The 144,179-nt window shown below is 40.4% G+C and overlaps 5 protein-coding genes, 5 long non-coding RNA genes and 4 pseudogenes across 12 annotated transcripts; 12 read left to right on the forward strand and 2 right to left on the reverse strand.

Moving 5' to 3' along the window:
* The first annotated feature begins 10,036 nt into the window (after window positions 1-10,036).
* On the forward strand, window positions 10,037-13,790 carry LOC130136804 (uncharacterized). The gene is made up of 4 exons (XR_008815532.1): window positions 10,037-10,193; window positions 12,894-13,081; window positions 13,155-13,242; window positions 13,330-13,790. It is a non-coding gene; the product is annotated as an uncharacterized LOC130136804 (long non-coding RNA).
* Window positions 13,791-15,140: 1,350 nt separating this feature from the next.
* LOC130136800 (uncharacterized) lies at window positions 15,141-17,845 on the forward strand. Of its 3 annotated transcripts, XR_008815528.1 has the most exons (7): window positions 15,148-15,262; window positions 16,023-16,093; window positions 16,390-16,476; window positions 16,956-17,081; window positions 17,168-17,451; window positions 17,518-17,619; window positions 17,689-17,845. It is a non-coding gene; the product is annotated as an uncharacterized LOC130136800 (long non-coding RNA). The 3 variants fall into 3 exon arrangements; XR_008815530.1 differs by lacking the exon at window positions 16,023-16,093 and having other exon boundaries at window positions 15,141-15,262; XR_008815529.1 differs by lacking the exons at window positions 15,148-15,262; window positions 16,023-16,093; window positions 16,390-16,476 and adding an exon at window positions 16,670-16,844.
* Window positions 17,846-30,678: 12,833 nt separating this feature from the next.
* On the forward strand, window positions 30,679-31,506 carry LOC130136767 (uncharacterized). The gene has a single exon (XM_056307103.1). It carries the CDS (start codon window positions 30,679-30,681, stop codon window positions 31,504-31,506), a length of 828 nt encoding a protein of 275 aa, XP_056163078.1.
* A 456-nt stretch (window positions 31,507-31,962) lies between these two features.
* Window positions 31,963-33,869, forward strand: LOC130136768 (uncharacterized). Its single transcript, XM_056307104.1, has 3 exons — window positions 31,963-32,162; window positions 32,744-32,906; window positions 33,621-33,869. Exons 1-3 carry the CDS (start codon window positions 31,963-31,965, stop codon window positions 33,867-33,869), a joined length of 612 nt encoding a protein of 203 aa, XP_056163079.1.
* Window positions 33,870-40,051: 6,182 nt separating this feature from the next.
* On the forward strand, window positions 40,052-44,148 carry LOC115669752 ((-)-germacrene D synthase-like; annotated as a pseudogene).
* An 8,014-nt stretch (window positions 44,149-52,162) lies between these two features.
* Window positions 52,163-53,092, reverse strand: LOC130136793 (vacuolar iron transporter homolog 4-like; annotated as a pseudogene).
* Window positions 53,093-53,098: 6 nt separating this feature from the next.
* On the forward strand, window positions 53,099-54,949 carry LOC130136769 (vacuolar iron transporter homolog 2-like; annotated as a pseudogene).
* A 13,571-nt stretch (window positions 54,950-68,520) lies between these two features.
* LOC130136792 (uncharacterized) lies at window positions 68,521-69,492 on the forward strand. The gene is made up of 2 exons (XM_056307137.1): window positions 68,521-68,658; window positions 68,746-69,492. The coding sequence occupies exons 1-2, from the start codon at window positions 68,587-68,589 to the stop codon at window positions 69,382-69,384; spliced, it is 711 nt and encodes a 236-aa protein (XP_056163112.1). The 5' UTR covers window positions 68,521-68,586; the 3' UTR covers window positions 69,385-69,492.
* A 1,042-nt stretch (window positions 69,493-70,534) lies between these two features.
* Window positions 70,535-72,002, forward strand: LOC130136796 (uncharacterized). The gene is made up of 3 exons (XR_008815527.1): window positions 70,535-70,649; window positions 71,363-71,433; window positions 71,729-72,002. It is a non-coding gene; the product is annotated as an uncharacterized LOC130136796 (long non-coding RNA).
* A 791-nt stretch (window positions 72,003-72,793) lies between these two features.
* On the forward strand, window positions 72,794-73,161 carry LOC130136795 (uncharacterized). The gene is made up of 2 exons (XR_008815526.1): window positions 72,794-72,957; window positions 73,029-73,161. It is a non-coding gene; the product is annotated as an uncharacterized LOC130136795 (long non-coding RNA).
* A 10,159-nt stretch (window positions 73,162-83,320) lies between these two features.
* Window positions 83,321-84,148, forward strand: LOC130136770 (uncharacterized). The gene has a single exon (XM_056307105.1). The coding sequence runs from the start codon at window positions 83,321-83,323 to the stop codon at window positions 84,146-84,148; it is 828 nt and encodes a 275-aa protein (XP_056163080.1).
* A 458-nt stretch (window positions 84,149-84,606) lies between these two features.
* On the forward strand, window positions 84,607-86,513 carry LOC115665855 (uncharacterized). Its single transcript, XM_030587674.2, has 3 exons — window positions 84,607-84,806; window positions 85,388-85,550; window positions 86,265-86,513. The coding sequence occupies exons 1-3, from the start codon at window positions 84,607-84,609 to the stop codon at window positions 86,511-86,513; spliced, it is 612 nt and encodes a 203-aa protein (XP_030443534.2).
* A 5,489-nt stretch (window positions 86,514-92,002) lies between these two features.
* Window positions 92,003-96,158, forward strand: LOC130136791 ((-)-germacrene D synthase-like; annotated as a pseudogene).
* A 7,495-nt stretch (window positions 96,159-103,653) lies between these two features.
* Window positions 103,654-105,146, reverse strand: LOC130136802 (uncharacterized). Its single transcript, XR_008815531.1, has 4 exons — window positions 105,011-105,146; window positions 104,621-104,932; window positions 104,460-104,547; window positions 103,654-104,364 (listed from the first exon to the last, which is right to left on the reverse strand). It is a non-coding gene; the product is annotated as an uncharacterized LOC130136802 (long non-coding RNA).
* Between the last annotated feature and the right edge of the window lie 39,033 nt (window positions 105,147-144,179).

The raw sequence follows: 144,179 nt of genomic DNA on the forward strand, positions 1-144,179 counted from the left end.
TTATGCTTAATGCATTTAAGTGATTGGCCACCATTTGAATGATTTGATGTGAATATTTGAGACTGAGAAGTGATAATATGCAATTACTCTTTATAATATATAACCATAAAATAAATGTGGATAGATGTATACCATGTTATTTGTATAGCTTTTGGTGATAAGGTGGTCTACAAGATTCATTGTAAATCGGGAATATTCACAGATTTTAATGCGCTTATGTTCATTTAAATTCACATAGAGATATAGTGGATTGGTAAAATGAGTAGGTTTGTTATACCTACAGATATGATAGTAAATATATTAGAAAATTTCGCTATCATATGTTTGATATTGTTTTTGTATGCATAATGATATGAAATTCATATCTAGTGGTTGTGGAGAAATCAGATGATATAACATATTTTATTTGATTGATTATTTGCCTTTAGTTCCGAAATTTTGTTTCTAAGATTGTCAATTTTCATTTATTCTCAATTTTATTTTGATCTATTAGATAAATTTTAAAATTAGTCAATTTTTAATATTTAATTGGTTTATTAATCATCAATCTCTGTGGAATGATACTTTTATTATCATTATATTACTTGTTCATTAACACATTTAGAATTTTACGAACAAGCGTGGCAGTCTCCCAATCCCACACACACTCGGTATCTATTGTAGTTAACTCATGTCTATGCTTATGGGGGCCCTTAGGGTTTAGTAATAATGTACTTACTCATATTGATAGCTTGCAAAACAAACTCCTAGCAAGGCTGAAAATCTCAAAATGATCCATGTAAGGAGTTGAAGTTGTGCTCATTCATGCCTCCTCATATGCCCAAGCTAGAATGAGTTCTTTTGCAAAGTAAGCAAGAGGACTTAGTTAATTACGACCTGAGATACAATATGTAAATGTTATTACCGGTCATTAATATCATGAAGGAAATGTTATATGTGATGTTCATTACATATAAAGAAATAGAGGCTTACCGTTGTTTTTGTTGATAAACCTTCATTACTATTGTCTTTGTTGATGAACACTTTCTTTCCTGATAAATTTTCATCATCAACTTTTGTGTTGAATGAAAATAACGTCATACTTAAAATTATAAAAGTTTTCTTTAATTGATAAGATAGATTATTAGTTATTTAATTTTTAAATTCTACTCTAACTTGCGATGTCATGGATTTATATATATTAACTTCCATTATATTTGGTTTCTTTCCATTTGTAAATTTAAATGTCATATATTTTTGTTGTCATCCAATTATAAATTTACGCGTGTTATAAAATTTAATTGGTTAATAAAAATATGTTGACTTGATTCAATTGTAAATTAAATTGATTTTTTTTTTGGTAAGGATAAATTAAATTGATTTGTGTTATCATACTTCTCAAAAAAAATTCTGAATAGGCAATATAACTTTAAAATGCATTTCATAATATCTTTTAGTAGTATATTTTGTTTAATCTCAACGAGAGATCACAATTGTGGAGTAACCAATCGATAAATTAACAATTGATATTGATTGGGTGCAATGTACTCCTCGATTTTGATTATATGTTAGAGAATAGTTATAAAATGCAAGACTTTGCAAAATGTTAGAAAGTTTAATAACTTTGCGAGAGAGGTAAAAATGATGAGGATGAAAAATGGTGAAGAGACTAGGTTATTTTAAGGATCATTTGATAATAAGAATTCTAGTTTGGGAAATAGATTTAGGAGAGATCTTTTTTGGGAATTACTTCTCTAAAAAAAGTCATGAAAATCAGCGCAATGGATAAGAACGAATGAATCAAATCTAACAATCGTGTCAACTCCATGAATAAACCAATAACCAACGCTTCCTCCATATATCTTTCTATACAATAGACAATTCGATATGGTAATTCTATATTCGGTAAGTTCATCCATTGACTTAGATTTATAGTAACTCGCAATCATATCCCAGATCTTACATTCCATTTCTCATCATTTGTTCAGATTCTTTTCTGTTTCATTTCCTATTTCCCTGTTCCTGTCAACAAAACAAGGCATGACTTAGTATGTCTTTTATCAGACACCCCAGTTTCTCTCTGTTTGGTAGATTCATCCCATCTCTCTCTCTCTCTCTCTCTCTCTCTCTCTCTCTCTCTCTCTCTCTCTCTCTCTCTCTATTGGTTTTGTTCCTGGATCTTTCTTTCCAATCTTTGGGGCCTCAGGGTAGATATCTCCAATTAAATGTACTTGCCATGTTAGATTTGCTGTATATACTACTGGTTCATGCATGTCAACCCACCAGAGTTGGACAATTTACTAATAGACAATGTAATAACAACATTTCCGAGTTTGGAGTTTGCTTTCATTTCTATTTTTCAGGATATCTTATTTTGGCTACGACACAAACCGCGCCTTCGGCAACAAAAAGGAAAAAAATAACAGATGCAAACACGTCAAGATCGTCAAGATTTAATTAACTGATTTTCTTAGCGACAGACACCAATTTGTTTGTCTTTAGTTTTATTTTTCCAGTAATGAAAGCACGCCAAAATACTCGTCCATTCTTCCGTAATTGTCCCGGCCCTTTTCGTTAAAGCCGCTCAACCTCTCTCGCTCGCACCGCCGCTAAAATTCCAAGAATCCGAAACCTCTCTCTTTTGCACTGGGTTAACCTATCTTGTCGCACATCGCTCGCCTTTCTTCATCTCCCTCTCTTTTCGTTCCTGACATACAGTCGTGTCTCTCAGGTCATAAAAGCATTCCGACCTCAAATCGCATAACCGTTCTTGACCCCATCATGGACAGACGTGGAAACCGATGTAGAGAACGCAATCGGTATCGGAAGAGGGGAGCAAGAAACTAGAATAGAGATCGGCGTTATTGCCACCACGACTATGAACAAGACCACCGACGTGCAACGGGTGGTCATGGAGAGGAGAGAAGCACTTCCTGAGAATCTCATTGTAGAGATAGGAGCCGGTCACCTCCTGATATGGACGCTCGTCATCCTGGATATGATGTCTCATAGTATCCAGAGCTCGAGCCTATAACTGGTATGTATAAGTTCATCTCATCGACGTTGCCCATTGAATATTTGATTGATTTGCTTTCGAAAGAGAAGTAGTCCAAATGGCCCGAAACTTTTATTGCATTTTCAGAGGATCCTCAGAAACGTTTTCTTTCTGCATTTTTCTTTCAATTTGTTTATACCAGAAGGATCTTTGAATATGAATCATGTCATATTCCATTCAATTCACAGATTACTTATAATGTTTTAACACAAATGATATTGAATTTAGTTGTTTCTCCTGATCAGGTGCATAACGGCTGCATTTGAATTTTGGCCGGTGGTTTGATAGTTAAATGTTCAGAAGTCGCAGCAATAAAAAAGAAGGTCAGAGGTTTCATTGTTTTTTTCTGGATACTAATCTACACAATGGTGCATAGCTGCTGATATTTTATATTTTCATTTTATCAGTTTTACAACCCTCATACTAAAAAATTCATAAAGAAAAGTATAGGAAGATAATAAGTAAACGACATAGGGTACTTCTCTTAACAGATTTCTGGACTGTCGCTGTCCAGTCGGAGTTTAACCTAGTGCCAGAGTTTAATATGATTTTCCCAGGAAATGGGGATAAGATTTGCCCCATCAGACGACCTGATAAAGGTGGCTCGTTGGCTTAATCTGGTTTCCCCAGGAAATGGGGAGTTTAACCTAGTGCAGTTAGTCATTTCTTTCTAGTGTTCGTCGAGAATCCTCCTCATAGTAACCAACATCACAGGACTTTGCTCTAACTGCATTCTCTACTCATCGGCGAGTTGTCTCAAGATGTCGACATCTCCACCTTCCTCTTGTTCTGCCATCGTTTATGCAGTCGATGACTCAAAACATCCCACTCTGTCATTTCCAAGTTGTGGTGACAAGTTGTTACCACCAGCATTATCAGGATCAAGTTTTTTCGTTGTTCTCACCATTGTATCTCAAATAAACCACAATGGTCCCATTGGGCGTGCCAAAAAGATGTTTTGCCAAAATTGCTCCCGCAATGAAATATCTTTCACTGAAAGCCGCTCTTCGACTTTTAATGAGCGGAGACGGGTTGTGTGGTGATTCCGGACATGAAATATCCGGGCATACAAGAAATAATTGCAAACTTTTACTTTGAACTTTGAACCGAACTGTATGTACAAACCATGATGGAATTTAATTGACGACAAAGCTTGAGAATATGCAAAGATGTAACGCTCGAATTTAATTGAATACGCGACACCCGGAATAGAGATATGCGCCGGAATTTAATCGACGATGCAAATCGGAAAGCTGTAGCTAAGGGAAAATGAAGTGCTATAATATCTCGAAAATTCGACACATTTTGGTGATATATGAAATGGTGATTTCATCGATTGCTCTATTAGTAATTCTTACTCTAGCCTGATCACCCAGAGAATACTAACCAAAGGAGAAAGGCTATCGAGGTATTTACTTCCAACAGCCGCCCGTTAGTTTGAGATGTACTATAGCTGCGATTGATCGATCGGCCACGAAGTATGATCCGATTTTGAGTGTCGAATGCTCAAGGATTTCACACTCGAACCATAGAACATCGCCTCATAATTTTTACGAATTGGCCATTGAAAATTCCAATTTTGGAAAAGGATCGAAGAATCGGAAATTCGATGCGAAAAATGAAAGTGAACCGAGCAACGCCTATTGGGCCTCACGGCTGAGAAAGGCTGGCCATCAAGACCCGATAAAGTTTAATCGGCCCGTAAATTGGTACACGGATCGAAGTCAAGATTGTAATTTTGGGGGACAAAAATTAGAGAATTTGCAAAAGAAAATAGAAAATGGGAGATATTTTTGTGGGGTAATAATTAGACCCACTTTCTCTCCTCTCTCTTTCTCCTCTCTCTCTTCCCCCTTCCCCCGCTGACACTCCACGCCTGCTGACCAGCCCCACCAACTCCCCATCATTTCCCCCACTTCTTCTTCTTCTTCTTTTCTTTCTTCTTCTTCGTTCTTTCTCCTTTCCGCTCGGCTCCTCCATTTTTGCTGCTCACCGCCGGCCTGTCCTCATCGGACCAGCCATCGCCGTTCGCTGCTCCTCTCCGCCGTCGAGCCACTGCCACCCCAACTCCATCTCAGACCGTGTAGCACTGCCCCCGGTCCCCCAGAACCTCCCGTCCCCGGCCTGCTTTCCAGCCAAGGCGAGTGCACCTCTCGCCGGTCTCACCCTCCGTCCGCCTCCGCCGCTTGCCGCCACTGTCCAGCACCCCAAACCACCACCACCACCAGCTGCCATTACGTCCTTAGATCAGCCCCCGAGTCGACTCAAACAGCCACCTACAGCTGCTCCTCCGTCGCGCCATCCACCGCCGTTCTTGCTCGCCGTTCGTCCTCGTCGCTGCAGCTGCTGGTCCGCTGCTGTCCAGGCCACCTAGCCGCCGTCGCCAGCTGCCGTTCACGCCTAGATCAGCCCCCAAGCAGCCCCGACCAGCCACCACAGCAACCGCTCCTTCACCGCTCCTGGATCGCCGCCGTTCGTCACTCGTAACGCAAAACCGGAGCCGCCATGAGCGAGCTCGCGTCGTCGCCGTCGTTCTCATGTTAACGCCATCGTTAAACGAGTAAGTTAACCCCTAATCCCTCGTTTAGGGTGTTAAACTTGCTTAGGGTAGTTTAGTTTAAGTTTATGGCTAGTTAAGTGGGATTATGCGATAGGTTATCAGAAAGTTCGATAAGCTATGATTATTTGTGTGATAGGCTATTATTGGGTTTGCGATAAGCTATTGCGTATTTGTTGATAAGTTATCAATTATTTTATTATTATTGATTATTTTATTAAATATATTAATTTTCGGAATTAAATATTAATATTTTATTATTAAAAAAATACTATTAAAAATAATTTATTTCCGAAAATTAAATATGCATATTTGAATGATTTTTAATAGCAAATTACGATTTTTATGCTTGAATTATGATGCTTATGCTAAGAATTATTGTGTTAATTAATTAGTATAGCTAAATGATTATAATAACTATTTTCAAGAAAGGATTTCGAATTTTCGAAAATGAATATTTGTCATCGCTATGTCTACAAAATGAATTTGATGTCTTGAGAAAGAAAGCATGTTTGAAATGAGATTTACAAATTGATTGACCGTTTGCAAGTGTGACCACTTGGTTTGTTATGCGGCATTGTGTTAGCACTATTCATGGACGCATGGGCTAATTGGAGAGATAATAATTGGCCGGAATGCTTGCGTGCTCGTGTGGTCACACGTCGGAGCCGTCTTGCTGTAGATCGCTTGACGATGCCCGATTTATCGAGGTCTGCTGCAGATCGCGCTCGATTTTATCGGATGCCTGGAGATTATCTGGATAGCCGATACTCCGGATGCCGAATCGCGGCCTGATGGCGGATTCGATGCTCCTTACGGGATACCATCTTACTGTAGATCGTTTGATGTTGCTATATTGGAATGCCGTCTTACTGTAGATCGTTTGACGTAGCCGTGCCCGACGGGGCGAGACGGAGCCCGGTTATGCCGGAAGACTGCCATCTTGCTGCAGATCGCTTGATGTGTGGTGGCCCCGAGGGGGCGTAATAATTGGAATACGTGTGATGCATAGTGCCTGATTATGTGATAGAAACTGCTAGGCATGGTATGGGACGTGCCCAAGTGGATTCTGTCTTATAATCGAGACACGTGCGCCTGTGATGCATTGATGCATGGGAAATCTATTTAAATGCTTCGAGTATGTGACATGTTCAATTCATCAACGAGTGTATCAAGGCGAGGTAAGGATACATGTGGTTGTTTAATGATGTTGTTGTTGATGCTATATTGCCTGGTTAGGGACCCCCGAGGCGAGTAGGCCTCCTAAGCGGGGCTGAGGCCGTTAACTTATTGAGATTTTATCTCATTTGTTGTTGTTAAACCTTTTTCAGGACCTTAGCATGTCATTGCTCCCTATGCAGTTTGGAGTACCGTAGTTTTTGGTTGGTCCTTGAGGGTTAGGCCTGGAAGCTGATCTTTTGGATGGAGTAGATTAACCCTAGCCTTTATCTTTTGCTGGCTTTTTGTGTAAACGCCCGAAGTGGGCTTGTAAGTATGTTCCCAGGGTTAATCGATAAAAAAAAATGGCTTTTGTTATGACTAGTTTTCCTCTACTATCCCAGATTTGATTATTGTCTGGGGTTTGTCGTGTTGGTTATCGCTTCCACTTGTGTAATTCAAAGATAAAAAGAAAAGGGTCGGCGACGAGTCCTGGGTCGTCGCATCTTAACGACCATAGCGGGATGTTGTATGTCCGTAGGGTTCGGGGCGTGACAAGTGCGGTAAAGGAAAGTAAAGATAATTAAAAGATAATATTTTGGTTGATCTATCGAGGGTCTTATCTGAAGAGTACGATGTGGCTATTTAAAGCCTACAATCAACAGTTATCAACGGAGGTTACACACGGTTACTAAAAAATAAATAACTTTCTAACGGCTACAAGAAGTTACAAATAAAGGTTACAAAAAGAAGTTACAAATAGAGGTTATGAATGGTTACCGAATGGTTATCAATGGTTACGTTGACTCCACTATGTCGATGGTTTCTTCGATTTCACTACGTTGACGGTTGCTCTTTTTACGGTTGCATCCAATATTGTTGACTCCGCTTTTTGTCAATTCTTTCAAGTTGGCAAATCGCCGATCGCACTCAAGCGATCGATTTTTCAAATTTGTGGCACTTAATTGAGCGAAAAAAAAATACGTTATGACACTTAAGTGAGCGTTGTACGAAAGTTATGATACTCCTAGTGTACTTATCCCCATGATTTTCTGATCGAACCTTATAGGGTGGCTTACAATAAATTAAATGATTTGATTATCCAATAGCAAATGCTTCTTTAGGTCGCACATCTTTGCCCTCATGTCTCTGTATAATAAAAAATTACAACAACCCTTGGGAAAGCAAAGATAGAGCTTGTCGGCAATGGTTAAACTTATTGAAACCTTGCGGTGGTGCGAGTTGTAGTTCAATTATTAGATTAGTGTATTTACTTGGAAATTCATCCCAGTAAATTCTGTTTATGCTCTGCCATTGGGGTAATAACACTATAAGTACCCGAATTTTTGTCCATTGAGGTAATATTATTTAACCATAATATGTACATGCTGGGGATTGTGGAAAAATATACCAAAGGGAGAAAGTTTTCTAGGATATTGGTCCGAGATTATACAATAGAAAATCTATTTGCATCAATACTAATTTACTATTGTTAACGAAAACTCTTATCCGAACCAAAAACAATTGGAGAGTGATCGAGATTGCTCCATGGTTCACGCTCGACCACAAAATGCACCGACAGGGGCGGGATGGAATGTTGAATTTACGTGAATCCAAGAGCGAGGAAATTTATTGATAACTCAAAATGGTCAAATGAATATAAGAAACCCTAACTAACATGGCCCTGTTGTGGTCAACATAGTCGACAACGACTACTACAGTAGCTTCGGTCTAAGTTTCGACAGCCTTAACATAGAGAGAGACAGAGAGATCACACGACTAAATTTAAGAGGTGCACCGAACAAGGCAGCACAACTCCTGCTGTAGGGCACTAAGAAGAATAGACAAAGCCGTTCTCCGACTTTTCCTTTGCATATTTAATTTATGCATCATATCCTACCTTAATGCCTGAATAAATTATTTGAGTTTTTATCCGGATCTGTTCGGAGGAGAAATTATCCAAAAAGTTATAAACTTATTACACATTTGTCAGTGGCTGGGCGAGGCGGGGAGGCTCGACCTCGCCAGATCTAGAGAGTTCGAGCCTCCCGCAGTAAGTCGACAAGGAAGAGTTGTGCGAGCTGTTGGCAAAATCTTGCACTACAAAAAAACAAGGATTTAGCCACGGAAATTTGCAACGATTTATTTTTCGTGGCTAATTTGCGACGAATTTTTTTTTCGTAGCAAATTAGGCACGAAAAATTATTCGTCGCAAATTAGCAACGAAAAAAGAATTCGTCACAAATTTCCGACGAATTTTGCGACGAAAAAAAATCCATGGCTAATTTGCGACGGAATTTGCCACAAAAAAAGAATTCATAGCTAATTTGCGACGGAATTTACCACGAAAATAAATTCGTGGCAAATTTGCGACGAAATTAGCGACGAATTTTTTTCCGTTTCTAATTTGTGACAAAAAAAAAATGTCGTCGCTAATTTGCGACGGAATTTGCCACGAAAAAAAATTCGTGGCAAATTTGCGACGGAATTAACGACGAATTTTTTTTCCGTTGTTAATTTGCAACGAAAAAAAATTTCGTCGCTAATTTGCGAAGGGATTTGCCACGAAAAAAATCCGTCGCTAATTTGCAACGGAATTTGAGACGAAAAAAAATTTGTAGCTAATTTGCGAGGGAGTTAGCAACGGATTTTTTTTCGTCGCTAATTGTCCGTGCTACTTGTAGACCCAATTTCTCTCTCTCCCTGCTAATTCCTCTTATCCTCTTGACATTTCGCCTTCCTCTCCCTCTTTCATTTTTCTCGATAAATCTCTCCGCATGCGCAAAAATCTGTCTCGGTAAACCTTTTCTATCGGTAAGTGGCGTGACTAATTTGCGACGAAGACGGTTCGTTGCAAAACTATTTACGAATTTTTGTTATTTTATTGAGTTTTTTTCTTCTCTTTTTTTTCTGACTTCGTCGCCGGTCACCAGTCCGGCAACCGGCGACCGGCGACCGGTGAGACCTCGTCGGCCATGGGCGGGGCTGCTGGACCTCGTCCAGATCTGGGCGAGGCCGCTCGGCCTCGCCATGGCCGCTGCTCGACCTCGCCGCAGAGGTCCAACATGGCCGCCGCTGGCCTCGCCGCGAGGTCCAACGGCGGCCATGGCGAGGCCCAAGCTCGACCTCGCCGCCCAGATTTGGGCGGCGAAGTGACCTCGCCCATGGCCGGCGAGGTCCAACTCGCCGGCCTCAGCAGGTCGCCGGACCGGCGATCGGAGAAAAATATGTAGGAAAAAAAAATTCGGGAAAAAAAAATTCGAAAAAAATATTTATTTAAAAAAAAATTTCGGGAAAAAAAATTATTATAAAAAAATAAAATCTGAAGTCAAATTTTTTTTTTGTAGGTACTTATCCGTTTGAAAGTCTCGCAGATGAAGTGAACGTTGCAATTCTCATCAAATTGAGCACTTTCTACTACAAAGATTTCAGTCAAATACTTGGGTAAGTCTTCTTGACATAGTAATTGTTTTATTTTTTTCAATTTTAAAGTAATTGTTTCGGCAAAAACAAAATTTTAATTTTTAGAATTTTATGGTTTTAATTAAGAAAATTTTTTGGTTTTAATATTTTACTAGATTTTGTTATTTTTATATAGACACAATGCAAAGAGACAGGGCTTGGATGTATAATAAGAACTTACCTGGACGTCTAGGATTGACCGATGAGTTTCGTACTGGGTTGGAACTATTTTTGGACTTTGCTAGTGGTAAATATGAGTTAATGGATGTAAATAAGTAAAGGTGTCCGTGTAGGAAGTGCAGTAATGGTAAATTTCATGTGTGTGATACAGTTAGAGAACATCTTTGTAGATTTGGGTTTACTCCGAACTACTATAATTGGACTTGTCATGGTGAACCATTTATATCTTATGAAGGTTTGCGAATAAGTGGCCAATTTTCAGTTAGGAAAGAATGTAGCTATTATGATCAATTGAACCCATACCAGAGGATGGTGATTGATGCAGCTGGTCAGAATGTTGTTTCAGATCTGAACCATGCAAGTACAAGTACTAGTTTTACTCCTACACTTGAACAATTGGAAGAGATAGGAGTAACAGGTTTTGATAAGAATGTGTGTAATGAAACGTTTCCATCTAATCAGTTCTGGGAAGTGTTGAAAGCAGCAGATGAACCTTTATGGGCAGGTTGTGACAACCATACTCAGTTATCAGTGACAGCAAGATTGTTAAATATCAAGGCAAAGCATAATGTGTCTGAAAATTGCTTTAACTCTTTTGTTGAAGTAATGCGAGAAACAATGCCTCGTGATAACATCATGCCAAGTGATTTTTACGATATGAAGAAGTTAGTGGATAACTTAGGTCTTCCAGTTGAAAGGATTGATATATGTAGTAGGGATTGTATGTTATATTTGAGAGATGATGAAAATGCAGAATCTTGCAAATTCTGTAGCCAACCTAGGTACAAGATAAACAGGAGGCATGGTCGTAATCAGAAGCGTAGACCATGCAAGCAAATGTTTTATCTACCCTTAATCCCCAGATTGCAAAGGCTTTATGCGTCTCAAGCCACTGCTGAACACATGACTTGGCATGCAAATCATGAAACAGAAGAGGGTCTAATGTGTCATCCTTCAGATGCAGAGGCATGGAAACATTTTGATAGAACATACCCTGAGTTTGCGATAGAGCCTCGAAACATCATGTTAGGTCTCTGTGCTGATGGATTTGCCCCATTTGGAAAATCAGGGAAAAGTTATTCATGTTGGCTAGTTATCTTAACTCCGTACAATCTTCCACTCGGTATGTGCATGAAGACACCTTATATGTTTTTGACATTGATCGTGACCGGCCCGCAAAATCCGAAAAAGTTGATAGATGTTTATATGCAACCATTGATTGAAGAGTTACAACGGCTATGGAATGAAGGTTCGTTACGTATGATGTTTCTACTAATCAAACATTTGTAATGAAGGCTGCTCTTCTTTGGACGATAAATGACTTTCCAGCATATGGAATGTTATCTGGATGGAGTATAGCTGGGATCTTAGGATGCCCGATATGTTTGCAGAGATCAAAGTCATTCAGATTAAGACATGGTAAGAAGCCCTGCTATTTTGACTGTCACAGACAATTTTTGCCGATGAATCATACATTCAGAAGGAATAAAAAAGAGTTCATCAAGAATAGGATTGAAAGAACTCCTCCACCATTGAGGTTGACCGGTGATCAAATATGGGAGCAAGTGCATGACTTTCCAACTGTTGTTGAAAACCCTCATGGCACAACTATTGCGTATGGAAGTGTACATAAGTGGACTAAACGCAGTATATTTTGGGATCTACCATATTGGAAGGCCCATCTTATTCATCATAATCTTGACGTCATGCACATTGAAAAGAATGTTTTCGACAATGTCATAAATACTGTGATGGATGTCACGGGAAAAATAAAAGACAACTTGAATATAAGAAAAGATATGAGAAATATTTGTGATCGGCCAACATTAGATGTGGATGCAAGCAGCAGGGGACCAAAACCAAAAGCAGTTTATACATTGGATAAGGAGCAGAGACGAGTCGTTTGTCAATGATTGAAATCTGTGCGGTTTCCTGATGGATATGCTTCGAATATCGGGAGATGTATTGATTTGAACGAATGCAAGTTGACAGAATTAAAGAGTCATGATTGTCACATATTTATGGAAAGACTAATTCCAATAGCTTTGAAGGAACTTCTACCAAACTTTGTATGGGGCGCCATTACAGAGTTAAGTAATTTCCTTCATGATATTTACTCAACAATGTTAAAAGCATCACACATGGAGAAACTGAAGAGAGACATTCCAATTATTCTTTGCAATTTAGAAAGGATATTTCCTCCATCGTTTTTTTATTCAATGGAGCATCTCTTAGTTCACTTGCCTTATGAGGCCAAAGTTGCGTGTTCCGTCAATTTCGATGGATGTATCCATTTGAGAGGTAAAAAATTTTCAAAATAAATTTCAAAATACTTTATTATATATTATGTTCGATAAACTTCTTTCTATTGCAACAAGGTTCTTATATCATTTGAAGAAAAAAGTGAAGAATAAGGCATGTATTGAAGCTTCAATTTGTAATGCATATATTGTGGAAGAAGTGACAATATTTGCATCATACTAATTTGAGCCGCACGTGCAGTGCAAGAGGCGGAGAGCAGGAAGAAATGATGAAGGTCCCATCGATCCCAATTGCAAATCATTCTCTATTTTCAATTATCTTGGTCGACCAAGCGGCGCATGTCAGTTTCGTTGCTTAACAGGCGAAGAACGGCAGGTAGCCCATACCTATATTTTACTGAACTGTCCAGAAGTGGAGCCATACTTCCAGTAAGTGTATATTTGTAAATATATGTATTGCGTGTCAAATATTTACTAATATATAAATGTAAATTGTTAATAGGATTTTTCAAAATTCAATGTATGGACTACCGCCAAATGAGTTCGACCGTTTGTGCGATGAACAATTTGCAGCATGGTTCAAAACATATGTAAGTTGCCTATAGACCAAAACCAAGTTATTAATATTTTATACATCATTTAAATATATATTATTGACTTTGCGTGTGTAATCTTAGGTTCACAGTAATCATGATCAAGTTGAAGAGCAAGGATTGCTATATTATCTGTCATGGGGTGCACAGTCAAGCATACGAACTTGGCCAGCATATTTCATAAACGGGTATAATTTTCACACTCAAGAATATGGAATGGGAAAAGCCACAATGAATAGTGGTGTGTGTGTTCGGTCATCCAATTGTGGTAGTTCAAAAGATGATTTTTTATGGCTTGTTGGATGAAATCATCGAGATAGAGTACCCCGGACCATTAATGCGGGTTGTGTTATTTAAGTGCATGTGGTTCGACCCCATCAAAGGAATGAAGGTGCATACGAAGTTTAATTTGGTTGAAATAAATCACAAGAAAAGGTATAAGAAATATGAACCATTTGTGTTGGCACAACAAGCAATTCAAGTATATTATGCATCATATCCTAGTTTGAAACGTGACAAAGCTGATTGGTGAGCTGTATGTAAAACCAAAGCACGAAGAAAAATCGAGGAACACTGGAAGGATACAGCATATCAACAAGAGGAAGTTTGTAACGCGGTTCAAATTGAGGAATATAACATTCCTACTTTACGAGATCCATGTGGAGCAATGATAGATGTAGATCTAACTGAAATTCGCGAATCAAATTTAGAAGGTGTTGCATAATCTGATTTTGAGACAGAGGATGATGAGGATGATGAGGATGATGATGATGATGATGATGACGATAATGACGACGATGACGATGATGCTCAAGAAGAAGATCAAGATCAAGATGAAGACGAAGGTGAAGATGAATATTTAGATTTTTTAGACTTTTTACTAATTATGTTGTAATTATTATTATTATTATTATGACAAAAGTTTATTGTTGTTGTCGTAATTATTAGTATTGTTGTTGTTGTTGTTGTTGTTATTATTATTGTAATTGTTGTTGAATATTATTATTGCTATTATTGTTAATGAAACGTTATTGTCCGGAAAAAAAATGAATTACGCGGGTGTGGGATAGTAGAAATGAAATTCGTGGCAAAAATCCGTGGCAAATTTGCCACGGGATTTTAAAAAAATCCCACAAACATGAATAATTTTGGGCTTTTTACGAAATTCGTGGCTAAAATCCGTGGCAAATTTGCCACGGATTTTAGCCACGAATTTCGTAAAAAAATCCACAAACATGAATAGTTTTCGGCTTTTTTACGAAATTCATGGCAAAAATCCGTGGCAAATTTGCCACGGATTTTAGCCACGAATTTCGTAAAAAAAATCCCACAAACATGAATAATATTGGGCTTTTTACGAAATTCGTGGCTAAAATCCGTGGCAAATTTGCCACGGATTTTAGCCACGAATTTCCTGAAAAAAATCCCACAAACATGAATAATTTTGGGCTTTTTACGAAATTCGTGGCAAAAATCCGTGGCAAATTTGCCACGGATTTTTGCCACGAATTTCCTGAAAAAATCCCACAAACATGAATAATTTCGGGCTTTTTACGAAATTCGTGGCAAAAATCTGTGAATTTCGTAAAAAGCCCAAAATTATTCATTTTTTGGGATTTTTTCAGGAAATTCGTGGCAAAAATCCGTGGCAAATTTGCCATGAATTTTTGCCACGAATTTCTTGAAAAAATCCCAAAAACATGAATAATTTTGGGCTTTTTACGAGTCGTGGCAAAAATCCGTGGCAAATTTGCCACGGATTTTTGCCACGAATTTCCTGAAAAAAATCCCACAAACATGAATAATTTTGGGCTTTTTACGAAATTCGTGGCTAAAATCCGTAGCAAATTTGTCACGGATTTTTGCCACGAATTTCCTGAAAAAATCCCACGAATTTTTGCCGCGTTCTTCGGCGGCGGACGCTGGGAAGCGAGGACACCCAGCGCGCGGTCTGCTTCTGTTGGGTTTTTCGGCGGCGTCCGAGAGTGTTCGGTCTGCTTCTGTTGGGAAGCGAGAGGTACGTTTGCTTGGGTTTGCTTTTCGGCGTTATTTCTAGGCGATTGCGTCTGCTTATGCTTCTGTTCTAATATTTGTGTTGGGTCTACAATTGGGTCTACTTCTGCTTATGCTTCTGTGCTTCTGCTTTTGCTTCTGTGCTTCTGCTTCTGTGTTGGCTGGCTTCTATGTTGGGTCTGCTTCTGCTTCGTTCTGTTCGTGGGCGAAACAGTTATGTTTTGTGGGCGCTTACGTGGCTTCGCTACGTATTGGGTCCGCTTACGCTCGTGTTGGGTGCTTTCGCTTCGTTCTGTTCGTGGGCGAAACAGAATTCTGTTTCTATTTCGCCCATGAATTTGATTCTGTTCGTGGGCGAAACAGACCCAATCTGTTTCGCCCACGAAACAGAATCAAATTCCTCATATTTAAGTTGAAATTTGGTCGGATTTAGGTTGAAATTTGGTCGAAATGAGCTGAAATTTGGTCAAATTTGGGTTGAAATTTAGTTGAAATTCATTTGAAATTTGGTCGGAATGAGGTGAAATGTGATCGAAATGAGCTGAAATTTGGTCGGTCAAGTGGAAACGGCCCGCTGATCCAAAATCACCGCCTATGGCCGTGTCGCAAGTCGTTTTTTGGCTTTTTGGAGTCGTTTAGATGGGTTTTTTTGGCAAAAAACGATTATGATGAATAGTGTTTTTCATGACATTTGCGTTTTTTTTTTCTTTTCGGAGTCGTTTAGATGGGTTTTGAAAACTATTTCCAAACCTTCTTTGGCATAGGTTGAAGCTTTGGCCATCGGGGTAAAACTATTTCCGTGACATTTGGGTTTTCTGGAATGGCTCCCTTCGGGGTAAAGCCTTATAATTACTTGTTCAAAACTTATTGATTTCCTTGTTGAAGTTGATATATTCATTTTAAAGGGATATGTGCACCATAAAACATGCAATCAAAACTTATTAAAATTTGTTGAACAGAACTTACTTGATTTCCTTGCATCATAAAATTTGTTGTGAAAGTGTAACTTATTAAGTTCTAAGGCTTTCAAAGCATGCAATTAAATTTTAAGACAAGTCGAATTACAGCAATTAACTGAAAATTTGATGACCCTGACCAGCTAGATGAGTTCTCCCTTTTTTACAGTTGTAGGACCAAAAATTTAGCTCGTAGACATTTCCGGACAGCTTCCTTTTTTTTCAGGGGCCACGTTTCTCTCTTGCTCTCAATAACAAAATGGTAAGCTTCACGACATACGTCATTATGTGTCCTTAATACATGTTCATAATTTTTTACATTTTTGTCTAACCTTGCAACTTTTAGTATAAACGTGGAGGTCACATGCGTCGTGGTGATGCTTCACAAAGAAGACCAGGCCTTTCCACTTCCTCGTCCTCGTCCTCGTCCCTTTCCATTTCCCCTGCCCCTGCCCCTGCCCCTTCATCTAACCCTCAACTAGTACATGGACACATTGGCCCTTCCTCCGACCCTCAAATGCGAACTGAATTTACTTCAGTTCCATCGGCTTCGGTTCCACCTTCTTCTTCAACGCAACACTCGAATTATGAAGAAGATACCCGATTCATGATAGCCCCATTTGGAGATTCGTAAGTATTTCATTTTTTTAAGTATATGTGAATTATTATGGATGTCAACTGAATTGTCCGTATGCTTCACGGATGCTACGTATGTTGAAATAAGTTATAACCCGTTTGCAGATTCACGGATGCTACGCATGTTGTGAGGAGACTTAATAAAATAATCAATAACTATTGGATGGGCAGTATAGTAGTTGGACCACCGCTCCAAAAGAAGTAAAGGAATTGTGGTGGAATGAGTTCAAGGTAAGTTTTGTCCTTCTATTTCCTCACAAACTAAGTTCGATTTAGCATACTGAGTGTACAATTATTTTTCTATTGATTGCTTGCAGCGGAAGTTCAGGTGGGATGAAGCGGAAGAGAAAGAAGTTAAAAGAATTTTTAAGAAGAAAGCCGGTGATCACATGCGAAATGTGATGAATAAAGCAAAGAGAAAGCAAGAAAAGCCGGATTTTATTACAGCTGACAATTGGGCGGAAATTATGAGAACTTGGGACACTGAAAAGCATAAGCAAATCAGTGAAATTAATAAGAAGAATCGAGCTTCTAGTTCTAGTGAAGGGTCTGCCACATATGCTGGGGCTCTATCAACATCGGGGAGCGTAGAAAAAGAATGGTTAGTCTTTTAATCATGTGTAAGTTAAATCAATAATTATGTCGTAATTATGTCTATATTTTGTAGGCAGATGAATTGGGGACGGAACCAACATTTATGGCTACATTTGAACGCACCTTTCAGAAAAAAGATAAGACATGGACTGGCAATCGAGCAAAAGCTATTAAGGTATGTAAGGTTATATTTTGTATTTATATATATTAAGTTTTTTTATTTTTATCTATATTGTTAATGTAGGACAAATATGATGAACTTGTAATGAGCACGGTTGCTGCTAGTGGTGATGGTGATGGTGATGGTGTTGCTGCGTCCGAGCCATCGGTTGACAGTATGGCATTATGGATGGAGGCATCGGGTGGAATGAGAAGAGGTCAAATATTTGGGATGGGATCCTTGTCAAGAATGTACTGAACGCCGAGAATTTGCTGCAACTTCATCCTCCGGCGGCTTTTTAAGGGCACAACACGAGGAGCGACACGACCAAGCATTGAACCGCCTGAGACAATTACTTGTACAGAAGGACGAAGAAATGATAGGAGTGAAACAACGTTTGCAATTGATCATGCGACACCTCAACCTCGAAGTTGATGACGTTCCTCCTGTACCTCCTACTAATCCAGTAGGTGATGGCCACAATGATGATGATAATGAGATTCCTGATGATGATGCTGATGATGATGATGATCCTTGCTAGTTTAAATTTCCAAGAGGTACTTATATCTTTATGCTTCTGCTGTTGAATAGATGTGAAAAAATTAACAGGGGTTAGGAGTTTGATATTGTGATGTTTGCGCTGCAGATGGACAGGACTTCGATTCTTGGAGAACACTATAGACAACATGAAAGAACTTCTTGGCAAGATTAACAGTTTGCCTCAACAGTTTGTGAACTAGCTAATTTAGAACTTTGTTTCATTTCTTTCTTTTTGGGGTTTGTTCTTGTCTTGACTGTGATTTTCTATCAATGTTAATTAGATTTCAAATCGAAATCGTCCCTAAACAACATTCGTCCCTAAATTATTCATTAAAATTCGTCGCCAAATTCGTTTTCGAATAATGTTTATCGCAAAAGTCAAAATTTTTCGTGGCAAAATAATGACCAAAATTTTTTTTTTTGGCAAATTAGCCACGAATTTTGCAACGAATAAGTTCGTCGCAAAAAACCGACAAAAAAAAAATATGGTCCCAAATTAGCCACGAATTTTGTTTGTGGCAAATTAGCCACGAATTTTAGGCACGAAGAATTACGTCGCAAATAATTCAAAAATAAATTTTGCTCGCAAATTAGCCACGAATTTTGCCACTAAATGTGTTCGTGGCAAATTACCCACGAATTTTGCCACGAATAAGTTCGTCGCAAATAATTGAAAAAAAAAAATTTGTGGCAAATTAGCCACGACTTTTGCCACGAAATGCGAGAAATTTTGCCACGGATAATTAGCAACGATTTTTGCCACGAAATATTTCGTCGCAATTTCGCGACCAACAAAAAAAATAATCAAAATAATAGTGACGACTTTTGCCACGAATAGATCTAGTGGCAAATTACCGACGAATTTTGCCACGAATATTTAGCCGAAGTTTGCCACGAGTAATTAGCGACGAATTTTGGCACGAATAATGTTCGTGGCAAATTAGAGACGGAAGTTTGCCACGAATAATGTTCATGGCAAATTAGCCACGAATTTTGCCACGAATAATTAGCGACGAATTATTTTTCGTTGCAAATTAGCCACGAATAATTAGCGACGAATTTTGCGACGAATTTTTTTCGTCGCAAATTAGCCACGAAAATTGAAATTTTCCGTGGCAAAATTTTGCGACGGCCTATTAGCGACAAATTTTTTTCCGTCGCTAAACCCGGCTTTTTTTGTAGTGTTGGGTTTGCTCTTTCTTCGATCAAGAGGAAGTCCTGGAAGTCTCTCTGGTGAAAATCGACGCCGGTGAATGTGCTTCACACGAGAATGAACTGCAACGATGTCAGAAGTAAAATTGTCCAGGAATTTTCTAGAATCCGAACATGAAATCGAAAATGTTTACATATAGGAAAATTGATGTGACATTGAAGGGACTTCCTCCCCTGATAATAATAGTAACTCTAGCCAAACGTATAATATACGTTTTTGGGGTCATTTTAAAGTGAGTGCTCTTGGCATACTTGTGTTAAATATAATTGATATGGCAATTAATTCAATCTCCAAAAGTAGTGATTATACATAACGCGAGAGTAATCATAGCATTAAAAAATTGGAAGTTTTTTCATACCACCTTCTTTCCCTCTCTCAACTTCCCAACATACGTTGGCAGCTCTAAACTGTATCACAGCAGTATCTCTAGCTATGATGGTGGGGGTGATGGGTTTGGTCTAGGGTCTCTGCTTTTTGTGGCACTTTTCTTTGTTTTGTACACTTTCTTGTGATTGAACCCATAATGAATTGGACTGTTTGTGTTTCGAATTGAAGCGAGATTGTCTAGGTTTCTATACTTGCCATTATGAAGAAGGTAGCAAAGTATAACTTTCTTCTTTTTGTTTTTCAATGAGAGACCATAATTTGTAAAATCAAAGCGACAAGTATTGGCTATTGTTGGCACCTAAAATTTTGTTCAAAGATTTTCCTTGCTCTTTAAAAAATCAAAGAGACTTAAAGACTAATTGATAAGCTAATGGTTGGAAATTAAAGGGACAATGCCATAATTTGTTCATGTACTTTTCTTCAATGTTCAATTTGGTCCTTATGTTCTTTCAATGGGCCAATTTATTCCTTCAATTTGATTTGGTAAGATTGGCATCTGACATGGCAATCCAACTTCGTCATGGGACTCGTGTTTGTTGATGTGTTTTTACACGTGAGTGCCAAATCAACAAAAATTGTAAAAAAAAAAGACAAACAAAAGAGGAAAATAAATTAGAAAGAAAGAACATACATGAACTAAAGGACAACACAAGCTGGAAAGAGAAAGGGGGTTCCGTTGAGTGATGCTGTGCAGCTGTGTTCTTTTCTTGATCACATATCTCCTTTGATGGCGTCGTTAAGTACTAAGTCACATGCTCTATATTCTAAGCTCTATATTCTAAGGGTATGTTTGTTTGAGTGAAATAAGTTTCCACAAATTGATTTCTAGATTTTTTCACGTGTCTGGTTTGTTGAAAATGATTAGTCAATGGAAACTATTTGCAGGAAAAAGAAAATATGTAGGCTTAAAGTTAGGAGAATAAATTCCCTAATAGGAAAAGGAGAAAACATTTTCTTTTATTATGAAATTTTCCTCGAAACAAATACACCCTAAGATGAATTTTTTAAGTAGTGAACATGTGCTTATTAATTCTACGTTACCTTCAATGTCATAAACAACTGACCAAAGGCGACAACCAGCGTTGTCACGCCCCGAACCCTACGAGCACGCAACATCCCACTATGGTCGTTATGATGCAATGTCCCAAGACTCGTCGCCGACCCTTTCATTTTATCGTTCTTTTTATTACACATGCGGAAGTGGTAACAACCAACACCTAGACAACCACCATAAACAGGGATAGGTAGGAAAATGATTCACAACAATCAAACAACAACACCATTTTAAAAATTACTTGATTAACCCCTAGGAAACATTTTCTTTACAAGCCCACTTCGGGCATTTTCACACGAGCCTACAAAACGATACCAGGTTGGGGGTCAATCTACTTCATCAATAGGTCAGTCCAAAAAGCCAGCTTCTAGGCACCCCGAACCATACTGAGGGCATCGACATGCGAAGGTCCTAAAAGATGTTAACAACAACAAATGAGACGAAAGTCTCAATAAGTTAACGGCCTAAGCCCCGTTTAGGAGGCCAACTCGCCTCAGGGTTCCTAGATAGGCAACCACACATAGAATACGGATCAACCACATACCGTTTAACAATCACAAGCATCCTTACCTCGCCTTGGCACATGTGTCATGCATGACCGTAGTCATCAAACATCACAATAATGCATCCAGCATAACACGTACTCGGAACACAAAGAAATTTCCCATGCATCATGCATCCACACTCGCGCGTGTCTCGATTATAAGGTAAAAACCGCTTGGACACGTCCCATATCATGCCTAGTAGTTTTCACCCCATAATCAAGCACTATGCAACATGCGTGTTTCATTTATCACGACCCCTCTGGGCCACTACACATCAAGCGATACACAGCAAGATGGTAGTCTTCCGGCATGACCGGGCATCGTCCCGCCCAGTCGGGCACGACAACGTCAAACGATGTACAAGATGACGTCATTCCAATATGGCAACATCAAATAATCTATAGTAAGATGGTATCCCATAACGAGCATCAAATTCACCATCAGGCCGCGATTCAGCATCCGAAGTATCGGCAATCCCGATAATCTCTAGGCATCCGATAAAATCGAGCGCGATCTACAACAAACCTCGATAAATCGGGCATCGTCAAGCGATTTACAGCAAGACGGCTTCGACATGTGACCACACGAACACACAAGCATTCAGGCCAATTCTTATCTTTTCAATTAGCCAATGCAAACATGGATCGTGCTCGAATCAATGCCACACACAATTTCACGTGATCACATATGCAAACAGTCGCTTGACTTTGTAAAAACATCATTTCAAAACATGCTTTCCTTCTCAAGGCATCAAAATCATTTCTTTAACATAACTATAAAATAATTTATTTTCAAAGATACAAAATCTTTTCTTGAAAATAATCAAGCAATTTATTTAGCTATACAAGTTAAATTTATATGGCGATTTCTAACATTGGCATTACAATCCAAGTATAAAACAATCACAATTTGGTACTAAAAATTATTCGAAAATACTAATATTTAATTTTCCGAATTTAAATATTTTATTAACAAATATATATTTTTAAGAATAAAATATTATTATTTAATTCCGAAAATTAATTTATTTAATAAAATAAATAATAATAAAATAATAGATAACTTATCATTAAAATAGCGATAACTTATCGCGAACACAACAATAACCTTTCACGATATCACCGATAACCTATCGTCAATTTCACCGATAACCTATCACCGATTTCCAATGATAACTTATGAGTCCAACGATAACCTATCATCCATGATTATCAAATAATTCGTCGATAACTTATCCACTAATTCTATTTAAACAACCATTAACTTAATCTAAAACTAAATTAAACTACCATAAGCAAGTTTAACACCCTAAACACGGGATTAGGAGTTAACTTACTCGTCTAACTACGGCGATTATGCGAGAACAACGGCGACGACGCGACTGTCCACGGTGGTTTCCTATTTGGGCTCGACGGACGGCGGCAAATGAGCGCGGCTAAGGCAGCGGCTGCTGTGGGGCTATTCGGAGGCTGCTCGGGGCTGTTCCTAGTGTGAAATGGCGGCTTGTGGTGTTAGCTAGGTGGCCGGACAGTGGTGGACCAGCAGCTGCAGCAGCGGACGTGTTCGGCGAGCGACGAAGCTAGCATTCCAGCAGAAACCAGCCGGCTATGGGCGGCTGTTCGGCACGGCTTGAGGGCTAAACTGGGGACGAAATGGTGATTGGTTGGTTGTTACATCCTAAAAATTCGACCCAATTTGGTGATTTATCATATGGTGATTTCGTCGACGCTCTATTAGTTATTTCTCGCCCTGACCTAATCACTCAGGGAATACTAATCAAATGGAAAAGGCTATCGAATAATTTATTTCTAACAACCACCCGTTAGTTCGAGATGAACTATAGTTGGGATTGATGGATTTCGGCCATGAATTATGATCTGATATTGAGTGTCGAATGCTCAAGAATTTCACACTCGAACCTTAGGATGTCGTCTCATAATTTTACGAGTTTTCCGTATAAAATTTCAATTTCGGAAAAGGATTGAAGATTCGGAAATTCGACACGAGAAACGGAAGTGAACCGAGCAAAGCCCGTTGGGCCTCGCGCCCGAGGGGCCCAGCCATCAAGACCTCATAAGAATGAGTTGGCCTGTAATTCGGTACTCGGGTCAAGGACAAAATGGATTTTGGGGGACAAAATTTAAGAAAATTTCAAAAAGGAAATTTGGAAGATCTTTATTTTTTGGGTAATGATGAACCCAACCCTCCCCTTTCTCTCTCTCCCTCTCTCTCCCCTCCCTCCTCCGGCTGACTTCCGCCGCTGACTCCCCCATTTTCTGCTGCACCCTCCACCGACTCCACCAACTCCTTTCTCTCTCTCTTCTCTTCTTCTTTTTCTTCCTTTTCTTCTTCTTTTCCTATTCTTCTTGACTTTCCTTCGCTGCTGCTACTTTTGCTTCACCGCTGCTCCTTCTGCTTCTGCTTTACCGCTGCTACTTCTGCTTCTGCATCACCGTTGTTGCTGCTGCTTCATGCTTCTACTTTTGCTTCCTCGTTCTGTTTCTTCTTGCTGCCACCGCCGACTGGACCAGCATTCTGGACCAACCACCACCGTGCACCGTCCTTCCTCGCCGCTTCTACTCCTACTTCGCTGCTGCTGCTTCTTCTTCGCTTTTGCTTCTTGTTATGCTTCTTATTTTCAGCCAGCGACCAGCCTTTTTCCTCGCAGAACCAGCCATCGCCGAGGACCGCTCCACCCCACCGTCATCCCACCGCCACCCCTACTCTTCCCCTGGCCACGCAGCACCGCCTCTGCTGCCCCGGAACAGCCCGTCGCTAGCTATTCCAGCCAAGGCGAGTTGCGCCTCTCGCCGGTTCAGCTGCCATCCGCCTCCGCCACTTGCCGCCGCCGTTTTAGCCAGCAAGACGCCATCACCAGCCACCATCCCATCCCTGACTCAACCCCAAATAGCCACCGAACAGCCCCTGGCAGCCGCTCTCTTTGTCACGCTCGTTTGCCGCCGGTCGCCTCCCGCCGAGCTTGAACCGGAAACCACCGCAAATAACCGTGCCGCCGCCGCCGTCCTCGTGTAATCGCGGTAGTTAGATGAGTAAGTTCACCCCTAATCCCGTGTTTAGGGTGTTAAACTTGCTTAGGTTAGTTTAGATTAATTTATTGACTAGTTAAGTGGGATTAGGTGATAGGTTACGTTAGATTATTAGATAATTGTTGATGATAAGTTATCGGCAGATAATAAGTTATCATTGGATGTGGTGATAGGTTATCGGTGTTTAAATGATAAGTTATTGGTAAATTTTAGCGATAGGTTATCGGTATGTTCAATAAGCTATGATTATTTGTGTGATAGGCTATTGTTGTGTTCGCGATAAGTTATCGCTATTTTGACGATAAGTTATCTATTAATTTATTATTGATATTTATTTTATTAAATAAATTAATTTTCGAAATTAAATAATAATATTTTATTCTTACAAAAATTATTTATTAATAAAATATTCAAATTCCGAAAATCAAATATTCATATTTTCAAATAATTTTTAGTACCGAATTGTGATTGTTTTATGCTTGGATTGTAATACCAATGTTGGATTTCGCCGTATAAGTTGGCGTATATGGACAAATGATTTGAATGATTATGATTCGAGAAAATATTTTGAATCTTTAAAAATAAATTATTTTATAATTATGTTCGAGAAAGGAATTTGAGGCTTGAGAATGAAAAGCGTGTTTCGAAATGATGATTTACAAAATTGAGTAACTGTTGGCACATGTGGTCACGAGAAATTGGTTATGTGGCATTAATTCGAGCACAATTCATGTTTGCATTGGCTAATTGAAAAGATATGAATTGGCTTGAATGCTTGTGTGTTCGTGTGGTCCCATGTCGAAGCCGTCTTGCCGTAGATCGCATGACGATGCTCGATTTATTGAGGTCTGTTGTAGATCGCGCTCGATTTTATCTAATGCTTGGAGATTATCTGGATAGCCGATACTCCGAATGCCGAATCGTGGCCCCCTATGGCGGATTCAATGCTCCTTACGGGATACCACTTGCTATAGATCATTTGATGTTGCCGTATTGGAATGCCGTCATTCTGTAGATCGTTTGACGTTGCCGTGCCCGACGAGGCGGGACGATACCCGGTCATGCCGGAAAACTACCATCTCGCTGCGTATCGCTTGATGTGTAGTTGTGACATTCCGAATTTCGGCCCATTTTTGGGATTTATAAAACGTGTATTTCGTCAGTGCGCTTATAATAAAATCTCGCCCGGAACTAATCACTCTTGGGTTATTTTTAAATTAGAGATTTCGCTAGAATCGCACTCGATCGAATTTGGCCGTTATTTAGAGCCCGAACTTTGGTGTCGGATTTATTGAAGTTTCGTGACAAATTTAATTGAACGGTATCGATATTATTGTGGCCAGCGTCAATATTGCTCGAGATAAGTGAAAAGTGAAATTTGGACTGGGTGCGAATTTGGATTAGTACACCTCCCTCGTAGTGTGTTTTAATTAATATCTTCTAGCCTTTTTCCTAATTTATAATTAGGTTTTTTCGTGGATCGTTAGATCGATTTTTGGTTTGAACGTGGGCCGTTGGATCGCGCAATCATTGCGTTGACTTTTGTCTCTCTCTCTCTCTCCCCCCTTCTGCCGCGTCCCCTCCCCACTGCGCCCGTCCACTCCCCCCTTTCCCCATGCACGTCCCCTCTCACCCCTCTCTCTTCCTTTTTCTTCTTCCCTTTTCTTCTTCTTCCTCTCTTCTTCTTCTTCTCTGGTTTTCTCTTCCGCCTCGACTGTTTCTGCTTCTGCTTCTGCTCGCTCGACCAGTCATTGCCGATCGCCCCTCGCCGTCCGCCTCGCGCCACCGTTGCCCCGACTGAGCCGCGCCGCCATTCGTTGCCCGCAACCGCCTATCGCTGGCCTGCCCACACTTCACGCGAGCAACAACTCGCCATTGCGTCCGCCCCGGTCCGGGCCATGATCGCTCGCCGGCACGGTCCTCCGTCGCCGGCCACCCGCAACACCGCCATGTCGCCTCAAGGCACAAGGCGACTCTCCGCTTTCCCCCTGTTTCTCTCTTTCCCAGCCTCTCCCCTGTTTTGAGCTCTCCCCGGCTCCGCCTTGTCCAGCCACCGTGTGCCGCCTTGTCCAGCCACCGCGTGCCGCCGTTCCGGCCTCCGCCGCTGCTCCGTCCGCCACCACCTAGCTCCCAGCAACCCTGTCCAGCCACTTGCAGCCGCCGTGCTCACCTGGACAGCCCAACGCCACCCCAGCTCAGCCTTGGCCAGACTATCCCGGCCGTGGCCGAGCCTTCATCGTCCAGTCGCCGTCGCCATCGGCCGCTCGTCCAATTCACCCCAGGCCATGGCCGAGCTTGCCTGGCCGTTGCTCAGGCCGTGCCCGAGCGTGCCCAGCCGTGCCGGAGCTCGCCTAGCCCGTTGCCCAACCGTCCCAGCCGCTGTCCATCTCCACCGTGCCCGTGCCCGTGCCCGTGCCCGCGCCTAGCCGCTCGCCCGGTTGTGGTCGAGAGCCTCGGGCCATGGCCGAGGGTGTGCCGAGCCGTGGCCGAGCCCCTTGCCCGTCGCGCCCTCGCCCATGCCGAGCCGTTATTGTTCACCCGGGCCATTTTGGGCCCGTCCCGATTTTTCCCAGGCCAAATTTAGGTAAGCGACTCCCTAAACCTTACCTAGTATTATGGGTATTATTAGACTTGTTTAGGGATTAATTAGTATCGGGTTAGTGGCTAAGCTTGGATTAGGATCAATATGTGAATGTGGTTAATTGATAGATTAAGTTGTGATGATTATGTGGCATGATTAGTGGCTGGTTTATGTGGGTACGATGACCGGATTGTCGTGGCATTTGTGGGTGAAATTGACGTTTGATTGAGCCGACTTGAGTATCGGATTGGTGGACTAGTGTGATGAGTTTGTGATTTGAATTGGATTCGTGTGACGTGTGAGAATGGCGAATTGTGATGTGGTGTATGTGCATGTGAAATGTTCAGTGAGGGGCGGAGCCCGGATTGATCGGAGGGCTGACCTGAGGCGTGTTTACGCGGGTCGTGAGAAAGTGTGAAATGTCCAGTGAGGGACGGAGCCCGGATTGATCGAAGGGCTAACCTGAGGCGTGTTTACGCGAGTCGTGAGAAAGTGTGAAATGTCCGGTGAGGGACGGAACCCGGATTGATCGGAGGGCTGACCTGAGGCGTGTTTACGCGGGTCGTGTGAAAGTGTGAAATGTCCAGTGAGGGACGGAGCCCGGATTGATCAGAGGGCTGACCTGAGGCGTGTTTACGCGGGTCGTGTGAAAGTGTGAAATGTCCAGTGAGGGACGGAGCCCGGATTGATCGGAGGGCTGACCTGAGGTGTGTTTACGCGGGTCATGAGAAAGTGTGAAAGGTCTAGTGAGGGACGGAGCCTGGATTGATCGGAGGGCTGACGTGTGGGGTGTTGACCCGGGTCGTGGAAAGTTGCTCGGCCATGAATGCGAATTGAGTGTGATTGAATTGATTGAATATATGTGGTTATGGCGTTTGAGTGGTGATGTTATGTTCTTGAATTATTATTGCTTTATGGTGAATTATCTATTGTGCAGAGCTGGCGTGTGAATCGGTGCGAGGTAAATGTGAATTGGCAAGTTTGTTATATCGGTGGTTAGATTGCATGTTAGACTCGTCTGGGTACGCATTGGCCTAGGTGGGGTATAGGTTGTCTGCTTATTGAGATTTATCTCATCCCCCGTTGTTAAACATTTTCAGGTTTGGAGTGACGGATAGTCGTCACGTGCGGTTCAGAGACTGGGAGTGACCTTGGGCATTTGATGCTTTGTTTCATCTTTGGATGCCCCCCTCTTTTGTTTAGTGAAGTAGAATACCTAACCATCGCCCCCCTTTGATAAATGTGGCTTGAAGTTAGTAGCCTAGATTGAATGTTGTAAGTGACTGTCAGTTTTATGAAGTGCGTTTGTTGATTTGTGCCTATGCTATCCCGTTGTCATTGTTTATTATCTGGGTCGTTTTTATTCCGCTTCCGCTTGCCTTTATCGTTGGGTGTTTCGTTTGGGTCGGCGACGCATCCTGGGTTGTCGCGTTCAATATGGCCATCGAAGGGGTGTCGCGAGCCGGTCAGGGTTCGGGGCGTGACAGTAGTGGCCCAGAGGGATCGTGATAAATGGAACACGCATGTTGCATAGTGTTTGATTATGGGTTGAATACTGCTAGGCATGGTATGGGTCGTGCCCAAGTGGTTTTATATTATAATCGAAACACACACGAGTGTAGATGCATGATGCATGGGAAATCTCTTTATGTGTTCCGAGTACGTGTTATGCTGTGTGCATGGTTGTGATGTTTGTTGACTAATGTTATGCATGCCACGTGTGCCAAGGCGAGGTAAAGATGCTTGCGATTGTTATTCGGCATGTGATCGATCAGTATATGATGTGTGGTTGCCTGACTAGGAACCTCGAGGCGAGTTGGCCTCCTAAGCGGGGTTTAGGCCGTTAACTTACTGAGATTTTATCTCATTTGTCATTGTTAAACATATTCAGGCCCTTAGCATGTCGATGCACCCGGTACGGTTCGGGGTACCTCAGGACATGGACACTGTTGTTTCTACGCACGTGTTCCCTGACCAACCATATGTTTTTTAGCGCCATCGGACGATAGTTTGGGTGGATGAGGGCCTGAATCATCGGGCTCCCCACCAGTTCCAGGCCTGGTTTGTTAGGGATGGTGAGGATCTGTTTGGACCTATCAAGGAGTTTGACGGTCCTCCGGAAGAGGGTCCTGGGTACAAGATATGGGATCCTATGAAGATCGACCCACCTAACGGGTCAGTAGAAGATCCTGAGCCTGAGCCCGACCCTGTTCCCGAGGATCTATCAGATTTTAAGCCATTGGAGCACGACCCTGATTCATCCTACTTTGACTCACCAACCCTCTATATGGATAGCTCATGAGAGACCTGACTGAAAGCTGACTTTTTGACTGACCCACTGATGGTGAAGTAGATCGACCCCAGCCTGGTATCTTTTTATAGGCTTTTTGTGGAAGTGCCCGAAGTGGGCTTGTAAAGAAAAGTTTCCCAGGGGTTAATCAAGTGAATATTAAAATGGTGCTGTTGTTTGTTTGTTGTGAATCGCTTTCCTACCTATCCCTATTTATTATTGTTGTCTAGGTGTTGGTTGTTATTGCTTCCGCATGCGTAATAAAAAGAAAGATAAAAATGAAAGGGTCGGCGACGAGTCCTGGGACGTCGCATCATAACGACCATAGCGGGATGTTGCATGTCATAGGGTTCGGGGCCTGACATCCTCATTGAATTGGTATCAGAGCAAGGTCAGCTCGATCCAAATTTGGTCAAGACCTGGAGTGATAAGGTGCGATGGGTTTTGGGATAGTGAGTTAGGAAAACACTTTGTGCCTGTGTTTGATTGTTAGATTTCTCGTTCTTAAGCAGGTTGTTCACGATTTCTAATTCCTTGTTGGAATTAGAAAGCAGGTTTCTCCAAAGATCCTGTAAGATGAGAAATCCCGACCCGAGGGCCCTTAGGAGGAGAGTCGAACCAGGTCAGACTGGTGCCAGAAGGAGAGCACCAAAGGATCCTAGATTAGACCGGATCCTTGAGGCCTTAGAGACCCTGGTAGGACAGCAAGCTCGTAATCAAGCTGCTGCCGCCGGCACCGCCGCTGCCGCTATGCCTGCACCTGCACCTGTACCTATACCTATAGATATTTCTTTAGCTGGGAATGGAAATGGGAATCAACCCATGCATAAGTTGGTGGGGGCAATTTCTGAAGTTCAAACTGCCCAAGTTCACTGGTGCGGGTGATCCTGAGGCTACAACCCTCTAGATCAAGGAGTTAGAGAAAGTGTTCGCTTTGCTGAGATGTTTGGACTAAGACAAGGTGACGCTGGCTATCTACCAGTTGCAAGAAAACGCAAGTACTTGGTGGGAAGCTACCCAAAGGAGGGTGTTCCCCGATGGTACGGCCCAGGTGTGGGGTACCTTCGTGGAAGCTTTTTACAACAAGTATTTCTCAGACTGCGCCAGGGAACAAAAGATGAATGAGTTTCAACGTCTCCAGTAGAATCAATTGTCCGTAGACCACTACGAGGCTAAGTTTGTGGAATTGTCCAAATATGCACCGAGGTTGGTTAAAGATCGAGTTGATAAGGCAAGGAGGTTTAGGGATGGGCTGAAGCCCGAGATTAAGGATCAAGTGGTGCCTCTGAATCTGAAGGATTATGATGAGTTGTATGAGAGGGCACAGTTGATTGAGAGGAACTTGGCGGACAAGACAGTCGCGTCTTGATCGCGGTTTGTTCCAAGTAAGGATAATCATCGGTTTGGGAAGAAACCAATGACAAGAAGTAAGTTCCTTGTCCCTCCTAACAGGAAAGGTGGCGTGAAGAAGCCGGCACCCAATCAAAATAGTACATACCACTTTTGCCGTAGGAACCATGGATCAACCCCGTGTCCTGTGAGAACGGGAGCTTACTTTGGATGTGGTCAGCACGGTCATCACATGAAGGACTGTCCATGCCAAGCCGCGGGAGCGCAAGGATCAGCGCAGCAGGTAGGACAACCTGCGAGGAACACCCCACCGAACCAATTGAATCGACCCCAAGTACAAGGAAGGGTCTATGCTGTCAGAAGGAAAGAGGTGGAGGACTCGCCCGCCATAATTATAGGTACGGTCTCATTACACGACCATGCTGCTTATACTTTGTTTGATTCTGGAGCTACCTATTCGTTTGTGGCTAAGCAATTTGTGGAGCTATTGGGGTTAAGTCCGAAACCACTAAGAGTTGTCTATAGTATTTCTACCCCTTTAAAGGATAGCGTAGTGTCTGCAGTAGGATGTGCTGATTGTAAATTATCTATTGGTGGTCGTGAGGACAGCATAGATTTCATTATCTTGACGATATTTGACTTCAATGTGCTTATTGGAATGGATTGGCTCACCAAGCAACCAGCCACAGTAAATTGTTATCGTAAGACGATTCAATTTGAGCCTTTAGGGAGTGTTGGGTTTGAGTTTGTCGGAAATCGAGGAGGACCATCAATTCCTTTGATCTCATCACTTGAAGTTACTCGATTGTTGGATGAAGGTTGCCAATGTTATTTGGCAACTGTAGTTGACACTCTGGTAGAGGAATCGAAGGTGCAAGACATAGCTATAGTATGAGAGTTCTCGGATGTTTTTCCTGAGGAATTACCTGGGTTGCCCCCAGAAAGAGAAGTAGAATTCGTGATTGAGTTAGTCCCTGGTATGGAGCCGATTTCTAAGGCACCTTACAGAATGGCGTTATCGGAATTGAAGGAGTTAAAGGTTTAAATGCAGGAGTTGTTTGACAAAGGATTTATTCGTCCTAGTGCATCAACTTAGGGAGTGCCGGTTCTATTTGTAAGGAAGAAGGACGGGTCGTTGCGCCTTTGCATCGACTATCGGCAACTCAATTAGGCGACGGTTAAGAATAAGTATCCGTTACCAAGGATAGATGATTTGTTTGACCAACTTCAAGGAACTTCGGTATTCTCGAAGATAGACCTAAGGACAGGTTATCACCAATTGAGAATTAGAAAGAAAGATATATCGAAGACGGTATTTCGAACGCGCTATGGACACTATGAATTTACCGTGATGCCGTTTGGTCTGACAAATGCGCTTGCAGCTTTTATGGACTTGATGAACAGGGTGTTCAAGGAGTATTTGGATAAGTTCGTAATCGTGTTCATTGACGACATTCTAGTGTATTCGAGGAGTTATGAGGAACACAAACAACACTTGAGGACAATGTTGCAAACCCTTCGAGACCACAAGTTGTATGCCAAGTTTAGCAAGTGCGAGTTTGGTTAACTCGAGTAGCTTTTCTTGGACACGTGATTTATGGGGAAGGAATTTCAGTAGATTCGACTAAGATTGAAGTGGTTATGAATTGGCCTAGACCAACGACGGTAACTGAAGTTCGAAGTTTCTTGGGATTGGATGGCTATTATAGGAAGTTCGTGGAAAAATTTTCTGCTATAGCCATGCCCTTGACATGCTTGCTAAAAAAGGACACAAAGTTTGAATGGACGGATAAGTGTGAGCTTAGTTTTCAAGAGCTTAAGCAAAAGCTAACTACTGCGCCTGTGTTAACGTTATCGTCTGGTTCAGGAGGGTATGAGATTTACAGCAAAGCGTCATACAAAGGATTGGGATGTGTTTTAATGCAGCATGGGAGAGTTGTGGCATATGCGTCCCGACAATTAAGACCGCACAAATTGAACTAGCCGACGCACGACTTGGAATTAGCAGCGATCATTTTCACGCTAAAGATTTGGAGACATTATTTGTGCAGGGAAAGGTTTCATATTTATACGGATCATCAGAGTCTCAAGTATTTGTTCTCGTAAAAGGAATTAAACATGAGGCAACGCAGATGGATGGAGCGGCTTAAAGATTATGACTATGAGATTCCGTACTATCCTGGTAAGGCTAACAAGGTGGCCGATGCATTAAGTCGGAAGTCTTCGATTGCGCATATGATGGTTCAAGAATGGATTTTACTTGAAGAAATTCGAGACTTGGATTTCAAGTTCGAGGTAAGTCACCTCTCGAATTTAATGGCTACTCTTAGAATTGAGCCCAAAATGCAAATCAGGATTAAAGCAACGCAATCTTCGGATCCTAAACTTCAAAAGATTCTGCAAATGGATGCAACCAAAAGAAAACCTGACTTTCAAGTATCTAAGGATGGGATCTTAAAGTTTCGTCGACGGTTGTACGTGCCCAATGATGAAAGACTTAAGGAGGAAATTTTAGCAGAAACTCATCGCAGTAACTATAGTATTCATCTAGGCAGCACAAAGATTTATCAGAATCTGTGCCAATATTATTGGTGAAATGGCATGAAGGGAGATATTGCCAAGCATGTGGCTAGATATTTAACGTGTCAACAGGTGAAGGCCCAGCATTGTAAGCCTGACCGATTGCTGCAGCCGCTGGGAATACCAGAATGGAAATGGGAGCATATCACGATGGATTTCGTGATGGGTCTACCGAGGAGCCAAAGAGGTAATGACTATATCTGGGTGGTAGTGGATAGACTTACAAAGCCCGCTCATTTCATTCCGGTGCGAAAGGACTTTGCTATGGACAAGTATGCGGAGTTGTACGTAAGGCATATGGTTCGCCTTCATGGTGTGCCTGTAACGATCACGTCGAATCGAGATTCTAAGTTCACCGCCACGTTCTGAAAGAGTCTTCAAGGTGCCATGGGAACAAAGCTGCAATACAGTACCGCTTTTCATCTGTAGATAGATGGACAATCCGAGGGAACGATTCAGACTCTTGAGGATATGCTGCGAGCCTACGTTCTGGATTTCAAAGGAAGTTGGGAAGAACAACTACATCTTGTTGAGTTCGCGTACAGCAACAGTTATCAGCAAAGTATTAGAATGGTACTTTTCGAGGCGTTGTATGGCAAACCCTATAGGACTCATGTCTGTTGGAACGAAGTTGGAGAACGAAAGATTACGGGACCCGAGTTGGTGCAACAGTCGTAGGATGCTGTTAAAGTTATCAGGGATAGGCTAAGGACGGCCCAAAGTTGCCAGAAAAGTTATGTAGATAGGCGACGTAGACCATTGGAGTTTCAAGTCAGAGATCATGTGTTCCTCAAGGTATCACCCATGTGAGGAATATTGCGCTTTGGCAAGAAAGGCAAGCTGAGCCCAAGATATGTAAGATCGTTCGAGATCTTGGAGCAAATTGGAACGTTGGCGTATCGCCTAGCTTTGCCGCCAAGGTTGGTTCAGGTACATGACCTATTCCACGTGTCAATGTTAAGGAAGTATGAGCCGGATCCGATCCACGTTCTAAATTACGAGGAGATAGACGTGGACGATAGAATGTCGTACGTGGAAAGACCAGTAAGAATCGAGGATCAGAAGGAGCAGGTACTACGAAATAAGACGATTCCTCTAGTCAAAGTTATGTGGCAACACTATGGAACCGAGGGAGCCACGTGGGAAAGTGAAAAGATAATGAGGCGCCAGTATCCCTTTCTTTTGAGGAATTGGATGTAAATTCAAATTTCGGAGACGAAATTTCTGCAAGGGGGGAAGAATTATGATATCTTGAAAATTCGATCCAATTTGATAATTTACGAAATGGTGATTTTGTCGATGCTCTATTAGTTAATTCTCGCCCTGACTTGATCACTCAGGGAATCCTAACCAAAGGGGAAAGGCTATCGAAGAATTTATTTCTAATAGCCGTCCGTTAGCTCGAGATGAACTATAGTTATGATTGATCGATTTCGGTCACAAATTATGATCCGATTTTGAGTGTCGAATGCTTAAGGATTTCACACTCGAACGTTAGGACGTCGCCTCGTAATTTTATGAGTTTTCCATAGAAAATTTTAATTTCGGAAAAGGATCGAAGATTCAGAAATTCGACGTGAGAAACGGAAGTAAACCAAGCAAAATTATGTCATTTGTCTTTAGGAACTCTAGGTAGGACTACACAACTAATGTTGTATTAAATGTCGGTTGTTGTTGCCAAAGAAATGTCACTTTCTAGTTGGTAGGAGGATGAAGTTACCCTAAACAAGATATAGGAGCTGCTGGACTCCTTGATTTTAAGAAGTAAATTAAGCTTTCGAAGAGATATTTTCATTTCAAGTTTCAAAGGATGTGAATGTAGAATGGTATACATGTATCGTATGAGTCGCGGCCATCTAGTCAAGTAAGAAAAAGCCGTTATAACCATCGAAAATGTTTACATATAGGAAAATTGACGTGACATTGAAGGGACTTCTTCCTCTGATAACAAGAGTAACTCTAGCTGTTTTTGGGGGTCATTTTAAAGTGAGAGCTCTTGGAATACTCATGTTAACTATAATTGATACGGCAATTAATTCAATATCTAAAAATAGTGATTATACATAACGCGAGAGTAATCATAGCATTAAAAAATTGGAAGTTTTTTCATTTATTTATTAACGAGTGCCCCTCTTTCTGTTCTTTAATAATTTAAGTTTCCTATCCCAAAGATCATAGAGGAACGAAAGATATAATCGGTGGAGCTTGATCGTCCAAACCAACAATTAATAGAAACATGGTTATTGGAATATAGATACAGGCCCAAGGATAGATCATTAGTTTTTTTTTTTGAAATATTCAATGCCCAATGTCTATATAAAAAGTAGGGTTAATACAACAAAAAATTTCCAAACTAGTACCTCAATTGGCTCTGTTGACATTCTGTCTAATATCCTGGTAAAATACATACGTTTCAACGGACGTGGAGGATGATAGATCTGACATGAAAAATCCACATGTGTTGATAAGTATGCACTTTGACGGAGGGTAGATTTGGGTCAAGGACATTAGTTTTGGATTTTTTGTGAGCAAAAAATTAATCTGGATTAATATGTCATGGGATTTCGATTCAAGATTTTTTGTGAAACAAAAATTGGTTGAGATAAATGTGTCATGGGAATACCAGCTTGAGCTTTTTAATAGTAATAACCCCAAAAAGTATATTTCTAGGAAAAAACTAAGAAAATTCATAAAACTTAATATAGGATAACTAAATTATACAGACATAGACATCGTATTCTAGAGGACATGCATATGTTGTTGGAGTAAATCTAAAGCTTTCATGTCATTGTGATCCATCGGATTTAAGCATACATTTTGGTTAATTGGACAAGATCAAGGTGGTTGGAATTTCTTTTAAATTCTGTAGGGCTTAAGGTATCAACATTTACTTTCCAAATTATGGCAACCTTTAAAGTCGGTTGGATTTTCTTCTTTTAAGTTTACATTTGTTTTTCCGGCCTCAAGTTAATTACTTTTTTTTTTTGGTAAAGGTAAATATATATATTACTATTCATTAAACCAATACAACCTAAAGCCAAAACCAGCCTGTGACCCAATTAGGACATGGAGATGTCTAGACGAGGTCAAAGGTGGTTCCGCGAGGACTATACAAGAAGACAGAGGCTAGAGTAAACAAATCTAGAAGATCGTAATAACTAAAGCCCAGGCATCCAGTTCGCTTCAAAGATTGAGAGCGGGAGCTCCCATTTCCTCTGTAGGGCACGATTCCTAGGAGTATCCTGAACTTTCCCAATGGATATGGCCTTGTCTTTGACTACTTTGAGAAGATGCTTGCGCATACCCGGAATGTATACGCTCTTGTTTCTGAATAATGCATTGTTTCTCTCTGTCCAGATAAGATGGACTAGCGCGCCAAGGGAAAATCGGGAGAGGCGGTGCGCAAAGGAATCTCCACCGCAAGTCTTCATTGCCCATAAAATAAGGTCTTGCCAAGGTCGATTGCGCCATGGGAGGTTGCATTTTGTCGCCCAGAAGGATGCCAGTCTACGTGTAGAAGGGCACTCAAAAAAGAGGTGGTTGACCGAGTCCGGCCTAGAACCACAGAAGACACAAAGTGCAGTGTCAATCCTTCGATTTTGCAGGAGGAATACCTGGGAAGGCAGCCGGTTGAGTGTAATAATCCATAAGAGAAAGGCATGTCTGGGAGCAATATGGTGGTCCCAGATAAATGAGTGCCAAGTAACTGGATTGCCTTTTCTCCTGATATGGTTCCAAGCAGACATTACTGAGAAGGAGCCCGAGGGATGTGGAGTCCATACCAGCCTATCCGGGGCATCATCATCAAGGACGGGCGGGGGATCAGGCCAGCTCAATATAGTGCCAAGTGTGTTTGAGTCCTGCCATGTACAATCGTAGAATTCCCGAACCGTTGCATCACGGGGGATTCGCGATTGATAATGTAAAATATTCATGGGTTTGAGTAAAAAACAATGTAAAATCACCGCCACCACACCAACCTTTTCAGTGGAATTTTTTAGTATGTAATAAAGCCCGGTTAAAACCCCATTTATCCCCAAGCATCTCATGGATTTTCAAGCCTAATTGCCAGTGTAGATAAATTTTCTATAAGCGACCTTATCCATTCTTAATTTAATTGTTAACGAGAGAGTGGGTAGTTAAAGTTCTCTAATCAAAGATGGATACGACCGCTTGTGTAATGTTTTCTTTATGTCGTTGGTATATACTCTGTTATTGCTTGCGTTGGACTTGTGTTTTGTCAATTGTTTTTGATGGATGGCACCTAATACAAATCGGAATATGACTTTGTATTAATAATATATGAGGGTGTTATCTTCGCGTTGCCGTGTGATAAAGAAATTTATCGATCAAATAATGAAGGTGTTTAGAATGATTGGTTACAAAGATTTCTACGAAGTCAATAATTCAATTAGTATTTTCATTAATATTTCCGTTATATGGATAAATAACGTCAAATTTTCATTATTCAAGTATCCTTTTTCTTTAATTCCATATTTGCCTACTTTTACTTTAAAGCCAACCGACGAGAAAGATATGCGCACCATCTCGTTTATTTCTTTACGAACTGAATTTGAGTAGCATCGCAAATTAATTATAACTGCTAATACTGTGGGAGTGAGAGCAAGTCCATAATCATATGCAATTTTTCAGTTTGTTGAATCGACTAAGCTAAACTTGCAAAATTGCGTATTAACAATCTTTCTCATCGAAATTACATGTGCCAGACTTTTTACTCATATTATAGTATATGTGAGCTTATGAGTTATGATTGTGAAAGTATCTGTAAGTTGTATCAATACCAATATTTTCAGATACAAAAAGTAGACTAAAGGGAAGAGGTTAAGAGGTAACCTCTTAATCAGGGGCTTCCCTTGAATTATTGGTGTTCAGGTCAGAGGTAACCTCACCAAAGGAAGTGAGATTTCGTTTCTACGAGGGCCTCTGCGGCCTGTCCCCATCCTGTGAGACGGGCTCCGTGGATGGGTTCCTTATTTTAACGTGCTAGTATCCACACGTCTCGCACTCTCAATTCCCTCTGTATCTTTATCTTCCTCAGGAAGATAGAATACCCTCTGAAATTTTTACATCTCGGTGATCTCGAGATCCGAACGAGAACCGACATGAAGTTTTTTAGGGATTTGCTTAGGTCCGAAATAAAATTGAGAAAGAATATAGAGGAAAAAGAAGGAAAAGAAAAATAGAACCAAGTGGAGGGAGAGTCCTTGGAAGGATGCCATCGTCCCTCCTAAGAACCCTCCTTTCTTACAAAGGTATAGATAGATTTCTATAAATCTTGTCAAATCAGTTTACAAGTCTATTCTTAGGAACTTTAAGCTAGGACTATTAACCAATGCGTATCAAATGTCAGTTGTTGTTACCGAAAGAATGTCACTTCGTAGTTGGTAGGAGGATGAAGTTACTGTAAACAAGACATAGGAGCGCTGGACTCCTTGGTTTTGGAAGTGAATTTTCATGAAGAGTTTGTACCTGGATGTTGACAAAAGCGATGGGGGTGAACTCTAGACAGGTGAAATCTTCACATTTAAAGAAAAAGAGCTCTTTACTCAGAGCCGCTGAAAGGTTGTTCACTAGTTTTGACATGATAATATACTAGCGAAAATTGTTTAAAGAGTTATAAACCTATTGTACTTTTGTCAATTCACTCATAAACCATTTAATTTTGCCAATTAAGTTCTAAACCTTTTCACATTTTGCCAATTGAGTCCATTCGGTCAATTTTTAGCCGGAAATCGTTGAAGTGGACGCTGACCGTCTTACGCCATCTTACATGGCACGGCCGGCCCTGATGTGAATAAATTTTTTATAATATTTTAATATTTTTTCAAATTTTTATTTTTATTATTTTTCTTATGCTTTCTTTTCTTTTTTATCTTTCTTTCTTTTTCTTTGGCCAACCTTCACCGGACTTGGAAGAAGAAAAAGAAAAAGAAAGAAAGAAAGAAAAACAAAGAAATAATTAAAAAAATATTATTAAAACTTGTCCACGTTAACACCAGCCGTGTTACGTAGGACTTTTTGGACAATTTTCTAATATGCAAAAAATGAAAATAAAATGAAAAAAAGATCCAAATAACGTCTATCGTCCCGCTCCTTACTATTTCAATGAAGTAAATTTTAAACTTGTGGTACGTTTGTATTGCTGAAAACTTTATGATAAAGGAAAACATTTTCCATGAGAATCATTTTCGAGGAAAATAGTTAGTTTAAATTTGTTTGGTGGTTTAGGAAAAGTGATTTCCTTAGCAGAAGGGGATGTCATTTTCCCCCAATCTAAGTTTGTCGTTTTCAGTCCATGGAAAACGTTTGTCCGTAGATTGATTAGTTTTCCGTCATCCAAACATGGGAATGTTGGAAAATCATTTGTCAGAAAACAGTTTTAAATTGGATAGTCATATATGGTATAGGCAGAACTCTTTCCACTGTATCGCAACAAGAAGAAGTACCTAATCCCAATCCCCTTAGAAAAATAGAGGAATGCCGTGAGTCAGGCAGCTGAATGCAAGACCTTGGCTGAGCCACTCGACCACCAACCGAGAAATATAAGTCGATAAGAAATAAGTTTTGGCGAGTAATTTCGATAGAAAATAAAACTCTATTTACTACATCTGAATTTTACTAATATCGGTTGTTGTATGAAGGCGGGATGGATAGGATCGATAATGTTACGAGGAGAATATCTTCTCTTCATACGAAATATTCTCACTCGTGTTATTATTCATTAAAATGTGATTGGTTTGCCCTGAAAAATTAAGTCCAAGTAACGAGGTGGCTACGAACATGTTGCCTATAAATACCCATCAAGTGTTGATGTTCTGCAACGCAGCGAAAGCCTCTCCCCATTCTTCGATTTGCGTAGCCGTCCGATATCCGCAAACGAAGCACGAAAATAGTGGGGAACATGTCGGTTCAGGTTTCGGTAATTCCATCTTCTTCTCCGAGTAAAGGAAGAAGCGGCGGGGTCGAACGCCGGTCGGCAGAATATCACGAGAGCGTATGGGGTGATTACTTCCTCAAATATGGTTCTCCCTCCAACTCAACGGTTAGTAATTCTTCTCTTATCTTCTTCCTTTGTTTTCGTGCAACTGCGTTTTGTAGAATTAATAAAAGTCCCTATGTTCACGATAATTGATGGCATCAAAGAACTAAGGTCCGTTTGTTTAAAGGACAATTGTTTCCTAGAAATTATTTTTCAACTTTCCGGTATTTGGATGACGGAAAACTAATCGATCTACGAAAACGCGTTTTCCATGGACCGAAAACAATAAGCTTAAATTGGGGAAAAATAATTTCCCCTTCTAGCAATAAGGAAATTATTTTCCCTAAACCACAAAACAAATGAAAACTATCCATTTTCCTTAGAAATGATTTACATGGAATATATTATCCTTTATCATAAAGTTTTCAGTAACACACATGCACCATAATTCTTAGATTATTGGGCAGCATCGATCCCAATGTTGCTTGATAAATTGGTTACATATCGGAAAACTCTCATCATCCATCACTATGTAAGTCACCCATTATTCATGTTCCAGGTAAAAAAAAATGTATAACCAGAAAACTTTTGCAATTGCATGTTGTGAAGGTACCAATTACACTATATGTGAACGTAGGGAAAATATGGTGAAAGTAGGGCTGCTAAGGACCGCTTTGAGCTCTTCTTCTGCCTGAAAGCTCTCAACATTTGTGAACTCTGTGACTCTTCATGTTTATGAAAAAAGTGGGTTGTCTTCAAGTGTAAAGAAAGAACTGCTAGTAAGAAGTGGTAGAACAATGAAGGGATTGAGCGAGAAAAAAGTTTCCTTCCTCGTTTACTTTTTTCTCTTAGCCTTTCCATCCGGGAGAAAGAGAATGCGGATACATGGTTCTAGTTGCGTTGGTTTAGGACTAAGTCTTAGTAGCAGAACTTTGTGGTTGGCTTGATGATTTCGATCGTAATTTTGCTGTCCATTCAAGAGAAGTATCACCAATCGTACATGGTGGATTTTACTTTTGAATCTGTCTTTGCTTTCTCGGGCATTCAGCTTTTGTTTTGATCTCCATCCTCTTTATCAATTCAACTATCCCCCTCGGTCTTTCTCCATCAAACAGGGTCAAGTTTAACAAGTTTAGACTACATTGTATGCACCCGACGTATGCTACAGTCCCTCCTTTAAAAACATCAACAGTACTACTCCACCTAAATGAAATGATTTGGTCATCGATTATTCGATTTTAGAGAATAATCTTAGATTTCGTCTCTTTGAAAGTTTCAAAATGAAATGATTTGGCCTTTATCATTAATTCACTTTTCTGAGAATATATGCTCGTCGTAATGAGTTATCAGAAATTACAACTTGCCTTGTTTTCATATTTTCTTTCTATGGGTTTGTAACCAAGAAAACATTATTATTATTTTTCACAGTAACTTCGCTTTCCTTTGAGTTTTTTTTTTTTTTTTGTAATATATATATTTCACATGCTTGCTTTTATTCAGAATAGCGTGTTACATATTTGCAGAAGTTCAAATTCCTTGGAAGAGTGGAGGAACAAGTCGAGGAATTGAAAGGAGTGGTGAGGAAGATGCTGACTGATGTCGCGGATAAGCCTTCACAAATGCTTCACTTGATTGATCAAATTCAACGCTTGGGAATTGACTACCATTTTGAACGAGAAATAGATGAGCAATTAGAACATATCCACAAAAGTTACTCTCAACTCTATCATGGAGGTTTTATGGGAGATGACCTTCACATGGTTGCTCTTATGTTTCGATTGCTGCGACAACAAGGTTTCAATATCTCATCGGGTAAGTCTTAAACTTAGTGAACCAATTCGACAATATGCCCATAAAATTCCTTCTTTGGAAAATTAATGCCGCAAAATTTACTATTGCTCATTCGAATTTTAGGAGAAACAAGTGAAAGAAAATCTACAACATTAACTACGTGTAACGCCTTCCTAATTTCTAATCAATTACGTCTTTTGTCCCATGTTGGCTGGTCGCACAGAGGTCTTTAACAAATTCAAGGACGGTGAAGGCAAATTCAGGGAATCGCTCATCACAGATGTGCGCGGATTATTGACCCTATATGAAGCTTGCCATTTAAGGTGCCATGGCGATGATATTTTGGAGGAAGCACTTCCTTTTGCTATAACTCAACTTGAATCAATTGATGAAATGAAAGTAAGCAATAGTATTGCGAAACAAGTGAGTTGTGCCCTCAATCAGCCACTTCGCAAGGGGCTGCCAAGACTCGAGGCAAGGAATTATATATCACTCTACCAAGAAGAGCCTTCACATGACAAGGTCTTGCTCGCCTTGGCTAAGCTAGATTTCAACTTACTGCAAGAGCAACACCAGAAGGAAGCAACACCAGAAGGAACTCGGCAAGATTACAAGGTCAACTAACTTCACGTGATAGTATAATCTAAAATTAGCTTATAGATTGTGTTTTCCAAAGGTTTACTCGTCTAGTTTCAATTTACCCTGCTAATTAGTGCTTTTGAAAGTCCTTTACAAGTGAAAAAGTGAGTTTGAACTATGCGAATTCATCGGGCTAACGTACTTTCAATAACGCTCATCTTTGTTTTATCATAGGTGGTGGAAGGATATAGATGTTGCGAGGAAGTTCCCATTCTCTAGAGACAGGATTGTGGAGTTGTTCTTTTGGATATCGGGAGTATATTTCCGGCCGGAGTTTGCCGAGGCCAGATATATACTAACCAGAGTGATCGCCCCGATTTCCATTCTCGACGATATCTATGACGTCTATGGCACGTTAGAAGAACTCGTATCCTTCACCGAAGCAATTGAGAAGTACGTAATCCGCATTCTCTTTCTCAAACTTCTGAATTTGATCGAGTATGTGTAGAGTAAGTGTGTAATTTTCAAGGACTCGAATTCAGGTGGAGTGTTGATGCCATGGATGGACTACCGGAGTATATGCAAGCTTATTATAAGGTGCTTCTCGATCTGTATGATGAAATTGGGAATGAACTGGCCACGAAAGGAAGATCATATCGCCTTGTCTATGCAAAAGAAGCCGTAAGCATCATCGGCACCCTTTATATGCACCCAATTCAATTTTTCTCGGGAACCCAACATTCTTGTTTACGTTTAATTTCTCAGATGAAGAAGCAAGCAAGAGGGTACTTTGACGAAGCCAAATGGTTCCATACCGGCTACACACCAACGATGGAGGAATACATGTCCCTTGCATTATTAACGACCGGCTATGAAGAGATAGCGATCACATCGCTTGTAGGAATGGGCGATGTGGTCACAAGAGATGCTTTTGAATGGTTGCTCGGCGACTGCAAGATCTTGAAGGCTTCACAAACCATATGTAGGTTCATGGATGACATTGCTTCTCACCAGGTATAATAGAAACGTAATTATCCTCCAATAATCTAATGAAATTAGATCAACCACTACTCAATCGGAAACGCTGTTGACCTAATCACACCAATTTTATTGATATACAGTTGGAGCAAAAGAGGGGGCACGTAGCATCTTCGGTGGAGTTGTTGATGAAAGAAAATGGCATCTCGGAGCAGGAAGCTGAGGAGGAACTCCAGAAACGAGTTGTTGATGCGTAGAAGGACATCAATGACGAGTTTCTTCGTCTGACCGCGGTCCCAGCACCGGTTCTCATGCGAATTCTCAATCTCTCGCGGGTTATCAATGTTGTATACACCAACGGAGATCATTACACCCATTCGAAGACCAAGGTCAAAGATCATATCATATCGCTCTATGTTAGTCCCCTGCTGATTTGAAGTTTGAACTAAACATCGTCACACTGATGTGGTATTGAAAATAAAGGGTCTATCAACCATGCCTCTGAACTCTCTATTTTTCTTGGATGCATGAGGGAAAATATCATTACTAGTATGTACTTTCAAAATTGATTTGCATGATAAAACTCATAATTTCCCTTTTCTCGTCTTATATTCTATGGATCTTATGATTCGTAATACTTCATCCCGTAATTATCCTCACGTATAATATCTTATCTATTACATATTCTTTGTAACTTCTATTGAGAGGACAAAAGTTCATTTATGGTAGTACGTTTCTCTGAGTTTCATGGTTCATAATTGTTTCGCCAAAATTGCTCTCGCGACGAAATATCTTTCACTGAAATGAAACCTGGCAGTGGTGCGAGTTGTAGTTCAACTATTAGATTAGTGTAATTACGTGGAAAATCGTCCCAGTAAATTATGTTTCCACTCTGCCATTGAGGTAATAACACTATAAGTACCCGAATTTTTGTCCATGGAGGTAATATTATTTAACCATAATATGTACATGCTGGGGATTGTGGACAAATATACCAAAAAGGAGAAGTTTTTCTAGGATATTGGTCCGAGATTATACAACAGAAAATCTATTTGCATCAATACTAGTTCACTATTGTTGACGAAAACTCATATCCGAACCAAAAATAATTGGAGAGTCATCGAGATTGCTCTATGGTTCCACGCTCGACCACAAAATGCGCGGACGGGGTCGGGATGGAATGCTGAATTTACGCAAATCCAAGTGCGAGGAAATTTAATGATAATAACTTCAAAAGGTCAAATGAATATAAGAAAACCTAACTAACATGGCCCTGTTGTGGTCAACGTAGTCAACAACGACTACCACAGTAGCTACGGTCTAAGTTTCGACAGTCTTAACAGAGAGAGAGAGACAGAAATTGCACGACCAGATTTAAGGGCACTAAGAAGAATAGACAAAGCCGTTCTCTGATTTTTCCTTTTCATATTTAATTTATGTACCATATCCAAAGTGGGCTAAATATATTATTCTACCCTAATGCCTGAATAAATTATTTGAGTTTTTATCTAGATCTATTCGGAGGGAAAATTGTCCAAAAAATTCTAAACCTAACGTCAGTGGCTGGGCAAGACTCGCCCGAGGTTGGGAGGCTTGACCTCGCTAGATCTGGAGAGTTCGAGCCTCGTGCAGCCATGCCGACAAGGAAGAGCTGTGCGAGCTGTTGGCAAAATCTTGGGTTTGCTCTTTCTTCAATCAAGAGGAAGTCCCGGAAGTCCCTCCGATGAAAATTGACACCGTCGAAGGTGCTTCACACGAGAATGAACTGCAACATGTCAGATGTAAAATCGTCCAGGAATTTTCTAGAATCCGAGTGTGAAATCCATTTGATTTTTTTTTTATATATGGGAATCACGAATCCGTTGGTCACCTCCATCCACGTGACCTCTACTTCCATCTGAATTGCTTCGTAAAGAGAGAGAGAGAGAGAGAGAGAGAGAGAGAGAGAGAGAGAGAACTGATTCACAGGCCCACTAAAGCTGAAATGAACTGGACTAACGGGCCACGGATTTGGATTAGTGGGCTGCGCTAATTGAACCAGGCCCAAAGTGTCGGCCCATTTCATATTGACCGAATTGAAGCCCGCCCTTTTTTTTCTCTTTTTCTTTATTTGTTATTTATTGGTCATTTGTAATTTATTATGTATGTTCTTTATTTCATTTTATTATTATTATTATTATTATTATTATTACACGAAAAATAGAAGTTCAAATAACATACGTTGGCAGCTCTAAACTCCAACACAGCAATAGCTCTATCTATGATGGTGGGGGTGATGGGTTTGGTCTAGGGTCTCTGCTTTTTGTGGCACTTTTCTTTGTTTTGTACAATTTCTTGTGATTGAACCCATAATAAAGAGGAAAGTTTGTGTTTCGAATTGAAGCCAGATTGTCTAGGTTTCTATACTTGCCATTATGAAGAAGGTAGCAAAGTATAATCTTTCTTCTTTTTTTCAATGGAGAGACCATAATTTGTAAAATCAAAGCATTGGGTATTGGCTATTGTTGGCACTTAAATTTTGTTCAAAGGTTTTCCTTGCTCTTTTAAAAAATAGAAGAAACTCAAACACTATTTGATAACCTAATGGTTGGAAATTAAAGAGACAATGCCATAATTTGCCCATGTACTTTTGTTCAATGCTCAATTTGGTCCTCATGTTCTTTCAATAGGACCAAATTATTCCTTTAATTTGATTCAGTAAGATCGGCATCTGACATGGCAATCCAACTTAGCCATCGGACTTGTGTTTGTTGATGTGGTTGTACAAGTCATTGCCAAATCAACAAAAACCGTAAAACTTAAAGACAGAACCAAAATAGGAAAATAAATTAGAAAAAAAGAACATACATGAACTAAAGAGAGGCGGTTCCGTTGAGTGATGTTGTGCGGCTGTGCTCTTTTCTTGATCTCATATCTCCTTTGATGGGCGTCATTAAGTACTAAGTCACATGCTCTATACTCTAAGGGTGTGTTTGTTTGAGTGAAATAAGTTTCCGCGAATTGATTTTCTAGACTTCTACATGCGTCTGGTTTGTTGAAAAGGATTAGTCAACGGAAAACTATTTACGGTCAATGAAAATATGCAAGCTTAAAGTTAGAAAATTGAATTTTCTAACAAGAAATGGGAAAAACACTTTCCTGAAAAATGATTTTCTGGAAAGCATTTCCTTTATCATGAAATTTTTTTTCCGAAATAAACACATTCTAATATGAATTGTTAAAGAGTGAGCATATGTTAGTTAATTCTACGTTCCCTTCAATGTCATAAACATGTGGCAATTGGATTCTAATTACATCCACTTGAGGCTAAGCACGATGCGAATTTCACGCTTGAATGAGGTTAATAAGGTATTTTATGAGTAAATTTACCTAAACTCGACCACACAGGCGAACTCGATGTAGTAAAACCCGACAATGCTCGGAATGAGAACTAAAGAAGATCTTCTAAATACGAACCAAAGAAAGTGACCACGGCGTTTGCTTCTCACCTATGGTTGACACAGGTATTTTTTGTATTTTGTTTTTCTCCTTCTTTCTCACGTCTGATCAGAAATAAGGTAAGCAATGGAGATAGTGATAATATGTTGGAGCATCGACAACAGCTCATGTTGAGTTTGGTCATCAAGAACTGAAGAAGTCAGATGCAATAGATTAGGATTGGATAAAAAATTCCCTCGTATTTCTTATATCCAGTCATAGGGATAATTACCCGAAAAGTCATAAACCTATTATACATATATCAATTTAGTCTTAAACTTTTCAATTTGGCTAAAGTAATCCTAAATCTTTTGATGATTTCTCAATGCAGTCATTCTGGCCGGAAATTGCCAACATAAACATTAGCTACCTTACGTGGTACGGCCAACGCTGACATTGACAATTTTTGCACTTTTGTTTTGAATCTTCTAATTTTTTAATTTTTAAAATCTTTTATGTTCTTTTGTTACTTTTCCTGTTTTGTTGTCAGCTAATGTGATTGTACATGTGGAAATGAATTGGATGCTCCATGGATTTCACCGATGTGGATCTAGTCTTTTGTGCAAAAGCACGCGGACTGTTTGCTGAAGTGTGGAAGCTTGGGGTTTTTTTTGTACCATTCAAGTTTGTTGAGGTGCAATGGAAGTAGTTTACAGTGGTTGATATCTGTACTCCACAGGTCTCTTGATGATTGTATGCCTTACAATCAGATTCAGCAATTTTAAGCGGCTCTCTTAGGCATAGGTGTTCTTGTCCGGCTATCAAAAGGAAAATAGATCCTCCTTTCTGTAATGACACATCAGACTCGGGCTGAATAGAATACCTTGAGCTAGGGTGCGAGCTTTTGACATCAATGAACTTTTACCCTTTGCATGTGGGGAGAGCACCTAAATAATGGGATAGACTTCTGAAATGGTATCATCTGTCTTGACTTTTTTCTAGGCTTCAGATCATGATAACTTTTGTGCGTGATGTCTTTAGCTGTAGAATTAGTATGTTGCCTTTCTTTGGTTCTTAATTTCTCAATTCTTGTTAATATGGAGTTGATTAATCGAGGGGATGGTTCTTTTTCTTTATTCTTGTGGTAAAGTTATGTGCTCCTTCTTATTCAGCTCAAGGAAACACGGAAATGCTTCATCATTGCATTTTTTTTATTAAATATCTCAGACGGGCTGATCTTGAGTATTTATGTTTTTCCTGACAGGTGGGATCAAGCGGCATAACTTCAAAAGAGGTCTAGTGACACACGGGTCCAAGAGCCACAGGCAGTTGGGTTCGATTGGTGCGGGAACAACGCCTGGTCGTGTATATAAGGGGAAGAAGATGATGCCTGGTAGGATGGGAGGATCAAAGAGATAGATTGGGAAGCTTAAGATTGTTAAAATCGATAAAGATCTGAATGTGGTCATGGCCAAAGGCGCCGTTCCTGGAAAGCCCGGAAATCTTTTGCGGATAGCACCCGCCAAGATTGTGGGGAAGAACATTCCTAAGAGTTAGGATTGGCTGCGCTACTTACTTTCTATGTTGGTTTAAATTTTTTCTGCACCAGGTGATAAAACTTTTCAATTGCAGGCTAATTTCTTTGGTTGACGGGATGCCGTTAGATCCATTTAGCATTCATACCCTCAATGAAATGGGGTGGTGAGCGGGACCGACACAGTTTGCTTGATAATGGTGAAGAAAAGAACGATGAAAATGCGATTAATACGCATCTAGAGAAGTTAATCTGTCATAATTAATTGATTTCAGTTGGCGGAGGCCACAAAATACTTGAGAATTCTTCGGTTCTTGAAGTTGGTGGCACATGTACATCCACCATGTTTTTTTTTTATCGAAATAATTCTTTATTGATAATATTTGGAAAGAGGAGATCCCATAGAGTGGGCATAATTACATAAAAGATCCAAAAGGACCTGAGGGGGGGAAGATAACCAGTAACTTGGCAAGGCTTTTTCTCTATAGCAGCCCAATCTGCAATTGAATTAGGGTGCGAATGACAACCATTATGTTCCAGAAACAATTTCTAAAACAGAAATAAATTTTTCTATTTATGTTCCCAGAACGAGTTTCTGATAAAAGAAACCTGTTTGATAACAACAAAAAATTTCTATTTCTAAAACAGAAACCCGTTTGATAACAGCATAAAATTTCTATTTCCTGAAACATGAACCCGTTTGATAACAACATAAATTTCTATTTCCTGGAATAGAAATCCATTTTTTTAGATACCCTTTTGGGGGTTAAACCCCTTTTAGGGTTTTTTAAGGGTTAAAACCCATTTTAAATCTTTAAACTAAGGAGTTTTCAAAAATACCATTTGGGCACCTCAAAAAATTTAAATTTCACTCAAAGTGAGTGGCCACATGTATTCTAAGCCATCTTTGTGAAGTTTTGAATTTTTTGATTTTTTGATTTTTTTTTAAAAATTCACCAAATTTCTTATTTTCCCGAAATCTGACTTTTTTTATTTTCTGGAAATTTTTATGAATTTTTCTGGAATTTTTCAATTTTTATGGATTTTCTGAAATTTTTTTTTTGAGATTTGTAGAAATTTTCTGGATTTTCTAAATTTTTTTATGAATTTCCTGAATTTTTTTATTTTTTCTGATTTTTCTAATTTTTTTTACAATTTTTTTTATTTTCCTGTTGGGAATGAACCGGACTGAATCGGTTCAAATCGATCTAACTAGGTCAGACTGGGGCCAAATTTAAGAAGAGATGTGTTTTGAAGAGAGAAAACATATTCTTTTAGAAATGATTTTCATTTCTCGTCCAGAAATAAAAAACCTACTTTTTTTTTGTTCTGATTTTTGGTCCAAAACTAGTTTTGGAACAAAAAATTGTTCCATAAATAGAAAAATGGAATTGCGTTAGCAAAACAGTTTGTTCCAAAGCCTGTTTAGGGAATAGAAAACTAGTTTTTGAAAGAAATAGAATGGTTATTATTTGCGCCCTTAGCTTAGACATGGCCACGGTTCGGAACCAGCAGTTCTGGTTTGTGGCCATGTATGAACCGGAACCGACGATTCGGGCGGTTCGGTTCCGGCCCGGTTCGAACCGGCCGGTAAAAATTACAAAAATAAATTATGAAATAAAAAAATAGTGAATTATCAAATTATGAAATAATGAATTATTCAATATAAAATATAATCAAAATGTACATTGTAATCAAATTTGAGAAAAAAAAAGAGTTTCTCCACTTATCTGCAGATTTTTTTTTTTGGGAACCGGCTGTATCGGGCCGGTTCCGAACTGCGGACCCGGTCAACGGGCTAGTCCCGGGTTTGACCCGGGCCGAAACCGGCCCATGGCCATGTCTACCTTAGCTTCTCTGAAACAATGGGCTATCCGGATTTTTGAAAATTGGGACGACAGCTCGATACGCTCGGTGATAAGAGCTCGAACTTCCCAAGTGAACTGATACGAGCTCTTTAACTGCACTGGTCTTATCAGATGAAAGTTATCTCCTTGAAACACAATTGCTTCGTTCTTTCGGGACTGGAAATATTGAAGAGAGAGGAGCAGAGCCAGGGTTTCCGTCTGCGCGGCCGAAGAAGCTCGAACCGTCCTTCCAAAACCATCGATGAGGAGTCCCGACGAGTCACGACAGACAGCCGCTATGGATCCTTCCATCTCTCCGGGCAAGAACGATCCATCAAAATTAATCTTCAGGGTTCCTTGTTTCGGTGGGATCCAAAACTGAGAGGAATTTGGGGGTTCGCTCACTGGGCTGGTATCATTCCTTGAGATTTTCTTTTTTCTGGCTCCAATTCTTCACAGTATTCAACATGAGAAAAGCAGAGGCTAGTGTTTCGCCTGGGTCAGGATCCTTATGTCGAAAGACATAGCAATTTCGTGTCTTCCAAATGGCCCAGAAAATAGATGCAATTACTTCAATTCCAGGGGAGTTTGTTGTTCCATTTCTATGTTGGAAGAGCCACGCATCAATTCTGGCTAAACCTTTACTAGTGATATGGATTTGTACTGCAGGGTTGGACCAAACCTCTTGTGTCCATGGGCAGAGAAGGAACAAGTGTTCCGTGGTTTCCACTTCTCTTTTGCAGATCGAACAGGTAGGGTCAGGTATGATTCTCCTTTTGTAGAGGTTCTCCTTTGTGGCTAATGCATTTTGGCTTACATTCCAGAGAAAAATTCGCACTTTAGGAGTAGTTTGCATTCCCCATAGTTTACTCCATAGAGCGCGAGAGGGCTGAAATGAGGAGGATGCTTGATTTAGAATTAGTTTATCTTCTCTCTCTCTAATTCCGTGATACCCACTTTTAACTGAGTGGGTACCAGATTTTGCTCCTGTCCAGACTAGCTTATCTTGTACTAACTGAGACCTTATTGGGATTGTGAGGATTTCTGAAACCGTTTGATCCTCAAAGAGGCTTCTTAGCGATGGTTCATTCCAGCAGTTCTCTTCCCTGATGATCAGTTCAGCAACTGTTTTTGGTTCATTTCTAGTGGCAGGACCCCCCAAAATTCCTCTTTTTAGCCATTTGTCCTCCCTGATTTTAATATTGTCACCATTCCACCACATTATATGAGGGGAAATATTATCTCTTCCCATAAGTATGCTTTGCCACCCCCAAGACGGTCTAGCTTCCTTCTCAGCATTCCAGAAATTTCGTTGGGGGAAATAAAGTCCTTTAAAAAGTCTACTCCATAAAGTTGTTGGCTAAACCTTTACTAGTGATATGATCAGTTCAGAGACATCTGATAAAATTGGAATGTTAAACGAGGTTTTGTCTGAAAAATTATTTGACGGAACCTTAACGGAAAGTAAATTTATCATATAGGTACAAGTTCGATATTTTTTATATCACAAGAAAAAGTTTAGGGTGAATGCGTCATAGTGGGCATAGTTTGGAGTTTTTGATGTTCCAAAAAATAGTTCAGAGTAAATGTGTCATAGTAGATATAGTTTGGGGTTTTTAATGCCTTTTTACCATTAAATAACAGCATACACGATCGACTTTGGCCTCTTGTTTTCAACTCAATTGTATTTTCTTACAATCCATGCAAAATACACCATAAAAGAGATCTCGAGAATCAAAGGAAATACTAAAAGATGACAGAGAAATTAGGGGAGGGGCAGCGAGGAAGAGAATAGGAGCAAAATTTAAGGGTATGGAATTATCAATTCATCATCGATCGCCATTTTACGCAAACAGATCTACAACAATGCATGATAAAGGATAGGCATATCCTAACAAGCTTAAGCTCTTACAACTCATAGAAAAGAAAAGAAAAGAAAAGTTATGCTCATCATGTGCCCTAGCTAGCAGAGCAAGCAAGAGTTATTGATTAATTATGACTTAAGTTACAAATATGTAAATATTACTTGTCATTAATACCATCAAGGAAACACTATATATGATGCTCAAGTCATTATGGACCAGTAGAGCCAATTAGCTTGGTCAAACCAAAGGTGATGACCATGGCCAACCACCCTCCAAGTAGCACCCTAGAAGTCCACTTCACCACTAGCGTGTTCTCCAGCATCGCACCCAGCTCACTAAACTCGACCAATGCCACGCTTACCGCCTCTATCACCACCGCTAGTTTCACCTTGTACTCCTTTATATGAACATAGCCGCTAGGAGTGGCATCAGTGCCCCCATCGTAAAGGCCAATCTCGATGCACCCAGCGCCTACCGTGAGCTTGGCAGTTTCTCCTTCATCACATCCATCTCGTTGACTTCTAGGGTTTAGTTCCTACCCTCTCTCTTCATCTCGGTCACCTCCTCAATGTTGTACTGCGAGTACACAGATACGAGCTCCCCAATGGTTGTAGGCCCCGGGATGAGCCCTGCCACCTCGAATATCGCCATGGTCTTGACGTCCTTGCGGACAGGATCGACGCCCATCATGAGCGAGGCTGTCAAGAGCAAGCCATCCTTTGCACCTAGCATGGCGGCACGGAGCCACTGAGCTCGCTTCGAGAAGTAAACGACCTTAACGTCTTGTTCGAGGGATTTCTTGGTTTGACCTTGAGGTCAACTTTGAGAGGAGGAGGAGGAGGCGGCAATTGTAGGAGGTCTTGTGGTTGAGTTGATGGTGGTGTTGCCATGGATAGATGGAGAGAGAAGGTTAATATGAGGAAGCTCAAGAAATGAATGGGATATTAGAGAGGAAGATACAAGGGCGTGAGGAGGGCACACACCCTGAGAGAAGCTATATAGAGAGAAAAATGTGCGTTATAAAATAACAACCAAGAACGTAATTTTGTATAACATGGTTTTGTATTGTTGGTGGAATCTCATGTGTTCACACTTGAGTTGGTTTATTTCTTTGAGTAGAAGGTGAACACCTTAACTTGTGAAACACAAAGTCTACACTTGAATCTCAGCACTCTTTTCATTTCTTTTTAATGGAATGCAACCCAATTTCAGTAGCTCAAATAAGTGAACAAGTTAGTCGAGGGACAAGCTTTCCACGTAAATGAGAATTATCTTGCTTCTTATAGGAAATTTGGGATAATGAAATCTCATGTGTTCACATTTCACAATTTGTAAGATCTTCTAATAGGTGTCTTCATAAGTGTGCTGAATGTTGTTGTAATGTTGATGAAATCTCATTAGGCTTCCTCCCGAAATGGCAGGACAACATGTACTATTTTTTTTTTTTTTTTGCAATGGAGAGCACGGGGCGTGCATTGGCCGTGCATCGGCTGTGCATTGGCCGTGCATTAGGCGTGGGTTCCATTTGCACACACTTAGTATCTATTGTAGTTGAACCATCAACTCAATTATTGCCTTAGTCCCTCGAGCAAGAGGTCGAACCATCAACTCAACCATTGCCTCAGTCCCTCTAGAGCAAGAGGTCAAACCATCAACTCAACCACTGCCTCCTCCTCCTCCCCTCCAAGTCCACCTCGAAATTGAAACATCAACACAACCATTGCCTCCTCCTCATCCTCCTCCCTCCAAGGCGGAGGTCGTCTACTTCTCGAAGTGAGCTTAGTGGCTCCGCACTACCATGATGGGTGCGAATGATGGCGTGATCGCAATGGTGTCGCTCAGGATGGGCGTCAGCACCATCAACAAGGACAGCAGGATTATGGCAATATCTAGAGCGCTAGGGGCTGATTGTTGGGCCTGCACCATGGTCTTCGGGGAGCTCGTATCGGTTTACTCCCAGTACGATATCGAGGTGGCCCGGATTCAAAGAGAGGACATGAACAGAACCATAGGAGCTGAGGAGAGGGATGCGAGCAAGGAGAAGCTACCAAGCCCATGGCAGATGGCGGGGGCATCCGCACTGACCTCTGCAGTGGGGCTGTTGGTATCGCTCCTAGCAGCTGCGTTCATTGATGATTACAAGTTGAGGCTGCGGACGCTGATAGTGGCGGTAAGCATAGCATTGCTTGGGTTTGGCGCTTTGAGCGCAAAGTGAGGAAAGTGCCGGTGGTGAAGTCCGCTTCTGGGGCACTGCTCGGAGGTTGGTTGGCTATGGGCATTACCTACGGTGTGACCAAGATGATTAATGGTCTACAGTAAATCGAGCATAAATAGTGTTTCCTTTGATTCTCGAGATCTTTTTTCTCATGGTGTATTTTACATGGATGTAATCTTATCGGACTACACAATTTGGGTTGAAAACAAGAGGCCAGAGTCCATGGGGTATGTATGCTATTATTTAATAAAAAAATACATGTTTATCAGGTTTCATAGGCGTGCACGGGGCGTGCATTGGCCGTGCATGGGGCGTGCATCGGCCGTGCATCGGCCGTGCATTAGGCGTGTGATAACTCTATAAAAATAAAGTTATTTTACCTACTTTAGGCAACAAATAATGCAACAAATAATGCAATATTTGTGAGAAAATTTTTGGATTTCCATCTATTTACTCAAATTTTTCTTGTTTATGCAGAATAATAAGATATGGAGAAAATAAGGAAAAAATGGCAAAAAGAAGGAAATGAATATGCTACCTAGCTTTACCAAAAAAAAAGAATATGCTACCTAGAGAAAATTTAGAAAGTGGATACCAAATCGGGAATCCTGTGATTTATTCCCTAGTTTTATGCAAAAAAGAAGCAATTGCCTTGTGATAGGAGTCTTAGATGTTATTCTATTTATAGGATAAAATTGAGAGCTTGGGGGGACAACTAGGTTTTTTTTTTATCGTCTTTGTTTTCACCGTTTTGGGAATTTTTCAAATATTTTGAAAAGAAGACAAAAAGTGGCGATAGAATTCTTGTTTTTTGATTCAAGATGTTTGGTTTAATTTATATTTTTGTTTTTGCTCTAATTATGTTCTAATTTTCTTTTGTTAGGGCTACGATGTAGCCTGACCATGATGATATGAATTTATTCTTTTTATGTTTTGCAAGTGATTTCATTTATGTGAGTTATATATTATTATGCTTAATGCATTTAAGTGATTGGCCACCATTTGAATGATTTGATGTGAATATTTGAGACTGAGAAGTGATAATATGCAATTACTCTTTATAATATATAACCATAAAATAAATGTGGATAGATGTATACCATGTTATTTGTATAGCTTTTGGTGATAAGGTGGTCTACAAGATTCATTGTAAATCGGGAATATTCACAGATTTTAATGCGCTTATGTTCATTTAAATTCACATAGAGATATAGTGGATTGGTAAAATGAGTAGGTTTGTTATACCTACAGATATGATAGTAAATATATTAGAAAATTTCGCTATCATATGTTTGATATTGTTTTTGTATGCATAATGATATGAAATTCATATCTAGTGGTTGTGGAGAAATCAGATGATATAACATATTTTATTTGATTGATTATTTGCCTTTAGTTCCGAAATTTTGTTTCTAAGATTGTCAATTTTCATTTATTCTCAATTCTATTTTGATCTGTTAGATAAATTTTAAAATTAGTCAATTTTTAATATTTAATTGGTTTATTAATCATCAATCTCTGTGGAATGATACTTTTATTATCATTATATTACTTGTTCATTAACACATTTAGAATTTTACGAACAGCGTGGCAGTCTCCCAATCCCACACACACTCGGTATCTATTGTAGTTAACTCATGTCTATGCTTATGGGGGCCCTTAGGGTTTAGTAATAATGTACTTACTCATATTGATAGCTTGCAAAACAAACTCCTAGCAAGGCTGAAAATCTCAAAATGATCCATGTAAGGAGTTGAAGTTGTGCTCATTCATGCCTCCTCATATGCCCAAGCTAGAATGAGTTCTTTGCAAAGTAAGCAAGAGGACTTAGTTAATTACGACCTGAGATACAATATGTAAATGTTATTACCGGTCATTAATATCATGAAGGAAATGTTATATGTGATGTTCATTACATATAAAGAAATAGAGGCTTACCGTTGTTTTTGTTGATAAACCTTCATTACTATTGTCTTTGTTGATGAACACTTTCTTTCCTGATAAATTTTCATCATCAACTTTTGTGTTGAATGAAAATAACGTCATACTTAAAATTATAAAAGTTTTCTTTAATTGATAAGATAGATTATTAGTTATTTAATTTTTAAATTCTACTCTAACTTGCGATGTCATGGATTTATATATATTAACTTCCATTATATTTGGTTTCTTTCCATTTGTAAATTTAAATGTCATATATTTTTGTTGTCATCCAATTATAAATTTACGCGTGTTATAAAATTTAATTGGTTAATAAAAATATGTTGACTTGATTCAATTGTAAATTAAATTGATTTTTTTTTTGGTAAGGATAAATTAAATTGATTTGTGTTATCATACTTCTCAAAAAAAATTCTGAATAGGCAATATAACTTTAAAATGCATTTCATAATATCTTTTAGTAGTATATTTTGTTTAATCTCAACGAGAGATCACAATTGTGGAGTAACCAATCGATAAATTAACAATTGATATTGATTGGGTGCAATGTACTCCTCGATTTTGATTATATGTTAGAGAATAGTTATAAAATGCAAGACTTTGCAAAATGTTAGAAAGTTTAATAACTTTGCGAGAGAGGTAAAAATGATGAGGATGAAAAATGGTGAAGAGACTAGGTTATTTTAAGGATCATTTGATAATAAGAATTCTAGTTTGGGAAATAGATTTAGGAGAGATCTTTTTTGGGAATTACTTCTCTAAAAAAAGTCATGAAAATCAGCGCAATGGATAAGAACGAATGAATCAAATCTAACAATCGTGTCAACTCCATGAATAAACCAATAACCAACGCTTCCTCCATGTATCTTTCTATACAATAGACAATTCGATATGGTAATTCTATATTCGGTAAGTTCATCCATTGACTTAGATTTATAGTAACTCGCAATCATATCCCAGATCTTACATTCCATTTCTCATCATTTGTTCAGATTCTTTTCTATTTCATTTCCTATTTCCCTGTTCCTGTCAACAAAACAAGGCATGACTTAGTATGTCTTTTATCAGACATCCCCAGTTTCTCTCTGTTTGGTAGATTCATCCCATCTCTCTCTCTCTCTCTCTCTCTCTCTCTCTCTCTCTCTCTCTCTCTCTCTCTCTCTCTCTCTCTCTCTCTCTCTCTCTCTCTCTCTCTCTCTCTCTATTGGTTTTGTTCCTGGATCTTTCTTTCCAATCTTTGGGGCCTCAGGGTAGATATCTCCAATTAAATGTACTTGCCATGTTAGATTTGCTGTATATACTACTGGTTCATGCATGTCAACCCACCAGAGTTGGACAATTTACTAATAGACAATGTAATAACAACATTTCCGAGTTTGGAGTTTGCTTTCATTTCTATTTTTCAGGATATCTTATTTTGGCTACGACACAAACCGCGCCTTCGGCAACAAAAAGGAAAAAAATAACAGATGCAAACACGTCAAGATCGTCAAGATTTAATTAACTGATTTTCTTAGCAACAGACACCAATTTGTTTGTCTTTAGTTTTATTTTTCCAGTAATGAAAGCACGCCAAAGTACTCGTCCATTCTTCCGTAATTGTCCCGGCCCTTTTCCTTAAAGCCGCTCAACCTCTCTCGCTCGCACCGCCGCTAAAATTCCAAGAATCCGAAACCTCTCTCTTTTGCACTGGGTTAACCTATCTTGTCGCACATCGCTCGCCTTTCTTCATCTCCCTCTCTTTTCGTTCCTGACATACAGTCGTGTCTCTCAGGTCATAAAAGCATTCCGACCTCAAATCGCATAACCGTTCTTGACCCCATCATGGACAGACGTGGAAACCGATGTAGAGAACGCAATCGGTATCGGAAGAGGGGAGCAAGAAACTAGAATAGAGATCGGCGTTATTGCCACCACGACTATCAACAAGACCACCGACGTGCAACGGGTGGTCATGGAGAGGAGAGAAGCACTTCCTGAGAATCTCATTGTAGAGATAGGAGCCGGTCACCTCCTGATATGGACGCTCGTCATCCTGGATATGATGTCTCACAGTATCCAGAGCCCGAGCCTATAACTGGTATGTATAAGTTCATCCCATCGACGTTGCCCATTGAATATTTGATTGATTTGCTTTCGAAAGAGAAGTAGTCCAAATGGCCCAAAACTTTTATTGCATTTTCAGAGGATCCTCAGAAACGTTTTCTTCCTGCATTTTTCTTTCAATTTGTTTATACCAGCAGGATCTTTGAATATGAATCATGTCATATTCCATTCAATTCACAAATTACTTATAATGTTTCAACACAAATGATATTGAATTTAGTTGTTTCTCCTGATCAGGTGCATAACGGCTGCATTTGAATTTTGGCCGGTGTTTTGATAGTTAAATGTTCAGAAGTCGCAGCAATAAAAAAGAAGGTCAGAGGTTTCATTGTTTTTTTCTGGATACTAATCTACACAATGGTGCATAGCTGCTGATATTTTATATTTTCATTTTATCAGTTTTACAACCCTCATACTAAAAAATTCATAAAGAAAAGTATAGGAAGATAATAAGTAAACGACATAGGGTACTTCTCTTAACAGATTTCTGGACTGTCGCTGTCCAGTCGGAGTTTAACCTAGTGCCAGAGTTTAATCTGATTTTCCCAGGAAATGGGGATAAGATTTGCCCCATCAGACGACCTGATAAAGGTGGCTCGTTGGCTTAATCTGGTTTCCCCAGGAAATGGGGAGTTTAACCTAGTGCAGTTAGTCATTTCTTTCTAGTGTTCGTCGAGAATCCTCCTCATAGTAACCAACATCACAGGACTTTGCTCTGACTGCATTCTCTACTCATCGGCGAGTTGTCTCAAGATGTCGACATCTCCACCTTCCTCTTGTTCTGCCATCGGTTATGCAGTCGATGACTCAAAACATCCCACTCTGTCATTTCCAAGTTGTGGTGACAAGTTGTTACCACCAGCATTATCAGGATCAAGTTTTTTCGTTGTTCTCACCATTGTTTCTCCTCAAATAAACCACAATGGTCCCATTGGGCGTGCCAAAAAGATGTTTTGCCAAAATTGCTCCCGCAATGAAATATCTTTCACTGAAAGCCGCTCTTCGACTTTTAATGAGCGGAGACGGGTTGTGTGGCGATTCCGGACAGGAAATATCTGGGCATACAAGAAATAATTGCAAACTTTTACTTTGAACTTTGAACCGAACTGTATGTACAAATCATGATGGAATTTAATTGATGACAAAGCTTGAGAATATGCAAAGATGTAACGCTCGAATTTAATTGAATACGCGACACCCGGGATAGAGATATGCGCCGGAATTTAATCGACGATGCAAATCGGAAAGCTATAGCTAAGGGAAAATGAAGTGCTATAATATCTCGAAAATTCGACACATTTTGGTGATATATGAAATGGTGATTTCATCGATTGCTCTATTAGTAATTCTTACTCTGGCCTGATCACCCAGAGAATACTACCCAAAGCGGAAAGGCTATCGAGGTATTTACTTCCAACAGCCGCCCGTTAGTTTGAGATGTACTATAGCTGCGATTGATCGATCGGCCACGAAATATGATCCGATTTTGAGTGTCGAATGCTCAAGGATTTCACACTCGAACCATAGAACATCGCCTCATAATTTTTACGAATTGGCCATTGAAAATTCCAATTTTGGAAAAGGATCGAAGAATCGGAAATTCGATGCGAAAAACGAAAGTGAACCGAGCAACGCCTGTTGGGCCTCGCGGCTGAGAAAGGCTGGCCATCAAGACCCGATAAAGTTTAATCGGCCCGTAAATTGGTACACGGATCGAAGTCGAGATTGTAATTTTGGGGGACAAAAATTAGAGAAATTGCAAAAGAAAATAGAAAATGGGAGATATTTTTGTGGGGTAATAATTAGACCCACTTTCTCTCCTCTCTCTTTCTCCTCTCTCTCTTCCCCCTTCCCCCGCTGACACTCCATGCCTGCTGACCAGCCCCACCAACTCCCCATCATTTCCCCCACTTCTTCTTCTTCTTCTTCTTTTCTTTCTTCTTCTTCGTTCTTTCTCCTTTCCGCTCGGCTCCTCCATTTTTGCTGCTCACCGCCGGCCTGTCCTCATCGGCCAGCCATCGCCGTTCGCTGCTCCTCTCCGCCGTCGAGCCACTGCCACCCCAACTCCATCTCAGACCGTGTAGCACCGCCCCCGGTCCCCCAGAACCTCCCGTCGCCGGCCTGCTTTCCAGCCAAGGCGAGTGCACCTCTCGCCGGTCTCACCCTCCGTCCGCCTCCGCCGCTTGCCGCCACTGTCCGGCACCCCAAACCACCACCACCAGCTGCCATTACGTCCTTAGACCAGCCCCCGAGTCGACTCGAACAGCCACCTACAGCTGCTCCTCCGTCGCGCCATCCACCGCCGTTCTTGCTCGCCGTTCGTCCTCGTCGCTGCAGCTGCTGGTCCGCTGCTGTCCAGGCCACCTAGCCGCCGTCGCCAGCTGCCGTTCACGACTAGATCAGCCCCCAAGCAGCCCCGACCAGCCACCATAGCAACCGCTCCTTCACCGCTCCTGGATCGCCGCCGTTCATCACTCGTAACGCAAAACCAGAGCCGCCATGAGCGAGCTCGCGTCGTCGCCGTCGTTCTCATGTTAACGCCATCGTTAAACGAGTAAGTTAACCCCTAATCCCTCGTTTAGGGTGTTAAACTTGCTTAGGGCAGTTTAGTTTAAGTTTATGGCTAGTTAAGTGGGATTATGCGATAGGTTATCAGAAAGTTCGATAAGCTATGATTATTTGTGTGATAGGCTATTGCTGGGTTTGCGATAAGCTATTGCGTATTTGTTGATAAGTTATCAATTATTTTATTATTATTGATTATTTTATTAAATATATTAATTTTCGGAATTAAATATTAATATTTTATTATTAAAAAAAATACTATTAAAAATACTATTAAAAATAATTTATTTCCAAAAATTAAATATGCATATTTGAATGATTTTTAATAGCAAATTGCGATTTTTATGCTTGAATTATGATGCTTATGCTAAGAATTATTGTGTTAATTAATTAGTATAGCTAAATGATTATAATAACTATTTTCAAGAAAAGATTTCGATTTTTCGAAAATGAATATTTGTCATCGCTATGTCTACAAAATGAATTTGATGTCTTGAGAAAGAAAGCATGTTTGAAATGAGATTTACAAATTGATTGACCGTTTGCATGTGTGACCACTTGGTTTGTTTTGCGGAATTGTGTGAGCACTATTCATGGACGCATGGGCTAATTGAAGAGATAATAATTGGCCGGAATGCTTGCGTGCTCGTGTGGTCACACGTCGGAGCCGTCTTGCTGTAGATCGCTTGACGATGCCCGATTTATCGAGGTCTGCTATAGATCGCGCTCGATTTTATCGGATGCCTGGAGATTATCTGGATAGCCGATACTCCGGATGCCGAATCGCGGCCCGATGGCGGATTCGATCCTCCTTACGGGATACCATCTTACTGTAGATCGTTTGATGTTTCTGTATTGGAATGCCGTCTTACTGTAGATCGTTTGACGTAGCCGTGCCCGACGGGGCGAGACGGAGCCCGGTTATGCCGGAAGACTGCCATCTTGCTGCAGATCGCTTGATGTGTGGTGGCCCCGAGGGGGCGTAATAATTGGAATACGTGTGATGCATAGTGCCTGATTATGTGATAGAAACTGCTAGGCATGGTATGGGACGTGCCCAAGTGGATTCTGTCTTATAATCGAGACACGCGCGCTTTGTGATGCAATGATGCATGGGAAATCTATTTAAATGCTTCGAGTATGTGACATGTTCATTTCATCAACGAGTGTATCAAGGTGAGGTAAGGATGCATGTGGTTGTTTAATGATGTTGTTGTTGATGCTATATTGCCTGGTTAGGGACCCCCGAGGCGAGTAGGCCTCCTAAGCGGGGCTTAGGCCGTTAACTTATTGAGATTTTATCTCATTTGTTGTTGTTAAACCTTTTTCAGGACCTTAGCATGTCATTGCTCCCTATGCAGTTTGGAGTACCGTAGTTTCTGGTTGGTCCTTGAGGGTTAGGCACGGAAGCCGATCTTTTGGATGGAGTAGATTAACCCTAGCCTTTATCTTTTGCTGGCTTTTTGTGTAAACGCCGAAGTGGGCTTGTAAGTATGTTCCCAGGGTTAATCGATAAAAAAAAATGGCTTTTGTTATGACTAGTTTTCCTCTGCTATCCCAGATTTGATTATTGTCTGGGGTTTGTCGTGTTGGTTATCGTTTCCACTTGTGTAATTCAAAGATAAAAAGAAAAGGGTCGGCGACGAGTCCTGGGTCGTCGCATCTTAACGACCATAGCGGGATGTTGTATGTCCGTAGGGTTCGGGGCGTGACAAGTGCAGTAAAGGAAAGTAAAGATAATTAAAAGATAACATTTTGGTTGATCTATCGGGGGTCTTATCTGAAGAGTACAATGTGGCTATTTAAAGCCTACAATCAACAATTATCAATGGAGGTTACACACGGTTACTAAAAAATAAATAACTTTCTAACGGCTACAAGAAGTTACAAATAAAGGTTACAAAAAGAAGTTACAAATAGAGGTTATGAATGGTTACCGAACGGTTATCAATGGTTACGTTGACTCCACTATGTCGATGGTTTCTTCGATTTCACTACGTTGACGGTTGCTCTTTTTACGGTTGCATCCAATATTGTTGACTCCGCTTTTTGTCAATTCTTTCAAGTTGGCAAATCGCCGATGGCACTCAAGCGATCGATTTTTCAAATTTGTGGCACTTAAGCGAGCGAAAAAAAAATACGTTATGACACTTAAGTGAGCGCTGTACGAAAGTTATGATACTCCTAGTGTACTTATCACCATGATTTTCTGATCGAACCTTATAGGGTGGCTTACAATAAATTAAATGATTTGATTATCCAATAGCAAATGCTTCTTTAGGTCGCACATCTTTGCCCTCATGTCTCTGTATAATAAAAAATTACAACAACCCTTGGGAAAGCAAAGATAGAGCTTGTCGGCAATGGTTAAACTTATTGAAACCTTGCGGTGGTGCGAGTTGTAGTTCAATTATTAGATTAGTGTATTTACTTCGAAATTCATCCCAGTAAATTCTGTTTATGCTCTGCCATTGGGGTAATAACACTATAAGTACCCGAATTTTTGTCCATTGAGGTAATATTATTTAACCATAATATGTACATGCTGGGGATTGTGGAAAAATATACCAAAGGGAGAAAGTTTTCTAGGATATTGGTCCGAGATTATACAATAGAAAATCTATTTGCATCAATACTAATTTACTATTGTTAACGAAAACTCTTATCCGAACCAAAAACAATTGGAGAGTGATCGAGATTGCTCCATGGTTCACGCTAGACCACAAAATGCATCGACAGGGGCGGGATGGAATGTTGAATTTACGTGAATCCAAGAGCGAGGAAATTTATTGATAACTCAAAATGGTCAAATGAATATAAGAAACCCTAACTAACATGGCCCTGTTGTGGTCAACATAGTCGACAATGACTACTACAGTAGCTTCGGTCTAAGTTTCGACAGCCTTAACATAGAGAGAGACAGAGAGATCACACGACTAAATTTAAGAGGTGCACCGAACAAGGCAGCACAACTCCTGCTGTAGGGCACTAAGAAGAATAGACAAAGCCGTTCTCCGACTTTTCCTTTGCATATTTAATTTATGCATCATATCCTACCTTAATGCCTGAATAAATTATTTGAGTTTTTATCCGGATCTGTTCGGAGGAGAAATTATCAAAAAGTTATAAACTTATTACACATTTGTCGTTGGTGGGCGAGGCGGGAGGCTCGACCTCGCGAGATCTAGAGAGTTCGAGCCTCCCGCGATCAAGTCGACAAGGAAGAGTTGTGCGAGCTGTTGGCAAAATCTTGCACTACAAAAAACAAGGATTTAGCCACGGAAATTTGCGACGAATTATTTTTTCGTGGCTAATTTGCGACAATTTTTTCCGTAGCAAATTAGGCACGAAAAATTATTCGTCGCAAATTAGCGACGAAAAAAGAATTGTCGCAAATTAGCGACGAAAAAAGAATTCGTCACAAATTTCCGACGAATTTTGCGACGAAAAAAAATCCATGGCTAATTTGCGACGGAATTTGCCACGAAAAAAATTCGTGGCTAATTTGCGATGGAATTTGCCACGAAAATAAATTCGTGGCAAATTTGCGACGAAATTAGCGACGAATTTTTTTCCGTTTCTAATTTGCGACAAAAAAAAATGTTGTCGCTAATTTGCGACGGAATTAACGACGAATTTTTTTCCGTTGTTAATTTGCAATGAAAAAAAATTTCGTCGCTAATTTGCGAAGGGATTTGCCACGAAAAAAATCCGTCGCTAATTTGCAACGGAATTTGAGACGAAAAAAAATTCGTAGCTAATTTGCGAGGGAGTTAGCAACGGATTTTTTTCGTCGCTAATTGTCCGTGCTACTTGTAGACCCAATTTCTCTCTCTCCCTGCTAATTCCTCTTATCCCTCTTCGCTGTTCTCCCTTCCTCTCCCTCTTTCATTTCTCTCGATAAATCTCTCCGCATGCGCAAAAATCTGTCTCGGTAAACCTTTTCTACCGGTAAGTGGCGTGACTAATTTGCGACGAAGACGGTTCGTTGCAAAACTATTGACGAATTTTTGTTATTTTATTGAGTTTTTTTCTTCTCTTTTTTTTTTCTAACTTCGTCGCGGTCACGAGTCACGGCGGACCGGCGGCACCCGGCGGCAGTGAGACCTCGCCGGCCATGGCGAGGCTGCTGGACCTCGTCCGGATCCGGGCGAGGCCGCTCGGCCTCGCCATGGCCGCTGCTCGACCTCGCCGCAGAGGTCCAACATGGCCGCCGCGAGGTCCAACGGCGGCCATGGCGAGGCCCAAGCTCGACCTCGCCGCCCAGATTTGGCCGGCGAAGTGACCTCGTCCATGGCCGGCGAGGTCCAACTCGCCGGCCTCAGCAGGTCGCCGGACCGGCGACCGGAGAAAAATATTTAGGAAAAAAAAATTCGGGAAAAAAAAATTCGAAAAAAATATTTATTTAAAAAAAAATTCGGCAAAAAAAATTATTATAAAAAAATAAAATCTGAAGTCAATTTTTTTTTTTGTAGGTACTTATCCGTTTGAAAGTCTCGCAGATGAAGTGAACGTTGCAATTCTCATCAAATTGAGCACTTTCTACTACAAAGATTTCATCAAATACTTGGGTAAGTCTTCTTGACATGGTAATTGTTTTATTTTTTCAATTTCAAAGTCATTGTTTTTGGCAAAAAAAAATTTAATTTTTAGAATTTTATGGTTTTAATTAAGAAAATTTTTTGGTTTTAATATTTTACGAGATTTTGTTATTTTTATATAGACACAATGCAAAGAGACAGGGCTTGGATGTATAATAAGAACTTACCTGGACGTCTAGGATTGACCGATGAGTTTCGTACTGGATTGGAACTATTTTTGGACTTTGCTAATAGTAAATATGAGTTAATGGATGGAAATAAGTAAATGTGTCCGTGTAGGAAGTGCAGTAATGGTAAATTTCATGTGTGTGATACAGTTAGAGAACATCTTTGTAGATTTGGGTTTACTCCGAACTACTATAATTGGACTTGTCATGGTGAACCATTTATATCTGATGAAGGTTTGCGAATAAGTGACCAATTTTCAGTTAGGAAAGAATGTAGCTATTATGACCAATTGAACCCATACCAGAGGATGGTGATTGATGCAGTTGGTCAGAATGTTGTTTCAGATCCGAACCATGCAAGTACAAGTACTAGTTTTACTCCTACACTTGAACAATTGGAAGAGATAGGAGTAACAGGTTTTGATGAGAATGTGTGTAATGAAACGTTTCCATCTAATCGGTTAAGGAAGTGTTGAAAGCGACGAGATGAACCTTTATGGGCGAGGTTGTGACAACCATACTCGAGTTATCAAGTGTGACAAGATTGTTAAATATTAAGGCAAAGAATAATGTGTCTGAAAATTGCTTTAACTCTTTTGTTGAAGTAATGCGAGAAACAATGCCTCGTGATAACATCATGCCAAGTGATTTTTACGATATGAAGAAGTTAGTGGATAACTTAGGTCTTCCAGTTGAAAGGATTGATATATGTAGTAGGGGTTGTATGTTATATTGGAGAGATGATGAAAATGCAGAATCTTGCAAATTCTGTAGCCAACCTAGGTACAAGATAAACAGGAGGCATGGTCGTAATCAGAAGCGTAGACCATGCAAGCAAATGTTTTATCTACCCTTAATCCCTAGATTGCAAAGGCTTTATGCGTCTCAAGCCACTGCTGAACACATGACTTGGCATGCAAATCATGAAACAGAAGAGGGTCTAATGTGTCATCCTTCAGATGCAGAGGCATGGAAACATTTTGATAGAACATACCCTGAGTTTGCGATAGAGCCTCGAAACATCAGGTTAGGTCTCTGTGCTGATGGATTTGCCCCATTTGGAAAATCAGGGAAAAGTTATTCATGTTGGCTAGTTATCTTAACTCCGTACAATCTTCCACTCGGTATGTGCATGAAGACACCTTATATGTTTTTGACATTGATCGTGACCGGCCCGCAAAATCCGAAAAAGTTGATAGATGTTTATATGCAACCATTGATTGAAGAGTTACAACGGCTATGGAATGAAGGTTAGATTACGTATGATGTTTCTACTAATCAAACATTTGTAATGAAGGCTGCTCTTCTTTGGACGATAAATGACTTTCCGGCATATGGAATGTTATGCGGATGGAGTATAAGCTGGGATCTTAGGATGCCCGATATGTTTGCGAGATCGAAGTCATTCAGATTAAGACATGGTAAGAAGCCCCTGCTATTTTGACTATCCCTGAGACAATTTTTGCCGATGAATCATACATTCAGAAGGAATAAAAAAGAGTTCATCAAGAATAGGATTGAAAGAACTCCTCCACCATTGAGGTTGACCGGTGATCAAATATGGGAGCAAGTGCATGACTTTCCAACTGTTGTTGAAAACCCTCATGGCACAACTATTGCGTACGGAAGTGTACATAAGTGGACTAAACGCAGTATATTTTGGGATCTACCATATTGGAAGGCCCATCTTATTCATCATAATCTTGACGCCATGCACATTGAAAAGAATGTTTTCGACAATGTCATAAATACTGTGATGGATGTCACGGGAAAAATAAAAGATAACTTGAATGTAAGAAAAGATATGAGAAATATTTGTGATCGACCAACATTAGATGTAGATGCAAGCAGCAGGGGACCAAAATCAAAAGCAGTTTATACATTGGATAAGGAGCAGAGACGAGTCGTTTGTCAATTGTTGAAATCTGTGCGGTTTCCTGATGGATATGCTTCGAACATCGGGAGATATGTTGATTTGAACGAATGCAAGTTGACAGGATTAAAGAGTCATGATTGTCACATATTTATGGAAAGACTAATTCCAATAGCTTTGAAGGAACTTCTACCAAATTTTGTATGGGGCGCCATTACAGAGTTAAGTAATTTCCTTCATGATATTTGCTCAACAGTGTTAAAAGCATCACACATGGAGAAACTGGAGAGAGACATTCCAATTATTCTTTGCAATTTAGAAAGGATATTTCCTCCATCGTTTTTTTATTCAATGGAGCATCTCTTAGTTCACTTGCCTTATGAGGCCAAAGTTGCAGGTTCCGTCCAATTTCGATGGATGTATCCATTTGAGAGGTAAAAAAATTTTCAAAATAAATTTCAAAATACTTTATTATATATTATGTTCTGATAAACTTCTTTCTATTGCAACAAGGTTCTTATATCATTTGAAGAAAAAAGTGAAGAATAAGGCATGTATTGAAGCTTCAATTTGTAATGCATATATTGTGGAAGAAGTGACAATATTTGCATCATACTAATTTGAGCCGCACGTGCAGTGCAAGAGGCGAAGAGCAGGAAGAAATGATGAAGGTCCCATCGATCCCAATTGCAAATCATTCTCTATTTTCAATTATCTTGGTCGACCAAGCGGCGCATGTCGGTTTCGTTGCTTAACAGGGCGAAGAACGGCGGGCAACCCATACCTATATTTTTGAACGTCCGTCCGGAAGTGGAGCCATACTTCCGGTAAGTGTATATTTGTAAATATATGTATTGCGTGTCAAATATTTACTAATATATAAATGTAAATTGTTAATAGGATTTTTCAAAATTCAATGTATGGACTACCGCCAAATGAGTTCGACCGTTTGTGCGATGAACAATTTGCAGCATGGTTCAAAACATATGTAAGTTGCCTATAGACCAAAATCAAGTTATTAATATTTTATACATCATTTAAATATATATTATTGACTTTGCGTGTGTAATCTTAGGTTCACAGTAATCATGATCAAGTTGAAGAGCAAGGATTGCTATATTATCTGTCATGGGGTGCACAGTCAAGCATACGAACTTGGCCAGCATATTTCATAAACGGGTATAATTTTCACACTCAAGAATATGGAATGGGAAAAGCCACAATGAATAGTGGTGTGTGTGTTCGGTCATCCAATTGTGGTAGTTCAAAAGATGATTTTTATGGCTTGTTGGATGAAATCATCGAGATAGAGTACCCCGGACCATTAATGCGGGTTGTGTTATTTAAGTGCATGTGGTTCAACCCCGTCAAAGGAATGAAGGTGCATACGAAGTTTAATTTGGTTGAAATAAATCACAAGAAAAGGTATAAGAAATATGAACCATTTGTGTTGGCACAACAAGCAATTCAAGTATATTATGCATCATATCCTAGTTTGAAACGTGACAAAGCTGATTGGTGGGCTGTATGTAAAACCAAAGCACGAAGAAAAATCGAGGAACACTGGAAGGATACAGCATATCAACAAGAGGAAGTTTGTAACGCGGTTCAAACTGAGGAATATAACATTCCTACTCTACGAGATCCATGTGGAGCAATGATAGATGTAGATCTAACTGAAATTCGCGAATCAAATTTAGAAGGTGTTGCATAATCTGATTTTGAGACAGAGGATGATGAGGATGATGATGATGATGATGACGATGATGACGACGATGACGATGATGCTCAAGAAGAAGATCAAGATCAAGATGAAGACAAAGGTGAAGATGAAGATTTAGATTTTTGAGACTTTTTACTAATTATGTTGTAATTATTATTATTATTATTATGACAAAAGTTTATTGTTGTTGTCGTAATTATTAGTATAGTTGTTGTTGTTGTTGTTGTTGTTGTTGTTGTTATTATTGTAATTGTTGTTGAATATTATTATTGCTATTATTGTTAATGAAACGTTATTGTCTGGAAAAAAAAATGAATTACGCGGGTGTGGGATAGTAGAAATGAAATTCGTGGCAAAAATCCGTGGCAAATTTGCCACGGATTTTTGCCACGAATTTCTTGAAAAAAATCCCACAAACATGAATAATTTTGGGCTTTTTACGAAATTCGTGGCTAAAATCCGTGGCAAATTTGCCACAGTTTTTAGCCACAATTTAAAAATCCACAAACATGAATAATTTTCGGCTTTTTTACGAAATTCGTGGCAAAAATCCGTGGCAAAAAAAAATCCCACAAACATGAATAATATTGGGCTTTTTACGAAATTCGTGGCTAAAATCCGTGGCAAATTTGCCACAGATTTTTGCCACGAATTTCCTGAAAAAAATCCCACAAACATGAATAATTTTGGGCTTTTTACGAAATTCATGGCAAATTTGCCACGGATTTTTGCCACGAATTTCCTGAAAAAATCCCACAAACATGAATAATTTCGGGCTTTTTACGAAATTCGTGGCAAAAATCTGTGAATTTTGTAAAAGCCCAAAATTATTCATGTTTTTGGGATTTTTTCACGAAATTCGTGGCAAAAATCCATGGATTTGCCACGGATTTTTGCCACGAATTTCCTGAAAAAATCCCAAAAACATGAATAATTTTGGGCTTTTTACGAAATTCGTGGCAAAAATCCGTGGCAAATTTGCCACGGATTTTTGCCACGAATTTCCTGAAAAAAATCCCACAAACATGAATAATTTTGGGCTTTTTACGAAATTCGTGGCTAAAATCCGTAGCAAATTTGCCACGGATTTTTGCCACGAATTTCCTGAAAAAATCCCACAAAAATCCCACGAATTTTTGCCGCGTTCTTCGGCGGCGGACGCTGGGAAGCGAGGACACCCAGCGCGCGGTCTGCTTCTGTTGGGTTCTTCGGCGGCGTCCGAGAGTGTTGGGTCTCCTTCTGTTGGGAAGCGAGAGGTACGTTTGCTTGGGTTTGCTTTTCGGCGTTATTTCTAGGCGATTGCGTCTGCTTATGCTTCTGTTCTGATATTTGTGTTGGGTCTACGATTGGGTCTACATACGCTTATGCTTATGTTCTTACGCTTACGTGCTTACGCTTACGTGTTGGCTGGTTTACGTGTTGGGTCTACTTACGCCGTTACGTTCGTGGGCGAAACGGTTATGTTTCGTGGGCGCTCTACGTGCTTACGCCCGTGTTGGGTACGCACTTCGTTACGTTCGTGGGCGAAAGCGAGAATTCATTCTGTTTCGCCCCACGAATTTGATTACGTTTCGTGGGCGAAAGCAGACCCAATCTATTTCGCCCACGAAACAGAATCAAATTCCTCATATTTAAGTTGAAATTTGGTCGGATTTAGGTTGAAATTTGGTCAAATTTGGGTTGAAATTTAGTTGAAATTCATTTGAAATTTGGTCGGAATGAGGTGAAATGTGGTCGAAATGAGCTGAAATTTGGTCGGTCAAGTGGAAACGGCCCGCTGATCCAAAATCACCGCCTATGGCCGTGTCGCAAGTCGTTTTTTGGCTTTTTGGAGTCGTTTAGATGGGTTTTTTGGCAAAAAACGATTCTGGTGAATAGTGTTTTTCGTGACATTTGCGTTTTTTTTTTTTTCTTTTCGGAGTCGTTTAGATGGGTTTTGAAAACTATTTCCAAACCTTCTTTGGCATAGGTTGAAGCTTTGGCCATTAGGGTAAAACTATTTCCGTGACATTTGGGTTTTCTGGAATGGCTCCCTTCGGGGTAAAGCCTTATAATTACTTGTTCAAAACTTATTGATTTCCTTGTTGAAGTTGATATATTCATTTTAAAGGGATATGTGCACCATAAAACATGCAATCAAAACTTATTAAAATTTGTTGAACAGAACTTACTGATTTCCTTGCATCATAAAATTTGTTGTGAAAGTGTAACTTATTAAGTTCTAAGGCTTTCAAAGCATGCAATTAAATTTTAAAACAAGTCGAATTACAGCAATTAACTGAAAATTTGATGACCCTGACCAGCTAGATGAGTTCTCCCTTTTTTACAGTTGTAGGACCAGAAATTTAGCTCGTAGACATTTCCGGACAGCTTCCTTTTTTTCAGGGGCCACGTTTCTCTCTTGCTCTCAATAACAAAATGGTAAGCTTCACGACATACGTCATTATGTGTCCTTAATACATGTTCATAATTTTTTACATTTTTGTCTAACCTTGCAACTTTTAGTATAAACGTGGAGGTCACATGCGTCGTGGTGATGCTTCACAAAGAAGACCAGGCCTTTCCACTTCCTCGTCCTCGTCCTCGTCCCTTTCCATTTCCCCTGCCCCTGCCCCTGCCCCTTCATCTAACCCTCAACTAGTACATGGACACATTGGCCCTTCCTCCGACCCTCAAATGCGAACTGAATTTACTTCAGTTCCATCGGCTTCGGTTCCACCTTCTTCTTCAACGCAACACTCGAATTATGAAGAAGATACCCGATTCATGATAGCCCCATTTGGAGATTCTTAAGTATTTCATTTTTGTTAAGTATATGTGAATTATTATGGATGTCAACTGAATTGTCCGTATGCTTCACGGATGCTACGTATGTTGAAATAAGTTATAACCCGTTTGCAGATTCACGGATGCTACGCATGTTGTGAGGAGACTTAATAAAATAATCAATAACTATTGGATGGGCAGTATAGTAGTTGGACCAACGCTCCAAAAGAAGTAAAGGAATTGTGGTGGAATGAGTTCAAGGTAAGTTTTGTCCTTCTATTTCCTCACAAACTAAGTTCGATTTAGCATACTGAGTGTACAATTATTTTTCTATTGATTGCTTGCGGCGGAAGTTCGGGTGGGATGAAGCGGAAGAGAAGAAGTTAAAAGAATTTTTAAGAAGAAAGCCGGTGATCACATGCAAAATGTGATGAATAAAGCAAAGAGAAAGCAAGAAAAGCCGGATTTTATTACGGTGACAATTGGACGGAAATTATGAGAACTTGGGACCTTGAAAAGCATAAGCAAATCGGTGAAATTAATAAGAAGAATCGAGCTTCTAGTTCTAGTGAAGGGTGCGCCACATATCTTTGGGGCTCTATCAACATCGGGGAGCGTAGAAAAGAATGGTTAGTCTTTTAATCATGTTGTAAGTTAAATCAATAATTATGTCGTAATTATGTCTATATTTTGTAGGCAGATGAATTGGGGACGGAACCAACATTTATGGCTACATTTGAACGCACCTTTCAGAAAAAAGATAAGACATGGACTGGCAATCGAGCAAAAGCTATTAAGGTATGTAAGGTTATATTTTGTATTTATATATATTAAGTTTTTTTTTATTTTTATCTATATTGTTAATGTAGGACAAATATGATGAACTTGTAATGACCACGGCTGCTGCTAGTGGTGATGGTGATGGTGTTGCTGCGTCCGAGTCATCGGTTGACAGTATGGCATTATGGATGGAGGCATCGGGTGGAATGAGAAGAGGTCAAATATTTGGGATGGGATCCTTGTCAAGGATGTACGGAACGCGCTCTTTGCAACTTCATCCTCGGTGCGGCTTTTTTAAGGGCACAACACGAGGAGCGACAGGACCAAGCATTGAACCGCCTGAGACAATTACTTGTACAGAAGGACGAAGAAATGATATGAGTGAAACAACGTTTGCAATTGATCATGCGACACCTCAACCTCGAAGTTGATGATGTTCCTCCTGTACCTCCTACTAATCCAGTAGGTGATGACCACAATGATGATGATAATGAGATTCCTGATGATGATGCTGATGATGATGATGATCCTTGCTAGTTTAAATTTCCAAGAGGTACTTATATCTTTATGCTTCTGCTGTTGAATAGATGTGAAAAAATTACCGGGGGTTAGGAGTTTGATATTGTGATGTTTGCGCTGAATGGACGGGACTTCGATTCTTGGAGAACACTATAGACAACGTGAAAGAACTTCTTGGCAAGATCAACGGTTTGCCACAAGGTTTGTGAACCGGCTAATTTAGAACTTTGTTTCATTTCTTTCTTTTTGGGGTTTGTTCTTGTCTTGATTGTGATTTTCTATCAATGTTAATTAGATTTCAAATCGAAATCGTCCCTAAACAACATTCGTCCCTAAATTATTCATTAAAATTCGTCGCCAAATTCGTTTTCGAATAATGTTTGTCGCAAAAGTCAAAATTTTCGTAGCAAAATAATGACCAAAAATTTTTTTTGGCAAATTAGCCACGAATTTTGCAACGAATAAGTTAAGTCGCAAAAAACCGACAAAAAAAAAATATGGTCCCAAATTAGCCACGAATTTTGTTTGTGGCAAATTAGCCACAATTTTGCCACTAAATGTGTTCGTGGCAAATTACCACAATTTCGCCACGAATAAGTTCGTCGCAAATAATTGAAAAAAAAAAATTGTGGCAAATTAGCCACGACTTTTGCCACGAATAAATTCGTCGCAAAAAAATGAAATTTTTTTGGCAAATTAGCCACGAATTTTGCCACGAAATGCGAGAAATTTTGCCACGGATAATTAGCAACGATTTTTGCCACGAAATATTTCGTCGCAATTTCGCGACCAACAAAAAAAATAATCAAAATAATAGCGACGACTTTTGCCACGAATAGATCTAGTGGCAAATTACCGACGAATTTTGCCCACGAATATTTAGCGAAGTTTGCCCACGAGTAATTAGCGACGAATTTTGCGTGCACGAATAATGTTCGTGGCAAATTAGAAGACGGAAGTTTGCCGCGAATAATGTTCATGGCAAATTAGCCACAATTTTGCCACGAATATATTTCGTCGCAAATTAGCCACGAATTTTGCCACGAATAATTAGCGACGAATTATTTTTCGTTGCAAATTAATACGAATAATTAGCGACGAATTTTCTTGACAATTTTTTTCGTCGCAAATTAGCCACGAAAATTGAAATTTTCCGTGGCAAAATTTTGCGACGGCCTATTAGCGACCAATTTTTTTCCGTCGCTAAACCCGGCTTTTTTTGTAGTGTTGGGTTTGCTCTTTCTTCGATCAAGAGGAAGTCCTGGAAGTCTCTCTGGTGAAAATCGACGCCGGTGAATGTGCTTCACACGAGAATGAACTGCAACGATGTCAGAAGTAAAATTGTCCAGGAATTTTCTACAATCCGAACATGAAATCGAAAATGTTTTCATATAGGAAAATTGATGTGACATTGAAGGGACTTCCTCCCTTGATAACAATAGTAACTCTAGCCAAACGTATAATATACGTTTTTGGGGTCATTTTAAAGTGAGTGCTCTTGGCATACTTGTGTTAAATATAATTGATATGGCAATTAATTCAATCTCCAAAAGTAGTGATTATACATAACGCGAGAGTAATCATAGCATTAAAAAATTGGAAGTTTTTTCATACCACCTTCTTTCCCTCTCTCAACTTCCCAACATACGTTGGCAGCTCTAAACTGTATCACAGCAGTATCTCTAGCTATGATGGTGGGGGTGATGGGTTTGGTCTAGGGTCTCTGCTTTTTGTGGCACTTTTCTTTGTTTTGTACACTTTCTTGTGATTGAACCCATAATGAATTGGACTGTTTGTGTTTCGAATTGAAGTGAGATTGTCTAGGTTTCTATACTTGCCATTATGAAGAAGGTAGCAAAGTATAACTTTCTTCTTTTTTTTTTCAATGAGAGACCATAATTTGTAAAACCATTAACTTAATCTAAAACTAAATTAAACTACCATAAGCAAGTTTAACACCTAAACACGGGATTAGGGGTTAACTTACTCGTCTAACTACGGCGATTATGCGAGAACAACGGCGACGACGCGACTGTCCACGGTGGTTTCCTATTTGGGCTCGACGAACGGCGGCAAATGAGCGTGGCTAAGGCAGCGGCTGCTGTGGGGCTATTCGGAGGCTGCTCGGGGCTGTTCCTAGTGTGAAATGGCGGCTTGTGGTGTTAGCTAGGTGGCCGGACAGTGGTGGACCAGCAGCTGCAGCAGCGGACGTGTTCGGCGAGCAACGAAGCTAGCATTCCAGCAGAAACCAGCGTGCTATGGACGGCTGTTCAGCGCGGCTTGAGGGCTAAACTGGGGACGAAATGGTGATTGGTTGGTTGTTATATCCTAAAAATTCAACCCAATTTGGTGATTTATCATATGGTGATTTCGTCGACGCTCTATTAGTTATTTCTTGCCCTGACCTAATCACTCAGGGAATACTAATCAAATGGAAAAGGCTATCGAATAATTTATTTCTAACAACCACTCGTTAGTTCGAGATGAACTATAGTTGGGATTGATGGATTTCGGCCATGAATTATGATCTGATATTGAGTGTCGAATGCTCAAGAATTTCACACTCGAACCTTAGGATGTCGTCTCATAATTTTACGAGTTTTCCGTATAAAATTTCAATTTCGGAAAAGGATTGAAGATTCGGAATTCGACACGAGAAACGGAAGTGAACCGAGCAAAGCCTGTTGGACCTCGCGGCCGAGGGGCCCAGCCATCAAGACCTCATAAGAATGAGTTGGCCTGTAATTCGGTACTTGGGTCGAGGACAAAATGGATTTTGGGGGACAAAATTTAAGAAAATTTCAAAAAGGAAATTTGGAAGATCTTTATTTTTTGGGTAATGATGAACCCAACCCTCCCCTTTCTCTCTCTCCCTCTCTCTCCCCTCCCTCCTCCGGCTGACTTCCGCCGCTGACTCCCCCATTTTCTGCTGCACCCTCCACCGACTCCACCAACTCCTTTCTCTCTCTCTTCTCTTCTTCTTTTTCTTCCTTTTCTTCTTCTTTTCCTATTCTTCTTGACTTTTCCTTCGCTGCTGCTACTTTTGCTTCACCGCTGCTCCTTCTGCTTCTGCTTTACCGCTGCTACTTCTGCTTCTGCATCACCGTTGTTGCTGCTGCTTCATGCTTCTACTTTTGCTTCCTCGTTCTGTTTCTTCTTGCTGCCACCGCCGACTGGACCAGCGTTCTGGACCAACCACCACCGTGCACCGTCCTTCCTCGCCGCTTCTACTCCTACTTCGCTGCTGCTGCTTCTTCTTCGCTTTTGCTTCTTGTTATGCTTCTTATTTTCAGCCAGCGACCAGCCTTTTTCCTCGCAGAACCAGCCATCGCCGAGGACCGCTCCACCCCGTCACCCCACCGCCACCCCTACTCTTCCCCTGGCCACGCAGCACCGCCTCTGCTGCCCCGGAACAGCCCGTCGCTAGCTATTCCAGCCAAGGCGAGTTGCGCCTCTCGCCGGTTCATCTGCCATCCGCCTCCGCCACTTGCCGCCGCCATTTTAGCCAGCAAGACGCCATCACCAGCCACCATCCCATCCCTGACTCAACCCCAAATAGCCACCGAACAGCCCCTGGCAGCCGCTCTCTTTGTCACGCTCGTTTGCCGCCGGTCGCCTCCCGCCGAGCTTGAACCGGAAACCACCGCAAATAACCGCGCCGCCGCCGCCGTCCTCGTGTAATCGCAGTAGTTAGATGAGTAAGTTAACCCCTAATCCCGTGTTTAGGGTGTTAAACTTGCTTCGGTTAGTTTAGATTAATTTATTGACTAGTTAAGTGGGATTAGGTGATAGGTTACGTTAGATTATTAGATAATTGTTGATGATAAGTTATCAAGAGATAATAAGTTATCATTGGATGTGGTGATAGGTTATCGGTGTTTAAATGATAAATTCTTGGTAAATTTTAGCGATAGGTTATCGGTATGTTCAATAAGCTATGATTATTTGTGTGATAGGCTATTGTTGTGTTCGCGATAAGTTATCGCTATTTTGACTGATAAGTTATCTATTAATTTATTATTGATATTTATTTTATTAAATAAATTAATTTTCGAAATTAAATAATAATATTTTATTCTTACAAAAATTATTTATTAATAAAATATTCAAATTCCGAAAATCAAATATTCATATTTTCAAATAATTTTTAGTACCGAATTGTGATTGTTTTATGCTTGGATTGTAATACCAATGTTGGATTTCACCGTATAAGTTGGCGTATATGGACAAATGATTTGAATGATTATGATTCGAGAAAATATTTTGAATCTTTAAAAATAAATTATTTTATAATTATGTTCGAGAAAGGAATTTGAGGCTTGAGAATGAAAAGCGTGTTTCGAAATGATGATTTACAAAATTGAGTGACTGTTGGCACATGTGGTCACGAGAAATTGGTTATGTGGCATTAATTCGAGCACAATTCATGTTTGCATTGGCTAATTGAAAAGATATGAATTGGCTTGAATGCTTGTGTGTTCGTGTGGTCGTGTGGTCCCATGTCGAAGCCGTCTTGCCGTAGATCGCATGACGATGCTCGATTTATTGAGGTCTGTTGTAGATCGCGCTCGATTTTATCTAATGCTTGGAGATTATCTAGATAGCCGATACTCCGAATGCCGAATCGTGGCCCCCGATGGCGGATTCAATGCTCCTTACGGGATACCACTTGCTATAGATCATTTGATGTTGCCGTATTGGAATGCCGTCATTCTGTAGATCGTTTGACGTTGCCGTGTCCGACGAGGCGGGACGATACCCGGTCATGCCGAAAAACTACCATCTCGCTGCGTATCGCTTGATGTGTAGTTGTGACATTCCGAATTTCGGCCCATTTTTGGGATTTATAAAACGTGTATTTCGTCAGTGCGTTTATAATAAAATCTCGTCATGAACTAATCACTCTTGGGTTATTTTTAAATTAGAGATTTCGCTAGAATCGCACTCGATCGAATTTGGCCGTTATTTAGAGCCCGAACTTTGGTGTCGAATTTATTGAAGTTTCGTGACAAATTTAATTGAACGGTATCGATATTATTGTGGCCAACGTCAATATTGCTCGAGATAAGTGAAAAGTGAAATTTGGACTGGGTGCGAATTTGGATTAGTACACCTCCCTCGTAGTGTGTTTTAATTAATATCTTCTAGCCTTTTCCTAATTTATAATTAGGTTTTTTCGTGGACCTGTTAGATCGATTTTTGGTTTGAACGTGGGTCGTTGGATCGCGTAATCATTGCGTTGACTTTGTCTCTCTCTCTCTCTCTCTCTCTCTCTCCCTGCCTGCGCACGTTTCCCCCTTTCCCCATGCACGTCCCCTCCCCACCTCTCTTCCTTTTTCTTCTTCCCTTTTCTTCTTCTTCCTCTCTTCTTCTTCTTCTCTGGTTTCTCTTCCGCCCCATTGTTCCTTATACATACGCTCGCTCGACCAGTCATTGCCGATCGCCTCGCCTGGTCCGCCTCGCGCCTGTTGCCCCAGGCGAGCCGCGCCGCCATTCGTCGCCCGCAACCGCACTCGGCGCGGCCTTGCCTACACTTCACGCGAGCAACAACTCGCCATTGCGTCCGCCGCGGTCCAGCGTTGCCCAGTCGCTCACCGGCCTGTCCTCCGTCGTCCGGCCACCCGCAATGCCGCCATGTCGCCTCAGGCCGCTGCGCGACCTCCCTTTCCCCCTGTTTCTCTCTTCCCCAGCCTCTCCCCTGTTTTGAGCTCTCCCCGGCTCCGCCTTGTCCAGCCACCGCGTGCCGCCGTTCCGGCCTCCGCCGTTGCTCCGTCCGCCACTACCTAGCTCCCAGCAACCCTGTCCAGCCACTTGCAGCTGCCGTGCTCACCTGGTCAGCCCAACGCCACCCCAGCTCAACCTTGGCCAGACTGTCCCGGCCGTGGCCGAGCCTTCATCGTCCAGTCTCCGTCGCCATCGGCTGGTCAGTCTAAACTCACCCCTGTGCCATGGCCGAGCTTGCTCAGCCATTGCTCGAGCCGTGCCCGAGCGTGCCCAGCCCGTGCCGAGCCTCGCCTAGCCCGTTGCTCCAACCGTCCCGGCCAATTGCCCATCTCCACCGTGCCCTTGCCCGTGCCCGTGCCCGCGCCTAGCCGCTCGCCCGGTTGTGGTCGAGAGCCTCGGGCCGTGGCCGAGGGTGTGCCGAACCGTGGCCGAGCCCCTTGCCCGTCGCGCCCTCGCCCATGCCGAGCCGTTATTGTTCACCCAGGCCATTTTGGGCCCGTGCCGATTTTTCCCGGGCCAAATTTAGGTAAGCGACTCCCTAAACCTTCCCTAGTATTATGGGTATTATTAGACTTGTTTAGGGATTAATTAGTATCGGGTTAGTGGCTAAGCTTGGATTAGGATCAATATGTGAATGTGGTTAATTGATAGATTAAGTTGTGATGATTATGTGGCATGATTAGTGGCTGGTTTATGTGGGTACGATGACCGGATTGTCGTGGCGTTTGTGGGTGAAATTGACGTTTGATTGGGCCAACTTGAGTGTCGGATTGGTGGACTAGTGTGATGAGTTTGTGATTTGAATTGGATTCGTGTGACGTGTGAGAATGGCGAATTGTGATGTGGTGTATGTGCATGTGAAATGTTCAGTGAGGGGCGGAGCCCGGATTGATCAGAGGGCTGACCTGAGGCGTGTTTACGCGGGTCGTGAGAAAGTGTGAAATGTCCAGTGAGGGACGGAGCCCGGATTGATCGAAGGAGGCTAACTTCGAGGCATGTTACGCGAGTCGTGAGAAAGTGTGAAATGTCCGGTGAGGGACAGAACCCGGATTGATCGGAGGGCGGCCGGCGAGGCGTGTTTACACGGTAGTGTGAAAGTGTGGAATGTCCGGAGTGAGGACGGAGCCCGGATTGATCGGAGGGCTGACCTGAGGTGTGTTACGCGGGTCATGAGAAAGTGTGAAAGGTCTAGTGAGGGACGGAGCCTGGGATTGATCGGAGGGCGACGTGTGGGGTGTTGACCGGGTCGTGGAAAGTTGCTCGGCCACGAATGCGAATTGAGTGTGATTGAATTGATTGAATATATGTGGTTATGGCGTTTGAGTGGTGATGTTATGTTCTTGAATTATTATTGCTTTATGGTGAATTATCTATTGTGCGGGCCGGCGTGTGAATCGGTGCGAGGTAAATGTGAATTGGCAAGTTTGTTATATCGGTGGTTAGATTGCATGTTAGACTAGGTGCAGGTACGCATTGGCCTAGGTGGGGTATAGGTTGTCCGCTATTGAGATTTATCTCATCCCCCGTTGTTAAACATTTTCAGGTTTGGAGTGACGGATAGTCGTCACGTGATTCGGTAGCCCGGGAGTGACCTTGGGCATTTGATGCTTTGTTTCATCTTTGGATGCCCCCTCTTTTGTTTAGTGAAGTAGAATACCTAACCATCGCCCCCTTTGATAAATGTGGCTTGAAGTTAGTAGCCTAGATTGAATGTTGTAAGTATTTGTCGGTTTATGAAGTGTGTTTGTTGATTTGTGCCTATGCTATCCCGTTGTCATTGTTTATTATCTGGGTCGTTTTTATTCCGCTTCTGCTTGCCTTTATCGTTGGGTGTTTCGTTTGGGTCGGCGACGCATCCTGGGTTGTCGCGTTCAATATGGCCATCGAAGGGGTGTCGCGAGCCGGTCAGGGTTCGGGGCGTGACAGTAGTGGCCCAGAGGGATCGTGATAAATGGAACACGCATGTTGCATAGTGTTTGATTATGGGTTGAATACTGCTAGGCATGGTATGGGTCGTGCCCAAGTGGTTTTATATTATAATCGAGACACACGAGTGTGGATGCATGATGCACGGAAAATCTCTTTATGTGTTCCGAGTACGTGTTATGCTGTGTGCATGGTTGTGATGTTTGTTGACTAATGTTATGCATGCCACGTGTGCCAAGGCGAGGTAAAGATGCTTGCGATTGTTATTCGGCATGTGATTGATCAGTATATGATGTGTGGTTGCCTGACTAGGAACCTCGAGGCGAGTTGGCCTCCTAAGCGGGGTTTAGGCCGTTAACTTACTGAGATTTTATCGCATTTGTCATTGTTAAACATATTCAGGTCCTTAGCATGTCGATGCACCCGGTACGGTTTGAGGTACCTCAGGACATGGAGACTGTTGTTTCTACGCACGTGTTCCCTGACCAACCATATGTTTTTTAGCGCCATCGGACGATAGTTTGGGTGGATGAGGGCCTGAATCATCGGGCTCCCCACCAGTTCCAGTCCTGGTTTGTTAGGGATGGTGAGGATCTGTTTGGACCTATCAAGGAGTTTGACGGTCCTCCGGAAGAGGGTCCTGGGTACGAGATATGGGATCCTATGAAGATCGACCCACCTAACGGGTCAGTAGAAGATCCTGAGCCTGAGCCTGAGCCCGACCCTGTTCCCGAGGATCTATCGGATTTTAAGCCATCGAACACGACCACGATTCATCCTACTTTGACTCACCAACCCTCTATAATAGCTCATGAGAACTGGCCGAAAGCTGACTTTTGGTGACCCACCGATGGTGAAGTAGATCGACCCCAGCCGGGTATCTTTTTATAGGCTTTTTGTGGAAGTGCCCGAAGTGGGCTTGTAAAGAAAAGTTTTCCAGGGGTTAATCAAGTGAATATTAAAATGGTGTTGTTGTTTGTTTGTTGTGAATCGCTTTCCTACCTATCCCTATTTATTATTGTTATCTAGGTGTTGGTTGTTATTGCTTCCGCATGCGTAATAAAAAGAAAGATAAAAATGAAAGGGTCGGCGACGAGTCCTGGGACGTCGCATCATAACGACCATAGCGGGATGTTGCGTGTCCATAGGGTTCGGGGCCTGACATCCTCATTGAATTGGTATCAGAGCAAGGTCAGCTCGATCCAAATTTGGTCAAGACCTGGAGTGATAAGGTGCAATGGGTTTGGGATAGTGAGTTAGGAAAACACTTTGTGCACTGTGTTTGATTGTTAGATTTCTCGTTCTTAGCGGGTTGTTCACGATTTCTAATTCCTTGTTGGAATTAGAAAGCGGGTTTCTCAAAGATCTGTAAGATGAGAAATCCCGACCCGAGGCCCTTAGGAGGAGAGTCGAACCAGGTCGATGGTGCCGAAGGAGAGCACCAAAGGATCCTAGATTAGACCGGATCCTTGAGGCCTTAGAGACCCTGGTAGGACGGCAAGCTCGTAATCAAAAATTTCTTTGCCGCCCACCGCCCATTGCCGCTATGCTGCACACTGCACCTGTACCTATACACGTAGATATTTCTTTAGTGGGAATGGAAATGGGAATCAACCCATGCATAAGTTGGTGGGGTAATTTCGAAGTTCAAAGCGCCCAAGTTCATCAGTGCGGGTGATCCACGAGGCTACAACCCTCTAGATCAGGGAGTTAGAGAAAGTGTTCGCTTTGCTGAGATGTTTGGACGAAGACAAGGTGACGCTGGCTACCTACCAGTTGCAAGAAAACGCCAGTACTTGGTGGGAAGCTACCCAAAGGAGGGTGTTCCCCGATGGTACGGCCCAGGTGTGGGGTACCTTCGTGGAAGCTTTTTACAACAAGTATTTCTCAGACTGTGCCAGGGAACAAAAGATGAACGAGTTTCAACGTCTCCAGTAGAATCAATTGTCCGTAGACCAGTACGAGGCTAAGTTTGTGGAATTGTCCAAATATGCGCCGAGGTTGGTTAAAGATCGAGTTGATAAGGCAAGGAGGTTTAGGGATGGGCTGAAGCCCGAGATTAAGGATCAAGTGGTGCCTCTGAATCTGAAGGATTATGATGAGTTGTATGAGAGGGCACAGTTGATTGAGAGGAACTTGGTGGACAAGACAGCCGCGTCTTGATCGCGGTTTTGTTCCAAGTAAGGATAATCATTGGTTTGGGAAGAAACCAATGACAAGAAGTAAGTTCCCTGTCCCTCCTAACAGGAAAGGTGGCGTGAAGAAGCCGGCACCCAATCAAAATAGTACATGCCACTTTTGCCGTAGGAACCATGGATCAACCCCATGTCCTGTGAGAACGGGAGCTTACTTTGGATGTGGTCAGCACGGTCACCACATGAAGGACTGTCCATGCCAAGACACGGGAGCGCAAGGATCAGCGCAGCAAGTAGGACAACCTGCGAGGAACACCCCACCGAACCAATTGAACCGACCCCAAGTACAAGGAAGGGTCTATGCTGTCAGAAGGAAGGAGGTGGAGGACTCGCCCGCCATAATTATAGGTACGGTCTCATTACACGACCATGCTGCTTATACTTTGTTTGATTCTGGAGCTACGTATTCGTTTGTGGCTAAGCAATTTGTGGAGCTAGTGGGGTTAAGTCCGAAACCGCTAAGAGTGGTCTATAGTATTTCTACCCCTTTAAAGGATAACGTAGTGTCTGCAGTAGGATGTGCTGATTGTAAATTATCTATTGGTGGTCGTGACGACAGCATAGATTTCATTGTCTTGATGATATTTGACTTCAATGTGCTTTTTGGAATGGATTGGCTCACCAAGCAACCAGCCATAGTAAATTGTTATCGTAAGACGATTCAATTTGAGCCTTTAGGGAGTGTTGGGTTTGAGTTTGTCAGAAATCGAGGAGGACCATCAATTCCTTTGATCTCATCACTTGAAGTTACTCGATTGTTGGATGAAGGTTGCCAATGTTATTTGGCAACTGTAGTTGACACTCTAGTAGAGGAATCGAAGGTGCAAGACATAGCTATAGTATGAGAGTTCTCGGATGTTTTTCCTGAGGAATTACCTGGGTTGCCCCCAGAAAGAGAAGTAGAATTCGTGATTGAGTTAGTCCCCGGTATGGAGCCGATTTCTAAGGCACCTTACTGAGAATGGCGTTATCGGAATTGAAGGAGTTAAAGGTTTAGATGCAGGAGTTGTTGGACAAAGGATTTATTTGTCCTAGTGCATCAACTTAGGGAGTGCCGGTTCTATTTGTAAGGAAGAAGGACGGGTCGTTGCGCCTTTGCATCGACTATCGGCAACTCAATCAGGCGACGGTTAAGAATAAGTATCCGTTACCAAGGATAGATGATTTGTTTGACCAACTTCAAGGAACTTCGGTATTCTCGAAGATAGACCTAAGGACAGGTTATCACCAATTGAGGATTAGAAAGAAAGATATATCGAAGACGGTATTTCGAACGCGCTATGGACACTATGAATTTACCGTGATGCCGTTTGGTCTGACAAATGCGCTTGCAGCTTTTATGGACTTGATGAACAGGGTGTTCAAGGAGTATTTGGATAAGTTCGTAATCGTGTTCATTGACGACATTCTAGTGTATTCGAGGAGTTATGAGGAACACAAACAACACTTGAGGACAATGTTGCAAACCCTTCGAGACCACAAGTTGTATGCCAAGTTTAGCAAGTGCGAGTTTGGTTAACTCAAGTAGCTTTTCTTGGACACGTGATTTATGGGGAAGGAATTTCAGTACATTCGACTAAGATTGAAGTGGTTATGAATTGGCCTAGACCAACGACGGTAACTGAAGTTCGAAGTTTCTTGGGATTGGATGGCTATTATAGGAAGTTCGTGGAAAAATTTTCTGCTATAGCCATGCCCTTGACACGCTTGCTAAAAAAGGACACAAAGTTTGAATGGACGGATAAGTGTGAGCTTAGTTTTCAAGAGCTTAAGCAAAAGCTCACTACTGCGCCTGTGTTAACGTTATCGTCTGGTTCAGGAGGGTATGAGATTTACAGCAAAGCGTCATACAAAGGATTGGGATGTGTTTTAATGCAGCATGGGAGAGTTGTGGCATATGCGTCCCGACAATTAAGACCGCACAAATTGAACTAGCCGACGCACGACTTGGAATTAGCAGCGATCATTTTCACGCTAAAGATTTGGAGACATTATTTGTGCAGGGAAAGGTTTCATATTTATACGGATCATCAGAGTCTCAAGTATTTGTTCTCGTAAAAGGAATTAAACATGAGGCAACGCAGATGGATGGAGCGGCTTAAAGATTATGACTATGAGATTCCGTACTATCCTGGTAAGGCTAACAAGGTGGCCGATGCATTAAGTCGGAAGTCTTCGATTGCGCATATGATGGTTCAAGAATGGATTTTACTTGAAGAAATTCGAGACTTGGATTTCAAGTTCGAGGTAAGTCACCTCTCGAATTTAATGGCTACTCTTAGAATTGAGCCCAAAATGCAAATCAGGATTAAAGCAACGCAATCTTCGGATCCTAAACTTCAAAAGATTCTACAAATGGATGCAACCAAAAGAAAACCTGACTTTCAAGTATCTAAGGATGGGATCTTAAAGTTTCGTCGACGGTTGTACGTGCCCAATGATGAAAGACTTAAGGAGGAAATTTTAGCAGAAACTCATCGTAGTAACTATAGTATTCATCTAGGTAGCACAAAGATTTATCAAAATCTGTGCCAATATTATTGGTGAAATGGCATGAAGGGAGATATTGCCAAGCATGTGGCTAGATATTTAACGTGTCAACAGGTGAAGGCCCAGCATTGTAAGCCTGGCCGATTGCTGCAGCCGCTGGGAATACCAGAATGGAAATGGGAGCATATCACGATGGATTTCGTGATGGGTCTACCGAGGAGCCAAAGAGGTAATGACTCTATCTGGGTGGTAGTGGATAGACTTACAAAGCCCGCTCATTTCATTCCGGTGCGAAAGGACTTTGCTATGGACAAGTATGCGGAGTTGTACGTAAGGCATATGGTTCGCCTTCATGGTGTGCCTGTAACGATCACGTCGAATCGAGATTCTAAGTTCACCGCCACGTTCTGAAAGAGTCTTCAAGGTGCCATGGGAACAAAGCTGCAATACAGTACCGCTTTTCATCTGTAGATAGATGGACAATCCGAGGGAACGATTCAGACTCTTGAGGATATGCTGCGAGCCTACGTTCTGGATTTCAAAGGAAGTTGGGAAGAACAACTACATCTTGTTGAGTTCGCGTACAGCAACAGTTATCAGCAAAGTATTAGAATGGTACTTTTCGAGGCGTTGTATGGCAAACCCTATAGGACTCATGTCTGTTGGAACGAAGTTGGAGAACGAAAGATTACGGGACACGAGTTGGTGCAACAGTCGTAGGATGCTGTTAAAGTTATCAGGGATAGGCTAAGGACGGCCCAAAGTTGCCAGAAAAGTTATGTAGATAGGCGACGTAGACCATTGGAGTTTCAAGTCAGAGATCATGTGTTCCTCAAGGTATCACCCATGTGAGGAATATTGCGCTTTGGCAAGAAAGGCAAGTTGAGCCCAAGATATGTAGGATCGTTCGAGATCTTAGAGCAAATTGGAACGTTGGCGTATCGCCTAGCTTTGCCGCCAAGGTTGGTTCAGGTACATGACCTATTCCACGTGTCAATGTTAAGGAAGTATGAGCCGGATCCGATCCACGTTCTGAATTACGAGGAGATAGACGTGGACGATAGAATGTCGTACGTGGAAAGACCAGTAAGAATCGAGGATCAGAAGGAACAGGTACTACGAAATAAGACGATTCCTCTAGTCAAAGTTATGTGGCAACACCATGGAACCGAGGGAGCCACGTGGGAAAGTGAAAAGATAATGAGGCGCCAGTATCCCTTTCTTTTTGAGGAATTGGATGTAAATTCAAATTTCGGAGACGAAATTTCTGCAAGGGGGGAAGAATTATGATATCTTGAAAATTCGATCCAATTTGATAATTTACGAAATGGTGATTTTGTCGATGCTCTATTAGTTAATTCTCGCCCTGACTTGATCACTCAGGGAATCCTAACCAAAGGGGAAAGGCTATCGAAGAATTTATTTCTAATAGCCATCCGTTAGCTCGAGATGAACTATAGTTATGATTGATCGATTTCGGTCACAAATTATGATCCGATTTTGAGTGTCGAATGCTTAAGGATTTCACACTCGAACGTTAGGACGTCGCCTCGTAATTTTATGAGTTTTCCATAGAAAATTTTAATTTCGGAAAAGGATCGAAGATTCAGAAATTCGACGTGAGAAACGGAAGTAAACCAAGCAAAATTATGTCATTTGTCTTTAGGAACTCTAGGTAGGACTACACAACTAATGTTGTATTAAATGTCGGTTGTTGTTGCCAAAGAAATGTCACTTTCTAGTTGGTAGGAGGATGAAGTTACCCTAAACAAGATATAGGAGCTGCTGGACTCCTTGATTTTAAGAAGTAAATTAAGCTTTCGAAGAGATATTTTCATTTCAAGTTTCAAAGGATGTGAATGTAGAATGGTATACATGTATCGTATGAGTCGCGGCCATCTAGTCAAGTAAGAAAAAGCCGTTATAACCATCGAAAATGTTTACATATAGGAAAATTGACGTGACATTGAAGGGACTTCTTCCTCTGATAACAAGAGTAACTCTAGCTGTTTTTGGGGGTCATTTTAAAGTGAGAGCTCTTGGAATACTCATGTTAACTATAATTGATACGGTAATTAATTCAATATCTAAAAATAGTGATTATACATAACGCGAGAGTAATCATAGCATTAAAAAATTGGAAGTTTTTTCATTTATTTATTAACGAGTGCCCCTTTTTCTGTTCTTTAATAATTTAAGTTTCCTATCCCAAAGATCATAGAGGAACGAAAGATATAATCGGTGGAGCTTGATCGTCCAAACCAACAATTAATAGAAACATGGTTATTGGAATATAGATACAGGCCCATGGATAGATCATTAGTTTTTTTTTTTTTTGAAATATTCAATGCCCAATGTCTATATAAAAAGTAGGGTTAATACAACAAAAAATTTCCAAACTAGTACCTCAATTGGCTCTGTTGACATTCTGTCTAATATCCTGGTAAAATACATACGTTTCAACGGACGTGGAGGATGATAGATCCGACATGAAAAATCCACATGTGTTGATAAGTATGCACTTTGACGGAGGGTAGATTTGGGTCAAGGACATTAGTTTTGGATTTTTTGTGAGCAAAAAATTAATCTGGATTAATATGTCATGGGATTTCGATTCAAGATTTTTTGTGAAACAAAAATTGATTGAGATAAATGTGTCATGGGAATACCAGCTTGAGCTTTTTAATAGTAATAACCCCAAAAAGTATATTTCTAGGAAAAAACTAAGAAAATTCATAAAACTTAATATAGGATAACTAAATTATACAGACATAGACATCGTATTCTAGAGGACATGCATATGTTGTTGGAGTAAATCTAAAGCTTTCATGTCATTGTGATCCATCGGATTTAAGCATACATTTTGGTTAATTGGACAAGATCAAGGTGGTTGGAATTTCTTTTAAATTCTGTAGGGCTTAAGGTATCAACGTTTACTTTCCAAATTATGGCAACCTTTAAAGTCGGTTGGATTTTCTTCTTTTAAGTTTACATTTGTTTTTCCGGCCTCAAGTTAATTACTTTATCTTCTGGAAAGACCAAAAAAAAATATTCATGGGTTTGAGTAAAAAACAATGTAAAATCACCGCCACCACACCAACCTTTTCAGTGGAATTTTTAGTATGTAATAAAGCCCGGTTAAAACCCCATTTATCCCCAAGCATCTCATGGATTTTCAAGCCTAATTGCCAGTGTAGATAAATTTTCTATAAGCGACCTTATCCATTCTTAATTTAATTGTTAACGAGAGAGTGGGTAGTTAAAGTTCTCTAATCAAAGATGGATACGACCGCTTGTGTAATGTTTTCTTTATGTCGTTGGTATATACTCTGTTATTGCTTGCGTTGGACTTGTGTTTTGTCAATTGTTTTTGATGGATGGCACCTAATATAAATCGGAATATGACTTTGTATTAATAATATATGAGGGTGTTATCTGCGCGTTGCCGTGTGATAAAGAAATTTATCGATCAAATACTGAAGGTGTTTAGAATGATTGGTTACAAAGATTTCTACGAAATCAATAATTCAATTAGTATTTTCATTAATATTTCCGTTATATGGATAAATAACGTCAAATTTTCATTATTCAAGTATCCTTTTTCTTTAATTCCATATTTGCCTACTTTTACTTTAAAGCCAACCGACGAGAAAGATATGCGCACCATCTCGTTTATTTCTTTACGAACTGAATTTGAGTAGCATCCCAAATTAATTATAACTGCTAATACTGTGGGAGTGAGAGCAAGTCCATAATCATATGCAATTTTTCAGTTTGTTGAATCGACTAAGCTAAACTTGCAAAATTGCGTATTAACAATCTTTCTCATCGAAATTACATGTGCCAGACTTTTTACTCATATTATAGTATATGTGAGCTTATGAGTTATGATTGTGAAAGTATCTGTAAGTTGTATCAATACCAATATTTTCAGATACAAAAAGTAGACTAAAGGGAAGAGGTTAAGAGGTAACCTCTTAATCAGGGGCTTCCCTTGAATTATTGGTGTTCAGGTCAGAGGTAACCTCACCAAAGGAAGTGAGATTTCGTTTCTACGAGGGCCTCTGCGGCCTGTCCCCATCCTGTGAGACGGGCTCCGTGGACGGGTTCCTTATTTTAACGTGCTAGTATCCACACGTCTCGCACTCTCAATTCCCTCTGTATCTTTATCTTCCTCAGGAAGATAAAATACCCTCTGAAATTTTTACATCTCGGTGATCTCGAGATCCGAACGAGAACCGACATGAAGTTTTTTAGGGATTTGCTTAGGTCCGAAAAAAAATTGAGAAAGAATATAGAGGAAAAAGAAGGAAAAGAAAAATAGAACCAAGTGGAGGGAGAGTCCTTGGAAGGATGCCATCGTCCCTCCTAAGAACCCTCCTTTCTTACAAAGGTATAGATAGATTTCTATAAATCTTGTCAAATCAGTTTACAAGTCTATTCTTAGGAACTTTAAGCTAGGACTTTTAACCAATGCGTATCAAATGTCAGTTGTTGTTACCGAAAGAATGTCACTTCGTAGTTGGTAGGAGGATGAAGTTACTGTAAACAAGACATAGGAGCGCTGGACTCCTTGATTTTGGAAGTGAATTTTCATGAAGAGTTTGTACCTGGATGTTGACAAAAGCGATGGGGGTGAACTCTAGACAGGTGAAATCTTCACATTTCTATAAATCTTGTCAAATCAGTTTACAAGTCTATTCTTAGGAACTTTAAGCTAGGACTTTTAACCAATGCGTATCAAATGTCAGTTGTTGTTACCGAAAGAATGTCACTTCGTAGTTGGTAGGAGGATGAAGTTACTGTAAACAAGACATAGGAGCGCTGGACTCCTTGATTTTGGAAGTGAATTTTCATGAAGAGTTTGTACCTGGATGTTGACAAAAGCGATGGGGGTGAACTCTAGACAGGTGAAATCTTCACATTTAAAAAAAAAGAGCTCTTTACTCAGAGCCGCTGAAAGGTTGTTCACTAGTTTTGACATGATAATATACTAGCGAAAATTGTTTAAAGAGTTATAAACCTATTGTACTTTTGTCAATTCACTCATAAACCATTTAATTTTGCCAATTAAGTTCTAAACCTTTTCACATTTTGCCAATTGAGTCCATTCGGCCAATTTTTAGCCGGAAATCGTTGAAGTGGACGCTGACCGTCTTACGCCATCTTACATGGCACGGCCGGCCCTGATGTGAATAAATTTTTTATAATATTTTAATATTTTTTCGAATTTTATTTTTATTATTTTTCTTATGCTTTCTTTTCTTTTTTATCTTTCTTTCTTTTTCTTTGGCCAACCTTCACCGGACTTGGAAGAAGAAAAAGAAAAAGAAAGAAAGAAAGAAAAACAAAGAAATAATTAAAAAAATATTATTAAAACTTGTCCACGTTAACACCAGCCGTGTTACGTAGGACTTTTTGGACAATTTTCTAATATACAAAAAATGAAAATAAAATGAAAAAAAGATCCAAATAACGTCTATCGTCCCGCTCCTTACTATTTCAATGAAGTAAATTTTAAACTTGTGGTACGTTTGTATTGCTGAAAACTTTATGATAAAGGAAAACATTTTCCATGAGAATCATTTTCGAGGAAAATAGTTAGTTTAAATTTGTTTGGTGGTTTAGGAAAAGTGATTTCCTTAGCAGAAGGGGATGTCATTTTCCCCCAATCTAAGTTTGTCGTTTTCAGTCCATGGAAAACGTTTGTCCGTAGATTGATTAGTTTTCCGTCATCCAAACATGGGAATGTTGGAAAATCATTTGTCAGAAAACAGTTTTAAATTGGATAGTCATATATGGTATAAGCAGAACTCTTTCCACTGTATCGCAACAAGAAGAAGTACCTAATCCCAATCCCCTTAGAAAAATAGAGGAATGCCGTGAGTCAGGCAGCTGAATGCAAGACCTTGGCTGAGCCACTCGACCACCAACCGAGAAATATAAGTCGATAAGAAATAAGTTTTGGCGAGTAATTTCGACAGAAAATAAAACTCTATTTACTACATCTGAATTTTACTAATATCGGTTGTTGTATGAAGGCGGGATGGATAGGATCGATAATGTTACAAGGAGAATATCTTCTTTTTATACGAAATATTCTCACTCGTGTTATTATTCATTAAAATGTGATTGGTTTGCCCTGAAAAATTAAGTCCAAGTAACGAGGTGGCTACGAACATGTTGCCTATAAATACCCATCAAGTGTTGATGTCCTGCAACGCAGCGAAAGCCTCTCCCCAGTCTTCGATTCGTGTAGTCGTCCGATATCCGCAAACGAAGCACGAAAATAGTGGGGAACATGTCGGTTCAGGTTTCGGCAATTCCATCTTCTTCTCCGAGTAAAGGAAGAAGTGGCGGGGTCGAACGCCGGTCGGCAGAATATCACGAGAGCGTATGGGGTGATTACTTCCTCAAATATGCTTCTCCCTCCAACTCAACGGTTAGTAATTCTTCTCTTATCTTCTTCCTTTGTTTTCGTGCAATTGCGTTTTGTAGAATTAATAAAAGTCCTTGTGTTCACGATAATTGATGGCATCAAAGAACTAAGGCCCGTTTGTTTAAAGGACAATTGTTTCCTAGAAATTATTTTCCGAATTTTCGGTATTTTGATGACGGAAAACTAATCAATCTACAAAAACGAGTTTTCCATGGACCGAAAACAATAAGCTTAAATTGGAGAAAAACAATTTCTACTTCTAGCAATAAGGAAATCATTTCTCCTAAACCACAAAACAAATGAAAACTAACCATTTTCCTTAGAAACGAATTACATGGAATATATTTTCTTTTATCATAAAGTTTTCAATAACACACATGCACCATAATTCTTAGATTATTGGGCAGCATCGATCCCAATGTTGCTCGATAAATTGGTTACATATCGGAAAACTCTCATCTTCCATCACTATGTAAGTCACCCATTATTCATGTTCCAGGTAAAAAAAATGTATAACCAGAAAACTTTTGCAATTGCACTTGAATGGAAAAAGGTATATTTACATGTTGTGAAGGTACCAATTACTTCATATGTGAACGTAGGGAAAATATGGTGAAAGTAGGGCTGCTAAGGACCGCTTTGAGCTCTTCTTCTGCCTGAAAGCTCTCAACATTTGTGAACTCTTTGACTCTTCATGTTTATGAAAAATAATGGGTTGTCTTCAAGTGTAAAGAAAGAAATGCTAGTAAGAAGTGGTAGAACAATGAAGGGATTGAGCGAGAAAAAAGTTTTCTTCCTCGTTTACTTTTTTCTCTTAGCCTTTCCATCCGGGAGAAAGAGAATGCGGATACATGGTTCTAGTTACGTTGGTTTAGGACTAAGTCTTAGTAGCAGAACTATGTGGTTGGCTTGATCATTTCGACTGTAATTCCACAGTCCATTCAAGAGAAGTATCACCAAACGTACATGGGGGATTTTACTTTTGAATCTATCTTTGCTTTCTCGGGCATTCAGCTTTTGTTTTGATCTTCATCCTCTTTATCAATTCGACTATCCCCCTAGGTCTATGAATTTCTCTATCAAACAGGGTCATGTTTAACAAGTTTAGACCATATTGTATGCACCCAACGTATGCTACAGTCCCTCCTTCAAAAACATCAACTGTACTACTCCACCTAAATGAAATGATTTGGTCATCGATTATTCAATTTTAGAGAATAATGTTAGATTTCGTCTCTTTGAAAGTTTCAAAATGAAATGATTTGACCTTTATCATTAATTCACTTTTCTGAGCATATATGCTCGTCGCAATGAGTTATCAGAAATTACAACTTGTCTTGTTTTCATATTTTCTTTCTATGGGTTTGTAACCAAGAAAACATGATTATTATTTTTCACAGTAACTTCGCTTTCATTTGAGTTTTTTTTTTGTAATATATATATATTTCACATGCTTGCTTTGATTCAGAATAGCGTGTTACATATTTGCAGAAGTTCAAATTCCTTGGAAGAGTGGAGGAACAAGTTGAGGAATTGAAAGGAGTGGTGAGGAAGATGCTGACTGATGTCGCGGATAAGCCTTCAAAAATGCTTCACTTGATTGATGAAATTCAACGCTTGGGAATTGACTACCATTTTGAACGAGAAATAGATGAGCAATTAGATCATATCCACAAAAGTTACTCTCAACTCGATCATGGAGGTTTTATGGGAGATGACCTTCACATGGTTGCTCTTATGTTTCGATTGCTGCGACAACAAGGTTTCAATATCTCATCGGGTAAGTCTTAAACTTAGTGAACCAATCCGATAATATGCCCATAAAATTCCTTCTTTGGAAAATTATTGCCGCAAAACTTACTATTGCTCATTCGATTTTTAGGAGAAACAAGTGAAAGAAAATCTACAACATTAACTACGTGTATCGCATTCCTAATTTCTAATCAATTACGTCTTTTGTCCCATGTTGGCTGGTCGCACAGAGGTCTTTAACAAATTCAAGGACAGTGAAGGCAAATTCAGGGAATCGCTCATCACAGATGTGCGCGGATTATTGACCCTATATGAAGCTTGCCATTTAAGGTGTCATGGCGATGATATTTTGGAGGAAGCACTTCCTTTTGCTATAACTCAACTTGAATCGATTGATGAAATGAAAGTAACGAATAGTCTTGCAAAACAAGTGAGTTGTGCCCTCAATCGGCCACTTCGCAAGGGGCTGCCGAGACTCGAGGCAAGGCATTATATATCACTCTACCAAGAAGAGCCTTCACATGACGAGGTCTTGCTCGCCTTGGCTAAACTAGATTTCAACTTACTGCAAGAGCAACACCAGAAGGAACTCGGCAGGATTACAAGGTCAACTAACTTCAAGTGATAGTATAATCTAAAATTAGCTTATAGATTGTGTTTTCCAAAGGTTTGCTCGTCTAGTTTCAATTTACCCTGCTAATTAGTGCTTTTGAAAGTCCTTTACTAGTGAAAAAGCGAGTTTGAACTATGCGAATTCATCGGGCTAACGTACTTTCAATAACGCTCATCTTCATTTTATCATAGGTGGTGGAAGGATAAAGATGTTGCGAGGAAGTTCCCATTCTCTAGAGACAGGATTGTGGAGTTGTTCTTCTGGATATCGGGAGTATATTTCCAGCCGGAGTTTGCCGAGGCTAGATATATACTAAACAGAGTGATCGCTCTGATTTCCATTCTCGATGATATCTATGACGTCTATGGCACAATAGAAGAACTTGTATCCTTCACCGAGGCAATTGAGAAGTACATAATCTGCATTCTCTTTCTCAAACTTCTGAATTTGATCAAGTATGTGTAGAGTAAGTGTGTAATTTTCAAGGACTCGAATTCAGGTGGAGTGTTGATGCCATGGATGGACTACCAGAGTATATGCAAGCTTATTATAAGGTGCTTCTCGATCTCTATGATGAAATTGGGAATGAACTGGCCATGAAAGGAAGATCGTACCGCCTCGTCTATGCAAAAGAAGCCATAAGCACCATCGGTACCCTTTATATGCACCCAATGCAGTTTTTCTCGGGAACCCAACATTCTTGTTTACGTTTAATTTCTCAGATGAAGAAGCAAGCAAGAGGGTACTTTGACGAAGCCAAATGGTTCCATACCGGCTACACACCAACGATGGAGGAATACATGCCCCTTGCATTATTAACGACAGGCTATGAAGAGATAGCGATCACATCGCTTGTAGGAATGGGCGAAGTGGTCACAAGAGATGCTTTTGAATGGTTGCTCGGCGACTGCAAGATCTTGAAGGCTTCACAAATCATATGTAGGTTCATGGATGACATTGCTTCTCACCAGGTATAATAGAAACGTAATTATCCTCCAATGATTTGATGAAATTAGATCGACCACTACTCAATCGGAAACGCTGCTGACCAAATCACAGCAATTTTGTTGATATACAGTTGGAACAAAAGAGAGGGCATGTAGCATCTTCGGTGGAGTTGTTGATGAAAGAAAATGGCATCTCGGAGCAGGAAGCTGAGGAGGACCTCCAGAAACGAGTTGTTGATGCGTGGAAGGACATCAATGAGGAGTTTCTCGTCCGACCGCGGTCCCAGCACCGGTTCTCACGCGAATTCTCAATCTCTCGTAGGTGATCGATGTGTTATACACCAACGGAGATCATTACACCCATTCCAAGACCAAGCTCAAAGATCATATCATATCGCTCTATGTTAGTCCCCTGCCGATGTGAAGTTTGAACTAAACATCGTCCCACTGATGTGGTATTGAAAATAAATGGTCATCGGTGTTGAAAATAAAGGGTCTATCATCCATGCCTCTGAACTCTCTATTTTTCTTGGATGCATGAGGGAAAATATCGTTACTAGTATGCACTTTCAAAATTGAATCGCATGATGAAACTCATAATTTCCCTTTTCTCGTCATATATTCTACGGATCTTATGTTTCGTAATACTTCATCCCGTAATTATCGTCACATATAATATCTTATCTATTAAATATTCTTTGTAACTTTTGTTTAGAGGACATAAGTTCATTTATGGCAGTACGTTTCTCTGAGTTTCATGGTTCATAATTGTTTAACCAAAATTGCTCTCGCGACGAAATATCTTTCACCGAAAGCCATTCTTTGGCGTTTAATGAGAAGAGACGGGTTCTGTAGCAATTTCAAACAAGAAATAACTGCAAACTTTTACTTCGAACCAAACTATAAGTACAAAATTGTGCCGGACTTTAAGTACAAAGCTTGAGAATGTGCAAAGATGTAACGTCGGAATTTAATCGACGATACGAATCGGAAAGCTACAGCTAAGGAAAAATTGGTGCAATACTGGAAAGTAAAGATAATTGAAATATAACATTTCTGTTGATTTGTCGGGGGGTCTCTCCGAAGAGTAAAATATGGCTACTTAAAACCTACAATCGACCGTTATCAATGAAGCTTACAAAGGAGGTTACAAACGGTTACTAAAATAGAAATAACTTCCTAACGGTTATGAAAAATTACAAAGAGAGGTTACAAAAAGAAGTTACAAATAGAAGTTATGAATGGTTACCGAACGGATATCGATGGTTACATAGACTCCACTACATCGATGGTCTACGTTGACGGTTGCTTTTTTGACGATTGCATCCGATATTATCGACTCCGCTTTTTGTCAATTCCTTCAAGTTGGCGATTCTTCACTGAAGTTCCCATCCTTTTTCCGCATCCTGATCAGTCACGATTGTCTACCTCCTTTTGAAATCGAAAACTCTACAAGACTTTTAATCTGTCGAGGGTTCTCTCTAAAGAGTAGAATGTGGCTATTTAAAGCCTATAATTGACAGTTATCAACGGAGGTTACAAAGGAGGTTACAAACGGTTACTAAAAAAGAAATAACTTCCTAACGGTTACGAGAAGTTACAAAGAAAGGTTGCAAAAAGAAGTTACAAACAGAGGTTATGAATGGTTACTGAATGGTTATCGATGGTTATGTTGACTCCACTATGTCGATGGTTCCTTCGATTTCACTACGTTGAAGGTTGCTTTTTTACGGTTGCATCCGATATTGTTGACTCCGCTTTTTGTCAATTCTTTCAAGTTGGCAAATCGCCGATGGCACTCAAGTAATCGATTTTTCAAATTTGTGGCACTCAAATAAGCAAAAAAAAAATGTTATGGCACTCAAGTGAGCGCTGTATGAAAGTTATGATACTCCTAGTGTACTTATCCCCTTGATTTTCTGATCGAACCATATAGGGTGGCTTACAATAAATTAAATATTTGATTATCCAATAGCAAATCACTACAAAAAAACAAGTTTTTTCCGACGAAATTTCCAACGAAAAATTCTGAAAAATTCGTTGGAAAACGAAATTCCAATGAATTTTCCAACGAAAAAAAATTCGTGGGTAATTCGTCGTCGGAAAATTTTCCAACAAAAAATTTTCATTTTCGTTGGAAATTTGCGACAAAAATTTTTTCATTGGAAATATCGTTGGAAAAATCGTCGGTAAATTCGTGGATAAATTTGTTGGAAATTTCGTTGAAAAATTCGTCGCTAATTATTCGTTGGAAAACTCGTGGAAAAATTCGTCGGTAATTATTTGTGGGTAAATTCGTGGATAAATTTGTTGGAAATTTCGTTGTAAATTTCGTCGGTAATAATTCGTTGGAAAAGTCATGGAAAAATTCGTCGGTAATAATTGATCGTAACAATCGTGGGAAATTCTATTTCCAACGAATTTCCAACGAAAAAAAATTCGTTGGAAACCTCGTTGGAAATCGTTTAAATGTCCGACAAAAAAATAATTTTCGTAGGTAATTTGCAACAAAAAACAAAATTCGTCGGTAAGTTCGTTGGAGAATTAGTTGGAAATATCGTTGCAAATATTTCGTTGGATTTCGTTGGAAAATTCGTCGGAAAAATTTCGTTGGAAAATTCGTTGGAAATATTTCGTTGGAAAATTCGTTGCAAATTATTCGTGGGAAATTTCGTTGGAAAAATTTCGTTGGAAAATTCGTTGCAAATTTTTCGTTGGGAAATTCATTGCAAATTTTTCGTTGGAAAATTCGTTGGAAAATTTTAGTTGGAAATTTCGTTGGAAAATTTGTTTAAAAAATTTCGTTGGAAAATTCGTTGCAAAATTTTCGTTGGAAAATTCGTGGGAAACCATGAATAATTCGTTGCAAATTATGTCGATAATTGTTCGTTACAAAAATTCATCCGTAATTATTCGTGAAAAAAGTCATTGCTAATTTGCAGCAATATTTTTTTTTGTCGCTAAATTGCGACGAATTTTGTTTCGGAACAACTTCGATTTGAAATCTAATTACATATGCAATATTAATTTCTACAATGCATAAGTTGCAAAGTCTCACATGATGGTATTAAAAATTGAATGTCATAATACATATAGGTAGCTAAGTAAGAATGAACATCAATTAATACATTGAAAACATTGAGAGGACGGGGGACAACCATAAGACATTGGCAGCTTCGGTACTGGGCATGACATTAGGAACAGTCAGCTGTATCGACACCTGATGAAATATGGAAACATAAATAAAGATATGGAATTTGTCCAAAATATAAAAAAAGCATTTATGCATTGACGTAGAACTAGCTATAAAAAAATGTTCTTACCTAAGGGGGACTGACAATAAAATCACCAGCATCATCATCATCAGCATCATCACCAATCGCCGCATCATCGTGTGGTTCATCAATATGCCCATGACCGGCTACATTAACAGGAGGTACAGAAGGAACGTCATTGCGATCGATGTCGAGGTGTCGCATGACGTATTGTATTTGTGATTGCATCACTCTTATTTGTTCGTCCTTCTGTCCAAGTAAATGCTTCATTTCTTCGTCCTTCTGTACAAGCAACTGTTTCAGTTGGCACAATTCTTGGGTCATGTGCTCCTCATGTCGTGTCCTCCTTGCAGCAGCCGCATTGGAGGATGAAGATGCAGCAGCCTTCGTTTTAAACGTCCTTGATAAGGATCCCATCCCAAATATTTTTTCTCTTTTCATCACACCCGCTGCCTCCACCCATAATGCCATACTATCAACCGATGGCTCAGACACAGCAACACCATCACCACCACCACCATCATCACCACAACCAGAACCACTAGCAGTGCTCATCAAAAGTTGATCATATTTTTCCTATATTAACAGTATAGATAAAAATAAAATAAATTCGAATATATTACCATAAATATTAAAAACATGCATGCTTTTCATTCTAGTTTCGATAAAGTCCAAACTATAACCTTCCATACCTTAGTAGCTTTTGCTCGATCGCCAGTCCATGTCTTATCCTTTTTCTGAAATGTGCGTTCAAATGTAGCTGTAAATGTGGGTTCCGTCCCCAATTCATCTGCCTACAAAAATTTAACAAAAATTAGTCACAATTGAATTAAATAAACTTACAAGTTTAAACAGACTTACCATTCTTCTTCTGTGCTCGCCGATGCTGATAGAGCCCCCAGCATATGTGGCTGACGCAGACCCGTCAGTAGAACTAGAAGCTCGATTCTTCTTGTTCTGTTCACACCTTTTCTTATGCTTCTCAGTTTCCCAAGTTCTCGTAATTTCTATCCAATCGTCAGCTGTAATGAAATCCGGCTTTTCTTTTGTTCTCTTCGCTTTATTTATCACATAACGCATGTCATCACCGACTTTCTTCTTAAAAATTCTTCTAACCTCAGCCTTTTCCATTTCATCCCACGTAAACTTACGCTACAATCAATAGCAAAAGCAAGGGAAATTAATTATATTGGTCACAAGTGAGATATCCCTTACAATGCACCAAACAATTCACGTCAAATTTCATTATTGACCATCAGTATGCTACACCGAACTTACGTTGTGAGAAAATAAATAAAAACAACACTAACCTTGAACTCATTCCACCACAAAGTTTTTATTTCTTTAGGAGCACTGCTGAAAGATGTAAACTGCCCTATCCAACAGTTATTGACTATTCTATTAAGTTCCCTCACAACATGCGTAGAATCCGTAAATCTGAAAACATGTTATAACAATATAGAGAATAAGACAATCAAGCATATGAAAAATTCGAAACATGGACACTTTTAAATTCGTTCCATAATTTAAATATACATACAAAAATGAATTACTTACGAATCTCCGCATGGGCATATAAGGAATCGGTTCTCTTCTTCCTCATTTGAGTGTTGCACTGATGAAGCAGGTGGCACCGAAGGAGATGAAACTGAAGTAAAATCAGTTCGCATGTCCCCCAGTTCTTCGTGAATATGTTGCTGCGGATCGAAGGATGGGCCAATGTGTCCGTATTGTCCCTGCACATATGGTAGAACAGGGTTCGAAGACAGGACGGGGGAAGAGGATAAGGCCGGGGACGAGGATGAGGAAGTGGAGAGGCCTGGTCTTCTTTGTGAACCCCCACCCCGCATGTGACCTCCTCGATTATGCTGACAATTAGTAAAGAGGTTAGACAAATATTACAAAAAATATGAACAAGTATTAGGGACAGAAAATGAAATCATTTTCCTTACCATTTTGTATTAGATATCAAGAAATAATGTTAACAAATTGAAACTAACAGAGTACCGCCTCTGATAAATAGTCAAGTCACTGGTCCTCGTCGGAAGAACCTATTACAATTTAGATCACATCAGATGCCACTAAACTGTATAATGAAGCATATTTAATTTACAAAACGAATAACAATTCTGAAACAAAATTATAATTGCATCCGCGACCCCCCCACCAGGTTGGAATCCGGCGGCCGAAATCCTGCCGCCGGATTCCAGCGGCTGGCATTCGGCCGGCCGGATTCTGACGGACTCATTCCGGCCGCCGGATTCCGGCGGATTCATTCCGGCGCCGGATTCCGCCCGCCGGAATCCGGCGGCCTCATTCCGGCCGTGGGATTCCGCCCGCCGGAATCCCGCCGGGACCGCCAGCCCCCCGCCGGAATTCGGCCGCCACCCCACTCGGCAGGGTTCCGGCTGCGAACCCCCCCTCCCCCGCCGGCCGGAATCCGGTCGCCAACCCCCCTGCCGGAATCTCGCGGCGGCGACCCACCCCGCCACAACCCCCCACCCGCGCAGCCTCCCCCGTCCCCGGCCGCGCGACCCCCGCCCCCGGCGGCGACCCCCCCCCCACCCGGCCGCAACCCCCTCCGCGCGGCGCGCCCCCTCCTCCGGCCGCAACACCCGCCCCGACCGCACCCTCCCCGGCCGCAACACCCCCCGACCGCACCCCCTCCCCACCCCACGCGGACGCAACCCCTCCCCCGCCGCAACACCCCCGCCGCACCCCCACCCCGCGCGGCCGCGACCCCCCCTTCGCGGCCGCCACCCCCGGCCGAGACCACCCCCGCGGCGGCAAAGATAGTGAACGGCGAAGAGGAGGAGAAAAGGACGGCGAGCACTTACCACGGACGGCGAGGCGGACGGCGAGGGCGGCGACGGCGCGGGCTGCGACGGCGAGCGGGCGGCGGCGGCGAAGAGGACGAGAAGAGAGAGAAACTTTGTCGTGCTCAAAATACTCTGTAGACACAAACGAGCTAGTTGCCGAACCAAATAAAAGCGTTTCTATCTTTTCGTTGCAAAATTCGTTGGAAATTTCCAACGAATTTTCCAACGAAATCCAAATTTTCAACGACTTTTGCAACGAATAATAAATTCGTGAGCAAATTTGTTGGAAATTTCCCACGAAATTTCCAACAAAATTGAAAAATTACAAAAATTCCAGCGCTTTTTTTTGAAATTCCAACAACATTTCCAACGAACAATAAAATTCGTTGGAAATTTCCAACAAAATTTCCAACAAAATTTCGTTAAAAAGTCGGAAGAAACAATATTTAAAATTCGTTGGAAAATTCGTTGGAAATTACCAACGAATTTCCCAACGAAATCAGTTAACAATTAAATTATTTACCGAAAACTAAGAATTTGTTGGAAAATCCATTGGAAATTTCCAACGACTTTTCCAACGAATGTTATTTCGACGGAAAATAAAAAATTTTAAAAATTCATTGGAAAATTCGTTGGAAATTTCCAACGGATTTTCCAATGAATTTTTAATTAACAGATAAACGGACAAGTTTATATTCGTTGGAAAATTCGTGGGAAATCTCCCACGAATTTTCCAATGAAATTATTTAACGATTAAATTAATAAAACAAAATTTTAAAATCGTTGCAAATTTCCAACGATTTTTGCAATGAATTTGATTCTGCACAAACAATTATTTATCGAAAACTATGAATTCGTTGGAAATTTCCAACGAATTTTCCAACGAATTTCATTTGAGCGGAACATAAAAACTTTTAAAAATTCATTGGAAAATTCATTGGAAATTTCCAACGACTTTTCCAACGAATGTTATTTCGACGGAAAATAAAAACTTTTAAAAATTCATTGGAAATTTCCAACGGATTTTCCAACGAATTTTTAATTAACAGATAAACGGGCAAGTTTATATTCGTTGGAAAATTCGTGGGAAATCTCCCACGAATTTTCCAATGAAATTATTTAACGATTAAATTAATAAAACAAAAATTTAAAATCGTTGCAAATTTCCAACGATTTTTGCAATGAATTTGATTCTGCACAAACAATTATTTACCGAAAACTATGAATTCGTTGGAAATTTCCAACGAATTTTCCAACGAATTTCATTTGAGTGGAACATAAAAACTTTTAAAAATTCATTGGAAAATTCGTTGGAAATTTCCAACGAATTTTCCAACGAAATAATTTAACAATTAAATTATTTACCAAAAACTATTAATTCGTTGGAAATTTCCAACGAATTTTCCAACGAATTTCATTTGAGCGGAACATAAAAACTTTAAAAATTCGTTGGAAAAGTCGTTGGAAATTTCCAACGGATTTTCCAACGAATTTTCAATAATCCGATGAAAAGAGCAAATTTTAATTTGTTGGAAAATTCGTGGGAAATTTCCCACGAATTTTCCAACGAAATTAGTTAACAATTACATTAATGAAACAAATTTTCCAACGAAATAAGTTAACAGTTAATTTATTTACCGAAAACTAAGAATTTGTTGGAAAATTCGTTGGAAATTTCCAACGATTTTTCCAACAAATTTTAATTTCGCTGAAAAAAAAAAAAAAATTTAAAATTCGTTAGAAATTTCCAGCGATTTTTATTTCACCCTAAGAACTTTGTTTATTAAAATTTTGTTAGATATTTCCAACAAATTTTGCAACGTTTTTTATATAAGCGGAAAAAAAAGATTTTTTTGAAGGAAATTATTACAGAACAATAACAACAGAAATATTAAAAATTACGACAACACCAAAATACGCGTGTCGCATTACTACTAATAATTAGACATAATTAGTAAAAAGTCTCAAAAATCATAATCTTCATCTTCATATGCATCTTCAACTTCATCTTCACCTTCTTCTTCGTCATCATCTTCATCTTCATCTTCTTCCTGATCATCATCTTCATCCTCTGTCTCAAAATCACATTGTGTACCAACTTGAAAATTTGATTCCCGAATTTCAGTTGGATCTACATCGATCATCGCACCACATGGATCTCGTAAAGTAGGAATGTTGTATTCAGCTATTTCATTGATGTTACGAACTTCCTCTTGTTGATATGCCGTGTCCTTCCAGTGTTCCTCGATTTTCTTTCTTGCTTTGGTTTTACATACAGCCCACCAATCGGCTTTGTCACGCTTCAAACTAGGATATGATGCATAATAGACTTGAATTGCTTGTTGTGCCAAGACAAATTGTTCATATTTCATATATCTTTTCTTGTGATTTATTTCAACCAAATTAAATTTGGTATGTACATTCATTCCTTTCACGGGGTCGAACCACATGCACTTAAATAAGACAACCTGCATTAACTGTCCATGGTACTCAATCTCTATGATTTCATCCAACAAGCCATAGAAATCACCTTGCGAATTGCCACCATTGGATGACTGAACACACACCCCACTATTCATTGTAGCCTTTCCCATTCCATATTCGCGAGTGTGAAAATTATACCCGTTAATGAAATATGCTGGCCAAGTTCATACTCTTGACTTTGGACCCCACGATAGATGATATAGCATTCCTTGATGTCCAACTTGAGCATCAATACTGTGAACCTAAGGTGACACACACGCAATGTCAATAATATATATTTCAAAATATGATGTATAAAAAATTCGAATAAATAGGATTTCGTCCATATTCAACTTACATATGTTTTGAACCATGTTGCAAATTGTTCCTGGCACAAACGGTCAAACTCATTTGGTGGTAGTCCATACATTGCATTTCGGAAATTCCTAGTAACAAATACCATTTATGTATTAGCAATGGTTTGACACACATGACGTATACGTACAAATGTACACTTACTCGAAGTATGGCTCAACTTCTGGACAGTTCAATAGAATATATGTATGGGCTGCCAGCTTTTCTTCGCCTGTTAAGTGACGAAACTTACATGTGCCGCTAGGTCAACCCAAATAATTGAAAATAGAGAATGATTTGCAATTGGGATCAATGGGACCCTCATCATTTCTTCCAGCTCTCCGCCTCTTGCATTGCACGTGCGGCTCAAAATAGTATGATGCAAATGTTGTCACTTCTTCCACAATATATGCATTACAAATTGAAGCTTCGACACATGCCTTATTCTTCACTTTTTTCTTCAAATGATATAAGAACCTAGTTGCAGTAAAAAAAAGTTTATCGTAACATAATATGTAATGAAGTAATTTCACATTTAATTTAAAAAAAATTTACCTCTCAAATGGATACATCCATCGAAATTGGACGGGACCTGCAACTTTGGTCTCATAAGGCAAGTGAACTAAAAGATGCTCCATTGAATCGAAGAACGATGGAGAAAATATCATTTCTAAGTTGCAAAGAATAATTGGATTGGGAGACCTTCGAATGGACACGCATCTAGAGCCGCCACAGGCTCGCCCTCAACGCCCAGTCGGAGCTGCTGGACTCGGTCCCGACGCTGTTCGCGCGGTTCGATGCGATTAGTCGGATCTTGAGATACTTACCGCGGTTGGCAAGGCGGACGGCGAGGGCGGCGACGGCGAGAAGGACGGCGAGGTGGACGGCGAAGAGAACGACGAGAAAGAGAGTTTGTTCAGCCAAAAATAATCGGTGCACACGAAATGTTTGTTGCCGAACATATAAATATGTTTTTCTATTTTCGTTGCAAAATTCGTTGGAAATTTCCAATGAATTTTGCAACGAATTTAAAATTTCCAACGAATTTTGCAACAAATTTTAAATTTCCAACGAATTTCACAATTTTGGCCAATAATTGCACCAAGCTATTTTCGTTGGAAAATTCGTCGGAAATTTCCGACGAATTTTCCAACGAAATCCAAAAATAATTGCACATAAAACCAATTTTTGTTGGAAAATTCGTTGCAAATTCCAACGAATTTTCCAACGAATCTAGTACAAACAAAAATTATTGAAAGGAATATCGAAATTCGTTGCAAAATTCGTCGGTAATTTTCCAACGAATTTTCCAACAAATTTTAAATTTCAAACGAATTTCACATTCTGGCCAATAATTGCACTGAGTTAGTTTCGTTGGGAAATTCGTCAGAAATTTCCGACGAATTTTCCAACGAAATTGAAAAAATTGACCCGAAAACTTATTTCGTTGGAAAATTCGTTGGAAATTCCAACGAAATTTCCAACGAAGTTTGTACAAACAAAAATTATTGCGCCGAATATCAAAATTCGTCGGTAATTTCCAACGAATTTTGCAACAAATTTCAGTGAAACGGAACTATGGTGTTTAATATTTCGTTGCAAAATACGTTGGAAATTTACAACGAATTTTGCAACGAAATTGGTACATAAATAATTTAATGTAACCAAAATTTAAGTTTGTTGCTAAATTTGTTGTAAATTTCCAACAAATTTTGCAACAAATTTTAAATTTCCAACGAATTTCACATTTCTGGCCAGTGATTGCGCTGAGTAGTTTCGTTGGAAAATTCGTCGGAAATTTGCGACGAATTTCCCAACAAAATTGAAAAATAATTGAACCGAAAACCTATTTCGTTGGAAAATTCGTTGGAAATTCCAACGAAGTTAGTACGAACAAAAATTATTGTACCGAATATCGAAATTCGTTGCAAAATTCGTCAGTAATTTCCAACGAATTTTGCAACAAATTTACAATATTCCGAACAATTATTCATCTTTTTGAATTCGGTGGAAAATTCGTTGGTACTTTGCAACGAATTTTGCAACGAATTTTCCAGTATGGCGAACAATTTCTTTTTGAATTCGTTGGATATTTCCAACGAATTTTGCAAGGAAAAATGTTTTAGTCGCAAATTTCCAACGAATTTTGCGACGAAAAATTTTTCGTAGCTAATTTCCGACGAATTTTCCAACAAAAATTATTTCCTCGCTAATTTCCGACGAATTTTCCAATGAAAAATTTTTCGTCGCTAATTTCCGACGAATTTTTGAATTCGTTGGAAAAGTTGTTGCAAATTTCTAACGAAAATTTTTTCGTCGCAAATTTTCGTGGCAAAAAACTGGTTTTTTTGTAGTGAATGCTTCTTCAGGTCACACATCTTTGCGCTCATGTCCCCGTATTATAAAAAATTATAAGAACCCTTGTGAAAGCAAAGATAGAGCTTGTCGGCAATGGTTAAACTTACTGAAACCTTGCGGTGGTGCGAGTTGTAGTTCAATCATTAGATTACTTGGAAATTCATCCCAGTAAATTATGTTTATGCTCTACCATTGGGGTAATAACACTATAAGTACCTGAATTTTTGTCCATTGAGGTAATTTTATTTAACCATAATATGTACATTCTGGGGATTGTGGAAAAATATACCAAAACGGAGAAAATTTTCCAGGATATTGGTCCGAGATTATACAATACAAAATCTATTTGCATCAATACTAGTTTACTATCGTTGACGAAAACTCTTATCCAAACCAAAAATGATTGGAAAGTGATCGAGATTGCTCCATGGTTCCATGCTCGACCACAAAATACACGGATGGGGGCGGGATGGAATGCTGAATTTACGTGAATCCAAGAGCGAGGAAATTTATTAATAACTTAAAAAGGTCATATGAATATAAGAAACCCTAACTAACATGGCCCTGTTGTGGTCAACATAGTCGACAACGACTACCACAGTAGCTTCGGTCTAAGTTTCGACAGCCTTAACACAGAGAGAGACAGAGAGATCACACTGTCATGCCCCGGACCCCACCAAGCCTACGACATCCCTCCGTGGTTGTATTTTGAATGCAATGTCCCAGGACTCGTCACCGACCCAAACGAAACTTCAAGCATAGAATGCACGCAGAAGCAATTATAACACCCAGACAAGATTAAAGACTAAGGGTAGTAGGAGAACACTTGAACAAATCGGCCACATACTTCATTCAACGGCACGTACTTATAAAATCCAACCTTACATATAAAAGACCACTAGGGTTAAAACCACCATCATCAAAAAAAGGACAAGTGGTCGGGTAGGCTAGCCTAGATATACAAAAACGGTCCACCAACTCCATGGGCTCCTCTTCGGGGTCTTGCTCCATCGGCTCTTCCTCGGGAACCCAAAACGCTGTGATGGACCATTCATGATCAGGGTCGGGGGTCTGAAATGGTTATATAATAACCATGAGAACGAGTCTTAATAAGCAAGCATCCTAAACCCCACCTAAGCTAACGCATACCTCCAGACAAATAGAATAACACCCAACACATTCAATCAACATACAATAACAATCAAAGGCACTCTCTAGCCTTACCTCGATGCATATATAACCCTGCACGTTAGTTGGATCGCAATAACATAACCAACTTCTCATTACACATTATTGACACCTAATTTTTAACTCATTTTTTTCATATTTTAAAAAATCTCAAAATTAGGACTAGGAATCTTGGCCAAGCTTAGAAACCTATTTCTAAACAAAAAAATAATTTTTTAGCATTTTCCTACATTTTTCTTTAATTTCTTTTAGTCAAAATAGGTGAGAAAATAAAGAAAAATAGTAAATGGAATCAGAAAATTCCATAAAAATAGTCATTAGTCTTATTTCAAATCCAATTTCATGAATACATCATCAATTTTGAAAAATCTTAATCTGGTATGTGTTTTTCTCAAAATTGGGCAAAATTAAACCCGAATTGAACCAAAAATGCAATTAAATTTTTTCTAGAAAAATAGTAAATGGAATCAGAAAATTCCATAAAAATAGTCATTAGTCTTATTTCAAATCCAATTTCGTGAATACATCATCAATTTTGAAAAATCTCAATCTGGTATGTGTTTTTCTCAAAATTGGGCAAAATTAAACCCGAATTGAACCAAAAATACAATTAAATTTTTTCTAGAAAAATAGTAAATGGAATCAGAAAACTCCATAAAAATAGTCATTAGTCTTATTTCAAATCCAATTTCATGAATACATCATCAATTTTGAAAAATCACAATCCGGTATGTGTTTTTCTCAAAATTGGGCAAAATTAAACCCGAATTGAACCAAAAATACAATTAAATTTTTTCTAGTCATTTTTAAGTCATAGTGTCTTCACAAAATTGGATTCAATTCGGATTTTTAAGTCATAGTGTCTTCAAAATTGGGGAAAATCATATATTTGGATTCGGAATATGATGGGGAATTCAATTTCGGGGTTTAATTTTGAAAATTGGGTCAAAATTGAGTTTAATTTGCGAATTTAGATCAACCCGGGTCTGCCGAGTCATCGGGTCAACCCGACCCCACCCGGGTTGTTCATCTTCCCTACCCGGTTTGCCCTAGAACGTGCAAAAACTCAGAAAAATCATTTCAAACCCGTGGCTTAGTCGATCATTTCCCATCAAATAAACACGTGTTTGACCTGAACGACAGCTGGAGAATCTCCAGCTATCGTCAGAGATCAGTTATAACCGATTAGAAATCGGTTCTAACGATCTTTGGGCGGGAATTTTGATCAAGGAAAAACTAAAAAAACTGGAACATTGCAAAGAACATGCTCGACGAATTGCCGAAGAGAGAGAGAGAGAGAGAGAACCAGAGAGGAAAAAGCCTGAAATCTAGAGAGAGAGAGAGAGAGAGGAGTGGAGATCCCCAGGTCGAGTGATCGGGGCTGGTTGATTGAACAGCACCGGCAAATCGACCGTCTAGGGAGGATCTCCTCCTCGGGCGAACTAGAACGGAAGCTGACCGTGAACCTCTGAAAATCAAGCTCATCCGGCGCGCTCGGAGCTCTTCGGGTGAGACCAAGACCATCGGGTGAAAGTTCAAGTGGCAAGGAATAACCCAAAAGGCGCGGATCAGTTCGACAATTTCTCCTGATCATCGAATGAAGAAGGTAAACATCGCTCGTGATCATTTTTTTTTAAGAATTCCAGAAAACCATTTTCACCTTAAAATGCATATTCATGCGATTTTCTTGGAGATTTTGATTTTCTGGAGGTTTATAATACGTTTATGAGCATATTTTTGTTGTTTGCTTGCATTTTGTGTCATTGAATCAACAAAACCAAATCGGTCATCATTGGTTGAATCTCGCTGGAGCATTTTCCACCCCCCGGAGCATTACCGATGGTCTATGGTTGAGCAAGTTAGTGTCTCTGATTCCTTGTGAATGTTTTGAACGATGAATGAACGCTAGAAATGGCTAGGACGTTCTGTGTGATGGTCTGAAAGCCAGGAACGCTAGTATAGATCAGTGTTAGGTTCGTTTTTTTTTATCGGTTTTTCGCCGGCCGGCGAACATCCGCCGGTGTTCCAAGTAGGCTAGATTGAGAATAGAATACATAGACATAACAATGGTGCAATCGGAATGGCAAAATATTCACTGGAAGGTCGTCGGAGACGATCACAAACCGGCGGACTCGAGAACGTTTAACACCGAACCATGCCTATTAGGTATTTGTGAAAATGCCTCAATGAAAAACACCCAAAACGGCGCCGTTTCGGTGTTGGGCTCACCGGAGGAGGTGATCGGCGATCAGCGCCGGCGAAGCCCTATTCGGTCAGGCCAAACCGGGCCGATCCGGTTCATTTTCCCAGCGGGAAATTTTAAAATATTAAAAAATATATTTAAAAAAATCTAAAAAACTCGTAAAAATTCAGAAAAATTAAATAAAAAATCAAAAATCAGAAAAATATAAAAAATTTTGGAAAATCGAAAAAAATTCAGAAAAAAACAGAAAATTAAAATATTTTCAGAAAGTTCATAAAAATTCAAAAATTTTCAGAAAATTCATAAAAATTCAGAAAATTCAGAAAATACAAATAAAAAATGTAAAATTTGGAAAATCAATAAAAAATTGAAAATTTTGAAAATTCATAAAAATTTTCAGAAAATCATAAAAAATTAATTCTCGGTTAATAAAATTTCCGAAAAAGAAAAATAAAAAAAAATAAAAAAAATTCGAAAATTTTAAAAATTCACAGAATGGTCCAAAAGTATCGTGGCCAATCATAAAAAGTGAGATTTGAATTTTTGGAAGTGCCCAAGTGGCATTTTTAGAAAAATCCCAAATTCAGGTGTTATTTTTTTTTTTTTGGTAAAGGTAAGTGTATATATAACTTTTCAAACACCAAATACAAGCTAAAGCTCAAACCAAGTCCTGATCCTATTAGGACATAACCTGTCTAGATAGGGTCAAGAGAGGTCCAGCAAGGACTATACAAGACACAAGAGACAACCCAGGCCCCGAATGAAAGAGGGGGGGAGGAGGGTCACTCAACAAGGCTAACCAAAAGACCTACAAACAACTAAGCAAGGAACAAGACAGAGAACTACACAACCAAACTAAGAAAAGATGGTAGGAGAGAGTTCCCAGTTCCTTTGAAGTCTTCTATTTGCAGGTGTATCAGCAATTTTTCCAGAAGATAAAGCTTTATCCTTGACCAGCTTGAGAATGTGTTTGCGTATTCCCGGAATGAAGATAGACTTGTTCCTGAAGAGAGAATTGTTCCGCTCAATCCATATGATATGGCAAAGGGCACCGAAGGAAAACCTAGCAAGTCGGTGGCCAAAGGAAGTGCCTCCACAAACTGTATTTGCCCAAAAAATAAGTTCCGGCCACGGACGGTTGCGCCATGGCAAATGGCATTTGGTTGCCCAAAAGGAGGCCAGCCTGCTGGTAGTGGAACATTCAAAGAAGAAGTGATTGATGGAATCCGGGGTAGTGCGACAGAAGGCACATAAGCCAGATTCAATCCGACGATTCTGCATAAGAAAAACCTGGGTAGGTAGCCGTTTTAATGACACAATCCATAATAGAAAGGAGTGTCGGGGGACCAAATGTGAGTCCCATATAAAGGAGTGCCAAGGGGCTGGATGGCCTTTCTTCCTTATATGATTCCAGGCCTGGGCCACCGAGAAGGGTTCTGACGGGTTAGGACTCCAGATGAAGCTGTCGGGAGTGTCATCTTCAAAGCTTGGAAGAACTTCCATCAAGTCTAAAATAGAGTGTAAGGTTGCTGATGGCTGCCATGTAGAGTCGAAAAAATCCCGAACCGATATGTTCCCGCGGTATCCGAGATTGGTATATATCCGCCAAATTCAGGTGTTATAACCCCTAAAAAACCCAAAAACCCAAAAAAAAAGTAAATCATGAAATGAATAAGCTTCTAGAGCTTCATTAGGGTTTGGATGTTTTGATTGATTTTCGTTTTTAGAGACCACTTAGGATTGATTAATTTGATTGACTTCGATTGTGCGTTTAATACTTGTTTGGTCTTTCCTGCGATTAGAATGGATAGAATTAGTGGGTAAGCCTCGAAAATTTGCATGACACATTAGACGTCATATCATTCTTAGGTACCAAAAGGGCGTTAGGGATCTCGATTCGGGATCAATAACGTAATCAAGTCCCCGTACTCAGAATCTCTGGTTCGTAGAGTCGTGGTATTTCTCCCGTACCTCGATTAGGTTTCTAGTCTACCTACCAATAATGACTAGCGGCGACTCCAAAATCACAAACCTAGACTAAATAGGAAATTACCTTCCACTGTCACGTGAGGTATGGTCTGGGAGAGACCCTTACACGAAAATACCTTCTTAGCGCGTAAATCCCAAAAGCCCCAAAAAAAGCGCAGCGCGACAGGCTTGGCGACTCTGCTGGGGAAAAAGAACCTTTTTTAAGTGGACTTAGGCCTAGATAGAACGATATGCTTGTGTTTTGTGCTTGCAAGGATCCCAGGTACGTCCCGCTAATGATAGTGTTAAATGGTTTTGCAGGTGGGTGGTATAAGGGGTGTAGTCTTTGCTAATCCTTGTTTTGCAGGATGGTGTTGGGATTGAATGTGTTTTGAATGAATTTTAGAAGTGCTGTTTGGTCATTAATTGCTATGCATGTCTTTAAATTGCTTTAGCACTATACCATTAGCACACACCACCCGCGGCCCAACCTCAGCTACATTTAGGATTACCCTTAGGAGGTATGTATTTAGGCGGAACTATGGGCCGATTGCTCATAAGATCGTTTAAATACAATACCGATCACCAAAGTGGAATAATATTCCATTACTTTATGCCGATTGCCAATTGGAATGGAATCCCTTGTCCATTAAGGTGATGAGCTTGAGCATTTAGCATATCCTACCCTTTTCAGGCATCAAAACTTCATTGGTTGCATTCGCTTATCTTTGTGGTTGGTATACCTAAAACCAAACAAAAATATTATGGTAAGCAAGTATCGTTCCATTCCATTCTTTTACAATTATGCATGTTAGTTGGCACATTCTTAAAAAATGCCTAAATGACATTCAATGCTTGGTATAAATGCCCTTTTGTTTTAGAATGCATGATTAAAGTGTCATACTCCATTTGACCATTCTTTCGTTTTTAGATGAAATGTATAGGTCCATGGCGGATTTCTCATGTAATTCAAATGATTATTTGTTTATTTCAATGTGTTCAAAGTTGCAAACCATAGTTTAGGACTTTATGGTCTAAATGGAGTATGACAAAATGGGCATTTACATCACACATTGAATTTATCCATGATCTCAACTATATGCTCTTTTAAGGTTTAAACGGATTCAAAATGACACTTGCATTACTTTCGAGGCATGCAAGTGTATTTAACCTCTGTCCTACCTTAAAAGAATATATAAGTGAAACGGGGGCATTAAAATCAATTGGTAATCCATGGTGAATAATAATCACTTTTTTTACATGCTTTAAATCGAAATGGGGAAACTAGACATACAAGTCATTCCTATTCCAAGGAAGGACCTTTTGGCATGGTGGGTAAACATGACAGAGGACAATAAAGCATACGTAAGGGAAAGGCTTGGGTATTTGTTCAAGCTCATCAACCTGGAGTACCAAGCGAGTCTAATCCAAGCATTATCCCATTTCTGGAAAGTTACCACTTCCACATTTTAATTAGGCAAGCACGAGATGGTACCTACAGTAGAAGAATATAAGGCAACCATTAGGATTGATTTCGGGTCAAGAACCGTTGAGCCCCCAGTTGGATTGAAACCTACAAGTGTTATAGCTGAATTTTTAAACTTGAAGACCCCTCAAGTGGAAAAGTTGATCAAGTCAAATACTGGGAGATTTCCTTTAACATACTTGGTGGACAATTACTCCAAATTGCCGAAAGAAACAGGAAATACTTCGGCGATGGTTTTTATTCTGGCTTTCTTCGGATTCGTTTTATTTCCCACATCAAGGACAGGATTAAATCCTCTCGTTGCGGTAATTACTAGGCAAGCTTGCCGAAAATGGGACTTCTCCAATATGCTCTTGGCGGAGACTATCATTTCACTGAACAAATACCAAAATCAACAAAATGGTGTACTGCAAGCTTCAACTGGGTTACTTTCTGTATGGTTTATCTCCCATATTCGGCCTTGGGAACATTATATGTGCATTCGAGAGATTGACTCATCTACCAACCCTATTGAGAAGTATTTGAAACTCCAAGACAAAATGCCAAAGTACTCTTTTCATGAGTGGGCAAACTTCATTAGAGCATTAACTCCCGACCAGCTTCAATGGAGAATTCGATGGCCGAAGATAGCGGAAACTCAAATTACTACCCAAGACGGTAATTTTGTGCCTTTACTAGGATTGAGTGGTAGGACTGCTTATTGCCCACTAAGAATCATACGGCAATTCAGAATGGTTCAACAAATGCCACTTATTTGGCATGCTGAGGAGTTCACATTTGAGATACCGCAAGAACCTCTACCTGAAAGGAAAAATAAAGAGTTGTGAACAAGGGTCGATGGGATCGTGAATTCCTTGAAGAGAACAACCAAACAAATAGTACAATGGCCGGAAGATTTGGAAGGAGAAATGAAGCTCTTTTTGGTATCTAATGAGTATATAAGGTGGTTGAAGGCTAAGCGACCAATTGACGTCGAACCTTATGTACCTTTGAGTGTTACAACTCATTCTGATGAGCTGTATATCCCAGAGTACATTGTGCCAAGCACGCCAGGTGTAGAGCCGTATGTTCCCGAGGAAGTGGTGATCGATGTAGAAGAATGGGAGACACAAGTCAATGAGTATGAAGAAGCTGAAGCTACCTTAGCTAGCAAGAAGCCTAGACTTGTTTAAGTTAGTGTTTCCCTATTTTAACGAATGGCATTGTAATAAAAAAAAATTAAAATTGAAACAATTGCTTAATGAAGTTTCGAAATATTTTTTGCGAAGAATCACCATGGATTAAAATTCTTTGAATTGTATGATTCCTTGAGAAAGACATTGATGAAAAATTTTATACAAATCTAAGGCTTGTATGAAATTTCTTATCCTTGACAATCTCATGAAATCATACAATTAAAAGAATGTAGGGTTTTATGATCATTTTACTATGCTAATATCGGGTCTTTTTTGGCGAAACAGGTTGTCTAGCAACGGAAGGTAAAAGACCTCGGACTCGCCTACAAGTTAGAATGGCGGAAGTAGAAACCCGTGCTCGACTAGTTGAAGTCGAGAATCAAATGACCCAAATGGTTGCAATGATGGCAGAAATGAAGGCCTTTATTCTCGCATCTCGAGGATCTTATCCTACTACTCCAAATGTGGGAGCTTTAAACGCTACCGAAACACCAATTGAAGACCCAGTTAGAAACAAAGAACCGGTTCAAGAAAATCCTCCAAAGACTACGCCTGAGGTGGTAAATTTGGAAGAAAATGATCAAATAAAGAAGACATCCAAAACAAAAGATGAAGAAGAGGCCAAGAGATTGGCCAAAATTGAAGAATGCTTAGCAAGTCAAGGCTATGAGCTTCAAAGGTTCGACAAGTTCTCACCATACGCAAAGGTGGTTGTTCCAGAAAACTATAAGGAGCCAGAGTTCGTGAGCAAGTATGATGGCACTGGTTGTCCCAAAAGCCATTTGAAGTATTATCTCCGCAAGATGACAAGATATTCAGACAACACGCCACTTCTTATCAGCACATTTCAAGATAGTTTGAGAGGGGCGGCCCTTGCATAGTATACAGCCCTCGACATAGAATACTTCACTAAATGGGATCATTTAGCGGGAGAATTTCTTCACCAGTACAAGTTTAATGTTGAAGTACTCCCAACTAGAGAGGATCTTGTCAGAATCGAGAAACGGAAGAATGAAGGGTTCAGAGCCTATGCTCAGAGATGGAAAGCTATTGCCTCATAAGTAAAGCCCGCCATAAGTGAAGACGAGCTCATTGAGCTTTTTCTAAAATCATTGCCAACTGAGTATTACGACAAGCTTCATGTATCAAGCTGTCAGACATTCACCATGTTGGTAAAAGTGGGTGAGAGAATTGAATGGGGTTTGAAAGAAAAGAAGGCTCAAGAAACAGCAGCACGAAAGCCTTACCCTGGGAAAAAAGACAAAGAACCCATCCGAGAAGTGGCTATGGTGTCAAGCCCAACTACTTGTAACAGCCTGAATTTCGATGTAATTTCCGGGATCAATGAAACTGATATTATTTCGCATTTCATTTTAGTAAGTCTCACCCAGAGCTGATCACTCTCGGGATACTAACCAATAGGGTATGGCTAACTAGAAGATGGTACGGGACCGGGACCCTATCGTGAGACGGATACCAATCACGAGAGATGCTGAGGAATATTTTGAACCGATGTGGGCCGATCTTAGAAAAGGTAACGGATTTGGTTTGGCCAGGGCCAACGTTGTACACTCGGATCGCAAGTGAATCTGCATGACCGAAAAGTACACGTGGCCAATCAGTCCTGAACCTAAACCGAACGATCGTAGCCTCTGGGGCTAATGATAATTTCTCATTCTCTCAATGATCGAGACCATTACGATACGGGTAGCCCTAGGTCGATACGCGTAATCTCTAAACTGCCGCCCGTTAGTGAGAGACCCTGAAATTGAAAGTTTAGCGGGTTTTGTTCACGTAATTGGGCCCGGATTTCGGTATCGATTTTCAAAGGCTTAAGAGACTATTTTTGGGAATCTGACGTCATATTACGCTGGCCACTCACATGAGGAGTTAGTACGAGTAAAAATTGGAATTTCGGTCCGGGGGTGAAAAATTACGATTTTGCCCCCGGGATGTCAGCGTCGCTTTTCGAGGCCAAATGAGGTTATTTTTCGTGGCCGACGCCATTTTTGGGTGGCCACGCATACCAGGAGTCGTTTTGGACAACAATTGGAATTTCGACAAAAATTGGAAAAATAATATTATTTTATTCCCGAAACTTTGACGTGGATTTTCGAGGGCTTACGCGATGAATTTCGCGATTCCGACGTCATATTATGTTGGCCACGCATATATGGAACGCGTATGTGCGAAAATTGGAATTTCGGTTCGGGATCGGAAAATTACGAAAATGCCCCTAGGCCATTTTTGATTAATTCCGAAAATTGGATTTAATTTTGGGATTAACCAAGGTGAGTTAAGGTTAAACCAGGTCTGGTCAACCATGGTTAGGGGACAAAAGACCATTGTACCCCTAAATTATTGGATTTGATCAAATCTAGTCCATTAGATCAAGGGTAAAATTGTCAAATGGGCTTGGATAATGACACTTGGACTCCACTAAGACTATCTTTGACCCATTTGACCATGCCCTCTCTCTCTCCTCCAGCCATTCTGCCGAGAGCTTCCCCATTTCCCCCAAATTCTTCTCCCTTTTCTTCCGTTTCGGTTTTGCCGTGCACTTTCTCGCAAGTTCAGTGCACGTTCACGCCGAGGAAGCATTCATGGCAGCGCGTCCCGCCGAGCCGTAACCACCAGCAACTAGTTCCACCTCTCGTGCATCCACCACGGCCCGGGTATAGTCCAAAAACAGCTCTCTCTCTCTCCTTTTTCCCTCTTTTCTCATTTTTCTGTTTTACAAACAAGACACGGAGCTTCGCCGGAGCTTCGATCGCTGCCCGTCGACACCTGTGCCTCCAAAGACGTCCATACGTCGCCGTTCGGCCCCGTCCGCATGTGATCGATACGGTTATTGTTCACCGTCCGTACGGTCACTTGTTCATCCTGCACCGTACGGCGTCGCCGTCGCGCGTGACGGCGCCTCGCCGGCCACAGTTCCCAGCCGTCCGTACAGTGTGTCCGTACGGTGGTACTGTTCACGCGTCCGTACGGAATCACTGTTCGCCCGTCCGTACACCGCGCCGCCGTCCGTCGGGAATTTCGCCGCCGGTTTCACTGTTCATCAGTGATCGGCCGCCATTCCCCGTCGTCGTGACCCTTGTTTTGGTGAGTAAAATTCCTAAACCCGGATTAGGACTGATAGTGCGTTTTTCCTGGACTGGTTTAGGTATTATCGGTGCATTTTTGACTGGCTTAGATAATAGCAGTGTGTATTTGAGACTGGGTTGAGGACCGATTAGTAGAATTTATTATCGGAAAAATTTAATGGATTAATGAGAATCGTTGGGGAGGATAATAGGGGTTAATGACCAATTTAGGAGTTCATTGGTGAAATTGCCGGGTATGCCCGGGTTGTCTGAATTATATTGGTGCTCGTGGTTCATTGCATTGCATAACATGGACACACATTGCGTATGCCAAGAGTGAGGCATGTGATGAAAATTGTGCGAGAATGCGTGTCTGCCATGAGCATGTGATCACCTAAAATACCACGAAGCGTTATACGGCGGTTCGAGATAATAATGAGCTGTGTGATCACCTAAGGACCTTCGGGTCGATACCGTCCTCATGCACTTTGAAGCAGGACGATGCCCGGTACGTCCGGAAGGCGACCATCCTCATGCACTTTGAAGCAGGCTCTGGTTCGCAAGGAGAACAGTGTTGCGCCTCATGCACTTTGAAGCAGGCTAGAGACACTGGGCCAGATCGGATGCTGCGCCTCATGCACTTTGAAGCAGGCTAGACGCACCGGGCCGTGAAAAATTGATGACTCGAGTCGTAATAATAATTAATTGGGCAAGTGTGCCAGTGTGGGCCAGTGGGCCAAAGAAATGTGCATGACATGTCAATGACATTTGCATGCATAAACATGCATTGAATGGCATGCGAGTGTGTGAGACTCGGTGTATGAGCATGTGATTGGCGTACGTGTGATAATGTGTGCCACGTATGTCCCGTGATTATTACATATTGAACTATCTAACCTGCAGGGTCAGAGAATTGTATGATTATGGTTGTGTTATGATTTTAAATGTTTGTTTCCGGTCAGGAGATTGCATGCTAGCCTAGCCTAGGTTTAGGGGTTGAACTCATTGAGATTCGTCTCACGGTTGTGTAAACCGAAACATTTCAGACCCCCAGCCGTAGAATGTCGAGGGCATCACCTCTTTTTGGGATACCGCACAATATTCAGCGGTCGTCAAGCGTGCACCCCTGTGGCGATGGAGCAGCCTATGTGAGATATTATGCTGTTTTGTTTATAAATGTGGGAGAGGCGCACTACCACACCCAAGAATATGTGGCTTGGTGCTATCGAGGAGCCGACGGAGCAATCGGACCCCCGCTCAGGACCTTTGATGTCCCGGTAGACGTGAATAATGTCATGATCCCACAGATGGTAAGTGGTGAGATTTCCGATCCTCCAACTATGTCACGCCCCGAACCCCCGTCGAGCCCGCAACATCCCGTCTCCGGTCGAACAGAGTGCGACGTCCCAGGAACAACGTCGCCGACCCAACGATCCATCAGAGTTAACTCGCGGCGGAAGCAATAAAAAATCCCGGACATTAAAATTGGAGAACACCAGGAAGGAACAAATCGTCAAACCACCAAGCATATATTACACTTCCAAATATTTACATCATCCGCCAATACAAACCACAAAATAATTTATAAGCACACCGAACTATAAACTCCAAACCACCAAAATATCAAAATCAGCTCTCTAGGTCAGCACTATCCAAAAATGGGGCGCATCCTCCTCCCAGAACTATCCCCTACGCCCTCTCGAAGGCGTCCACTCTGACTCACTGTCCTCGGCATCACCACCTGAATCCTCCGCAGCTATCTGCTCACCTGACGACTCCGAGTCGACCTCAATCTCGACATTCAGGCAGGGGCTCTGAAATGGTTTGGTTGAAACAACCATGAGATCACATCTCAATAAGTCACAACCTAAGCCCCACCTAGGCTATCACGTAATTCCAGACACATCCAAATGCGCAACCAGACAACCACACAACCAGCAATCAAACATTCACACATACCTGGACTCTCTGCATACGCACCATGCACGTTAGCCCACAATCCCAACATACAATTCTTGCACACATGCCATCACACACTTTCCACATATCAATACACGGGCCAATCATACCACAGCAATACATCACAGCCGCGCGCGTGCCTCGATTATAAAGCAAAACCCACTTGGGCACGTCCCATACCATGCCTAGCAGATTTTACCCCATAATCGCGCACTGCATCACGCGATACAAACACACTCGCACACTAACTCACACCATGCATCACTTTCACAATCCTCACATGTCAAGCCAAATCCCGCTCGTTCTCAACCTTTCCACCACTACCGCGCCCGCGTAAAACGCATCAGGCCAACGGTCTTCTGACCTCGTCAGGCATCGACACCCCGTCGGGCCGGGCATCGTCACCTCGTCAGGGACGGCATCGTCCCGCGTAAACGAACACGCCTCAGGACGGAATCCTACACACACTTTCCTTCTACCGCGCCTGCGTAAAACGCATCAGGCCAACGGTCTTCTGACCACGTCAGGCATCATCACCCCGTCAGGCCGGGCATCGTCACCTCGTCAGGGACGGCATCGTCCCGCGTAAACGAACACGCCTCAGGACGGACCTTACCCCGCGTAAACGAACACGCCTCAGGGTATCACTTTTCCCATCAATCCTACATTCCCGTACCTTCGTTCCACACTCTCCACACGTACCACACGGCCACACATACACACGGTCACACACACAAATTCACATATCGCACACACTATTCACAATTACCCATCCTCATCACGCGAACACCACACAAACACCCAAGCTTGGCATGCGAACTCAATGCGCAATCATGCCACCACACCTCACAGCCACACAATCACACATACGAGCTCATTCAAGCATCAAACTACCCATCAAAACGCCACGATAACACCGAATAATTCTCGAGAGAGAGAAAAACCGAGAATATGTAAAATCGGGTCCAAACTGGGCAGTTGCGCAGTGACAGAAATCCATTTGAAATAAATAGTAAAAGAACTCCAAAAATTCTCAATTTTGGATATGTCACAAAACACATCCCGATAAACATTTCTTATGAAGAACATGAAATCCGGTTTAAACTGCAACCATGCCTTTTTGTCCCTTGAAATCAGACCAAAATCAGTTTGCTCCAACAGAATATTTTGTCCTCAAAATACATTTATTTCAACACCCAAATCACCTTGAAAAGCTTTGAAATGTTTATATGTTATAACCACGAATGTCCCCAACAACTTTTGTGAAGGAAGTCTTTTGAAAATAGGCCTGGAAAAATTTATAGAAATTCGAACAGACCCGAAGGTCGGGTGAACAGTAAATCGGGCAGTTTTATTTCGGTCCAAAGATGGACTTCCGAATGACCTCAAATGATTTCCAAAAATTCCCAAATTAAAGTATGTTATACCTCAAGATGTTGGAAACAACTTTCATGAAGAAACATTCCTCAAATTCGGCACACAAAATTCTCTACAAAAATAGAAAACCGGATGGGTACAGTAATCGCGAATCCGCGATTCACCCCGAACCTCACGGATTCAAGCCCGAACCGATTTCTACCGAATTCCAACCGCCAAAACTCATTTCCCGACGTCTAATCCAACCCGCAACAACCACTAACAGCCATACTCAGCCACCAATAGCCATGATTAACCACCAATAACCATGATCAACACCTTAATCAACCTCTAATCACCCCAAACCGCACCCAAACGAGTCCGAAAAATACCCGACGTCCTAGGCGAGGTTTAGGGAGCGACTTACCCAAACTCTAGACTAACGCGGCTAGAGCGGGAAGGGGAAACGGCTGGCCGGCAGCTCACGGCGGCAGCGACGGTCTCCCGGCGGTGATCGGCGTCCACGCGGCCGAGAGAGGGGAAGGGGAAATCGGTATGGGGGAGAGGATGGGGAAGGAAACTGGTTCTGTGAGGGGGAGGGGCTGCCGTGGAGGGAGAGTGAGAGGAATGAGGAGAGAGAGAAGGTTTCTTGACTTAAATAATCAAATTTGACCAAACTTTCCAAATTCCAATTTTGCCCCTCCTTACTTGGCCAATATTCTCCTAAGCCAAAATATCCAAGGGCATTTTGGTCCAATATTTTGGGACTGATATTTATCCACAATTAATCCCCAAATTTAATTTCCAAAATTCCCAAAATTCGGAATACCCAAAAATAGGCCTAGGGGCAAAGTCGTAATTTTCCGGTCCCGGGGCGAAATTCCAATTTTCGCACATACGTGTTCCATATGTGCGTGGCCAACATAATATGGCATCAGAATTGCGAAATTCACTTTCTAAGTCCTCGAAAATCGACTGCGAAGTTCCGGGAATAAAATAATATTATTTTTCCAATTTTTGTCGAAATTCCAATTTTTGGCCAAAACCACTCTAAATGTGCGTGGCCACCCCAAAATGACCTTGGCCGCGAAAAATAACCTCAAACGGCCTCCGAATCCAGCCTCGGTGCCCACAAGGGCAAAACTGTAATTTCTGAGTTCTGGGTCGAAATTCCATTTTTCGACCGTACTTACCCCAAACATCATTGGCCACACTAAAATGACGTCATCCTCGTAAAAATAGTCGCGCACGACCTCGAAAATCGACATCCAAGTCCGGATCCAATTTCGCGATCAAAATCGCCCAATCTCAATTTTAGGGTCTCTCACTAACGGGCGGCTGTTTAGGGATTACGCGTATCGACCTAGGGTTATTCGAGTCATGGCGACCTTGATCGTCACCGAAGGTCGACTCATGATCGAGTTCTTAGGTCCACGTACATTTCCCTAGGTAGCCATTCCCTAAAGGTTAGTATCCCGAGAATGATCAGTTCCGGGCGAGACTTACTAAAATGAAATGAGAAATAACATCTATTTCATTGATTCCGGAAATAGGTCGAAATTCAGGATGTTACAAACTACGCCTGATTGGAGCAGCCAGGGCGAGACCGTGGACGGACCTGCTGCTATGGTCGAGGAGGCTGAGGAACCTGAAGTGTTGTATGCTGGTCCGGAACCCTTGGACCACCGAGAATGAAGAAGAGCCGGTAGCCATGGAAGTAGATCACGAAGGGATGGAGAGGTTGAGGAACCGGGATCCGATCAAGAAATAGGAGCCGAGGACGAGCTGGGATTATACTTAGACCCTGAGTTAGAACCGGATTCGGAGGACGAGAGTGATGCAGCAGAGGACATGGATTCCGAGGAGTCCGAGTCCCAGGAGAGCTCGATAGAGGAGTCCTCAGGGTCCGACCCGGACTGGGGTCCCTAGGTTAGCAATACTCCTAAGTAAAGCGAGTACACCTTTTTGACTGAAGCCTGTCTTAGTCCCATCCAAGTACCCTAGCCACCGACCCTTTTGACCTAAAGGCGCTATTATGAGTGTTGACTGCTGTTTTTGTATAAACAAATATTGTAAAAAGGTTTTTATAGCAATGTAAGTATGTACCTATTTTCTACTGCGATCGTGTTTATTGCTTGGCTATCCTTGGCTCGTTTTTTTTTAATTGTCAGGGTTGTTTATTTAATCGCTTCCGTTTGTGCTTGTTCTCTGTTTGGGCGTTGGGTCGGCGACGCTTCCTGGGACGTCGCACTGCAATCGACCAAGGTAGGGATGTTAGCGCTTCGTAGGGTACGAGGCGTGACACTACTCAGCAAGCATCATTTCCGAAGCAATCAAATGTTGCTTGGAAAAATCCAAGGCAATTCGAGCCAAATAAAAAACTCGTGAGGCAATATACACCATTGCCCCGACCCCTGTCAAAGCTATTACCAATGCTTCTGGAAAGGCATTTGGTGGCCAAGGAAGTATCGAGAGACAATTCTGTGAGATTTTCTTGACACGATCAGTCAAAAACTTGCACCTATCACATGGGAGAAAGGGGACATGATGTAGATAATTGTCCCACTCTAAAGTACAAGGTTCAATAGCTCATTGACAAGAAGATATTAAACTTCCAAGAGCCCGAGTCAAATATACATCAAAATCCTCTTCCTGAGCACAATACAGTAAACATGATCAAGGATGAAGAAATAGTGATCAGGTCTGACGATGAAGATATGAAGTCAAGATTAAAGCTTCTTGATTAGGGGATGATCGCTTTCGTCAAGAAGCACTCCTAAAAGGCGAGATTGTAGACAACTTGGGAGAAGACTCCGGAAAATATAACTTCCAAGTGAAATATACCCCACCACTATAGGCATTTAAAAAAGAAGTAATTATGCCTGATGGCTGGGGTGGTATAGATGATGAAACCAATCCTAAGGAGAAAGCTCTACCCAAGAAAGAAATGCTTTAAGATGAAACATATCAGGATGAAAAAGAGAAAGAAAAAGTCTGTCAAAGTGAAAGGCGTTTCACCCAGAAATCGTCCAAGGAAGGTAAAACTGTAGACTTACTCGGTCAAGACAACGGTAAATACAATTACCGTGTCAAATATACACCACCACCATGGGCGTTCAAAAATGAAGACATTGTACCGGACGGATGGGGTGGCATGGATGAGGTCCTGATCAGCCAATTGAATCTCAAGGAGAATGAAGATTGAAAAAGAAGAAAAAGACTCGCCGAGGTGATAGGTGATTTGTTCGAAAAGCACGAAGATAAGGCGAAGTTGTTGATTTTCTGGGTCAAGATAGTGGCCGGTATAATTACCTTGTCAAATATACACCTCCTTCATAGGCATTCAAGAACGAAACAATCACACCTGATGGTTGGGGTGGAATGGATGCTGACAAAGCCAATAGAAGCATGATATCCATGATTACACCATTTCTAATCAAGCTTGATGAGGTAGATAAATATAAGGAGGAGGAAGGCCCTGTCGAACCAATCACTATTCAACTTCCCATTGATCAGCTAAGGATCAAAGAAGAAGAAACACAGCCTGTGATCATCACTCTTCCTCCAAAAAAAAAGTTTGACACTAAATGTGTACCTTAGGATTACTCTCCCAAAGAGGTCGATGCCATAACCCGATCGGGGAGATGCAATGCCCCAAAGGAAAGTGAACACGAAAAGAAAGGAGTAACCAAAGAAGATGTTAAACAGTTGCTTTCGATCATGAAGACGAGCGAATTTGAGGTAATTAAACAGCTAAGAAAGATGCCGGCACAGATTTCTCTGTTGGATCTCTTCAAGACTTCAAAAAGCCACAAAATGGTGCTTATGAAGCTTCTCAATTAGGTGCACGTCTCGGAGACGATTAATGAAATACAATTGGAAGACTTTGTTGGCGCTATTCTTCTGAAGGATCAAATTGCCTTCTCTGTGAAGATTTCTCAATTGACGGGCGTTCCCATAATAAAGCCCTGTATATTACCGTCAAATGCCGTGGCAAGGAGGTGTCACGAGTGCTGATCGATAATGGTTCCGCACTTAATTTATGTCCATTAAGCACACTGCATCGCTTGGGGATTAGTGAATAACTCATCAAACCTTCTAAAGTAACAGTGCGCTTGTTTGATGGAATGAAGAAAGACGTTATTGGCGATATCGAGCTCGAGGTAAACATAGGCCCTGTGCCTTTCCTGATTGACTTCCAAGTAGTGGATATTCCAAGGACTTTCAACTTGTTACTCGGAAGACCTTGGATTCATATGGCTGGCGTCATTCCTTCAAGTCTCTATCAGAAGGTCAGGTTTGTCATTAATAGCAAGATGATCACCGTACACGGGGAGACAGATTTCACCACCTACAAAGAGAGTGCAATACCGTATGTCGAACTCGAAGTGAAAGAAGAACCAAGTTATCATCCCTTCGAAATGATCTCAATGGTGCAAATTCCTGCTGGTTGCATCATAAAATCCCCGGAGTTCTCAACACTAACCATTATGTCTGGAAGGATGTTATGCCAGTATGGATTTACTCCTGGTAATGGTCTTAGATCGAAATCCCAAGGAATCAAGGAACCTATCACTTCTCTCGCTACAAGAATGAAGCACGGAGTAGGTTATATTCCAGATAACTCTAAGGACCACCATGGAGGCCAAGACCAAGGTCGAAAGAACCATGGAGGCTGTAGAGGCCAAGGTGATCGCCTCATTAATCCATCCATATGGAAGGGCAAAGCTGGAGAGCTTCCCTATCATCAGATCCACATTAAAGAAACTTTTCCTTGACCTTCCAAGCTACTCCAATAAGAGGACTTACATGCAGAGGAAGAATCTATTCTGCCAAGTTTATTTGAGGAGAATATCATCAACGTTATCATAACTAAGGCAGAAAATACCTACGCACTGGAGTATGAAGATTTTCTTGAACTTTTGCTACAAACTTTTTTCCATTGCATTTTGTTGATTGCCATTTCAAATTTCTTGTGATTTCATTTGCAATTTCAATTCGGTTGCAATTTACATTCCGTTTGATATAGATGTACTTGCGTTTTTCAATTCAATAAAAGTGATCAAATGTTTTGTTAAGGACATGTAGAAACAAAATCAAACCTATGATGAACATTATCCTCATTCATGAGGCTAAAGGCTTTGGGTTTATATATTGCTCCTCATTGCGAAAATGATTTTAAGAGCAAGGAAGTCTGATGATATGAGTTCTAGCTCTGTCTTTATGTTCTTTCAAAATAAATTTCAAAATGAATTCCAAAAAGTTTTTCATAGGACCCTGTACATTATTTACTTCGTACGCAATTACTAATCATGTTTGTTACATGTCAGGCATGAGCATTCACATATCCATAATAGGTTCATATGTGGCCCAAATCTTTCCGAGGAGATCACTTGCGATATTGAAGTGGATAATGAAGATGAGGAATGGGTCAGAAGGGAATGGATCCGTCATGAAGAATCAAAGCCACTCACGTTAGAAAAAACGATCATTATTAATCTGGGCGATAAAGAGAATCCCAAAGAGATTAAGATTGGAGAAAGTCTTCCTCAGCAGAGGCAGAAAGGATCATAGATTTGCTCAAGGAATATCAAGATATATTCGCATGGTCTTATGCTGACATGCCAGGCCTTGATCCAAGCATAGTTGAGCATGCTTTGCTAATTGATCCAAGTATTCCACCAAAGAAGCAAAAACTGAGGCGAACAAAGCCGGAATTGGCGAAGAAAATAGAAGAAGAAGTGATGAAATTGCTCAAAGTCGGTTTCATTGATGTAGTACCATATCCATAATGGGTTGCCAACATAGTACCCGTAATGAAGAAAGAAGGTCGGGTGCGGGTGTGCGTTGATTATCGCGACCTAAATAAAGCAAGCCCTAAGGATGATTTCCCGCTTCCATATATCGATGTATTAGTGGATAGCACTGCTGGGTTCGAAACATTTTCATTCATGGATGGTTTCTCAGGATATAATCAAATCCTCATGAAGAAAGAGGATAAGGCGAAAACGTCCTTCATAACACCATGGGGCACATTTTGTTATAAGGTAATGCCTTTTAGTTTGAAAAATGCTGGTGCCACATATCAAAGGACAATGGTAATTTTATTCCATGACATGATGCACAAAGAAATCAAGGTATATGTAGATGAGATGATTGCAAAATCCAAACAAGGAGAAGATCATGTTGAGGTGCTTCGCAAATCGTTCGAAAGACTTAGAAAGTACAAGTTACGATTGAATCCCAACAAGTGTGTATTTGGGGCAAAATCTAGCAAATTGCTAGAATTTGTGGTCAGTAACAAGGGCATCGAAATAGATCCTTCCAAGATCAAGGCAATATACGACTTAAAGACTCCTTCTACGATAAAAGAAGTGAGAAGCCTATTGGGACGATTAAATTACATTGCCCGTTTCATATATCAGCTTTCTGAGACTGCTAAACCATTCTTCAAACTATTGAAGAAAAAAGCCAAAGTGAAGTGGGATGCGGAATGTCAACAAGCCTTTGACAAGATCAAAGAATATCTGGTATGCCCACCAGTTTTGATACCACCAATTCCTGGAGTTCTGCTGATCTTATATTTGACGATTCACTATGAGTCGTTAGGAGCGGTGCTTGTACAAAGAAGACTAAATGATGGTAAAGAATAAGCCATTTATTACTTGAGCAAGAAGTTCACAACATCATAAGTGAATTACCCAGCAGTTGAGAAGACATGCGTTGCATTGATTTGGGTATTACACAGATTAAGACAGTACACCCTTCATCACCAAATTTTGCTAGTAACTGAGAATGACCCGATCAGGTACCTTCTCGAGAAATCCTCCTTGGTTGGGAAATTGGCAAAGTGGCAAGTCTTGTTATCTGAATTCGACATCAAAAGTTCATCCCAAAAGTCAGTCAAAGGACGAACAATAACAGACATGTTGGCAGAAAATTCACAGAATATTGCCAGTTCTTAAGAACGACTTGATGATCACATATTGACACTGATCGATAATAAATGGATCATGTATTTTGATGGTGCAACCAATTTATTTGGATCAGGAACTGGGGCAGTACTGATCTCCCCAAAAGGCCAATACTATCCAGTATCTGTGAAATTGGTATTTCCATGTACCAATAACGTCGCTAAATACGAAGCATGCATTCTCAGCTTATAATTAGCCCTTTCAATGAAAGTAAAGGGGTTACAAGTATATGGAGATTCTATGCTCATCATATTGCAAACAACTGGTGAATGACAAGCTCGAGATGCCAAGCTAATTCCTTCTCACAATATTTAGAAGAGATGATAGAAAGTTTCGAAGAGGTAACATTCGATTATCTCCCAAGAGCTCAGAATCATTTTGCAGATGCTCTTGCAACTTTGTCATCCTTACTACAGGCTGAAGATGGTATGGATATAAAACCATTGAGAATCAATATTCTCGAACAACCAGCTCATTGCATGATGGTCCAAGCAGAGTTCGACAACGAACCATGGTATCATGACATTAAAAGATATCTTCAATCAGGAGAATTTCCTAAAGAAAGCCAACTGGATGATAGAAAGTTTATAAGGAAGATTGCCAACAAATTCTTCCTCAGTGGTCAAACCCTCTACAAGAAATCATTTGATTCAACCCTGTTAAGATGTGTGGATGCTACAGAAGCTAAACAGATCATGAAAGAAATTCATGAAGGTGAATGTGGACCGCACATGAATGGACATCTTCTAGCCCGGAAGATTATGAGATATGGATATTATTGGATGACAATGGAATCAGATTACATCCAACATGTGAGATGTTGCCATCAATGTCAAGTTTATGGAGACAAAATCAATGCACCGCCAAATGAGCTACATCAAATGACCGAGCCATGGCCATTTTCAATGTGGGGCATTGATATGATTGGTCCAATCAACCCCAAGGCCTCAAATGGGCACCGGTTCATCCTGGTTGCCATTGACTATTTCACTAAATGGATTGAAACAAACTCCTACACAAATGTTACTGCCAAGAATGTTGCAAGATTCATCAGGCGGGACATCATTGCTAGGTATGGAGTTCCAGAAGCAATAATTACGGACAATGGCTCAAATCTAAACAACAGGATCGTAGATGATTTACTCGAACACTTCCATGTCCGACATCTGAACTCATCTCCATATCGCCCACAAAAGAATGGAGCAGTTGACGCGGCAAATAAGAATATCAAGAAGATACTGGCCAAGACAGCCAAAAATTATCGTGAGGGTCTATACATTGTCAAGAAAGTTCTTCCTGGAGGAGCATTGATTCTTGTAGATATGGCAGGAACAGAACTGGCCTATCTTGTAAATGCAGATGCTGTCAAGATTTTCTACCCATGAAATGAAGACCAACATTCAAGAAAGATTCGGGTCACTTTGGAACATATGCATATCATGCATATCATGCATACCATGCATACCATGCATTTCATAAACATGTTTATCTGTTTTGCAGAATAAAGCAAAAAGAATCCGAATCAGTTGATGATTTCAGAATTTCCAATGGAGTTATCAAATAATAGAGGGAAGTGTTACTTCCAATTATATTTTCCATTGATATCCTCTAATGCGCTTTCCTTTTTATCATCCCCAGGAAGATAAAGAAAAGAGAGCAACAAAAGAAGAATCCCCAGTGGAATCAAAGCAAAAACATGCAAACAAGAGGGACCTTGGTAAGTTGATCAGATAGGTATCCTCAAATCATGAGAGCATGTGTTAAAGAAGTTGCATTTTTAAGAGAAAAAACGAACTTCTTTTTCCCTAAGCGAAATGATACTAAATTGAACAAAACGAAACAGATTGTTTTAAAAAAGAAAATACCTCAGAATTATTTTGAAACACGCTTTCTTTGAAAATGCACTAAGCATCAAAATTCCCTAAAATGGATAATTTGACAAAAGGCTTTGAAAAATTTCATAGAAAAGTTGGAATCAAATCGAATGAAAAGACCTTCAAATGATGAAAGGCAAGCCATATCCACACACGTCCCTTATACACTCAAAGTTAAAATGCAGAAGTGAGTGAGAAAAACTCATCCGAAGGAAATAAGGGATATTCGCAATGATTACATGGATTGAAAGGATGAAAGGCAATCATTTCACTATCCTAAACACATGCTTATCCCTTGCAAACCAAAATTTGAGCTAAAACAGTGGAGAAGTTTTTTTTTTTCAAAATAACCCTATTAAGAACCACCCCACATTGGGGCAAATCAAGAGGTTTGTGGATTGATAGCTATGGAGAATAGGATCAAGAAAGATTTTATTGCATACTCTTGCATCAATCTTTTTGTGATAAAAGTCATATGGAAGCTCAAGACATCCTAAGAGGAAAAAGAGCATTTCATTTCTTATACCCAAACACATTACCTTTGGCAAAGCCCAATTGAGCCTAAATATTCATTTCAGAACCCCAAATTGGTGATCATCTCTTCACACTAGAGCATGAGCATATGATCCACTTTAATAGATAGGAAACAAAAGGGCAGAACACAGAGTCCTTAGAATTCAAAAAGATCAAAGGCAAAAGAGTCTGGGGCATGAAAAAGCAGTATGTCTGGTAAAAGCAAGGCCAAATGCCTGAGAAAAATGAGAAAGAAAAGAGAGTGCAAAATAAAGCTCAAAACGACAAAAAAGTCATGACAAAGCAAAGTCAAGATCATGAGAGATCATAGATCACAACAAGTGAGAATGAGCAAAAGAAAAGAGATTGTAATGAATGTTTAAAGGACTCTGATGTTCATAGAGGAAAAGATGTCTAGTGAAAAAAGAAGAAAAGAAAAGTGGCGATGCCAAGAAGATCATCAATTTCATAAAAACCCTGAATTCAAACAAATGAGCCTATTAAGCCTACCCAATACCAACAATACAACCTCTCCCCAAAGACTCTTCAAATTGGGATGTTGAGAGAAGAAACATGACTTTATGATATGAAGCCATCATTCAAAGAAGTGTATGCAATAATATCTTGTTTTGTCCTCGAGGTTCTTAACTTGTAAACCCAAAGTCAGATATGATGAAATCCTTTTTCTTGGCCTCAGAATGCCTATCCTTTCATTATCCATCGGCCAAGCCAACATTACATTCCTCCGAAAGACCTTATCGGATCAATTGGATTGTATAAATTGCGAATATCTCTGAACACCTAAGGATTGGTTAAGAGAGAAAAAAAATTGAGGGATATCAGACAAGTCCCCTTTCAATCAAATGAAGAAAAGACCAAATTCATAGATTGAAACAAATTATTTCTAATGAAGCTATTGACACCTAATTTTTAGCTCATTTTTTTCATATTTTCAAAATTTTCAAAATTAGGATTAGGCATCTTGGCCAAGCCTAGAAACCTATTTCTAAACCAAAAAAATAATTTTTTAGCATTTTTCTGCATTTTTCTTTAATTTTTTTTAGTCAAAATAAGTAAGAAAATCAAGAAAAATAGTAAATGGAATCAGAAAATTCCATAAAAATAGTCATTAGTCTTATTTTAAATCCAATTTCATGAATACATTGTCAATTTTGAAAAAAATCAATCGGGTATATGTTTTTCCCAAAATTGGGCAAAATTAAACCCGAATTGAACCAAAAATGCAATTAAATTTTTTCTAGTCATTTTTAAGTCATAGTGTCTTCACAACAAATGATTCTGGGACCTTGAATTGCATAATGGTCAGTCCAATTGCACAATTTAGCATAAAAATCAAAAATCCCCAAAATTCGATTGAAAATTAAAAATTTTGAACCCAAATTGGGAATCGTGCTCAATATGAAATTGTCGAACCATGAGGCTATCATTTCTAGGGTTAATCAGATGTGAGTAATCCAATTTTGGCATCAATTTTGCCTAATCAGGTCATTTGGACATCAAATTGAACAAAACCCTATTAACCCAAATATAAAAATGAGAAAATCTTGGACACAATTATAGTAAAAATAGGGAAAAATCATATATTTGGGTTTGGAATATGATGGGGAATTCAATTTTGGGGTTTATTTTTGGAAATTGGGTCAAAATTGAGCTTAATTGGCAAATTTAGATTAACTCGGGTTTGCCGGGTCGACCCGACCCGACCCGACCCGGGCTGTTCATCTTCCCTACCCGACTCGCCAGAACACAATAAAACCTAGTTCATCCCCGCGACTTCACCGATCATTCCCGATCAAATTAGCACGTTTTAATCGATTTGGCCAGCCGGAAAATATCCGGCTGGCACCAGATAATCACCCTAACCGATTCAAGGTCGGTTCCAACAAATTTTGAGCGGAAAAAATCGCAAAACAAAAATGAAGAAAAAACTGAACATTGCAAGGAAGGTGTTCGACAGATGGCCAGAGAGAGAGAGAGAGAGAGAGAACCATGGAGGGAGAAAGCAAGAGTTTGAGTGTGAGAGGCATGTAGAGGATCCCGGAACTGAGCGTTTGACGCTTTCTTCGGTGAGGAAACGCCGGCAAATCAGTTCGGAGAGTGATCTTCCATACCTGAGAATTCATAGTTGAAGTTGCTTGTCAAGGCCTGAAGATAGGTCTCGGCCGGCGCATACTGGACTTTCCCGGCGAAGTGGCGATCATTGGCTGATAGAGTAATCGTCCAAGAATCGCCCTACGGTTGTGGTTTGGCTCAGAAATTCCAATCTGACTTCAACGAAGAAGGTAAAATTTGCTCATGTTCATAGTTTTATAAAATCCAGATTTCATGTTTCAGTTTCGTTAGGTTTGATTGTGCCATTTTCATCATGATTCTAAATTCATTGATGATTGAAACATGTTTCTGAATATATTTCTCGTTGTTTGATTATATTTTGGTTCATTAAATGGCATAAACCGAGTCGGCCGCCATTGTTGATCATCACCGGAGCTTTCCTGACTCCACCTGAGTGCTAATTGTAGCCAACAATCACTCAAGTTAGCCATTTCTATCCTTATTGATGTTTTGATATTGATTTGATCGATAGAAAACGGCTAGGGCGATCAGAATAGGGATGAATGTTAGAAAAGTTGGAAAGGTCAGTTTTGAGTTGGCATTTTTAGGTTCGGTTTTCGCCGGCCGGTGAACGTCCGTCGGTGTTCCTAGTAGGCTAAATAAAAAATAGAATGTAGGGACATCACCATGGTGCAATCAGGATGGTGAAATAGTCGCTGGAAGGTCATCGGCGACGAGCCCAAACCGGCGGCCTTGAAAACGTTCAACACAGAATTACGCATACCAGGTGCTTGATTAAATGCCTCAATGAAAAAAATCCTAAACGGCGCCGTTTTGGCGTTGGGCTCGCCGGAGAAGGTAACCGGCGACTGGCGCCGGCGACGCCCAGTTCGGTCAAGCCGAACCGAGTCAAACCGGTCCAGTCCAGTTCACCACTTTGGCGGGAAATTTCAAAAAAATTAAAAAATCAAAAAAATCATAAAAAATCAAAAAAAAAATAATACAAAAAAATTCAAAAAATTCAAAAAATAAAAAAATTCAGAAAAAAACAGAAAATTCACAAAAAAAAATTAGAAAATTCGTAAAAATTCAAAAAATTAGAAAATTCAGAAAATACAAATAAAAAATGTAAAAAAATTAGAAAATCAATAAAAATTGAAAAAATTCATAAAAAATTTCGGGAAATCATAAAAAATCAATTCTCGGTTAAAAAAAAATTTTGAAAAAAAAAATCAAAAAAATCAAAAATTTTGAAAATTCACAAAATGGTCCAAAAACATCGTGGCCAACCACAAAAAGTGAAATTTGAATATTTGGAAGTGCCCAAGTGGCATTTTTAGAAAATTCCAAATTCAGGGGTTATAACCCCTAAAAAACCCTAAAACCCTAAAAAATGCATATCATGAAATGAATAAGCTTTTAGAGCTTCATTAGGGTTTGGATGTTTTGATTGATTTTCGTTTTAGAGAACACTTAGAATTGATTGACTTGATTGACTTCGATTGTGCGTTTAATACTTGTTTGGTTCTTTCTGCGATTAGAACGGATAGAATTAGTGGGTAAGCTTCGGAAATTCGCATGACACGTTAGACATCGTATCGTTCTTAGGTATCGAAAGGGCATTAGGGATCTCTATTCGGGATCAATAATGCAACCAAGTCCCCGTACTCAGAATCTCTGGTTCGTAGAATCGTGGTATTTCTCCTGTATCTCGATTAGGTTTCTAGTCTACCTACCAATAATGACTAGTGGCGACTCCAAAATCACAAACCTAGACTAAATAAGAAATCACCTTCTACTGTCACGTGAGGTATGGTCTGGGAGAGACCCTTACACGGAAATACCTCCTTAGCGCGCAAATCCCGAAACCCCCCAAAAAAGAAAAGCGCGGCGCGACAGGCTTGGCGACTCCGCTGGGGATAATGAACCTTTTCTAAGTGGACTTAAGCCTAGATAGAACGATATGCTTGTGTTTTGTGCTTGCAAGGATCCCAGGTATGTCTCGCTAATGATAGTGTTAAATGGTTTTACAGGCGGGTGATATAAGGGATGTTGTCTTTGCTAACCCTTATTTTGCAGGATGGTGTTGGGATTGAATGTGTTTTGAATGAATTTTAGAAGTGTTGTTTGGTCATTAATTGCTATGCATGCCTTTAAATTGCTTTAGCACTACACCATTAGCACACACTACCCGTGGCCTAACCCCGGCTACATTTAGGATTACCCTTAGGAGGTATGTGTTTAGGCAGAACTATAGGCTGATTGCTCATGGGATCGTTTAAATACAATGCCGATCACCGAGGTGGAATATTATTCCATAACTTTAGGCCGATTACCTATTGGAATGGAATCGCTTGTCCATTAAAGTGATGACCTTGAACCTTTAGTATATCCTACCCTTTTAGGCGTCAAAACTTCACTAGTTGCATTCGCTTGTTTTTGTGGTTGGTATACCTAAAACCAAACCAAAATATCATGGTAAGCAAGTATCGTTCCATTCCATTCTTTTACAATTATGCATGTTAGTTGGCACATTTTCAAAAAAATGCCTAAATGACATTCAATGCTTGGTCTAAATGCCCTTTCATTTTAGAATGCATGATTAAGGCAGCATACTCCATTTGACTATTCTTTCATTTTTAAATGAAATGTATAGGTCCATGGTGGATTTTCCATATAAATCAAATGCTTATTTGTTCATTTCCATGTATTCGAAGTTGTAAACCATAGTTTAGGACTTTATGGTCTAAATGGAGTACGACAGAATGGGCATTTACATCACACATTGAATTTGTCCATAATTTCAACTATATGCTCTTTTAAGGTTTGAATGGACTTAAAATGATATTTGCATTACTTTCGAGGCATACAAGTGTACTTTACCTCCTTTTTACCTCAAAAGGACATATGATTGAAATGGAGGCATTAAAATTGATTTGCAATCCATGGTGATTAATGACAAATCTTTTTGCATGATTAGGCTCAATGGGAAAACTAGACATCCAAGTAATTCCCATTCCTCGGAAGGAACTTGTTGCTTAGTGGAAAGGCATGTCCAAGGATAACCAAACTTATGTCCAAGAAAGGCTTGGATATCTTCTCGAACTTATGCATGTGGAACATCAAGTCAGTTTAGTCCAAGCTTTGGCACATTTTTGGGAAGTTTCCACCGCCACATTCCAACTTGGAGAACATGAATTGGTACCAACATTAGAAGAATATCAAGCCGCCATTGGAATTAATTCTAAACCTAGGGTCGTAGAACCACCCGTTGGACTTAATCCTGTGAGCCTTTTAGCCGAATTCCTTAACCTCAAAATTTCCAAAATAGAAAAGCTAATCAAATCAAACACGGGTAGATTTCCATTATCCTTCCTAGTAGACAACTTTTCAAAACTTCCTAAGGAAATGGGAAACACTTCAGCCCGGGTATTCATTCTAGCTTTCTTCGGGTTTATTCTATTTCTCGTGTCCAGAACGGGATTAGACCCCTTAGTGGCTGTGATAGCAAGACAATCATGTCTTAAGTGTGACTTCTCTAATATGCTTCTTGCCCAAACCATCATCTCCTTAAACATATACCAAAATCATGGGAAGGGTATCTTTCAAGCTTCTACTGGTCTTTTGTCATTATGGTTCATTTCACACATTCGACCATGGTGTCGTTTCATGAACATTCGCGAAATTTATTCACCGATAAATCCAATTGAATGATATATTTGTCTCCAAAGCAAATTACCCAAACAATCTTTCTTAGTTTGGGCCAATTTCATTAGAGCCTTAACTCCTGATCAAATCCAATGGCGGATCAATTGGTCAAAGATTAATAAGGTGAAGATCACAAGCCGAGAGGGAAATGTGGTACTATTGCTTGGTTTGAATGGAGGAGCAACTTATTGCCTTCTAAGGGTTATTAGACAATTTGGGATACTTCAGCAAGTACCACTGGTATGAAATCCCGAAAAGTTCGCCTTTGACATCCCAAGTGGAATTATACCCGAAGAGGAGAAGAATGTCCTTCAAGCCAAAATTCACAAGATCATCTTATCTTTGGATAACCCACTCGAACAAATAATCGAGTGGCCAAAAAGCTTGGAAGAAGACATGAAGATTTGCATGGCCTCTAAAGAATACATCAAATGGATAGAAAATAAACGTCCAATTGATGTCGAGCCATATGTCCCGTTGAGCATGGTACCAGACCCTGTAGATGAGTATGTCCCGGAATACATTGTTCCAAGCATGCCTGGAATGGAACCCTACGTCCCTGAAGAGGTTGTGATCGATGTGGAAGAATGGGAGTCTCGAGCTAAGGAATGGGAAGAATACCAAAAGGCGAAAGCTATCTTAGCTAGCAAGAAGCCTAGGATTGGATGATTTAGATTCCCATTTGAGTTTAAAATCATGATGTCAAACAATTTCAAATTTTATATGCAATGATGGATTGATCATTTTCTAAACATGCATAGATAATTTCATAACATGATTTCAAAACATAAAGGAATCACTGTGGATTGCAATTCTTTGAATTGTATAATTCCTTAAGAAAGATATTGATGAAGAATTTTATACAAGACTAAGATTTGTATAGAATTTCTTATCCTTGACAATCTCATGAAACCATTCAATTAAAAGAATGTAAAGTTTTATGATCATTTTACTATGCCGATATCGGGTCTTTTTTGGCAAATCAGGTTGTTTAACAACGGAAGGTAAAAGACCTCGGACTCGCCTACAAGTTAGAATGGCAGAAGAAGAAACCCGTGCTCGATTAGCTGAAGTTGAGAATCAAATGACCCAAATAGTTGCAATGATGGCAGAAATGAAGGCTTTTATTCTCGCATCTCGAGGATCTTATCCCACTACTCCAAATGTGGGAGCTTCAAACACACCGAAACACCAATTGAAGACCCAGTCAGAAATAAAGAACCGGTTCAAGAAAATCCTCCAAAGACTACGCCTGAGGTGGTAAATTTGGAAGAGGATGATCACATCAAGAAGACATCCAAAACAAAGGATGAAGAAGAGGCCAAGAGATTGGCCAAAATTGAAGAATGCTTAGCAAGTCAAGGCTATGAGCTTCAAAGGTTCGACAAGTTCTCGCCGTACGCAAAGGTGGTTGTTCCAGAAAATTATAAGGAACTAGAGTTCGTGAGCAAATGTGATGGCACTGGTTGTCCCAAGAGCCATTTGAAGTATTATCTCTGTAAGACGGCAAGATATTCAGACAACACGCCACTTCTTATTAGCACATTTCAAGATAGTTTGAGAGGGGCAGTCGTTGCATGGTATATAGCCCTTGACATAGAAGACTTCACTGAATGGGATCATTTGGCGGGAGAATTTCTTCGCCAATATAAGTTTAATGTTGAAGTACTCCCAACCAGAGAGGATCTCGTCAGAACCGAGAAACGGAAGAATGAAGGGTTCAGAGCTTATGCTCAGAGATGAAAAGCCGTTGCCTCATAAGTAAAGCCCGCCATAAGTGAAGACGAGCTCATTGAGCTCTTTCTAAAATCATTGCCAATTGAGTATTATGACAAACTTCATGTATCAAGCTGTCAGACGTTCACCATATTGGTAAAAGTGGGTGAGAGAATTGAATAGGGTTTGAAAGAAAAGAAGGCTCAAGAAATAGCAGCACGAAGGCCTTACCCCGGGAAAAAAGACAAAGAACCCATCCGAGAAGTAGCTATGGTGTCGGGCCCAAGTACTCATCAAGCATCATTTTCGAAACAATCAAATGTTACTTGGAAAAATCCAAGGCAATTCGAGCCAAATAAAAGGCCCGTCAGGCAATATACACCGTTGCCCGGACCCCTGTCAAAGTTATTACCAATGCTTCTGGAAAGGCATTTGGTGGCCAAGGAAGTACCGAGAGATAATCCTGCAAGATTTTCTTGGTATGATGAGTCAAAAACTTGCACCTATCACATGGGAGAAAGGGGACATGATGTGGATAATTGTCCCATTCTAAAGTACAAGGTTCAACAGCTCATTGACAAGAAGATATTGAACTTCCAAGAGCCCGAGCCAAATGTACATCAGAATCCTCTTCCTGAGCACAATACAGTAAACATGATCAAGGATGAGGAAACAGTGATCGAGTCTGACGATGAAGATGAATATGGAATCAAGATTAAAGCTTCTCGATTAGGAGATGCTCGCTTTGTCAAAAAGCACTCCTAAAAGGCGAGATTGTAGACAACTTGGGAGAAGACTCCGGGAAATATAACTTCCAAGTGAAATATACCCCACCGCCATGGGCATTCAAAAATGAAGTGATTGTGCCTGATGGTTGGGGTGGTATGGACGAAGAAACCAGTCCTGAGGAGAAAACTCTACCTAAGAAAGAAATGCTTCAAGATGAAATAGATCTGGATGAAAAGGAGGAAGAAAAAGTCCGTCAGGGTGAAAGGCGTTTCACCTAGAAAGCGGCCAGGAAAGGCGAAACTATAGACTTACTCGGTCAAGACAGCGGTAAATACAATTACCGTGTCAAATATACACCACCACCATGGGCGTTCAAAAATGAAGACATTGTACCGGACGGATGGGGTGGCAAGGATGAGGTCTCGATCAGCCAATTGAATCTCGAGGAGAATGAAGATTAGGAAGAGAAAAAAAAGAAAAAGACTCGCCGAGGTGATAGGCGATTTGTTCGAAAAGCATGAAGACAAGGTGAAGTTGTTGATTATCTAGGTCAAGACAGTGGTAAATACAATTACCGTGTCAAATATACACCTCCTTCATGGGCATTCAAAAACGAAACAATCACACCTGATGGTTGGGGTGGAATGGATGCTGATGAAGCCAATAGAAGCATGGTATCCATGATTACACCATTTCTAATCAAGCTTGATGAGGTAGATAAATATAAGGAGGAGGAAGGTCCCATCACACCAATCACTATTCAACTTCCCATTGATCAGTTAAGGATCGAAGTAGAAGAAACGCAGCCTGTGATCATCACTCTCCCTCCAAACGAAAAGTTTGACACTAAATGTGTACCTTGGGATTACTCTTCCAAGGAGGTCGATGTCATAACTCGGTCGGGAAGATGCAATGTCTCGAAGGAAAGTGAACACGAAAAGAAAGGAGTAACTGAAGAAAATGTTAAACAGTTACTCTCAATCATGAAGACGAGTGAATTTGAGGTGATTGAACAGCTAAGAAAGATGCCGGAACAGATTTCTCTGTTGGATCTCTTCAAGACTTCAGAAAGCCATAAAATGGTGCTTATGAAGCTTCTCAATGAGGTGCACGTCCCGGAGACGATTAATGAAGTACAATTGGAAGACTTTGTCGGCGCTATTCTTCTGAAGGATCAAATTGCCTTCTCTGATGAAGATTTCCCAATTGACGGGCGTTCCCACAATAAAGCCCTGTATATTGCCATCAAATGCCGAGGCAAGGAGGTGTCACGAGTGCTGATCGATAATGGTTTCACACTTAATTTGTGTCCACTAAGCACACTGCATCGCTTGGGGATTAGTGAAGAGCTCATCAAACCTTCTAAGGTAACAGTGCGCTCGTTTGATGGAATGAAGAAAGACGTTATTGGTGATATCGAGCTCGAGGTAAACATAGGCCATGTGCCTTTCCTGATTGACTTCCAAGTAATGGATATTCCAAGGACTTTCAACTTGTTACTCGGAAGACCTTGGATTCATATGGCTGGCGCTATTCCTTCAAGTCTCCATCAGAAGGTCAGATTTGTCATTAATGGCAAAATGATCACCATACACGGAGAGACAGATTTCACCACTTACAAGGAGAGTGCAATACCGTATGTCGAACCCGAAGTGAAAGAAGAACCAAGTTATCATTCCTTCGAAATGATCTCAATGGTGCAAATTCCCACTGGTTGCATCATAAAATCCCCTGAGTTCTCAACACCATCCATTATGTCTGGAAGGATGTTGTACCAGTATGGATTTACTCCCGGTAATGGCCTTGGATCGAAATCCCAAGGAATCAAGGAACCTATCACTCCACTCGCTACAAGGATGAAGTACGGAATAGGTTATATTCCAAATAACTCTAAAGATCACCATGGAGGCCAAGGCCAAGGTCGAAAGAACCACGGAGGCTGTAGAGGCTGAGGTAATTGCATCATTAATCTATCCATATGGAAGGGCAAAGCTAAAGAGTTTCCCTATCATCAGATCCACATCAAGGAAACTTTTCCTGGACCTTCCAAGTTACTTCAAGAAGAAGACTTACATGCAGAGGAAGAATCTATTCTGCCAAATTTATTCGAGGAGAATACCATCAACGTTATCATAACTGAGGCGGAAGTTACTTACGCACTGGAGTAGGAAGATTCTCTTGAACTTTTGCTACTAGCTTTTTCCATTGCATTTTATTGATCACAATTTCAAGTTTCTCGTGATTTCATTTGCAATTTCAATTCAGTTGCAATTTACATTCCTTTTGATATAGATGTAATCGCATTTTTCAATTCAATAAAAGTGGTCGAATGTTTTGTTAAGGACATGTAGAAACAAAACCAAACCTATGATGACTATTATCCTCATTCATGAGGCTTGAGGCTTTGGGTTTCTATATTGCTCTTCATTGCGAAAATGATTTTAAGAGCAAGGAAGTCTTATGATATGAGGACTAGCTATGTCTTTATGTTCTTTCAAAATAAGATTCAAAATGAATTTCAAAATTTTTTTTCATAGGACCATGTGCGTTACTTACTTTGTATGCAATTACTAATCATGTTTGTTACATGTCAGGCATGAGCATTCACATATCCATAATAGGTTCATATGTGACCCAAATTTTTCCGAGGAGATCACTTGCGTTATTGAAGTAGATAATGAAGATGAGGAATGGGTCAGAAAAGAATGGATTCGTCATGAAGAATCAAAACCACTCACGTTAGAGAAAACGATTACTATTAATCTGGGTGATAAAGAGAATCCCAAAGAGGTTAAGATTAGAGAAAGTCTTCTCTCAGCAGAAGCAGAAAGAATCACAGATTTGCTCAAGGAATATCAAGATATATTCGCATGGTCTTATGCTGACATGCCAGGCCTTGATCCAAGCATAGTTGAACATGCTTTGCCAATTGATCCAAATATTCCACCAAAGAAGCAAAAACTGAGGTGAACAAAGCCGGAATTGGCAAAGAAAATAGAAGAAGAGGTGATGAAATTGCTCAAAGTCGGTTTCATTGAAGTAGTACCATATCTAGAATGGGTTGCCAACATAGTGCCCGTAATGAAGAAAAATGGTCGAGTACGGGTGTGCGTTGATTATCGCGACCTAAATAAAGCAAGCCCTAAGGATGATTTTCCGCTTCCACATATCGATGTATTAGTGGATAGCACTGCTGGGTTCGAAACATTTTCATTCATGGATGGTTTCTCAGGATATAATCAAATCCTCATGAAGAAAGAGGATAAGGCGAAAACGTCTTTCATAACACCATGGGGCACATTTTGTTACAAGGTGATGCCTTTCGGTCTGAAAAATGCTGGTGCCACATATCAAAGGGCAATGGTAACTTTGTTCCATGACATGATGCACAAAGAAATCGAGGTATATGTGGATGACATGATTGCAAAATCCAAACAAGGAGAATATCATGTTGAGGTACTTCGCAAATTGTTCGAAAGAATTAGAAAGTACAAGTTGCGGCTAAACCCCAACAAGTGTGTATTTGGGGCAAAATCTGGCAAACTGCTAGGATTTGTGGTTAGTAATAGGGGCATTGAAATAGATCCTTCTAAGATCAAGGCAATATACGACTTAAAGACTCTTACTACGGTAAAAGAAGTGAGAAGCTTGTTGGGGCGATTAAACTACATTGCCCGTTTCATATATCAGCTTTCTGAGACTGCTAAACCATTCTTCAAACTATTGAAGAAAAATGCCAAAGTAAAGTGGGATGCGGAATGCCAACAAGCCTTTGACAAGATCAAAAAATATCTGGTATGCCCACCAATGTTGGTACCACCAATTCCTGGAGTCCCACTTATCTTATATTTGACAATTCACTGTGAGTCGTTAGGAGCAGTGCTGGTACAAATAAGAGCAAATGATGGTAAAGAACAAGCCATTTATTACTTGAGCAAGAAATTCACAACATCAGAAGTGAATTACCCAGTAGTTGAGAAGACATGCGTTACATTGATTTGGGTATTACACAGATTAAGACAGTACACCCTTCATCACTAAATTTTGCTAGTGACCGAGAATAATCCGATCAAGTACCTTCTTGAGAAATCCTCTTTGGTCGGGAAATTAGCAAAGTGGCAAGTTTTGTTATCAGAATTCGATATCAGCAGTTCATCCCAAAAGTCAGTCAAAGGACGAGCGATAGCAGACATGTTGGCAAAAAATTCGCAGAATATTGCTAGTCCTGAAGAACAACACGATCACATATTGACACTGGTTGACGATAAATGGACCATGTATTTTGATGGTGCAATCAATTTATCTGGATCAGGAACTGGGGCAGTACTGATCTCCCCAGAAGGCCAACACTATTCGGTATCTACGAAATTGGTATTTTCATGCACCAATAACGTCGCTGAATACGAAGCATGCATTCTCAGCTTACAATTAGCCCTTTTAATGAGAGTAAAAAGGTTGCAAGTATATAGAGATTCTATGCTCATCATATTGCAAATAACTGGTGAATGGCAAACTCGAGATGCCAAACTGATTCCTTATCACAGATATTTAGAAGAGATGATAGAAAGTTTCGAAGAGGTAACATTCGATTATCTTTCAAGAGCTCAAAATCATTTTGCAGATGCTCTTGCAACTTTGTCATCCTTACTACAGGCTGAAGATTGTATGGATATAAAACCATTAAGAATCAATATTCTTGAATAACCAGCTCATTGCATGATGGTCCAAGTAGAGTTCGACAACGAACCATGGTATCATGACATCAAAAGATATCTTCAATCAGGAGAATTTCCTGAAGAAAGCCAACCAGGTGACAGGAAATTTATAAGGAAGATAGCCAACAAATTCTTCCTTAGTGGTCAAACCCTCTACAAGAAATCATTTGATTCAACCCTGTTAAGATGTGTGGATGCTACAGAAGCTGAACAGATCATGAAAGAAATTCACGAAGGTGAATGTGGACCGCACATGAATGGACATCTTCTAGCCCGAAAGATTATGAGATTGGGATATTATTGGATGACAATGGAATCATATTGCATCCAACATGTGAGATGTTGCCATCAATGTCAGGTTTATGGACATAAAATCAATGCACCGCCAAATGAGCTACATCAAATGTCCGAGCCATGGCCATTTTCAATGTGGGGCATTGATATGATTGGTCCAATCAACCCCAAGGCCTCAAATGGACACCGGTTCATCCTGGTTGCTATTGACTATTTCACTAAATGGATTGAAGCAAACTCCTACACAAATGTTACTGCCAAGAATGTTGCAAGATTCATCAGGCGGGACATCATTGCTAGGTATGGAGTTCCAGAAGCAATAATTACGGACAATGGCTCAAATCTAAAT

The sequence above is a fragment of the Syzygium oleosum genome, unplaced genomic scaffold (genome assembly GCF_021117445.2).
Source record: "Syzygium oleosum isolate NSW1041296 unplaced genomic scaffold, Sole_v2.1 Sole_v2.50, whole genome shotgun sequence".
In the NCBI taxonomy this organism is placed as follows: Eukaryota; Viridiplantae; Streptophyta; class Magnoliopsida; order Myrtales; family Myrtaceae; genus Syzygium; species Syzygium oleosum.

Coding starts and splice junctions, on each gene's coding strand:
- LOC130136767 (XM_056307103.1), top strand. CDS start 30,679: ATGACAAGAAGTAAGTTCCTTGTCCCTCCTAACAGGAAAGGTGGCGTG.
- LOC130136768 (XM_056307104.1), top strand. CDS start 31,963: ATGCCGTTTGGTCTGACAAATGCGCTTGCAGCTTTTATGGACTTGATG. Junction 32,163..32,743: donor TTGTATGCCAAGTTTAGCAA/GTGCGAGTTTGG, acceptor GAGGCAACGCAG/ATGGATGGAGCGGCTTAAAG. Junction 32,907..33,620: donor ACTTGGATTTCAAGTTCGAG/GTAAGTCACCTC, acceptor TTTCATCTGTAG/ATAGATGGACAATCCGAGGG.
- LOC130136792 (XM_056307137.1), top strand. CDS start 68,587: ATGTATGGACTACCGCCAAATGAGTTCGACCGTTTGTGCGATGAACAA. Junction 68,659..68,745: donor CAGCATGGTTCAAAACATAT/GTAAGTTGCCTA, acceptor GTGTAATCTTAG/GTTCACAGTAATCATGATCA.
- LOC130136770 (XM_056307105.1), top strand. CDS start 83,321: ATGACAAGAAGTAAGTTCCCTGTCCCTCCTAACAGGAAAGGTGGCGTG.
- LOC115665855 (XM_030587674.2), top strand. CDS start 84,607: ATGCCGTTTGGTCTGACAAATGCGCTTGCAGCTTTTATGGACTTGATG. Junction 84,807..85,387: donor TTGTATGCCAAGTTTAGCAA/GTGCGAGTTTGG, acceptor GAGGCAACGCAG/ATGGATGGAGCGGCTTAAAG. Junction 85,551..86,264: donor ACTTGGATTTCAAGTTCGAG/GTAAGTCACCTC, acceptor TTTCATCTGTAG/ATAGATGGACAATCCGAGGG.